This window comes from Salvelinus alpinus, chromosome 30 (assembly GCF_045679555.1).
Source record: "Salvelinus alpinus chromosome 30, SLU_Salpinus.1, whole genome shotgun sequence".
Taxonomy (NCBI): domain Eukaryota; kingdom Metazoa; phylum Chordata; class Actinopteri; order Salmoniformes; family Salmonidae; genus Salvelinus; species Salvelinus alpinus.
Genome location: NC_092115.1, coordinates 31892647 through 32036825, shown reverse-complemented (window position 1 = coordinate 32036825; position 144179 = coordinate 31892647). Strand labels below are relative to the sequence as shown.

The following is a 144179-nucleotide window of genomic DNA, read 5'->3' as shown; positions in this document are numbered from 1 at the left end:
CATGACCAAGTAATTCTGTTTGTGTCTAGAATCCACTCCAGGAAGAAGCCAGGCACCATGGTATTGTCTAAGACAAACAAATTAAATAAATTACTCCTATTGTAGTTTGAACAACAGTTGAACTGTGCCAACATAACATCAACAGTCATAGAGATTACATTTACAACAATATTTCGCTTAATATAAATAAATATGGCATAACCCTCAACTTTTGCACAGTGACCAGAACATGTCTGCCTAGGTACATAGGTAGGCAGACAGTATTCTACCTACAGACATGTCTATCAGGCATGCTTAGGCAAATATTTTAATAGTAAAACCAACGTCAGTTTTAGAGATTTAAAATGGTACATTTTTGTATTAATGTTAATCCTCACTGTTTGCTAGTAACATAGCTACCTAGCTTGCTAGATATACAATATGTGTTATTTAATCTGTTTGGCAGTGGTGGAAAAAGTACCCAATTGTCATACTTGAGTAAAAGTAAAGATACCTTGATAGAAAATGACTCAAGTAAAAGTGAAAGTCAACCAGGTAACTACTACTTGAGTCTGAAAGTATTTGATTTTAAATATACTTAAGTATCAAAAGTAAAAGTATAAATCATTTAAAATTGCTTATATTAAGCAAACCAGATGGCACAGTTTTCTTATTTTGTATTTATTTATAGATAGCCAGGGGCACACTCCAACATGCAGACATAACATACAAATGAAGCATTTGTGTTTAGTGTGTCCATCAGATCAGTGGTAATAGGGTAGACCAGGGATGTTTTCTTGATAAGTGCGTGAATTGGACCATGTTCATGTCCTGCTAAGCATTCAAAATGTAACGAGTACTTTTGGGTGTCAAGGAAAGTGTATGGAGTAAGAAGTACATCTTTCTTTTAGGAATGTAGTGAAGTAAAAGTAAAAAATAAATAATAAAACAAATGTATGTACAGTATATATATATATATACACAGTCGAATTCGGAAGTTTACATACACCTTAGCCAAATACATTTAAACTCAGCTTTTCACATTTCCTGACATTTAATCCTAGTAAAAATTCCATGTCTTAGGTCAGTTAGGATCACCACTTTATTTTAAGAATGTGAAATGTCAGAATAATAGCAGAGAGAACGATTTATTTCATATTTTATTTCTTTCATCACATTCCCAGTGGGTCAGAAGTTTACATACACTCAATTAGTATTTGGTGGCATTGCCTTTAAATTGTTTAACTTGGTCAAAAGTTTCAGGTAGCCTTCCACAAGCTTCCCACAATAAGTTGGGTGAATTCTGGCCAATTCCTCCTGACAGAGCTGGTGTAACTGAGTCAGGTTTGTAGGCCACCTTGCTCGCACAAGCTTTATCAGTTCTGCCCACAAATTTTCTATAGGATTGAGGTCAGGGCTTTGTGATGGCCACTCCAATAGTTGTCCTTAAGCCATTTTGCCACAACTTTGGAAGTATGCTTGGGGTCATTGTCCACTTGGAAGACCCATTTGCGACCAAGCTTTAACTTCCTGACTGATGTCTTGAGATGTTGCTTCATTATATCCACATCATTTTCCTGCCTCATGATGCCATCTATTTTGTGAAGTGCACCATTCCCTCCTGCAGCAAAGCACCCCCACAACATGATGCTGCCACCCCCTGCTTCATGGTTGGGATGGTGTTCTTCGGCTTGCAAGCCTCTCCCTTTTTCCTCCAAACATAACGATGGTCATTATTGCCAAACAGTTCTATTTTTGTTTCATCAGACCAGAGGACATTTCTCCAAAAAGTACAATCTTTGACCCCAATGTGCAGTTGCAAACCGTAGTCTGTTTTTTTATGGAGGTTTTTGAGCAGTGGCTTCCTTCCTTGCTGAGCGGCCTTTCATGTTATGTCGATATAGGACTAATTTTAGTGTGGATATAGATATTTTTGTACCTGTTTCCTCCAGCATCTTCACAAGGTCCTTTGCTGTTGTTCTGGGATTGATTTGCACTTTTCACAACAAAGTACGTTCATCTCTAGGAGACAGAACACGTCGCCTTCCTGAGTGGTATGACAGCTGCGTGGTCCCATGGTGTTTATACTTGAGTACTATTGTTTGTACAGATGAACGTGGTACCTTCAGGCATTTGGAAATTGCTCCTAAGGATGAACCAGACTTGTGGAGGTCTACAATTTTTTTTCTGAGGTCTTGGCTGATTTCTTTTGATTTTCCCATGATGTCAAGCAAAGAGGCACTGAGTTTGAAGGTAGCCCTTGAAATACATCCACAGGTACACTTCCAATTGACTAAAATAATGTCAATTATCCTTCGAAAGCCATGACATCATTTTCTGGAATGTTCCAAGCTGTTTAAAGGCACAGTAAACTTAGCTTATGTACACTTCTGACCCACTGGAATTGTGATACAGGGAATTATGAGTGAAATAATCTGTCTGTAAACAATTATTGGAAAAATGACTTGTGTCATGCACAAAGTAGATGTCCTAACAGACTTTCCAAAACTATAGTTTGTTATCAAGACATTTGAGCAGTGGTTGAAAAACTAGTTTTAATGACTCTAACCTAAGTGTATGTAAACTTCCGACTTCAACTGTATTTATTTTATTTAACCTTTATTTAACTAGGCAACTCAGTTAATAAAAAAAATCATATTTACAATGATGACCTATGAAAAGGCAAAAGGCCTCCTGCGGGGACGGGGTCTGGGAATAAAAATGAAAACTTAATAAAAATATAGGACAAAACACACATCACGACAAGAGAGACAAAACAACACTACATAAAGAGAGACCTAAGACAACATAGCATGGCAGCAACACATGACAACACAGCATGGTAGCAACACAACATGGCCGCAGCATAACATGATTGCATCACAAAACAGGGTACAAACATTATTGGGCACAGACAACAGCACAAAGGGCAAGAAGGTAGAGACAACAATACATGACGCAAAGCAGCCACAACTGTCAGTAAGAGTGTCTATGATTGAGTCTTTGAATGAAGAGATTTAGATAAAACTGTCCAGTTTGAGTGTTTGTTGCAGCTCGTTCCAATCGCTAGCTGCAGCGAACTGAAAAGACAAGAGAACCAGGGGTGTGTGTGCTTTGAGGACCTTTAACAGAATGTGACTGGCAGAATGGGTGTTGTATGTGGAGGATGAGGGGTGAAGTAGTTATCTCAAATAGGGGGGAGTGAGGCCTAAGAGGGTTTTATAAATAATATACAACTAGTGGGTCTTGCGACGGGTATACAGAGATGACCAGTTTACAGAGGAGTATAGAGTGCAGTGATGTGTCCTATTGTAACGGAAATCTTCGTCCTCCTCGTCTGAGGAGTAAGAAATGTCGGACCAAGATGCAGCGTGGTGAGTATCCATTTTAATAGGAATACGTGAAACAAACAAAATAACAAATAAACGAACGAAGACGAAACAGTCCCGTAAAGTGACAACACAAAACACAGGAACACAGTAACAGGAACAATCACCCACAACCCACAATACAAAACAGGCTACCTAAATATGGTTCCCAATCAGAGACAACGACAAACACCAGCCTCTGATTGAGAACCATATCAGGCCAACACATAGAAATAGACAAACTAGACATACAACATAGAATGCCCACTCAGATCACACCCTGACCAAACAAAACATAGAAACATACAAAGCAAACTATGGTCAGGGCGTGACACCTATAAGGAGCATTGGTGGCAAATCTGATGGCCGAATGGTAAAGAACATCTAGCCATTCGAGAGCACCCTTACCTACCTATCTATAAATGATGTCTCCGTAATCTAGCATGGGTAGGATGGTCATCTGAATCAGGGTTAGTTTGGCAGCTGGGGTGAAAGACGAGCGATGATGATAGAGGAAACGAAGTCTAGATTTATCTTTAGCCTGCAGCTTTGATATGTGCTGAGAGAAGGACAGTGTACCATCTAGCCATACTCGCAAGTACATGTATGGGGTTAAGCTCTAAACCCTCAGAGATAGTAATCACACCTGTGGGGAGAGGGGAATTCTTCTTACCAAACCACATGACCTTTGTGTTGGAGGTGTTCAGAACAAGTTTAAGGGCAGAGAAGGCTTTTTGGACACTAAGAAAGCTTTGTTGTAGATCGTTTAACACAAAATCCGGCGAGTGGCCAGTTGAGTATAAGACTGTATCATCTGCATGTAAATGGATGAGAGAGCTTCCTACTGCCTGAGCTATGTTGTTGATGTAAATTGAGAAGAGCGTGGGGCCTAGGATCGAGCCTTGGGGTTCACCCTTGGTGACAGGCAGTGGCTGAGACAGCAGATGTTCTGACTTCATACACTGCACTCGTTGAGAGAGGTGTATATATATACAGTTGAAGTCGGAAGTTTACATACACTTAGGTTGGAGTCATTAAAACTTGTTTTTCAACCACTCCACCAATTTCTTGTTAACAAACTATAGTTTTAGCAAGTCGGTTAGGACATCTACTTTGTGCATGACACAAGTAGTTTTTCCAACAATTGTTTACAGACAGATTATTTCACTTATAATTCACTGTATCACAATTCCAGTGGGTCAGAAGTTTACATACACTAAGTTTTATCAGAGTTTTTAAACCCATAGGTGCAATATTGTTAGACTACTGGGAACGCTTGCGAAACAGACCAAGCAGACCAGGCCAGGGTTTGGGGTTTGAGAAGTCAATGAGAGAAGTAAAAAATTCCTTTTAGTTGTGTCACGACTCCCACTGAAGGTGGCTCCCCTGCATGTTCGGGCACCTCCTCTCCCATCTATGGAGGAGCGAGTCCTCCACCACACAGCCATTCTCCACCGTATCGGGTCGGCAATGGACCAGATGATGGAGAGGATGAACCGATGGGTGAGGAGTGGCCTCCCTACCTCACCCCCAGCTCCTCTTCCTCCAGCACCACCTACCCCTCATCCGGCGTCCGGATCCGGTGCTCTGCGTCTGGCGCTCCCCAGGGAGTACGATGGAACGGCGGCTGGGTCCCAGGGGTTCTTACTCCAGCTGGAGCTGTACCTGGCTACCGTTCGTCCGACTCCCTCGGGGGAGGAGAGCGTGAGCGTCCTCGTCTCCTGTCTGACGGGTTGAGCCCTGGAGTGGGCCAACGCAGTGTGGAGTGGCCCAGACTCGGCGAGGGATCACTACCCCGAGTTCACCCGCCGGTTCCGGGCCGTGTTCGACCACCCACCGCTTACTGAAAGAGTAAGCGATGAATGGCTGCAAAGCTCTTTCGGGACCCTCTCCATTATGGTAAGCCTCGTAAATGCGGCTTTAATGCTGCAATCCTGACTCGGCCCTGCTGATCACTTGCCTCCCAGGGGCTGGTGGCAAGCTTCTTAAAGAGGCTACAGAGGTCTCAAGGCTGCTCACTATGCTCCAGACGGACATGGCACGTGTCAACGGATAGGCTTTGGCTTCAGTGGGGACTTCATGCCACCATCCCTGGCTGACACAGTTAAAACTGCCACCGCCAGCTCAGAAAATATTCTTGGCGCTCCCCTTCACACCAGATTCCACCTTTTGGCCAGGAGTTGACAACATCATACAGCAGACTACAAAACTGCGCAAAGACAGAGAGACTTTTCAGGAGTTCTCGGCAACTATGCGCCTTACCGCCACCTCTCAGAGGAACTGGAAAACAGGGCAGCATGTCTCGAGGGCGCTCCAGCAACGTATTGGCGCCCCTCCTCCCCCGCCAAGACAGCAGGGGAAGGGAAATGGGAACCAGCATTTTACACCCTGACAACACAAGTACAGGCATCGTGACCACCCTTACCAGCAGCAGCACGCGGCTTAGAAGGATGTCCTCCTGAGGTGCTGGCGGTCATCTTCCGTTTCTCCCTGGGTACTGGACACAGTCCTGGGGGGATACAAATTCCAGTTCCGATGCTGACCACCGCCCTAATTGGGCATCTGGGTCACCTTGTGGCAGATGAGGTGAGGAAGGAGGTGCTCCGGCTGAATAAGGACATAATCAGAAAGGTAGAATGCTAGAATGGCTAAGTAGGTTCTACTCTACGTATTTCATAGTTCCGAAAATGGACTGCAGCTTCTGGCCGATCCTGGACCTGTGAGGCCTCAACAAATGTTTAAAGGAGGTCAAGTTGAAGATGCTCTCGCCAGCACGGGTGTTGCAAGCAATCTCAAGCGGCCAGTGGTTCACCATGCTCAACCTGAAGGATGCGTACTTCCACATTCCTGTTCATTGAGCTCACCACGCCCTCCATTTCGTAAATCTGACCACAATTCTATCCTCCTGATTCCTGCTTACAAGCAAAAATTAAAGCAAGATGCACCAGTGACTCGCTCTATAAAAAAGTGGTCAGATGAAGCAGATGCTAAACTATAGGACTGTTTTGCTATCACAGACTGGAACATGTTCCGGGAATCTTCCGATGGCATTGAGGAGTACACCACATCAGTCACTGGCTTTATCAATGAGTGCATCGAGGACGTCGTCCCCACAGTGACTGTACGTACATACCCCAACCAGAAGCCATGGATTACAGGCAACATTCGCACTAAGGTAAAGGGTAGAGCTGCCGCTTTCAAGGTGCGGGACTCTAACCTGGAAGCTTATAAGAAATCCTGCTATGCCCTCCAACGAACCATCAAACAGGCAAACCATCAATACAGGGCTAAAATTGAATTGTACTACACCGGCTCCGACGCTCATCTTATGTGGCAGGGCTTGCAAACTATTACAGACTACAAAGGGAAGCACAGCCGCGAGCTGCCCAGTGACCCAAGCCAACCAGACAAGCTAAATCACTTCTATGCTCGCTTCGAGGCAAGCAACACTGAGGCATGCATGAGAGCATCAGCTGTTCCGGAGGACTGTGTGATCACGCTCTCCGTAGCTGACGTGAGTAAGACCTTTAAACAGGTCAACATTCACAAGGCCACGGGGCCAGACGGATTACCAGGACGTGTGCTCCGGGTATGTGCTGACCAACTAGCAGGTGTCTTCACTGACATTTTCAACATGTCCCTGATTGAGTCTGTAATACCAACATGTTTCAAGCAGACCATCATAGTCCCTGTGCCCAAAAACACGAAGGCAACCTGCCTAAATGACTACAGACCCGTAGCACTCGCGTCCGTAGCCATGAAGCGCTTTGAAAGGCTGGTAATGACTCACATCAACACCATTATCCCAGAAACGCTAGACCCACTCCAATTTGCATACCGCCCAAACAGATCCACAGATGATGCAATCTCTATTGCCATCTGGCGCCCTTTGGGGTATGACTTCACTACAGGTCCAGCAAAGAAAGAAACAAAAATACATAAACCTGGACTTTTCCACCAGACTGTGCCCTCAAAATTCCTGCAGTAACTGACCTTATGTTTTACTTATTTATAGACCTGAAATGGTCATGTGTTGATCTCCATTCACTACTGCAATATTGCTTTCTTGCTTAATTCCCATGGATTTTAAAAGCCTTTTTTTGTACTATTTATTTGTGTCTGGAAAGAAGATGGTGGGAATAAAGATTGATGATGTTTGTGATGACAGGTAGCAGAAAAAATGAACAATGGTGAAATGAGAGTGAGTGAGAATGAAAGGGGCGGCAGGTAACTATTTTAAATTTACAAGACCTTTGGAAAAGCAATGGGAAACCCATTAGCTCCGCACTATGCAAATCTTGTCATGGGGAAATTAGAAGTTTATTTTATTTATGAAAATAATCCTTACAAAGATCAAGTTAAATATTGGACCCACTATACAGACACTTGCTTTTGCAATTGCAATTGTTCCGAAATTAAATTAAACACATTTCTTAACTACATTAACTCTAGAGAACAATCAATTTCCTTCACTACGGAAAAGAACATTAACTCTATACATTTCTTAGATGTGCTTGTTACAAAGAAGGGACAATCTCTAAGTACTACAGTTGATAGAAAACCTACAGATAACTATCAGCTGTCAGTTTAGTATTTTTATCAACCTCTCCCCCTAAAAATTGGTTTACCAGTCAGCCAACTTCATAGATTGGGTCGCATCTGTGACATAGAGGAAGAATATGATAGGCAATGAAAATCTCTCCTTGAGCGTTTCTGCTTGAGAGGATACCCCAATACCTGGCTTAAGTCAAAACCTTGAACAGAAGCCAGTTACTTAACTCCCAACAAAAACAGAAGAAAACTTTTTTTTTGTCAACTATATACTTACTTTCAATGATAGCTGTAACCAAATCAAATAGCTAGCAGATGTTAATGTGAGTGTAGCGAAATGCTTGTGCTTCTAGTTCTGACTATGCAGTAATATCTAACAAGTAATCTAACAAATTCACAACAACAACCTTATACACACAAATTTAAAGGGATGAATAAGAATATGTACATATAAATATATGTAGATGAGCGATGGCATAGGTGTAACGGCTGTCGAAGTCGTTCTCCTCCTCAGATGAGGAGGAGCATGGATCGGACCAACACGCAGAGTGGGTAGTGCTCATGATAATTTAATAAATCGAAACTGAACACTTACAAAAACAACAAACGTGACAAAACCGACAACAGTCCCGTGTGGCACGAACACTGACACGAGATACAAACACCCCCAAAACACACGTGAAACCCCGGCTGCCTTAGTATGATTCTCAATCAGGGACAACGATTGACAGCTGCCTCTGATTGAGAATCATACCAGGCCGAACACAAAACCCCAACATAGAAAATCACACATAGACAGCCCACCCCAACTCACGCCCTGACCAACTAAATAAATACAAGAAAAAGGAAAAACAGGTCAGGAACGTGACATAACCCCCCCTTAAGGTGCGAACTCCGGGCGCACCAGCATAAAGTCTAGGGGAGGGTCTGGGTGGGCGTCTGTCCACGGTGGCGGCTCTGGCGCTGGTCGTGGTCCCCACCCCACCATAGTCAAACCCCGCTTCCTTGGCCTCCTCCCAATGACCACCCTCCATATAAACCCCATTGGATTAAGGAGCAGCTCCGGACTGAGGGGCAGCTCCGGACTGAGGGGCAGCACCGGACTGAGGGGCAGCACCGGACTGAGGGGCGGATCCTGGCTGGCTGGCTCTGGCGGATCCTGGCTGGCTGGCTCTGGCGGATCCTGGCTGGCCGGCTCTGGCGGATCCTGGCTGGACGGCTCTGGCGGATCCTGGCTGGATGGCTCTGGCTGGTCCTGGCTGGACGGCTCTGGCTGGTCCTGGCTGGACGGCTCTGGCTGGTCCTGGCTGGACGGCTCTGGCTGGTCCTGGCTGGACGGCTCTGGCTGGTCCTGGCTGGACGGCTCTGGCTGGTCCTGGCTGGACGGCTCTGGCTGGTCCTGGCTGGACGGCTCTGGCTGGTCCTGGCTGGAGGGCTCGGGACAGACAGACAGCGCTGGGCAGGCAGGCAGCTCAGACAGCGCTGGGCAGGCAGACAGTTCAGACACTGGCTGTGCTGGAGAGGAGGAAGGCTCTGACAGCGCTGGACAGGTGGAAGCAGCTGGAGAGAGAACCCGGAGAGACAGCCTGGTGCGGGGGGCTGCCACCGGAGGACTGGTACGTGGAGGTGGCACCGGGTATACCGGACCGTGAAGGAGGACAAGCGCTCTTGAGCACCGAGCCTCCCCAACCTTACCAGGTTGAATGGTCCCCGTAGCCCTGCCAGTGCGGCGAGGTGGAATAGCCCGCACTGGGCTATGCTGGCGAACCGGGGACACCATCTGTAAGGCTGGTGCTATGTACGCCGGCCCGAGGAGACGTACTGGAGGCCAGATATGTTGGGCCGGCTTCATGGCACCCGGCTCGATGCTCAACCTAGCCCTACCAGTGCGGCGAGGTGGAATAGCCCGCACTGGGCTAAGCACGCGTACTGGGGACACCGTGCGCTTTACCGCATAACACGGTGTCTGACCAGTACGACGCCCTCTCACTCCACGGTAAGCACGGGGAGTTGGCTCAGGTATCCTCCCCGGCTTTGCCACACTCCGCGTGTACCCCCCCCCAAGAAATTTTTGGGTCTGACTCTCGGGCTCCCAACCGCGTCGCCGCGCTGCCTCCTCATACCAGCGCCTCTCTGCCTTCGCTGCCTCCAACTCCGCCTTGGGACGGCGATATTCCCCTGGCTGAGCCCAGGGTCCTTTGCCGTCCAGGATCTCCTCCCAAGTCCACGAGTCCTGTGTCCTCGGTCTCTGCTGCTGTCTGTTCCCACTCTGCTTGATCCTTTTTTGGTGGGTGTTTCTGTAACGGCTGTCGAAGTCGTTCTCCTCCTCAGACGAGGAGGAGCATGGATCGGACCAACACGCAGAGTGGGTAGTGCTCATGATAATTTAATAAATCGAAACTGAACACTTACAAATACAAAAACAACAAACGTGACAAAACCGACAACAGTCCCGTGTGGCACGAACACTGACACGAGATACAAACACCCCCAAAACACACGTGAAACCCCGGCTGCCTTAGTATGATTCTCAATCAGGGACAACGATTGACAGCTGCCTCTGATTGAGAATCATACCAGGCCGAACACAAAACCCCAACATAGAAAATCACACATAGACAGCCCACCCCAACTCACGCCCTGACCAACTAAATAAATACAAGAAAAAGGAAAAACAGGTCAGGAACGTGACATAACCCCCCCTTAAGGTGCGAACTCCGGGCGCACCAGCATAAAGTCTAGGGGAGGGTCTGGGTGGGCGTCTGTCCACGGTGGCGGCTCTGGCGCTGGTCGTGGTCCCCACCCCACCATAGTCAAACCCCGCTTCCTTGGCCTCCTCCCAATGACCACCCTCCATATAAACCCCATTGGATTAAGGAGCAGCTCCGGACTGAGGGGCAGCTCCGGACTGAGGGGCAGCACCGGACTGAGGGGCAGCACCGGACTGAGGGGCAGCACCGGACTGAGGGGCGGATCCTGGCTGGCTGGCTCTGGCGGATCCTGGCTGGCTGGCTCTGGCGGATCCTGGCTGGCCGGCTCTGGCGGATCCTGGCTGGACGGCTCTGGCGGATCCTGGCTGGATGGCTCTGGCTGGTCCTGGCTGGACGGCTCTGGCTGGTCCTGGCTGGACGGCTCTGGCTGGTCCTGGCTGGACGGCTCTGGCTGGTCCTGGCTGGACGGCTCTGGCTGGTCCTGGCTGGACGGCTCTGGCTGGTCCTGGCTGGAGGGCTCGGGACAGACAGACAGCGCTGGGCAGGCAGGCAGCTCAGACAGCGCTGGGCAGGCAGACAGTTCAGACACTGGCTGTGCTGGAGAGGAGGAAGGCTCTGACAGCGCTGGACAGGTGGAAGCAGCTGGAGAGAGAACCCGGAGAGACAGCCTGGTGCGGGGGGCTGCCACCGGAGGACTGGTACGTGGAGGTGGCACCGGGTATACCGGACCGTGAAGGAGGACAAGCGCTCTTGAGCACCGAGCCTCCCCAACCTTACCAGGTTGAATGGTCCCCGTAGCCCTGCCAGTGCGGCGAGGTGGAATAGCCCGCACTGGGCTATGCTGGCGAACCGGGGACACCATCTGTAAGGCTGGTGCTATGTACGCCGGCCCGAGGAGACGTACTGGAGGCCAGATATGTTGGGCCGGCTTCATGGCACCCGGCTCGATGCTCAACCTAGCCCTACCAGTGCGGCGAGGTGGAATAGCCCGCACTGGGCTAAGCACGCGTACTGGGGACACCGTGCGCTTTACCGCATAACACGGTGTCTGACCAGTACGACGCCCTCTCACTCCACGGTAAGCACGGGGAGTTGGCTCAGGTATCCTCCCCGGCTTTGCCACACTCCGCGTGTACCCCCCCCCAAGAAATTTTTGGGTCTGACTCTCGGGCTCCCAACCGCGTCGCCGCGCTGCCTCCTCATACCAGCGCCTCTCTGCCTTCGCTGCCTCCAACTCCGCCTTGGGACGGCGATATTCCCCTGGCTGAGCCCAGGGTCCTTTGCCGTCCAGGATCTCCTCCCAAGTCCACGAGTCCTGTGTCCTCGGTCTCTGCTGCTGTCTGTTCCCACTCTGCTTGATCCTTTTTTGGTGGGTGTTTCTGTAACGGCTGTCGAAGTCGTTCTCCTCCTCAGACGAGGAGGAGCATGGATCGGACCAACACGCAGAGTGGGTAGTGCTCATGATAATTTAATAAATCGAAACTGAACACTTACAAATACAAAAACAACAAACGTGACAAAACCGACAACAGTCCCGTGTGGCACGAACACTGACACGAGATACAAACACCCCCAAAACACACGTGAAACCCCGGCTGCCTTAGTATGATTCTCAATCAGGGACAACGATTGACAGCTGCCTCTGATTGAGAATCATACCAGGCCGAACACAAAACCCCAACATAGAAAATCACACATAGACAGCCCACCCCAACTCACGCCCTGACCAACTAAATAAATACAAGAAAAAGGAAAAACAGGTCAGGAACGTGACATAACCCCCCCTTAAGGTGCGAACTCCGGGCGCACCAGCATAAAGTCTAGGGGAGGGTCTGGGTGGGCGTCTGTCCACGGTGGCGGCTCTGGCGCTGGTCGTGGTCCCCACCCCACCATAGTCAAACCCCGCTTCCTTGGCCTCCTCCCAATGACCACCCTCCATATAAACCCCATTGGATTAAGGAGCAGCTCCGGACTGAGGGGCAGCTCCGGACTGAGGGGCAGCACCGGACTGAGGGGCAGCACCGGACTGAGGGGCAGCACCGGACTGAGGGGCGGATCCTGGCTGGCTGGCTCTGGCGGATCCTGGCTGGCTGGCTCTGGCGGATCCTGGCTGGCCGGCTCTGGCGGATCCTGGCTGGACGGCTCTGGCGGATCCTGGCTGGATGGCTCTGGCTGGTCCTGGCTGGACGGCTCTGGCTGGTCCTGGCTGGACGGCTCTGGCTGGTCCTGGCTGGACGGCTCTGGCTGGTCCTGGCTGGACGGCTCTGGCTGGTCCTGGCTGGACGGCTCTGGCTGGTCCTGGCTGGAGGGCTCGGGACAGACAGACAGCGCTGGGCAGGCAGGCAGCTCAGACAGCGCTGGGCAGGCAGACAGTTCAGACACTGGCTGTGCTGGAGAGGAGGAAGGCTCTGACAGCGCTGGACAGGTGGAAGCAGCTGGAGAGAGAACCCGGAGAGACAGCCTGGTGCGGGGGGCTGCCACCGGAGGACTGGTACGTGGAGGTGGCACCGGGTATACCGGACCGTGAAGGAGGACACGCGCTCTTGAGCACCGAGCCTCCCCAACCTTACCAGGTTGAATGGTCCCCGTAGCCCTGCCAGTGCGGCGAGGTGGAATAGCCCGCACTGGGCTATGCTGGCGAACCGGGGACACCATCTGTAAGGCTGGTGCCATGTACGCCGGCCCGAGGAGACGTACTGGAGGCCAGATATGTTGGGCCGGCTTCATGGCACCCGGCTCGATGCTCAACCTAGCCCTACCAGTGCGGCGAGGTGGAATAGCCCGCACTGGGCTAAGCACGCGTACTGGGGACACCGTGCGCTTTACCGCATAACACGGTGTCTGACCAGTACGACGCCCTCTCACTCCACGGTAAGCACGGGGAGTTGGCTCAGGTATCCTCCCCGGCTTTGCCACACTCCGCGTGTACCCCCCCCCAAGAAATTTTTGGGTCTGACTCTCGGGCTCCTAACCGCGTCGCCGCGCTGCCTCCTCATACCAGCGCCTCTCTGCCTTCGCTGCCTCCAACTCCGCCTTGGGACGGCGATATTCCCCTGGCTGAGCCCAGGGTCCTTTGCCGTCCAGGATCTCCTCCCAAGTCCACGAGTCCTGTGTCCTCGGTCTCTGCTGCTGTCTGTTCCCACTCTGCTTGATCCTTTTTTGGTGGGTGTTTCTGTAACGGCTGTCGAAGTCGTTCTCCTCCTCAGACGAGGAGGATCATGGATCGGACCAACACGCAGAGTGGGTAGTGCTCATGATAATTTAATAAATCGAAACTGAACACTTACAAATACAAAAACAACAAACGTGACAAAACCGACAACAGTCCCGTGTGGCACGAACACTGACACGAGATACAAACACCCCCAAAACACACGTGAAACCCCGGCTGCCTTAGTATGATTCTCAATCAGGGACAACGATTGACAGCTGCCTCTGATTGAGAATCATACCAGGCCGAACACAAAACCCCAACATAGAAAATCACACATAGACAGCCCACCCCAACTCACGCCCTGACCAACTAAATAAATACAAGAAAAAGGAAAAACAGGTCAGGAACGTGACAATAGGCAAGTTGCAGATAGGCAAGTTGCAGTAGATTGTGTAGAATACAGCATATATATATGAGTAATGTAGGATATGTTAACATTCTTTTAAAGTGCCGTTATTTAAAGTAACTAGTGATACCTCTATGTAAACATTATTGTAGTGGTGATATTTAAAGTGACTAGTGATACCTTTATTAAGTCCATTTATTTAAGTGGACAGAGATTTGAGTCTGTATGTTGGCAGCAGCCTCTCTATGTTAGTGATGGCTGTTTAACAGTCTGATGGCCTTGAGATAGAAGCTGATTTTCAGTCTCTCAATCCCAGCTTTGATGCACCTGTACTGACTTCGCTTTCTGGATGTTTCCTGAAGTCCACGATCATCTCATTTGTTTTGTTGACGTTGAGTGAGAGGTTATTCTCCTGACACCACACTCCGAGGGCCCTCACCTCCTCCCTGTAGGCTGTCTCGTCGTTGTTGGTAATCAGGACTACCACTGTAGTGTCGTCTGCAAACTTGATGATTGAGTTTGAAGCGTGCATGGCCACGCAGTCATGGGTGAACAGGGAGTACAGGAGATGGCTGAGAACGCACCCTTGTGGGGCCCCAGTGTTGAGGATCAGCAGGGTGGAGATGTTGTTTTCTACCTTCAACACCTGGGGGCGGCCCATCAGAAAGTCCAGGACCCAGTTGCACAGGGCGGGTTTGAGACCCAGGGTCTCGAGCTTAATGACGAGTTTGGAGGGTACTATGGTGTTAAATGCTGATCTGTAGTCAATGTACAGCATTCTTACATAGGTATTCCTCTTGTCCAGATGGGATAGGGCAGTGTGCAGTGTGGTTGCGATTGCATCGTCAGTGGGCCTATTGGGGCCGTAAACAAATTGGAGTGGGTCTAGGGTATCAGGTAGGGTGGAGGTGATATGGTCCTTGAATTGGCTCTCAAAGCACTTCATGATGACAGAAGTGAGTGCAACGGGGATATAGTCATTTAGTTCAGTTACCTTAGCTTTCTTGGGAACAGGAACTTACCTGTTTATGTAGTTTAAAGTGGCTAGTGATACATGTATTACATAAAGATGGCAAGATGCAGTGGATGATATACAGTACAGTATATACATATACATATGAGATGAGTAATGTAGGGTATGTAAACATTATATTAAGTGGCATTGTTTAAAGTGGCTAGTGATACATTTTTACATCATTTCCATCAATTCCCATTATTAAAGTGGCTGGAGTTGAGTCAGTATGTTGGCAGCATGATGGCCTTGAGATAGAAGCTGTTTTTCAGTCTCTCGGTCCCTGCTTTGATGCACCTGTACTGACCTCGCCTTCTGGATGATAGCGGGGTGAACAGGCAGTGGCTCGGGTGGTTGTTGTCCTTGATGATCTTTATGGCCTTCCTGTGACATCGGGTGGTGTAGGTGTCCTGGAGGGCAGGTAGTTTGCCCCCGGTGATGCGTTGTGCAGACCTCACTACCCTCTGGAGAGCCTTACGGTTGTGGGCGGAGCAGTTGCCGTACCAGGCGGTGATACAGCCCGACAGGATGCTCTCGATTGTGCATCTGTAGAAGTTTGTGAGTGCTTTTGGTGACAAGCCGAATTTCTTCAGCCTCCTGAGGTTGAAGAGGCACTGCTGCGCCTTCTTCACAACGCTGTCTGTGTTTGTGGACCAATTCAGTTTGTCCGTGATGTGTACACCGAGGAACTTAAAACTTTCCACCTTCTCCACTACTGTCCCGTCGATGTGGATAGGGGAGTGCTCCTTCTGCTGTTTCCTGAAGTCCACAATCATCTCCTTTGTTTTGTTGACGTTGAGTGTGAGGTTATTTTCCTGACACCACACTCAGAGGGCCCTCACCTCCTCCCTGTAGGCCGTCTCGTCGTTGTTGGTAATCAAGCCTACCACTGTAGTGTCGTCCGCAAACTTGATGATTGAGTTGGAGGCGTGCATGGCCACGCAGTCGTGGGTGAACAGGGAGTACAGGAGAGAACGCACCCTTGTGGGGCCCCAGTGTTGAGGATCAGCGGGGTGGAGATGTTGTTACCTACCCTCACCACCTGGGGGTGGCCCGTCAGGAAGTCCAGGACCCAGTTGCACAGGGCGGGGTCGAGACCCAGGGTCTCGAGCTTGATGACGAGTTTGGAGGGTACTATGGTGTTAAATGCTGAGCTGTAGTCGATGAACAGCATTCTCACATAGGTATTCCTCTTGTCCAGATGGGTTAGGGCAGTGTGCAGTGTAGTTGCGATTGCGTCGTCTGTGGACCTATTGGGTCGGTAAGCAAATTGGAGTGGGTCTAGGGTGTCAGGTAGGGTGGAGGTGATATGGTCTATGGACTAGTCTCTCAAAGCACTTCATGATGACGGAAGTGAGTGCTACGGGGCGGTAGTCGTTTAGCTCAGGTACCTTTCTTGGGAACAGGAACAATGGTGGCCCTCTTGAAGCATGTGGGAACAGCAGACTGCGATAAGGATTGATTGAATATGTCCTTAAACACACCAGCCAGCTGGTCTGCGCATGCTCTGAGGACGCGGCTGGGAATGCCGTCTGGGCCTGCAGCCTTGCGAGGGTTAACACGTTTAAATGTTTTACTCACCTCGGCTGCAGTGAAGGAGAGCCCGCAGGTTTTGGTAGCGGGCCGTGTCAGTGGCACCGTATTGTCCTCAAAGCGAGCAAAAAAGTTATTTAGTCTGTCTGGGAGCAAGACATCCTGGTCCGCGACGGGGCTGGTTTTCTTTTTGTAATCCGTGATTGACTGTAGACCCTGCCACATACCTCTTGTGTCTGAGCTGTTGAATTGCGACTCTACTTTGTCTCTATACTGGGACTTAGCTTGTTTGATTGCCTTGCGGAGGGAATAGCTACACTGTTTGTATTCGGTCATGTTTCCGGTCACCTTGCCCTGGTTAAAAGCAGTGGTTCGCGCTTTCAGTTTCACGCGAATGCTGCCATCAATCCACGGTTTCTGGTTTGGGAATGTTTTAATCGTTGCTGTGGGTACGACATCGTCAATGCACTTTCTAATGAACTCGCTCACCGAATCAGCATATTCGTCAATGTTGTTGTTGGACGCAATGCGGAACATATCCCAATCCACGTGATCGAAGCAGTCTTGAAGCGTGGAATCAGATTAGTCGGACCAGCGTTGAACAGACCTGAGCGCGGGAGCTTGCTGTTTTAGTTTCTGTTTGTAGGCTGGAAGCAACAAAATGGAGTCGTGGTCAGCTTTTCCGAAAGGAGGGCGGGGGAGGGCCTTATATGCGTCGCGGAAGTTAGTATAACAATGATCCAAGGTTTTACCAGCCCTGGTAGCACAATCGATATGCTGATAGAATTTAGGGAGTTTTGTTTTCAGATTAGCCTTGTTAAAATCCCCGGCTACGATGAATGCAGCCTCAGGGTGTGTGGTTTCCAGTTTACAAAGAGTCAGATAAAGTTCGTTCAGGGCCATCGATGTGTCTGCTTGGGGGGGGAATATATACGGCTGTGATTATAATCGAAGAGAATTTCCTTGGTAGATAATGCGGTAGACATTTGATTGTGAGGAATTCTAAATCTGGTGAACAGAATGACTTGAGTTCCTGTATGTTGTTATGATCACACCACGTCTCGTTGATCATAAGGCATACACCCCCGCCCCTCTTCTTACCAGAAAGATGTTTGTTTCTGTCGGCGCGATGCGTGAAGAAACCAGCTGGCTGCACCGACTGGCTCGAGTTAGCCATGTTTCCGTGAAGCAAAGAACGTTACAATCCCTGATGTCTCTCTGGAATGTTACCCGTGCTCGGATTTCATCAACCTTATTGTCAAGAGAGTGGACATTGGTGAGTAGTATGCTAGGGAGTGGAGCGCGATGTGCCCGTCTCCGAAGCCTGACCAGGAGACCGCCTCGTTTGCCCCTTTTACGGCGTCGTTGTTTAGGGTCACCGGCTGGGATCAGATCCATTGTATTGGGTGGAAGGCAAAACACAGGATCCGCTTCGGGAGAGTCATATTCCTGGTTGTAACGATGGTGAGTTGACGTTGCTCTTATATTCAGTAGTTCCTCCCGACTGTATGTAATGAAACCTAAGATTACCTGGGGTACCAATGTAAGGAATAACACATAAAACAACAAAATACTGCATATTTTCCTAGGAACGCGAAGCGAGGCGGCCATCTCGGTCGGCGACGGAAGTTTAGGTCCTGCTTTCCAGAATCCACCTTTTCACCTACAAACAAAAGAAATCTGTCAAACATATTGGTTAAATCACATGTGGTCAGACAGAGAACGAGTAATTCGTAAAAGGATGCTTCCCCTGTAGATCATGTACCTCATGTAGCACCATAAGGAAATGTTCTAATTTAGTATGCCATCAGACTTCTAGGACCTATGAGATAAAGTAATGTATAACTTGCACTAGTAAAGGAGTTATTTATGTGTTACAGTGTTCTTGCAATAAGATTTATATTTGAAAAACATTGCGCACCTTGAAAGTTCGCCTTGGAGAACATAAATCCACTATCAGACGTCTAGATATCACCTTGCCAGCTGCGAGACACTTTATAGAACAAAATCATTCTATTAATGAATTGCGTTTCGTTGGGATCGAAAAAGTTCATCCACCACACAGAGGTGATTATGACAACAAATTACTCCAAAGAGAAGCCATGTTGATATATAAATTACATTCTGTATCCCCACTCAGTTTAAACGAGTAACTAGATTTCACCTCCTACCTATAGTGTCATGCCTGCTCCCGCTCTCCCTCTTTGGCATCCGAGGACGCCAGGCTACCCTTCATTACACACACCTGTCACCATTATTACGCCCAGCAGTGCTCATTGGACTCACCTGGACTCCTTCCCTTTGTTGATAACCGTCTGCTCCCCCGTTTGTTCACTGTGTCTGCATTGATGTCGTTATTTTTCCCCCTGTCCAGACGCTGTTCCTGTCCTGTTTCATGTCCGTTGCTAATTAAATATTCTCCCTGTACCTGCTTCCTGTCTCCAGCGTCGATCCTCACAGAATGCTGACACCAAAATTGGAGGCATTAGGGTGTCAGCAACAATTTTAACATATTATGTTGTCAAATTTACTTTAGAGAGATGGCAATGTTGCCATTACTGTTACTAGCGAAGTTTGAAATATAGCTAGCAATGTTAATATGTGGTGGTTCCCTCAATCTTAGCTGGCTAAAGTTATAACATTACTGCATCTACATCTGGTGACATCACAATCAAGACAAAAGGTTTTCCTACTAATTAGTTGACTTCTTTTGAAATGTGTTGTAACGGAGTTGTATTGAGTTAGGCTAATGTTAGACAGCTAATTAGGTAGTTAGCGAACTAGTTAGGTAGCTAGCTAACGTCAGCTATGATAGCGATGATAGTGATAATGATTATCAAAATATACATAACCGGATACATGACCAGCAGTCTATGGTCTAGCTACCAGTAAACTCACCACCATTGGAGACCAACGAACTACGACCACCTGGTCCTTTGGCAGGGTATGCAAACCATAGTTGGCTGTGGTCCAGGGCTTTCCAATCTCAACCGGCAGTGATCCTTTAAACACATTGGGATTAGATGTTTTTTTAGGGGCAGTCGCTCTTTATAGACCATATCACCTCCACCTTACCTGACACCCTAGACCCACTACAATGTGCATACCGCACCAACAGATCCACAGACAACACAATCGTCATTGCACTACACACTGCCCTATCCCACATGGACAAAAGGAATACCTATGTGAGAATGCTGTTCATCGACTACAGCTCAGTCTTCAACACCATAGTGCCCTCTAAGCTGAACACAAAGCTCAGGGCCATGGGCACTGGGTCTGAACCCCTCCCTGTACAACATAACACCTAGACTTCCTGACGGGCCAACCTCAGGTGGTGACGGTAGGCGACAACAACTCCGCCATGCTGATCCTCAACACGGGGTCCTACAGGGGTGCTCTTTCAGCCCTCTCCTGAACTCTATGTTCACCCGTCTCCAACTCAATCATCAAGTTTGCTGACAACACAACAGTGATTACCAACAACGACAAGACAGCCTACAGGGAGGAGGTGAGAGCCCTGGCGTAGTCATGCCAGGAAAATAACCTCTCCCTCAACGTAAACAAAATGAAGGAGCTGATTATGGGCTACAGGAGACAGCAGAGAGAGCATGCCCCCATCCACATTGATGGGGTCGCAGTGGAGAGGGTCAAAAGCTTCAAGTTCCTTGGCATGCACATCACTGATGACCTGAAATGGTCACTTCACACAGACTGTGTGGTGAAGAAGGCACAACTTACTTACTGACTTTATTGTCCCCAATGGGATTTTTTTTGCAGTGTCATGTACACGTTTAAAGTGGCGTTTAAATACAAAACGGAATTGACAATACAACTTTCATAACAGTTACATACCAATAAAACTTTTTTTTTTAAAGCCTGCTGGCCTTACTGAGTCGATAAGAACATTAGCACGAGCTATGTAGGAGGGATATCACTCCTGGCACAAATTTTTGTCTAGTTCTGTTTTTCCTGCTGAGGGTTGCCCTATACCTGCGCCCAGAGGGGAGTCTGTTACAGAGTCCTGTTACAGGGGGTGGCTTGGGTCTAAAATGTTTTGGCCTTGCGGAGGGCCCTGACCTTAAAGATCTCATCCAGGCCTGTCTGTTTGACTCCAAGTACCTGGCTTGCTGTGGTGATAATCCTTCTCAGCATATTTTTCTGGCTGACAGTGGTATTGCCAAACCAACAAACAATACAAAAAGTTAAAATACTCTCAATTAAAGATTTGTAAAACAGAGTCAGTATAGTACAGTCAACATAAAAAGATCCCAGCTTTTTGAGAAAGTACAGTCTCTGTTGACTCTTTTTGTTGAACAGGTCTGTACATTTACTCCACTGAAACTTGTCCTGGGACACCCAGGTATTTGTATTCCTCTACAATCTCTATAATCTGACCTCTGATAGATGTTGCAGAGGTAGGTGTTGTACACTTCCTGAAGTCTATGCACATCTCTTTGGTCTTGTTGGTATTGAGGACCAAGTGTGATTCCTCACACAACTCTACAAAGTCATCTAGGACCGGGCCATGATGTTCTTTGTCATCATGCAACAGGCTGATCAAGGCAGTGTCATCAGCAAACTTAACGAGGTGTCTGTCAGGATGGGAACTAGTACAACTATTAGTGTACAATATGTACAGGAGTGGAGACAAAGCACATCCCTGAGGAGAGCCTGTGTTGGTATTGCGTATGTCTGACACGTGGGGACCTATTTAGACCCCCCATCTAAGGAGAAGTCCCGAATGAGTCTCTGTGCCAGAATGTAGTACTGGATTGTGTTGAAGGCAGAATAAAAGTCAACAAACAGAACCCTAACATGGGATTTGGCACCTTCTAGATGTCTATAGACCATGTTAATTAGGGTAAGAATGGCATCATCAACTCCTCTGCTAGGCTGATAGGCAAACTGAAATGGGTCGAGAAGCTTCTGGGTGACTGAGAATATGACTTTTCACAAGTTTCTCAAGGCATTTCATTACTAAGGATGTCAAGGCGACAGGGCGGTAGTCATTCAGCACAGAGGGATTAGATGCTTTAGGAATTGGTAAATTATTGAGTTTTTCCACAATACTGGCACGTGTTGCTGGTCGAGTGAGGATTGGAAAATGTCTGTAAAAACACCAGCCAATTGTTCAGCAGAGAGCTTTAACACATGCCCACTTATTTTGTCTGGGCCTGGGTTTTTGTATGTGTTACATCTCCTGAACAACTTTTAAACATCAGACTGTTTAACTCTCTCAAACATTTGTAATGATGCTTCCAGTTGTATTACCTCCGACACAAAGTTGTCTGATTCAAATCTTGAGAAGAAAACATTCAGTTCATTAGCCATGTTCTGGCCCTCATGTCTCCCAAGGTCAGCACTGGTTTTCCCCTGCCTATGTGGGAGGCACTAGCCATGGATTGAATCCCTTGCCAGGCCACCCTTGCGTTTCCTGAGGAGAGGGTCCTCTCCACTCTTTGCTTGTATGCCTCCTTGTCCACCAGTATCTATCTGTCACGCCCTGACCTTAAAGATCCTTTTTATGTCTCTATTTGGTTTGGTCAGGGTGTGATTTGTGGTGGGTATTCTATGTTCTTTCGTTCTATTATTTGTATTTCTATGTTTTGGCCGGGTAGGGTTCTCAATCAGGGACAGCTGTCTAACGTTGTCTCTGATTGAGAACCATACTTAGGTAGCCCTTTTTCCCACCTGTCTTTGTGGGAAGTTATCTTTGTTTGTTGGCACTATAGCCTTTAGCTTCACGGTTGTTTGGTATTGTTTATTGTTTTTGTCGGCGTCATAATTAATAAAGGATTATGTACGCTCACCACGCTGCACCTTGGTCCTCTTCATTCAACGGCCGTTACACTATCTTTAGATCTCACGTTGCACATCTCTTAAAGCCTGTCTATCACCCTCAGCATAAACTGCCTTCTTCCTATCAAGTAGTGATTTTAGATGTTTTGATACCAAAGGCTTATTGTTAGGGAACATTTTACAGGTTTTAGTAGGCACAACTGACTCAACACAGAAGTTTACATAGTCTGAAACAACATCTGTCATCAAGATCAGAGCTGCTGTCCTCAAATACCTCCCACATAGTACAGTCAAAACACCCCTAGAGACAAGTGATACTGTTTTCATTCCAGATCTGGACAGTTTTAACTGTTGGTTTCTCCATCTCCAGCAGCCGACAGTAGGTTGGCCTGAGGTAGACCACATTGTGGTCTGATGTCCCCAGGGGAGGTCTGGTGGTGGCAGAAAACACATTTGGTATTGTCCCATAGCACAAGTCAAGAGTCCTATCTTTCCTAGTGTGACATTTCACATACTGGTGGTATGTGCGCAGGACTTTGTGCAAGGTACATTTGTTAAAATCCCCTAAAATACATTTGGGTGCGTCAGTGGAGATGGATTCCAGTTTCTGTGACAGATTATAAATAATATCTGATGCCTTTGTTATATTAGTTTTAGGTTGAATGTACACAACAGTAACAAACAATTGGGGGAACTCACTGGGCAGATAGTAGGGTCGCAGTGACACAGAAAGCAGTTCAATGTCGGGGATACAGAGTCTCTCTCTTACCAGGATCGATTTACACCACTGGTCCCTGACAAGCAGGCAGACGCCCCGCCGTGAAGTTTCCCTGTGACTGTCAGATCACGGTCCGCTCTGACCAGAGTGAAGCCGGCCGGCTCCACTTCTCTGTCCGGGACTCTGTCATCCAGCCAAGTCTCAGTAAATGCCAGCAAACAGGCCTCCCGGTATTCGTGTTGGAAGCGCAGATTTGCTGACAGCTCATCCTCGTTCCCCCTCAGTGACCTGGCATTAATCATCAAGGTGGTGGGTAAGGGAAGTTTGTTCTTTCATTTTTTAAGTCTTTGTCTGATTCCCCCGCGTTTCCAACATTTGCATTTGGGTTTGTAATCCACTCGCAGACAATCAGGGATTAGATGGGCCATTGGGATATCCATCGCGTTTGTGTTTGAGTTGCATTGTAGTAAGAACTCCCTGCTGTATTTGGAATCCGCTGCCAGCAGCGTTTTCAAAATTTAGTCCGTTTGTAGCGGGTATGTACACGATCAACAAGATCAGTCCAACACCCCACCACTGTGAATCCATGGTTGGCAGATTGTTTGTAAACTAAGTGTACAAATTAAAAACATAAAAGAATGCCACACCAAACGTCACACACACTGCAGGATGCAATAGAGCCGCGCCCCCAAATAACAGAGATACCAGTTAACAGCACGTATTCAACCTCTGGAGGCTGAAGAAAATTGGTTTGGCCCCTAAGACCCTCACAAACTTCTACAGATGCACCATCGAGATCATTCTGTCGGGCTGTATCACCTCCTGGTACAGCAACTGCACTGCCCGCAACCACAGGGCTCTCCAGAGGGTGGTGCGGTCAGCCCAACTCATCTCTGGGGGCACACTGCCTGCCCTACAGGACATCTACAGCACCCTATGTCACAGGAAGGCCAAGGAGATCATCAAGGACCTCAGCCACCCGAGCCACAGCCTTTTCACCCTGCTACCATCTATAGTCAGTGAAGGTGCATCAACGCTGAGAACGAGAGGATGAAAAACAGCTTCTTTCTCCATGTCATCTGACTGTTAAACAGCCATCACTAGCCGGCCTCCGCCTGGTACCCTGCCCTGCACCTTAAACACTAGCCGGCTACCACCCGTTACTCTATCTTAGAGGCAGCACCTTAGAGACTTCTGCCCTATGTACATTGAACACTGGCTATTCGACTGGCTTCTTGCACCCTTTTTACCAATGTGGAATTTAACTGTATTATTCCACTCTCAATTGACATTGGTATTGATAAAGCTACTGAGGCCCTCAATGACATATCTTTAGTGTCACTGCAAGTGTATGTGCAGTAGTTGGTGAATGGGGATTTCTCTACAGTACCAATAGTTTCTAATGCCACTCAGGAACCATAAAGTTGTACTGATGTTGTGGTAATTGAATTGTACCTCTTTGTGATGTCACAGTCTATTAGCAGCAATGGGACGAGGGGGTAGGCTGCTGAGGAGTCCCTGATGAACATGTTACCGTTGGACGTGATTGCACCGAAGAAGGTACGTTACGGACTGGGGAACTGCTCCTCTCCCCTGGAACAAGACCGGAATGGGTACATACACGCATACACACACACACACACACACACACACACACACACACACACACACACACACACACACCACACACACACACACACACACACACACACACACACACACACACACACACACACACACACACACACACACACACACACACACACACACACACACACAGGGATGGTTAACCGTTAATCGGTTCCCTGCTGAAAATGCATTTGACCAGCCATGCTTATCATTCAATAGGTTAATTAGCTTTTCATTGCTTCAGACCTGGAGAGAGAGTTCTTGCTCGGAACTGCCGGCAAAGGTCCAAAGTGGAAACCAGCAACAGTGGTCACACAAACAGGCCATGTGTCCTACACATTTCACAGACCAGAGAACATCATCTGGACGAGACACTTGGATCAACTGTTGCCAGGAACCAACCTCAGAAATGACTCTTGTCAAGTGACAAACCAAGATCAGCTACTGGAGACCTACCATGTCTACGAGCCATCACCTGAACATCCACTGCAGGACCTACACATTTGGAAAGTGCTCCAGACTCACCTGAACCAGGCAGAGTGCCTACTCAGGGTACTGTTGCACCCCATTGTGGGCATACACCATCACCACTCAGACTCAGAGACAATGTGACTGTAGACTCACCTGTACAACGTCATTACCCTTCAAGAGAAAGACGACCCCCTGAAAGGTTGACTATTTAGTTCAGACTAACCTCCGACATTGGGGCAGAATACACCCCAGGGTTAAGTCTGGGAACTCAGGCAGTCTACCGTCTTTCCCTAGTTCAGAAAAGGTTATTCTGAAAACGTCCTTTATTTACATTAAGAGAACAGTTATTTAAAAAGGAAAATAATATGCAAAACAGTGAATATTAACTTTTTCCTTATGAGGTATCAAAAGTAAAGGGGGAGGAATATGTTGTGTATTGATATTCTAGTTTGTCCCTTTAGGGCACCTGTAGTACCCCCCTGCTTACGTATATTGGATGTTTTTCAGTGGCAGGGACTGGGAGACTAGTCAGGATCGAAGGAAAGATGAACGGAGCAAAGTACAGAAAGATCCTTGATGAAAACCTGATCCAGATTGATGTCCTGACCGGACTGGGGCGAAGGTTCACCTTCCAACAGGACGACCCTAAGCACACAGCCAAGACAAAGCAGGAGTGGCTTCGGGACAAGTCTGAACATCTCTGGAGAGACCTGAAAATAGCTGTGCAGCGACGTTCCCCATCCAACCTGACAGAGTTTGAGAGGATCTGCAAAACTGGGAGAAAACTCCCCAAATACAGGTGTGCCAAGCTGGTAGCGTCATACCCAAGAAGACTTGAGGCTGTAATCGCTGCCAAAGGTGCTTCAACAAAGTACAGGGTCTGAATACTTATGTAAATGTGATATTTCAGTACAAAAAAAATGTAAGCTGTTTTTGCTTTGTCTTTATGGGGTATTGTGTGTACATTGATGAGGAATTTTTTTAAATTCCATTTTAGAACAAGGCTGTAACTTAACAAAATGTGGAAAAAGTCAAGGCGTCATTGTCGGATATTGACTCAAATGTGCTGACAGTGACTCCTCTGTTTCACCACGCTCCCCACCGGGTCTGCGATGCAGCAGACACACCAAATGGCAGGTGTCACATCACCAGAAATCTTCAACTTCAATTGCTCCACCGCCACACTTAACGCTAACCCAGAAATCACTCCTTTCAATAGTGCCATGTCTCGCACTTCCGTAGTGACAACACAAAATAATGAATGACACGTGTATACACTGACACCTTCCGCCGTGGAGTGATAAGGTGCCACTCCACAATTATTGCTGCTGTAAAGTGATTTTTTTTTATAGCAGGTTGACATTTATTGTCATGAGTCTTGACTCCCGCTTAAGTCAGCTGCAAAATTGGCTATGTAGTAAAAAAGTATGAAAACAAAATGGTTTAAGGTTAGGCGTGGGCATTAGGATTAGCAGTGTGGTTAAGTTTAGGGTTAGATTTCAAATCAGATTTTATGACTTTGTGGCTGTGCCAGCTAGTGACCATTCTGCATAGAATGGTCACTAGAATGTTTTTTTTGTCTCCATGACAAAAAAACCCGCTAACCTGCAATTTTTTAGATGACAAAAAAACATACTTTCAAAGTACAGTTTGTATCTATTAATTGAATGGATTTATTTGACCAGACAATTTCCTCTAGAAGACCCCTCTAGAACTACTACTTCTGTATAATAGTTCATGATTAATAAATAATAAATCACTATTGTCTTTAAATCCATAAATGCCTATATGCAATTATTATAACAGATAGAAAATTACAGTATGATGTCAATCGTTTTTCAATGCCACCTGTAAAAAACTGATCAGTAGGTGGAGAGTGGGTAGTCTGATCCCAGGCAGGCCTAGTGATAAGAGGTTGTCCTGGGTATATAATGGTCTATGAGCTCATACAATATGACTTTGGCTTGGGGTGAAAGGAGAATTGAGAAATTATTGGAACTGGCATTTGTTTTGGTGCTAGCAGTCACTGCAGGTGAGTGTGCATTAGAATGATATTTTTCAATTGTTTATTCTCAAAGCTATGACAGAAAAGTGAGAAAAAAAAGGGTCACTGAAATGATAGAATCCTATGTGGTTTGCAAAACATGGATTGTAGCTCATAAGATAGGGCATATGTGGATTTTCTCATTACCTGTAATGAACCTGAGCGGACGCTATTTTGTGATGCTGTTTTTGAGCGATCACTTACACTGCCAGTCATTATCTCTGTATGTATTCATTAGTCTCAGGTTGTGGCATACCCACTTACCTCCCCAGCACCAGCAGTGTTGTGGATGGGGAAGAAGCTCGGCCCTACAGCTGGCCATGGCAGGTAAGACTGGGAATTACAGTATGAATAAGCGTACAGCGTAATGATAAACTTACATTGATTGCGTTGTTAATGAGTTATTACACACAAAAAAAAGTATCATACTGTAAATAGACAAATTTTTGTAACATACGTTTTTGGAGACATACGTAGACACATATACAGTATTTTAGCATAATCTCACAAATGTCCCCAGTCCTGAACTAATTACACCACATATCTTGACCTACAAGTCCCTTTATATGACCTGAATTGCTGATTAGGGACCTGCCTGTTTTTCGATTTGTAACTTATCCGATGAGAGCACATAATGCATACTTTTCATTCCTGGTTTATTAATATAGACTCACACACACATGCACACACACACAATTATGTTACTGTTTAGACCCATGTATGGGTTTGCCATTTATTCTTAGGTTTCTCTGGAGTCGTTCTTCCCCACCTGCGGAGGTATGCTCATCGCTGATAACTGGGTTATGACGGCTGCACACTGCATTACACGAGTCCAGCATGCAATATGCCATGCAAATGGCTGTATGAGTCTATCAAATATAGCTAGTATCATAATAGGCATCCAATAAATAAATAGGGCTGGGGTATGACAGAAACATTGAACACCTTTATATATAGGCTCTCCTGCTGCTCTATGAAACCCTGACAAAAACTGTTCCCATAATGTTCCCTGAGAAGCTTTCTCTTACACACTCCTTAGCAATCACCAAACTAGGGCATAACAAACACTGATACTCTTTCTGCCCTACCAGCACGTGGCACTGTAAGACCAAATGCGGCACTCGTCAGCGGAGTAAAATAAACATTCGCTTCACCTGTAGCCTAGTCGCCCCAGGCCTGTTTGTGCTGTATAGAGAACTAAGGCTGTTGGGAATTGGCTATACAGCACAAACAGATCTGGGCCAACCAGGTTACTTCACCAGTGTTTCTGCATATTTTTCACCTGTGTTCTTCCCTTTGATCTGATCCAGGTTTCCACACATACAGAGTGGTCGTGGCAGAGCATGACATGAATACAGAGGAGGGTTATGAGGAGTCCATCATGGTGGGCAAGATGATCCTCCATCCTGACTGGAACGATAACTGTGTCTCATGTGGGTAAGGCCTTCATGCTCCTTCATGATCTGCCCAGAAATATAGTACACAACAGGTTCTAATAATGAGTCACTTTCAGAGTCAAACAGCTGAATAAATAATGGCAGACGGTGTTGAAACGCACTGGGCCAGCGACAGAACAGAACATGATACTGTTATCATCGACCTTTGCTGTTTAAACATGGGCTGTAACAAAACAGACAGAACTCATATTGTCAAAGTCAGTCATAAGATCCTCTTGCCCTGACAGTGTTGCCCTTTTCCTTTGGTGTTTGCTTTCTCCTATTACTTTCAGGAACGACATTGCCCTCCTGAAGCTGGTGAGGAGTGCTGTGATCAATGACAAGGTCCAGCTGGCCTGCCTTCCAGAGAACGGTGCCATCCTTACCCACAACCAGCCCTGCTATGTCACCGGCTGGGGGCGCATCTACTGTAAGACACTCAATGCAGCCCATGTCAAATACTGTTTGTTTACTTTTACTGCTGTCTCACTTTATTAGGCATTATGTAGGCATCTAATGCCAAAATGTAGCCATAACACATTATGATGGCAAACATATAGGGCTACATGATTATACAGTGTTGTTTGTTTTACTTGTTCGTTCTCTCTCTCTCACTCTCCCTCTCTCAGCTGGTGGTGCAGCAACCAACCACCTGCAGCAGGCCCTGCTTCCTGTGGTGGAGCACAGTGTCTGTAGCCATAGTGACTGGTGGGGCAGCTCTGCAAAGACCACCATGATCTGCGCTGGCGGAGAGAGCAAGTCCGCCAGTCATGTGTGTAGAGGTCACCAAATTGGATGAATGCATTCTAGTTGAAAGTTTTATTAGTCGTATGCACAGGATACCCATGGTATACATCATCCAACGAAATGCTTACTTGCATGTCCCTTCTCGACAATGCAACAACAAGAAGACATAATAAAATATAAGAATATGAACATAAAGTAAATGGCTCAGCAGAATAAGCATTTATTAAGCAGGAAGGTCCAATTTATAATCCAATATTTACATGTGTTTTGGAGAATGGGGGGCAAGTGTTCAAATTGTACACTTTTTAGCAATAATAATACTATTCTGGTAGCAGCAGTTGTGATGTGTGCTGTAGTATGAATGTACAGTATGTGTGTGTGTGGATGAGTGCATGTCTGTGTGGGTGTGTGCGTGAGTGAGTGAACGCAGGTGTGTACAGTGCATGTTTGTCGTGTTTTGTGTATGTACTACCGTCAGACATTTTTTTATTATTTCCAATGTGTCTAGTTGCTTTTTTCCCCATCTCCTCCACCCTTGTGTCTCCCCAGGGTGATTCAGGTGGGCCACTGAACTGTCAGGGCAGATGGTAGGTGGTATGTCTAGGGTGTCACCAGCTTTGCGAATGGTAAAGGCTGCAACATCCCCCAGAAACCCACTGTCTTCACCCGTGTTGCCTCCTTCATCCTCTGGATCAGTCAGGTGAGTTATGACGTAATTTATGAGGCACCAGGCCGAGGCTGTCTAGCTGCTGAGTAATATCACATAGTTAAAATAATGGCACCCGAGACCTAGTAGGGATTAACCGACTGAACTGTGGTGCAGCAGAACTGTTGCAACAGCACATGGATTGCAAGAGAGTTGGTGTAAAAAAAAAAGCCAAGTGGCAGTGCATAGGAGGCTAGGGGGCAGTATCCTGAATTTCCGGATGACTAACATGCCCAAAGTAAACTGCCTGTTACTCAGGCCCAGAAGCTAGGATATGCATATAATTGATATAATTGGATAGAAAACACTCTGAAGTTTCTAAAAAAAACTTTTAAAATAATGTCTGTGAGTACAACAGAACTGATATGGCAGGCAAAAACCTGAGGAAAATCCATTCAGATTTTTTTTTCTTTAGGTCTCAGACCTTTTCAATGCTAGCCTATGGGATATACAAACAAATAGGACCCAGATTGCAGTTCCTATGGCTTCCACTAGATGTCAACAGTCTTTAGAAAGGGTTTCAGGCTTGTTTCTTGAAAAACAAACAAGTAGTTGTAGTTTATCCAAGGTGTTCTCATCATGACAGGGAGACTTTTGGTGTGCTCTTTGTTATTTTCCTTTTCTATTGAACACCGTTCTTTTCGTCTAAAATATTATCGTTTATTTACATATTAGGGTACCTGAGGATTGATTAGAAATATTGATTGACTTGGTTGGACGAAGTTTACCGGTAGCTTTTTGGATTCCTTTGTATGCATGTTGAAGGAGTGGATTACTGAAATCAATGGCACAAACTAAACTGACTTTTTGGATATAAAGAAGGACTTTATCGAACAAAACAAACATTTGTTGGGTAGCTGGGACCCTTGGGATTGCAAACAGAGGAAGATCTTCAAAGGTAAGTTATTTATTTTATAGTTATTTGTGATTTTTGTTAAGCCGGTGCTGGTTGGAAAAGTATTTTGATGTGGGTGCGCTGTCCTCAGATAATTACATTGTATGCTTTTGCCGTAAAGCCTTTTTGAAATCTGACAACGCGGTTGGATTAACAAGAAGTTATGCTTTTAAATGATGTAAGACACTTGTATGTTCATAAATGTTTAATATTACAATTTTGTAATCTTCACCAGATGTTGTCGATTTTGATCCCGCTAACGGGATCCGATCCCTAAGAGGTTTTAACTTTAAGGTCATTTGTCTTTTGCTTGCAGACAATGGCTCAAAACTGAAGAAAAACCCTATACCTTACATATAATGACCTAGAGTACTAGATGATTAAATGCATTATAATAAAATGTGGTAATTACTGTTCCTCTGTTTCTATATATTGGACAAAATATATCCTCATACTGTTATGTGAGAGAATATATATTTTTTAATGGTAACAATATACAATACAATATTATATTTATTTATTTAACAAAGTGATAACATCATTGAACCACTTACATATCTGTTCAATCTAACCCTGGAATGTAATGAAATTCCAAAGATCTGGAAATCAGCATTTGTCCTACCACTTTTAAAAGGGGGAGATCCAACATTTTAAAATAATTATAGGCCAATCTCAAAGCTGTCACCCCTGGTGAAAATACTTGAAACCCTTGTAAGTGAACAGCTAAACGAGTTTTTATTTACTAACTCTATTTTATCAATGTACCAATCGGGCTTCAGGCAGAAGCATACAGTTACAGCAGCCATGAAGGTTTTAAATGATATCACTGAAGCCCTTGACAAAAAACAGCACTGTGTCTCACTTTTTATTGATCTCTCTAAGGCTTTTGATACAGATGATCATGCTATACGAAGGCAGAGATTGTTGAGTGTAGGTCTTTCGGAGCATGCAGTTGCATGGTTTGCTAACTATCTGTCTGATATAACTCAGATAATTTGATGGGCTTATGTCTGTTAAATTGTCTGTCCTTAATGGTGTGCCCCAAGGCTCTGTACTTGGTCCTCTCTTATTCACTATTTATATAAATTATTTAGACAAAAATGTCCAAAATGCACAAATTCATTTTTATGCTGATGATACTGTTATTTACTGTTGTGCCTCGTCTCTTACAAAAGCTTTCCAGAACTTGCAAACTGCTTTTTATACTGTTCAACATACCTTGTGTCAATTGAAGCTTATCCTCAATACTGACAAAACTAAACTAATGGTGTTTTCTAATGCAAGAAATAGACCTCTGAACCTTTCACCTATTACTACATGTCAGGGCAAGGAGATTGAGGTTGTAACCTCATATAAATATCTTGGAATTCTAATTGATGACGGCCTCTCTTTTAAATTGCATATTCCACAACTTACAAAAAAATTGAGGCTGAAATTGGGATTTTATTTTTGTAATAAGGCCTGTTTTTCTTTTGAAGCCAGAAGGAGGCTAGTATCAGCTACATTTATGCCTTTACTAGACTATGGGGATATTTTATATATGAATGCTTCCACTCAGTGTTTGAGATCAATTGACACTCTTTACCATGGCACTTTGAGATTTATTTAAAACTGCAAAACCCTTACGCACCACTGCACTTTGTATACCAGGGTTGGCTGGCCTTCTCTAGTCACTCGTAGGCTCAGTCACTGGTATACTTTTATTTACAAAGCCATTTTGGGTTTACTACCTTTTTATTTGGGCATTTTTATTGTTCAGAAATGTGGTGGGTACTCTATTCGTTCGCTGGACTTTATCCTGCTAACTGTTCCAAATGTCCGAACTGAATTTGGTAAAAGGGCTTTTATGTACTCTGCGCCATCGTCTTGGAACACCTTACAAAATAATTTTAAACTGGAAGAACTTGTCCCGATTGGTATTTTTAAATCACTGATGAAGGATTTTGAGGCTGATTCCCTGACCTGTCAATGTTTTTAATTTGCTGTTTTTGATTTTGTTATACTCTTGTGAATTCAATGGTTTTTACTAGATTACTTGTAGTTTTTCATGTTGTGTGTCTGTAATTTTTGTAATGACTTAGTGCTGCCTATCTTGGCCAGGACGCTCTTGAAAAATATATTTTAAATCTCAGTGAGCCCTTCCTGGTTAAATAAAGGTTAAATAAATAAAATTAAAATAAAACTGAACTCAAAATTGGTCTTTGTCATTAGTGTTTGATTCGTGTTAGGGTTAGGGTAGTCAGGGTTAGGGTTAGTCAGAATTTTTTAAAGCTTCAGCCTAATAACCCTCACAGTAACCTTGACAGATGCCAGAGGTTATGGATAGGGCTGTTGCGGTGACTGTGTTACACCCACACCGGCTTTCATGAGTCATGAAGGCAGTCAAATTTCACGTGACTGTTTAGTCACGGTAATTAGGCTTCTCCAAGCTCTGATGCAGCTGAAAGGCATTAGTAGCCTACCAAACTTGCTAACTGCCTTGTACTCAGAACTCGATTGTCCCTCTAATCACTCTGACATCAATGTAAACGTAATCAAAAATCTAATCACTTCATGAGAGCCCATGAGCTCATGTTGCACAACATTTCTATAGGCTATTAAATTGCGCGAGAAAACAGAGTGATGGCCTTTACTAAAAAGAGGAGGATCCCATCAGCTTTCTATAGACTAGGCCTACTATATTTATTTCTCAACTTTCCTAATATTAAGCACATTGTTTATCTTAACAATAGGAGTATAGGAGTATATCCTACCTGGCTGGCATGAAAATCAACCACAGGAAAAGCGTCCTCAATTCGCTATTTAAGTGCATAGATGACATACATTTTTTCACGCTGTCCCTGTTTCGAGACAGGTGCGTGATAATGGTCCATTCTAAATAAAAACAAATTTCACACATACAGTGGGGAGAACAAGTATTTGATACACTGCCGATTTTGCAGGTTTTCCTACTTACAAAGCATGTAGAGGTCTGTAATTTTTATCATAGGTACACTTCAACTGTGAGAGACGGAATCTAAAACAAAAATCCAGAAAATCACATTGTATGATTTTTAAATAATTAATTTGCATTTTATTGCATGACATAAGTATTTGATCACCTACCACCAGTAAGAATTCCGGCTCTCACAGACCTGTTAGTTTTTCTTTAAGAAGCCCTCCTGTTCTCCACTCATTACCTGTATTAACTGCACCTGTTTGAACTCGTTACCTGTATAAAAGACACCTGTCCACACACAATCAAACAGATTCCAACCTCTCCACAATGGCCAACACCAGAGAGCTGTGTAAGGACATCAGGGATAAAATTGTAGACCTGCACAAGGCTGGGATGGGCTACAGGACAATAGGCAAGCAGCTTGGTGAGAAGGAAACAACTGTTGGCGCAATTATTAGAAAATGGAAGAAGTTCAAGATGACGGTCAATCACCCTCGGTCTGGGGCTCCATGCAAGATCTCACCTCGTGGGGCATCAATGATCATGAGGAAGGTGAGTTATCAGCCCAGAACTACACGGCAGGACCTGGTCAATGACCTGAAGAGAGCTGGGACCACAGTCTCAAAGAAAACCATTAGTAACACACTACACCGTCATGGATTAAAATCCTGCAGCGCACGCAAGGTCCACCTGCTCAAGCCAGCGCATGTCCAGGCCCGTCTGAAGTTTGCCAATGACCATCTGGATGATCCAGAGGAGGAATGGGAGAAGGTCATGTGGTCTGATGAGACAAAAATAGAGCTTTTTGGTCTAAACTCCACTCGCCGTGTTTGGAGGAAGAAGAAGGATGAGTACAACCCCAAGAACACCATCCCAACCGTGAAGCATGGAGGTGGAAACATCATTCTTTGGGGATGCTTTTCTGCAAAGGGGACAGGACGACTGCACCGTATTGAGGGGAGGATGGATGGGGCCATGTATCGCGAGATCTTGGCCAACAACCTCCTTCCCTCAGTAAGAGCATTGAAGATGGGTCGTGGCTGGGTCTTCCAGCATGACAACGACACGAAGCACACAGCCATGGCAACTAAGGAGTGGCTCCGTAAGAAGCATCTCAAGGTCCTGGAGTGGCCTAGCCAGTCTCCAGACCTGAACCCAATAGAAAATCTTTGGAGGGAGCTGAAAGTCCGTATTGCCCAGCGACAGCCCCGAAACCTGAAGGATCTGGAGAAGATCTGTAGGGAGGAGTGGGCCAAAATCCCTGCTGCAGTGTGTGCAAACCTAGTCAAGAACTACAGGAAACGTATGATCTCTGTAATTGCAAACAAAGGTTTCTGTACCAAATATTAAGTTCTGCTTTTCTGATGTATCAAATACTTATGTCATGCAATAAAATGCAAATTAATTACTTAAAAATCATACAATGTGATTTTCTGGATTTTTGTTTTAGATTCCGTCTCTCATAGTTGAAGTGTACCTATGATAAAAATTACAGACCTCTACATGCTTTGTAAGTAGGAAAACCTGCAAAATCGGCAGTGTATCAAATACTTGTTCTCCCCACTGTACATTATTTAGTATATGTAAAGACAAGATTTAATCAAGAATAGCCTATCACTTGTGAACTATATATTATCACTTGTAAATTATGCCCAGCATAGGAAACTCCCTTTTTTTGCGTAAAAATAAATAAATTGTCACACACCTCATGTAGCCTCTCCCATAGGCCTATATGTGTATATAATGTTTGTAATCACAACCAAAGTGGCCAAATAACTTCTTAAAATGAAGCACATTAATCCGCTTTACAAAGGGTTTAGAGTGTTAATATCATACATAAGCAACGCATGAGTTTCAAGTTTGGGGAAAATCATTTTCACCATAAAAATGCACCTTTATAATAAAAACATTACATTCATAATTGCATTTGCGGTCACTTTTGATAATGGTGTTTTCCGCTAATGGAACATTCTCTTATAGCCTACTACCATGTGCACACTGCTGCTCTTGTAATGGGAAGAAATAGCCTAATAGTTTATCAACATTTTAAGCTAAACGTTTTAATCTGTTGCGTCAGCCACATTGCTGCTAGTGGTTCTATTAATATGGGATCTATTGCACCCCACAAATCAAATCAAATCAAATTGTATTTGTCACATACACATTGTTAGCAGATGTTAATGTGAGTGTAGCGAAATGCTTGTGCTTCTGGTTCCGACAGTGCAGCAATATCTAACAATAATATCTAACAGTAATATCTAAACAAGTAATCTAACAATTCCCCAACAACTACCTAACACACACAAATCTAAAGGGGTGAATGAGAATATGTACATGTAAGTATGGATGAGCGATGGCGAAGGTGCAATAGATTATATAAAATACAGTATATACTTGTGATATGAGTAATGTAAGATATGTAAACATTACTAAAGTGGCATTATCCAAATGGCATGACCTGGTACTCATAATGTCCACTGGCTGTGTTGAAGGCTGTCTTCCACTCATCCCCCTCGCGTATCCGAACCAGGTGGTAGGCATTCCGACGGTCAAACTTGGAAAACATGGTAGCCCCCTGGAGAGGTTCAAATGCTGAGGAGAGGAGAGGTAGGGGGTAACGATTTTTGACAGTGATATCGTTAAGTCCCCGGTAGTCAATGCACGGGCACAGGGTCTTGTCCTTCTTCTCCACAAAGAAAAACCCTGCGCCGGCAGGAGATGCAGAAGGACGGCCGGCCCCAGTGGCCGGAGACTCCTGTATGTACTCCTCCATAGCTTTGGTCTCTGGTCCAGGCAGAGAATACAATCAACCTCGAGGTGATGTGGTGCCTGGGAGAAGATCAATGGCACAATCATAAGGACGGTGCGGGGGAAGGGAAGTAGCACGTGCCTTACTGAACAATTCCAGGAGGTCATGGTATTCTGTGGTGAAAGCAGAGACATCCACAGTCTAGCTAACATCCTGAGGAGCACGACTTGGGGAAGGCTGTGCTGCTTGAAGGCAATGGAATGGCAAAAAGGACTCCAACCCAGGATGGAGCTTGTGGTCCAGTCAATCACAGGATTGTGTTTTGTAGCCAGGAAAATCCCAAAACGACTGGAACATGGGGAGATGCAATGAGGAGGAACAGTATGGTCTCACTGTGGTTACCAGAAACCCGTAATTGAACGGGCACAGTACTATGGGTGACTTCCCCTATAGAGCGGCCGTCCAGTGCCCTAGCATCCATGGGCACAGAGAGAGGCTGAGTGGGAATACCAAGCTCCGAAGCTATAGAGGCATCCACTAGAGACAAGGGTTTCAAGGGCAGGTAGCTATAAAATGCCCTGCCCCTTCACAGTACAGTCAACAGTTATTATTCATCCTCCGTGAGCGCTCCCAAACTGATAGTCTAGTTCTTCCCAACTGCATAGGCGCAGGAGTATCCAACTCACCCGTCGTAGATTCACGAGAGAGCTCGGGGGACTTCGACTCCTCTCGTAAAAGCTGCCTTCAGAAACTTCCGGATTCCATAGGAGGTGAACGTGGCATATCGGGTGCACGAGTGTGCCCAAGACCAAACCGCCTCTCACTCTTGTGTTCCTTTAGGGTCCATCAATTTTAATGGTTAAGGCGATAAGAGTCGAGGTCCACTGGCAGTTCCCGAGCAGCTAGCTCATCCTTTACCTCCTCAGATAATCCGTGCAGAAAGTATCGAAAAGAGACTCCGGATTCCAGGCACTCTCGGCGGCCAACGTGCGAAAGTCCACCGCGCGAAAGTCCACCGCGTAGTCTGCCACACTACGGAGTTTTGACGTAAGTCAAGCAGTTTGCTGGCCGCCTTTCTCCCAGATGCCGGAGACTCAAAAACTTTTCTCACCTCTGCCATGAATTCCTCCAAATGACCGCAAATGGTAGATTGTTGTTCCCAAACTGCCGTAGCCCAGGAGAGCGCCGTTCCCGACATTAGCGTAATTATATACGCTATCTTCGATCGGTCTGTAGAAAATGAAGAGGGCTGTAGCTCAAAAATAAGCGAGCACTGAGAAAGAAAACCCCGGCAGGTACCAAGATTCCCCGAATATCTCTCTGGAGGAGGTAAGCGGGGTTCACGTGGAGCCGGGATAGGCTGTACAAACTCACCACAGATAGGGAAAAAAATACTGGTTGATTGAGGTTTTTCAGAGGTGGCAGACAGTCTCTGAGCTAACTCCCTGATTTGCTCCATAATAGCCTTCAACCCATGGTTGTGGCGTTCCGTCAAGGAACTGAGCCCTTCCAAAAGGCCATGTAGCAACTCCTGATGTCTCCCAATGGTGGCTCCCTGCAGGGAGACAGCTTGGTAGAGCTGGTCCAAGTCTGCTGGGTCTGTCATGGCCAGTCCGTACTATCTAGGCACAATGCGAGACCCAAATGCAGACACAGGAGGCAGATGGTTGGAGTCTTACAATGTTTATAATCCAAAGGGGTAGGCAAGAGAATGGTCGTGGACAGGCAAAAAGGTCAAAACCAGATCAGAGTCCAGGAGGTACAGAGTGGCAGACAGGCTCGTAGTCAAGGCAGGCAGAATGGTCAGGCAGGCGGGTACAAAGTCCAGAAACAGGCAAGGGTCAAAACCGGGAAGACTAGAAAAAGGAGAATGAAAAAAGCAGGAGAACGGGAAAAACGCTGGTTGACTTGGAAACATACAAGATGAACTGGCACAGACAGACAGGAAACACAGGGATAAATACACTGGGGTAAATAAGAGACACCTGGGGGGGTGGAGACAATCAGAAGGACAGATGAAACAGATCAGAGCGTGACAGTATCCCCCTCCCCAGGGACGCCACCTGGCGTTCTACCTGGGCACATCCCAGGTTGACCGGGGTGTCGGCAATGGAAATCGGCGATGAGGGCCGGATCCAAGATGTCTTTAGCAGGAACCCAGCACCTCTCCTCCGGGCCATAACCCTCCTAGTCAACCAGGTACTGAAAACCCCTGCCCCGTCATCAAACCTTCAGGAGGGGTCTCACCGTATACACTGGCTGGCCACTGACAACCTGGGGGGAGGGATGGGCCTGGAGACAGAAGACAAAAGACAGTGAGACACAGGCTTTATCCTAGACACATGGAAGATAGGGTGAATATGGAGGGTACGGGGTAACACAAGACGGACAGCAGTGGAACTCAGGACTCTGGAGATGGGAAAAGGACCAATGAACCGGGGAGACAGCTTGCGGGACTGTGGAAAGCCGTACCCTCTGCCCAGTGCGGTAGCGGGGAGCTGGGGTCCGGCGACGGTCCGCTTGTCGAAGATACCTGTCCAGATGGGATAGGACAGTCTGCATGGTGTGATGGTGATTGCGTCGTCTGTGGACCTGTTGGGGAGGTATGCAAACTGAAGTGGGTCTAGGGTGGCCGGTAAGGTGAAGGTGATATGATCCTTGACTAGTCTCTGAAAGCACTTCATGATAACAGAAGTGAGTGCTACGGGGCTGTAGTCATTTAGTTCAGTTATCTTTGCCTTCTTGGGTACAGGAACAATGGTAGCCATCTTGAAGCATGTGGGGACAACAGACTGGGTTAGGGAGTGTCCGTAAACACACCAGCCACCTGGTCTGCGCATGCTTTAAGGACGTGGCAGGGATGCCGTCTGGGCCAGCAGCCCTGCGAGGGTTAACTGTCCCAGACTATGTTTGGAATATTTATTTCTTGCACAGAATACAATCGGTCGACTTTTGTACTATGGGGGATAGTAGATTGACATAGGCTAGTGCTTTTGCTGTTCGTTAGGCCCACTCATCTTGTTGGCTGATGAAAAGTAAATGTGGACAGTTCTTCCAATATCTTCAATATGCACCTCAGCATTGGATAAGGATGATTGCAATTGCGTCCCTGATGTGTCTGTCTTCACTTGTAGCCTGTGTGAAAGACCCAATCACCTGATGTAGAGCCATGTGAGTGAGATGCGGTTAAAATTGCACAGCACTCAGAGAGAAGGGCACAACGACCCCTGGCCGCAAAAGGCATGGATTTTTTTAGGGTGCATTACGGCCACAAAGGGGATGCCGCCGTGAAATTCAAGGCATTACATTTTGAATGAGAGACTAATGAAGTGTGTACAGCCTGCGCAAAAAAACAAAGCAGAGTTCATGCCTTCAAGCGACTTTTTTCAAATCATCATTAGTTGCATCATGCAGCCTTAGAATGTACTACAAATAAAACATATAACCCAATGTTTGTAGAACAACTAAAGTAACTCTATATTAAGTGCATAGGAGTACATGTTTCTTTGTTAACTGCTCAACACAGAATAGCTGCATGTGTACACTCCCTCAAATCGTTTGGAGAACATATTTATATTTTATTCAGCTTTGTTCAATTGTATTCTTCATACTATAAAATCATTCCACAGAATTCTAAGCAAATCTTGTCTGCTAAATGAACTAGTGTAGCCCACCGCCATTTGGCATAGCCACATCAGGACCTAACATAAGGACAACTCAGAGTATGCTGTTCTTTTCTTCTGAAATAGACTACATTTTCTTCATATCATGCTTCTTTAGACCTGTCTAATATAAATAATGGATGTATTGTGATGGTGTAGGCTATATTACATGGATAGCCTACAAGCCACTGTGTGGATGCCAGGAGATGCTAAATGTGTTTATGTTAATTACCGGTCAATTACTGTGAGACCGACTGTTATTTTCCTGACAATCACCGGCTGACAAAATTTTGTGACCACCACAGCCCTAGTCATGGGTCAACCTCAAAGGTCTGGCATCCTGATGAAGTGGCAGGCCTGGGAGAGATACAGCTTGAGGAAGGGCAGAGCAATCTGCCATACCGTCCAGTCAGAACATCCCATAACCTGGTCTATACCTGTTTGAGTAGTAAGAGTTGACTCCTGACAGGCACAGAACAACTGTCTGTATGAGCTGGAGACACACACATAAAAACTTAGACGAGGTGCAGACCAAAGGAAAATAAGAAAGTAGGTTACTCTGACACAGAGCACAGCATACAGCTGCCACAGGCCAAAGTAAGTGTTCCCTGGGATGATCCCTGGGATGATGGTAAAGGATAACTGCAATAGTTCTTGACCAACTTGGCTTGTGACGGCAAAAGTGAGACGTTCTCCATTTCCCCTTGCCTTTTTAAAAGCATCCTCATCTTATACTTTTACATTAATGTGGTTGCTACCATGATTACGGATAATCCTTAATGAATCGTGAATAATGATGAGTGAGAAAGTTACAGACGCACAAATATCCTACCCCCAAGACATGCTAACTTCTCACCATTACATTAACAGGGGAGGTTAGCATTTTTTCAAAGTATTATATTTATGCCTCTGTAACTTTCTCACTCATCATTATTCACGATTCATTCAGTACTATCCGTAATCATGGTAGCATCCACATTAATGTAGGAGTGTTTAGAAACATATTCTATTCTTAATAAAAGTGTCTCCAAATGACACAATACATTATTTACCATTTATTTCTATTGGGCACCAAATAATCTGAAACAACCAAAACAAACAGCAAATGCATCCAACAAATTTGTAGTCACAAGCTTGATGTAGTCATTGCGTGCTACAAATGAATATGGGACCAAAATACCTCACTTTTGACTACTTTAATACACATGTGAAAGAGCACTTCCGGGTTGGAGCGAGTAGTCGCATTTCGCTTCGCTCCACAGGTAGTATTACATTTCATTTCCTTTCATTTTTTATTTTTTTATTTCATTTCACCTTTATTTAACCAGGTAGGCTAGTTGAGAACAAGTTCTCATTTGCAACTGCGACCTGGCCAAGATAAAGCATAGCAGTGTGAACAGACAACACAGAGTTACACATGGAGTAAACAATAAACAAGTCAATAACATGGTAGAAAAAAAGAGAATCTATATACAATGTGTGCAAAAGGCATGAGGTAGGCAATAAATCGAATAATTACAATTTAGCAGATTAACACTGGAGTGATAAATCATCAGATGATCATGTGCAAGAAGAGATATTGGTACTGGTGTGCAAAAGAGCAGAAAAGTAAATAAATAAAAGCAGTATGGGGGGTGAGGTAGGTAAATTGGGTGGGTAGTTTACAGATGGACTATGTACAGCTGCAGCGATCGGTTAACTGCTCGGATAGCAGATTTTTAAAGTTGTTGAGGGAGATAAAAGTCTCCAACTTCAGAGATTTTTGCAATTCGTTCCAGTCGCAGGCAGCAGAGAACTGGAAGGAAAGGCGTCCAAATGAGGTTTTAGCTTTAGGGATGATCAGTGAGATACACCTGCTGGAGCGCGTGCTGCGGGTGGGTGTAGCCATCGTGACCAGTGAACTGAGATAAGGCGGCACTTTACCTAGCATAGCCTTGTAGATGACCTGGAGCCAGTGGGTCTGACGACGAACATGTAGCGAGGGCCAGCCGACTAGGGCATACAGGTTGCAGTGGTGGGTCGTATAAGGTGCTTTAGTAACAAAACGAATGGCACTGTGATAAACTGCATCCAGTTTGCTGAGTAGAGTGTTGGAAGCTATTTTGTAGATGACATCGCCGAAGTCGAGGATCGGCAGGATAGTCAGTTTTACTAGGGTAAGTTTGGCGGCGTGAGTGAAGGAGGCTTTGTTGCGGAATAGAAAGCCGATTCTTGATTTGATTTTGGATTGGAGATGTTTGATATGAGTCTGGAAGGAGAGTTTGCAGTCTAGCCAGACACCTAGGTACTTATAGATGTCCACATATTCTAGGTCGGAACCGTCCAGGGTGGTGATGCTAGTCGGGCGTGCGGGTGCAGGCAGCGAACGGTTGAAAAGCATGCATTTGGTTTTACTAGCGTTTAAGAGCAGTTGGAGGCCACGGAAGGAGTGTTGTATGGCATTGAAGCTCGTTTGGAGGTTAGATAGCACAGTGTCCAAGGAAGGGCCGGAAGTATATAGAATGGTGTCGTCTGCGTAGAGGTGGATCAGGGAATCGCCCGCAGCAAGAGCAACATCATTGATGTATACAGAGAAAAGAGTCGGCCCGAGAATTGAACCCTGTGGTACCCCCATAGAGACTGCCAGAGGACCGGACAACATGCCCTCCGATTTGACACACTGAACTCTGTCTGCAAAGTAGTTGGTGAACCAGGCAAGGCAGTCATTAGAAAAACCGAGGCTACTGAGTCTGCCGATAAGAATATGGTGATTGACAGAGTCGAAAGCCTTGGCCAGGTCGATGAAGACGGCTGCACAGTAATGTCTTTTATCGATGGCGGTTATGATGTCGTTTAGTACCTTGAGCGTGGCTGAGGTGCATCCGTGACCGGCTCGGAAACCGGATTGCACAGCGGAGAAGGTACGGTGGGATTCGAGATGGTCAGTGATCTGTTTGTTGACTTGGCTTTCGAAGACCTTAGATAGGCAGGGCAGGATGGATATAGGTCTGTAACAGTTTGGGTCCAGGGTGTCTCCCCCTTTGAAGAGGGGGATGACCGCGGCAGCTTTCCAATCCTTGGGGATCTCAGATGATACGAAGGAGAGGTTGAACAGGCTGGTAATAGGGGGTGCGACAATGGCGGCGGACAGTTTCAGAAATAGGGGGTCCAGATTGTCAAGCCCAGCTGATTTGTATGGGTCCAGGTTTTCCAGCTCTTTCAGAACATCTGCTATCTGGATTTGGGTAAAGGAGAAGCTGGGGAGGCTTGGGCGAGTAGCAGCGGGGGGGGCGGGGCTGTTGGCCAAGGTTGGAGTCGCCAGGAAGAAGGCATGGCCAGCCATTGAGAAATGCTTGTTGAAGTCTTCGATTATCACGGATTTATCGGTGGTGACCGTGTTACCTAGCCTCAGTGCAGTGGGCAGCTGGGAGGAGGTGCTCTTGTTCTCCATGGACTTTACAGTATCCCAGAACTTTTTGGAGTTAGAGCTACAGGATGCGAATTTCTGCTTGAAAAAGCTGGCCTTTGCTTTCCTGACTGACTGCGTGTATTGGTTCCTGACTTCCCTGAACAGTTGCATATCGCGGGGGCTCTTCGATGCTATTGCAGTTCGCCACAGGATGTTTTTGTGCTGGTCGAGGGCAGTCAGGTCTGGAGTGAACCAAGGGCTATATCTGTTCTTGGTTCTGCATTTTTTGAACGGAGCATGCTTGTCTAATATGGTGAGGAAGTAACATTTAAAGAATGACCAGGCATCCTCAACTGACGGGATGAGGTCAATATCCTTCCAGGGTACCCGGGCCAGGTCGATTAGAAAGGCCTGCTCGCAGAAGTGTTTTAGGGAGCGTTTGACAGTGATGAGGGGTGGTCGTTTGACCGCAGACCCGTGGCGGATACAGGCAATGAGGCAGTGATCGCTGAGATCTTGATTGAAGACAGCAGAGGTGTATTTGGAGGGCAGGTTGGTCAGGATAATGTCTATTAGGGTGCCCATGTTTACGGATTTAGGGTTGTACCTGGTGGGTTCCTTGATGATTTGTGTGAGATTGAGGGCATCAAGCTTGGATTGTAGGACTGCCGGGGTGTTAAGCATATCCCAGTTTAGGTCACCTAACAGAACAAACTCTGAAGCTAGATGGGGAGCGATCAATTCACAGATGGTGTCCAGGGCACAGCTGGGAGCTGAGGGGGGTCGGTAGCAGGCGGCAACAGTGAGAGACTTATTTCTGGAGAGATTAATTTTTAAAATTAGAAGTTCGAACTGTTTGGGCATAGACCTGGAAAGTATGACAGAACTTTGCAGGCTATCTCTGCAGTAGATTGCAACTCCTCCCCCTTTGGCAGTTCTATCTTGACGGAAAGTGTTATAGTTGGGTATGGAAATCTCAGAATTTTTGGTGGCCTTCCTAAACCAGGATTCGGACACGGCAAGGACATCAGGATTGGCAGAGTGTGCTAAAGCGGTGAGTAAGGCAAACTTAGGGAGGAGGCTTCTGATGTTGACATGCATGAGGCCAAGGCTTTTTCGATCGCAGAAGTCAACAAATGAGGGTGACTGGGGACATGCAGGGCCTGGGTTTACCTCCACATCACCCGAGGAACAGAGGAGTAGTAGGATGAGGGTGCGGCTAAAGGCTATCAAAACTGGTCGCCTAGAGCGTTGGGGACAAAGAATAAAAGGAGCAGATTTATGGGCGTGGTAGAATAGATTCTGGGCATAATGTGCAGACAGGGGTATGGAGGGGCGCGGGTACAGCGGAGGCAAGCCCAGGCACTGGGTGATGATAAGAGAGGTTGTATCTCTGGACATGCTGGTCTCAATGGGTGAGGTCACCGCATGTGTGGGGGGTGGGACAAAGGGGGTATCAGAGGTACGGAGAGTGGAACTACAGGGTCCATTGCAAACCAAAACAATGACAATGAAAACTAGCCTGAACAACAGTATGCAAGGCATATTGATATTTGAGAGAGACATACAATAAGGCATAAAGTGATTGCAGGTCTTGATTGGGAGAGCTAGCTAAAACAACAGGTAAGATAACAACAGGTAAGATAACAGCAGCAATAACAGGGTGCTAGTCTGACACAGCAACAACAGGTAAAAAATGGCGATGACTAGGCAGAGAGGGTCGGATTAACTACACACAGATCCTGAGTTAAAGCACAGAGCCGACAGATAAGACACAAATAAACAGAATGGAGTACCGTGAATTAATGGACAGTCAAGCATGCATCAGCTATGTAGCCACGTGATCATAGTGTCCAGGGGGCAGCCGTAGATGGAGCAGAGGAGGCCTCCACTAAGCTAGCACGCGGCGTGTAAAGTTAGTAGCCCGGGGGGTGGTCTGCTCAGACGGAGGGGGTCTGCTCAGACGTGGTTGTGTCGACAGAGAATCCAAGCCAGATGGCGATGGCGAAAGAGAGGTTGTGAATTGTAGAATAGTGTTTGCTAACTGGTGCTAGCTTCGTGGCAGTGGCACTAGCTCTTCAGCTAGCCGGCAGATGGGCCTAGCTCGAGGCTAGCTCAAGGCTAACTGGTGCTTGCTTCGGGACAGAGGTGTTAGCCAGTAGTAGCCACTCGGTTGCAGCTAGCTAGCTGTGATGATACGGTGTAATTGTCCAGAGCTTGCGTCAGGAATCCGGTGATGTGGTAGAGAAAAAGCAGTCCTATATGCTCTGGGTTGATATCGCGCTTGCAGCTAGCCGGCAGATGGGCCTAGCTCGAGGCTAGCTCAAGGCTAACTGGTGCTTGCTTCGGGACAGAGGTGTTAGCCAGTAGTAGCCACTCGGTTGCAGCTAGCTAGCTGTGATGATACGGTGTAATTGTCCAGAGCTTGCGTCAGGAATCCGGTGATGTGGTAGAGAAAAAGCAGTCCTATATGCTCTGGGTTGATATCGCGCTGCAGCTAGCCGGCAGATGGGCCTAGCTCGAGGCTAGCTCAAGGCTAACTGGTGCTTGCTTCGGGACAGAGGTGTTAGCCAGTAGTAGCCACTCGGTTGCAGCTAGCTAGCTGTGATAATACGGTGTAATTGTCCAGAGCTTGCGTCAGGAATCCGGTGATGTGGTAGAGAAAAAGCAGTCCTATATGCTCTGGGTTGATATCGCGCTTGCAGGTATCGGCCCGGTATTGAAGCTGGCTGTGTCCGAGTTAAGGGCGAAGACCGCAGCAGTGGCTAACTGACTACTAGCTAGTAGCTAGTTATCTGGCTAGCTTCTGATTGGGGTTAGTTTACGGTTCTAAAGTATATAAAAAATAGCAGGTCCGTACCACATTGGGTGAGGCGGAATGTAGGAATGTATATTCAGTTCCTCGATGGAAAGTGAAATTAAAATAAATACGAAATGTATACGAAAAATACGAATACTATTTACACGGGACAAGACAGGACAAAGACACATCCGACTGCTACGCCATTCTTGGATTTACATTACAGTACAACGGTTTGATTTGTTTGATCTTAGCAATTTTTTCTTAGCTAGCTACATAGCCGTCTTTGTATCAAAGATAATTGTGTAGTTTAGAGTAATTATCGAGGTTAGCTAGCCAGCTATTTTCGTCCTTCTAACGTAGTCAACACTGCTAGCTAGCCAGCTAGTCAACTTCTACCGAATAGTAGCACTGTAGAAACTATTACATTACAACGGAACGACTTGATTAGTGTAGTGTTAGCTAGCTACATAGTTGTCTTTGCTGTCTTTGTATCTAAGATAATTGTGTCGTTTAGAGTAATTATCGAGGTTAGCTAGCCAGCTATTTTCGTCCGCCGCGCCGCCGTTCTCCTACCTAGTCAACACTGCTAGCTAGCCAGCTAGCTAGCCAGCTAGCCAACTTCTACCGAATAGCAGCACTGTAGAAACTATTAGATTACAACGGAACGACTTGATTAGTGCAGTGTTAGCTAGCTACATAGTTGTCTTTGCTGTCTTTGTATCCAAGATAATTGTGTAGTTTAGAGTAATTATCGAGGTTATCGAGGTTACCTAGCCAGTTATCGAGGTTACCTAGCCAGCTACACTTTCAAACAAAGTCAACAACGCAGCCACTGCTAGCTAGCCTACATCACCGCCAGCAGTACTGTATCATTTTAGTCAATAAGATTTTTTGCAACGTAAGCTTAACTTTCTGAACATTCGAGACGTGTAGTCCACTTGTCATTCCAATCTCCTTTGCATTAGCGTAGCCTCTTCTGTAGCCGGTCAACTATGTGTCTGTCTATCCCTCTTCTCTCCTCTCTGCACAGACCATACAAACGCTTCACACCGCGTGGCCGCTGCCACTCTAACCTGGTGGTCCCAGCGCGCACGACCCACGTGGAGTTCCAGGTCTCCGGCAGCCTCTGGAACTGCCGATCTGCGGCCAACAAGGCAGAGTTCTTGGCACTGACGGAAACATGGATTACCACAGATAACACTGCTACTCCTACTGCTCTCTCCTCGTCTGCCCACGTGTTCTCGCACACCCCGAGAGCTTCTGGTCAGCGGGGTGGTGGCACTGGGATCCTCATCTCTCCCAAGTGGACATTCTCTCTTTCTCCCCTGACCCATCTGTCTATCGCCTCCTTTGAATTCCATGCTGTCACAGTTACCAGCCCTTTCAAGCTTAACATCCTTATCATTTATCGCCCTCCAGGTTCCCTTGGAGAGTTCATCAATGAGCTTGACGCCTTGATAAGTTCCTTTCCTGAGGATGGCTCACCTCTCACAGTTCTGGGTGACTTTAACCTCTCCACGTCTACCTTTGACTCATTCCTCTCTGCCTCCTTCTTTCCACTCCTCTCCTCTTTTGACCTCACCCTCTCACCTTCCCCCCCTACTCACAAGGCAGGCAATACGCTTGACCTCATCTTTACTAGATGCTGTTCTTCCACTAATCTCATTGCAACTCCCCTCCAAGTCTCTGACCACTACCTTGTATCCTTTTCCCTCTCGCTCTCATCCAACACTTCCCACACTGCCCCTACTCGGATGGTATCGCGCCGTCCCAACCTTCGCTCTCTCTCCCCCGCTACTCTCTCCTCTTCCATCCTATCATCTCTTCCCTCTGCTCAAACCTTCTCCAACCTATCTCCTGATTCTGCCTCCTCAACCCTCCTCTCCTCCCTTTCTGCATCCTTTGACTCTCTATGTCCCCTATCCTCCAGGCCGGCTCGGTCCTCCCCTCCTGCTCCGTGGCTCGACGACTCATTGCGAGCTCACAGAACAGGGCTCCGGGCAGCCGAGCGGAAATGGAGGAAAACTCGCCTCCCTACGGACCTGGCATCCTTTCACTCCCTCCTCTCTACATTCTCCTCTTCTGTCTCTGCTGCTAAAGCCACTTTCTACCACTCTAAATTCCAAGCATCTGCCTCTAACCCTAGGAAGCTCTTTGCCACCTTCTCCTCCCTCCTGAATCCTCCTCCCCCCCCCCCCCCCTCCTCCCTCTCTGCGGATGACTTCGTCAACCATTTTGAAAAGAAGGTCGACGACATCCGATCCTCGTTTGCTAAGTCAAACGACACCGCTGGTTCTGCTCACACTGCCCTACCCTGTGCTCTGACCTCTTTCTCCCCTCTCTCTCCAGATGAAATCTCGCGTCTTGTGACGGCCGGCCGCCCAACAACCTGCCCGCTTGACCCTATCCCCTCCTCTCTTCTCCAGACCATTTCCGGAGACCTTCTCCCTTACCTCACCTCGCTCAACAACTCATCCTTGACCGCTGGCTACGTCCCTTCCGTCTTCAAGAGAGCGAGAGTTGCACCCCTTCTGAAAAAACCTACACTCGATCCCTCCGATGTCAACAACTACAGACCAGTATCCCTTCTTTCTTTTCTCTCCAAAACTCTTGAAAGTGCCGTCCTTGGCCAGCTCTCCTGCTATCTCTCTCAGAATGACCTTCTTGATCCAAATCAGTCAGGTTTCAAGACTAGTCATTCAACTGAGACTGCTCTTCTCTGTGTCACGGAGGCACTCCGCACTGATAAAGCTAACTCTCTCTCCTCTGCTCTCATCCTTCTAGACCTATCGGCTGCCTTTGATACTGTGAACCATCAGATCCTCCTCTCCACCCTCTCCGAGTTGGGCATCTCCGGCGCGGCCCACGCTTGGATTGCGTCCTACCTGACAGGTCGCTCCTACCAGGTGGCGTGGCGAGAATCTGTCTCCGCACCACGTGCTCTCACCACTGGTGTCCCCCAGGGCTCTGTTCTAGGCCCTCTCCTATTCTCGCTATACACCAAGTCACTTGGCTCTGTCATATCCTCACATGGTCTCTCCTATCATTGCTATGCAGACGACACACAATTAATCTTCTCCTTTCCCCCTTCTGATAACCAGGTGGCGAATCGCATCTCTGCATGTCTGGCAGACATATCAGTGTGGATGACGAATCACCACCTCAAGCTGAACCTCGGCAAGACGGAGCTGCTCTTCCTCCCGTGGAAGGACTGCCCGTTCCATGATCTCGCCATCACGGTTGACAACTCCATTGTGTCCTCCTCCCAGAGTGCTAAGAACCTTGGCGTGATCCTGGACAACACCCTGTCGTTCTCAACTAACATCAAGGCGGTGACCCGTTCCTGTAGGTTCATGCTCTACAACATTCGCAGAGTACGACCCTGCCTCACACAGGAAGCGGCACAGGTCCTAATCCAGGTCCTAATAACTTGTCATCTCCCGTCTGGATTACTGAAACTCGCTGTTGGCTGGGCTCCCTGCCTGTGCCATTAAACCCCTACAACTCATCCAGAACGCCGCAGCCCGTCTGGTGTTCAACCTTCCCAAGTTCTCTCACGTCACCCCGCTCCTCCGCTCTCTCCACTGGCTTCCAGTTGAAGCTCGCATCCGCTACAAGACCATGGTGCTTGCCTACGGAGCTGTGAGGGGAACGGCACCTCCGTACCTTCAGGCTCTGATCAGGCCCTACACCCAAACAAGGGCACTGCGTTCATCCACCTCTGGCCTGCTCGCCTCCCTACCTCTGAGGAAGTACAGTTCCCGCTCAGCCCAGTCAAAACTGTTCGCTGCTCTGGCACCCCAATGGTGGAACAAACTCCCTCACGACGCCAGGTCAGCGGAGTCAATCACCACCTTCCGGAGACACCTGAAACCCCACCTCTTTAAGGAATACCTAGGATAGGATAAAGTAATCCTTCTAACCCCCCCCCCCTTAAAAGAGTTAGATGCACTATTGTAAAGTGGTTGTTCCACTGGATATCATAAGGTGAATGCACCAATTTGTAAGTCGCTCTGGATAAGAGCGTCTGCTAAATGACTTAAATGTAAATGTAAATGTATGTAAGTTAATTTGTCCAAATACTTTTGGTCTCGTAAAATGGCGGGAATATGTACAAAAAGTGCAGTAATTTCTACATGGTTCACCCAATATGGATAAAAATACCCTCAAATTAAAGCTGACAGTCTGCACTTTAACAACATAGTCATTGTATCATTTCAAATCCAAAGTGCTGGAGTACAGAGCCAAAACAACAACAAATAATGTCCCTGTCCCAATACTTTTGGAGCTCATTGTATATACACTTACGTCAAGGGGTCTTACAATTCAAAATCAAATAGCAAAATTATTCTATGGACAGATCATTCTATATCTTTGGACAGATCATTGTCAAGGTGGCATGTCATCACCATTTTTTTGTGACACTAAACCCCCTAGGCCAATTCCCGACGTCGTCACACATATCCGTTTCACACATATCCGTTTCATTAGTCAAGCAGTGAGGAAATTTCATCACCCCTGGTAAAGCCCTATAGAGAAGCAGGGTACAGTAAATCTCTGCCCTGCCCCTGACTGACCAACAGCTGAATCTCATGAAAGGGCCAGTGGAAGGGATGTTAATGTCTTTTAGTCTTATGTTTCTCCCTGGCCTAGTGGACCTTGGTTCAAATAGTATTCATTTTCTTTGAAAGCAGCGCATTATTTGAGTTTCTGGCGCAATGGAGCCGATGGAATAGTTCTACAAATACAAACTCTCCAGACAGTCAAAGTATCTGAAAGAAAACAATTACTGTTTGAACCCAGGTTTGTTCCCTTGTGATCCATGTGAGGGGTGTGTGTGTTGCCAAGCTGTCCCTACTGTTTTCCATCCATCCCCCTTCAATCCCCACCCATACTTCATCTATCTGAAATACAGAGTTAGCCTGTACTCATTGTGACATGAGGCCTAAATTGTCCAGAGCTTCACTGGCGGCTTTCCAAGGCAAAGAGCGATAAACAGAGGTTACTGGCTAACTGTAGATGGCTTAGAAACAAATGCAGGTTGGTGTTTATTGGGATGAATCTTGTCCTGGAGGAAGAGCGATTTCTACTCGATCTGCCAGAGGCAAAGTCAAAATTTGAGTAATATCGGGAAAAATGTATGAAAACTAAAATTTTCTTTTTCGTCTTAATTTAAGGTTAAGGTTAGGCATAAGGTTAGCATTGCGGTCAAGGTTAGGTTTAAAATCAGATTGTATGACTTTGTTGCTATGTCAGCTAATGACTGCCCTGCAGAGCTGCCTTCAGTGCATGAGTCATCCCAATAAATGCCAAACTGCGAAACAAATCCAGACAAAAGCTTGGTTGACCAAAGTCGCTTGTTTTAAGTTTCATAGTTAAAATTGCTTAATTTAAATATCCTTCACGCTAACAACACTTAATAAAGCAGTATCCGATTGTGTTCACATAAGAGAATAGTGATCTACGTAGGTCTACATACAATGACATGAATGAATTTCAGCCATGTTTTTGTCATGACAAAATATTAAATACACTACATTTACCATTAGGGCTATAGCTGGTAAAAACATCCATCCTGCATTGTCTTGCAAGTTTTGAGATAAAAGTCATGCTGCTGCAGAGCTGGGTCTAGGTTATATTTGTGTTCCTGTTGTAAAGCTAAGATATTTAAATACTTTCTGGGGCGACTTCCGAGGAAAGTCTAGCTCTTTTAACTCCATAGGCTAACTTAAGAACTTAAGATCAGTCAGTACCCCAGCACCCCCAGCCTAATGAACCCACCATTGTGGTGACGTTCTAACCTAGTCCCTGATCTGTTTTTCCTGCCTTATCAACATTTTATGCTGTGACAATGACCATATAAGTTGGCAAGACAACACAAAACAGGTCTGGGACCAGGCTAGCAGGTTTGGGGTCTATTTCAATTCCAGTCAGTTCAGAAAGTAAGCCAAATTACAATTCCAATTTCAAAGCATTAAAGATAATTGGAATTTCAATGTACAGGGATGCGAAACCATTCTTCCACGAGAAATTCCATAATTTGGTGTTTTGCTGATTCTGGTGGAAAACGTTTTCTCAGTTGCCGCTCCAGAATCTCCCATAAGTGTTCAATTGGGTTGAGATCTGGTGACTGAGACACACGCACACATAGACACACACACACGCACACACACCCTTTAAACCCCCTATGTGTCTTTGAGACCTCTCTTTCAAAGTCACTGAGATCTCTTATAGCCATGGTAGACAAAATTATGTGCTATTGGGCATTGTTATACTGTATATGAGCCTAAGCATGATGGGATGTTAATTGCTTAATTAACTCATGAACCACACCTGTGTGGAAGCACCTGCTTTCAATATACTTTGTATCCTTCATTTACTCAAGTGTTTCCTTTATTTTGTCAGTTACCTGTACTTCCTGAATTCACTGGAATTTCAATGGAATTGACCCCAGCCCTGCAAGCAAGTGAGGGTCTATCCCCTGCTTCCAGTCGGCCCCATGCCGTGACAAAATCCAATTATGAGACGGCCGTCCTCTAATCTGGAACAACGCTGTCTCATTTGTCACTCAGGGTGTCCCTCTCTCCCCTCTGTCCAAGATGGATGACTCCCCTGCCTCCCCAACCCTCCATATCCAAGCCAAATCATGAGGCATTAGTGTGTTGACACAGCTATTTTGGATAGGGCTTTGTCCTCCTGGAAGCATTTTGTAATATCCACCAGGCCATGGAGGATGATGGATGTCAGGGGCTCTGATAATAAACTCCCATGCCAGCTGGAAAACACTTGTCATGGTGCATGGCAGACAGGGGCATCCCTCTGTCTCTGGTGGTGGGTTGGCAGCAGCAGCAGTCATCAGGATTCCCTCCAAAACTCAATGATCGTTTCTTGTTGTATGGCTTGTTTGTAGTGTTGGATTGACTTACTAGTGAAATCATGACAGGGTGTTATGCACTGAGAAATAAAATACTAGGAATATTGAGAACAGACAGTGGGAATGGTCATCCGACCCCATATCCATCCTCAACTGAGGTTGACAGAAAAAGTAAAGCTGAGAACCAGAGCTTTAAAGGATCAAGTCCCCTCACGTTCCCTTTGCAGACACTAATGCATATAATATAAGAGTAATGGCGGGTACCATATACTTTAGTCTAAGACCACTAGCGATGGGGGGAAAAATTGATACAGTTACATATCACAATATTGTTTTGGCTGATATTGTATCAATACTTTGTCTCCAAGTATCAATTTCTAAAAAAATATTTTATATACAGTACCAGTCAAAAGTTTGGACACACCTATTCATTCAAGAGTTTTTCTTTATTTTCACTATTTTCTACATTGTAGAATAATAGTGAAGACATCAAAATTATGAAATAACACATATGGAATCATGTAGTAACCCAAAAAGTGTTAAACAAATCAAAATATATGTTATATTTGAGATTCTTCAAAGTCGCCACCCTTTGCCTTGATGACAGCTTTGCACATTGCAAAATGTTTTCAGCACTTTTATTCCATGACTGATCAAAACAGATTTTCTCTTGCGCTCTCGTCTCTCTGCAGCAGAGTGAGCAATATATTTGGAACATCAAATCGCAATAAAATCGCAGTATCAAATCGCAATACATATCACATCGGCACCTAAGTATCATAATAATTTTGTCTTGTGAGATCCCTGGCAATTCCCAGCCCTAATGACCACGCCAAAGAATCTACTAATTTCCTAAGTGTCTGACTAAGATATTCTGGTTATTCATTGATTCCAGGAAGATGACAGTGACATCAATCAGACCCTGCTTCTAAAGCACCAATAAAGGGCAGTTGGCACCATAGCGCCTAACAGGCTGACACCACATTGACATCACTGATACAGTCACTGTGTGAGGACTTTAACCTAATTAGCGCCAGCCGCTTGGCCTGGCCTGATTCAGCTAATGCAGGGCATATTGAAAGAGTATACTGTACGTGTTAGAACGCACTGTGTTCCTTGGCTGGATCTGACGGCATCTCTTAGAATCAGAGTGAAGGGAACGTTACTTCTATGGACACAACAGCACATTCACCATACCACCAGAGACCTCTGAAACACAACTAAACTATTCACAGGTTTATTCTGCTATCCATTCCCATGGGCTGAGAGACAGACTGCTTGGGTCATTCTTTCTGGGCAGCTGCTGTGAAGCCAACCAGACAGGATGTCGCCACATCATTTGACAACATCATGCCAGCATCATTTGTCATCTAAATGTCTGTGTCATTCCAGTGAGGAGCAGTGCAGTACAGTACAAACTATAAAGTCCATGTCCACTGACTGCAGATGAATCAATAGAATATAATGTATTCTAATGTTACGCTTGAACCATTGCGGAGCATCAAGCTCATCAGTGTTCTGGAATTTCAAGTAAGTGTACAGTTGTTTTCCATGCACCTGGATAATACAATAGCTATGCGACTAGTTATACTTTTTTTCCCGATTGAACCATTGGACTCACCTGCTTTGCGTAGACATAGAGGATGTGGGACTTCTGAAGGCCCTCCTTCACATGCTACTCCTAAGGCATGATGTCTCGAGGAGGGGCGCTGCCGGGTGCTGATTGGCCAGGACGGGCCGCACCCACCCGGGCCTGGACGGCCAACTGGAGCCTGTTGAGCCCCGCCCGGGCGTCGCCGTCACACAGGAGGGCTATGGTGTCCAGAGCCTTCTTCTCAATATAGACCTTTGGTTTACAAAACATGGAAACAGTAACACATTAAATTATAGTCCCCAAATCCAGAACAAATTCAAGAAAGCGTACAGTATTATATAGAGCCATTATTGCATGGATCTCCCTTCCATCTCATATTGCTCAAATGAACAGCAGACCTGGTTTAAAAAAACAGATAAAGCAACATCACAGCACAACGCCTCTCCCCTATTTGACCTAGATACAGTACCTTTAAAGGGGCACTTAAGGATTTTGGCAATGATGCCCTTTATCTACATCCCCATAGTCAGATGAACTCGTGGAACGGCTAGCATGCTAGGAGATATTTACTGTATAGACTTCCAGTCATTACTCTAATGGTAGTTACTATTGGCTCGTGAAACTACCTCTAATTTCCTTCATACTGGACACAGAGACATAGAAATGTCATCCACAAGTTCATCTGACTCTGGGGAAGTAGATAAAGGGAAAATGAGTTGGCAAAATCCCAAAGTATTCCTTTAAAGGCAAATTAGTCAACTATGCAAATTTCAAAGCCATTTAAGGTATTCTCTGTTATCTCAAATATACCTGTCTCTAACACAAGTACACAACAGAGATGTGTTTCACTTGGCCACTAAGGTGACAAATACAATTTCAACCCCCTTACCAAAAACAACTTTATGGAGTCAGCAGGAGTCAGATTTGCACTGGACACCGGTACAGGGGAGCATCTTTAATAGGCATGGGTGATAATGTCATTGTAAAAGCTGGAGAGAAGTTAGCCTTGAACTGATTGTTCTTCTTGCCTGTGTGTCAGGTGAGACGACAGACATACAGGACAGTGTTGAGCTGACAGTGTTGAGTTGACGGTGACACCATGAGAATGAGCGGGGAGTGTTGAAAACGACTCCTGGTCCCGGGAATGATGCACACACACTCCATCAGTTCCAAGTGAGTCCGGACATGTCGACTTCTCGTCACCAATACCGACCCCTTTAATATTGACCCTCATGAACTCACACTTAACCCACCAGGCCAGGGACTTGCCATTTGAAAAACGCATCATTTTTGAAGAGAATGTCAGAGTATTTATTCACTTACCTCCAGGAATAAGGGCTCAGATAGCAACATCTATCCATCTCTTTTGGCATCTATCAGAGTCTACTTGTGCAATCATCTTTCAAGTTGATGTATGCAGTTCTTCTATTTAATTAAAAATAATTTGAGGTATGAGTTTTCTGATTCTGATTTATGTGCCTAAATTAAACAATCCATCTACACTGAGTGTACAAACATTAGGAACACCTGCTCTTTCCATGACCAGGTATACTGACCAGGTAAATCCAAGCTATGATCCCTTATTGATGTCACTTGTTAAATCCACTTCAATCCATGTAGATTAACGGGAGGAGACAGGTTATAGAAGGATTATTAAGCCTTCAGACAATTGAGACATGGATGTTGTATGTGTGCCACTCAGAGGGTGAATGGGCAAGACAAAAGATTCAAGTGCCTTTGAATGGGGTATGGTAGTAGGTGCCAGGTACACTGATTTGAGTGTGTGTGGGTTTTTAACACTTAACAGTTTCCCGTGTCTATCAAGAATGGTCCACCACCCAAAGAACATCCAGCCAACTTGACACAACTGTGGGAAGTATTGGAGTCAACATGGGCAAGCATCCCTGTGGAACGCTTTCAACACCTTGTAGAGTCCATGCCCTGATGAATTGAGGATGTTCTGAGGGCAAAAGGGGGTGCAACTCAATATTAGGAAGGCATTCGTAATGTTTTGTACACTCATTGTATATGAGGTTAGATAAATAACCTATACTGTTTACATTCAATCCACTTGACATCTGAACTGCATTCCATTGCTTTGTGACCCTAACAGCTCATTACATTTCCTACCATCCTTTTAATTATATTAATGACTTTTAGAAAAGGGGGGCCGATCAAATGAGAAGGGGTCAGGAGGGTAATAAGGGAGGGCACGTACTGTACAAAGGAACATGTACTAAGGGAACTCGTCTGGCTTCTAAACAGGGTAAGATGTAACGATGAGATGCAATAGAGAAGGTTGGTCCACCTGAGCATAGAGATCTGTACACAACCAAAGAGCATTTCACTCCATGGCTTCTCACCCTTACTGCATCAGCACCACCATCTTTAAACACTAATATAACAACTAGCTCAATCACCTCCACCACTCACTAACACCCATGTTGACCATGAATACTCCCTGCCATATATCTAGCAGACTGTTAAAACTGAGCCCTCATCTGCTGACAGCAGTTGATAGATGTCTCACTTAAACAGGCTAGGCCACACACACACACACACACACACACACACACACACACACACACACACACACACACACACACACACACACACACACACACACACACACACACACACACACACACACACACACAAACACACACACACACACACACACACACACACACACACACACACACACACACACACACACACACACACACACACACACACACACACACACACACACACACACACACACTCCTCCATCACTGTCGAGAGAGAGAGAGAGAGAGAGAGAGAGAGAGAGAGAGAGAGAGAGAGAGAGAGAGAGAGAGAGAGAGAGAGAGAACAACTGCCAGGGCTGTCTGCCTATAGGGCACAGAGGAGCGAGAGGACCTCACACTCGACCAATCAGGTTTCAGGAATCTGAGACTTCTAGATGACATGTCCCCGAGAAATCCGGCAAGCTCAGTGATAACAAGGGACTCATTCCCGGAGGAGACGGCATTATCTACTTACTCTGATCCGAGCTCGGCTGAGTCTAACTCATCTTGATCCATGAGTTCGCCGAGATCTTCTCCAGTACGCTGATCCCCAGCGCCTCCACAGACAGCTTGTCCAGAACCAGGACCCTGCACCTGCTCAGCAGAGCTGCGTTCACCTGGAACAAAGGGTTCTCCGTGGTCGCCCCCATCAGAGTCCCTGTCCCACACTCCATATGATGGAGGAATGTATCCTAAATACAGACAGACAACAAGAGACGGAGACAGAGAGATAAAAAAAAAAAGAGAGACATGGGAGGAAAAGAAGTGCTGAGCACCCAAAAAGTGACTCAATATGAAGGGTAAGTCATAGTGCTTTAAATTACCTGCAAATGAAATACCATTGGCACTATCCCACATTGTACATTGGTTTGTAATGTCGCTGTGTAAAAGCATTATAGGGTACATGGTTAAAGGACAAAGCTATCTCATGCATGCTATGATGTCTATGTTTCGCATCTTAGCACCTCTTTAGCCTAGCAGGGTGTAGAGGGTCGACCCTGCTCTAACTACCCGTTACTTGTTATCAGGATTTACACAGACAGGAATAAATCGTAGTTCTGTGCCACAATGAAGAGCTATCATATTATACTACACAAAATGTAGATATGAACAATAAATATCCTAATTATCAGTTGTTATCAGAGTGATACTATATTACTACTACTGTAGTTTGTTCAACTTTGTATGAATATTAAAACAATCATGGCATGCTGTAAGAAAAAATTATTTTGGATCAAATATGTTTTAGTCGATATGTACTGGTCAGTGGTAAAGATGTTGTTCTTTGTCCCAGATAACGTAACACTTAGTACAACACAAACCGTGATCCAAAAGAGCGAGTATTATTATTACAATGGTGTGTGGGCACTGTCACACAATGGTGTTGAGCTGTGAAAGGAGATAATGGCCATTAACGTTCAACATCAATCTAAGGAGTTGTCTTGGTTAGTTGGGTGGTATAATACCAGATACCCCATTCTAATAGTAGAATTATGAGAAAAATCTCTCTCTCAAATGGCATCATTGGATCAGATTGAGATTCTACACTCAAAATGAATGTATCTTTTCTGAGGTAGATGCAAAGTGTGTATGGGTGGGTATTGGGTATTGTTTCTGAGGTAGATGCAAAGTGTGTATGGGTGGGTATTGGGTATTGTTTCTGAGGTAGATGCAAAGTGTGTATGGGTGGGTATTGGGTATTGTTTCTGAGGTAGATGCAAAGTGTGTATGGGTGGGTATTGGGGATTGTTTCTGAGGGAACTCACCACGTGTTCTCTTTTACATTTATTATTGCAGGTGTCATTTTTTACAATCTCACTTCATATTTCTTGAGTTCACTTGCAACGTGAGCCGCTTGTGTCTTCAGTTTAGGTGTGTCACATTTTTTTTAGCATGATTACGGGATTTGTTGTTTATAGCTCTGCAGATAGTGGGATTCTGGGCTAGATGCAATGTGGAACAGGTGAAGTAAATCAACTCTTATTTTTCCCTTTATCCAAATGTATATCAACATTTCTTGTCAGGAGCAACATATTCTGTTGCAACTACATGCATTTCTGACTGTCTATATTTGATCTCTCTTCAGCTCAGACAAGAGGCCCAGCAGCCATGAGAGACAGGCACCAGAGGTCCCCCTGCAGAGGACAGAGAATAACCACCATGGTTGGGTGTCTCCCCCAGCCAAGGTGGCCAAGCTGAAGGTGGGCCGCCAGCACACTGACAGCCAGAACAACATAGCCAAGCTGGCGTTCTTCTACTACCTGGAGAGAGTGGAGACCATGCGCTGCTTCTGGGAGCTGAAGCACATCCAGCTGGAGGGAGGTTTTGAGGAGGTAGGCATAATATATATGGCAGATTTCATGTGTCCTTTTACTTTGACACTCCCATGAAGTTACTGGTTGACTGGCACCATCTAGTGTTAAAGTCCCTTCCCTGCAGCAATGATGCAATCTCCAGCAATCTCCGGACCCTTGGCCGTTTCACAATTCTGTTGTTGCCTGAACTAGCTAACTTTTTTCACTTAATCAACAGCTTGATAACTGGTTGACAAATTGAATCAGGTGTGCCAGCTCTTGAATAGTTTAAATACATGGATGGGCTGGGGGTCCTCAAGGAGTCTACTGAGCTCTAGTCTACTGAGTTCCCCAAGAGTGGGCTGTAACTCGAACCCCCAGAACCATAAATCTATGGAATTAAAGAACAGAACCAAGATGTAGTCAGTGCTTCAGCCACAGGGTGGCATCTCTCTCGACTTTGAGAAAAATGTGGGGCTGTAGGAGGGAAAGTTGCTTAGGCAAACAAACTATGAAAGAAAATAAGTGGCGATTAAGCCTGGCTCGGCGTTCCAATTCATTCCAAATGTTTTGGGGAAGGCCCTTCCACACCGATCTCAACAAACCAGTTATGGACCTCGCTTTGTGCACGGGGCCAATGTCATGCTAATATAGGAAAGGGCCTTCTCCAAACTGTTGCCACAAAGTTGTAAGCACAGAATCGTCTAGAATGTCATTGTATGCTGTAGCATTAAGATTTCCCATCACTGGAACTAAGGGGCCTAGGCCGAACCATGAAAAACAGCCCCAGACCATCATTCCTCCTCCACACAGTTGGCACTATGAAGCTCCCGACGAGCAGTTGTTGTGCTGATGTTGCTTCCAGAGGTAGTTTGGGACACGGTAGTGTTGCAACCAAGGGACAGATGATTTTTACATACGCGCTTCAGCACTCGGCAGTCCCGTTCTGTGAGCTTGTGAGGCCTACCACTTTGCAGCTGAGCCATTGTTGCTCCTTGACGTTTCCACTTACAGTTGACCGGGGAAGCTCTAGCAGGGCAGAACTTTGACAAACTGACTTGTTGAAAAGGTGGCATCCTATGACGGTTCCACGTTGAAAGTCACTGAGCTCTTCAGGAAGGCCATTCTACTGCCAATGTTTGTCGATGGAGATTGCATGGCTGTGTGCTCGGTTTTATACACCTGTCAGCAACAGGTGTGGCTGAAATAGCAGAATCCACTAATTTGAAGGCGTGTCCACATACTTTTGTATATATGTTGTATATATTTTATATATAAAACGTTTATAGATATAACTTAATTAGATTATATATATATATATATATATATATATATATATATATATATATATATATATATATATATATATATAACTGTTTCAAAATATTAGAACAGTTTACCATAGAAACGTTTTGTTAATGTGGTTTCTGTAATAATTACGGGGGGGCTTGTTACCCCACGTCACCCTGTTCTGCATTCTATAAGTAGTCAAAGACCAGTGGTATGGTTCACAAGTCTACAGTACCAAAGTATTTTAGAGCAATACCTCTGTTTCATCAGAGACAGCCAACACTTAAGTTTGTACAGTTGTGCAGGGTAGGCTGCTATTCACCAGACCAGTGAACTCATCACTCTGCTTGGCAGAGCCTGTGGCATTGCCAAGGGAATCCAGGGTGCTTTTCAGACATGCCACACATTTGCCACTGTTGTTTTGGTATCTCTGCTACGATGCTGCCTCTCAGAGTGTCAAGCTGGTATCGTTAGCCAGATTTGATTTGATTTATTTAGCCAGATGATGTGTTGCCAGCCACCAGGGACAGTATGTCCTTTCACAGCCAAAATGTTTCATTGTTGAGCAGTTCTGCTCTGCTGAAGCATAACATTATAGAGAGACCTTAAGGAACATTTTAAGTACTGCTGACATACCGGTAGACACCACAGGAGAGAAATAATGCCTAATGCATTAATTCTGCATTTAAATACAGTGAATTTTGTAACTATATGCAATTTAGTGTACATTACAAATGCTCAGCCATTGATGCGTATTGAAAGATAATCTAATCTAATGATGTGGAAATACATGAATACAGTTCAGCTAAAGAGATTCCCTTGGTAATCGTCAATTGAAGTATAAAGGCCAATCAAAACAGTAGGGAGTAAGACACCACATGAATGCCAGTGGGACATTTGCAGCACGAATCCAATAGTACTGGCTATTTACACTCCGTTCCAAGTCTCCAACCTTCAGGCAGTCTATAGAACCCCTATTATCACAAATACCCTTTCTTGTATGTCATGTTTCCCCTCAGCTCTTGGTAGTTTTAAGAGTTACAATGAAGTTTGTTGACATGTTGTTTTTATCCATGAATCTTTAGGGCTGGTAATTGTCAGGGACCTCACGATACTTAGGTGCCGGTACGATATGTATTGCGATTCAATACTGTGATTTTATTGCAATTTAATGTTGTAAACATATTGCTCACCAAATGTCTGCTGCAGAGGGACAAGAGAGAGCCATGAGCCTATCTAAAAAGAAGATGGAGAACAAGCGGCGAAGGAAAAATACTAGAGGTTTGGTGCAGGTACAGGCAATTAGCGCAAAAATAATATTGCAATATTGTCAAAATGATACGATATATTTTCAAAAATAATATCCCATCACGATTAATCATTCCCTTGTGCTATTATCATCATCTCTAGTATGACAACCAGTGATTTTACCCTCGCAAACCAAGGTGCTAAGTACGTATTCTGACGTATTCTGACCTCTCAGTAGGTCTGTCTCTTAGACACCCTTTGCTGGCACCTGTCACTCTTTTGTCTACAGGACAAACCCACTTGTCCTTTGAACCCCATGGAGCTGATGGGCTGAGGAGTGGGGGTTGACGGAGTTGACAAAGTTTGAGTGGTGGAGCAGAGGTAATTGTGCAGTAATGTTTGGGCGTTCCTAACCCTGGAAACTGGGCACACTCTCTCTGCTAATCAGCATTCTGCTATCTGTCTTAACCTTCCTCTCTGATGCCTCTGAATCCTCTCTCTGAGGTTCGAGAGGACCCTGTTGGATACTGAGATTAAAGACAGAGCGGAGAGTGGATAAAGCCATAGGTAACTTTTTCAAGGGCAGGGACAATTGGCTAGTGAGCAGTATGTGTCTGATGGCTTCGTACCTCTGGCACAGGCTCTGGGATTTACTCTGCTACAGGAGGAAGCCCACAGAATCCATTCCCCTCCATCGTGCAGGTAGAAAATAAGTATTTTTGATGTCTTGTAAATAAGAGAAGTGTGGAGTCTGCTTTATGTCAATGAGTGTTGTGAAAATTCTACTTATTGCTATCTCCCAAAGCACGGGACAGCATGCAGCACCTGGTTCATGTGACCTAGGACTTTAGCTAGAAAGGCATGGCTTTGAAACATAGCTTTTTTTTGTTTAGTGTTTCAGTTTGTTCATTCAGGACGGCATGCTGTTACTGTTGCTTTAAAACAGTATTAAACTCTACAGTTCTGGCACAGGTGTGATGTTCCATTGGATACAAGTTTGAAGTAGAACATAACCCACCGATACTTGTCAGCACCATAGTAAGATATGAGAAGGCCTTAGGCATTGGACCCTTTACACTTAAAATGACCACGTGCTGTTTCACCAGTTTGTTTTCACTGAAGAACTTGCCAGCAATATGTGATAGTTGTAGATTTTCACTTTCAACACGAACTTAAATGTATAAAACATATTTAGGGGACAAGACAAGCATGTTTTTTTAATGTCATAGATGTCTCAAGTTTTGAGGGAACGTACAATTGCCATGCTGACTACAGGAATGTCCACCAGAGAATTGAATGTTCGCTTCTCTACCATAAGCCACCTCCAATGCCGTTTTAGAGTATTTGGCAGTGCATCCAACCAGCCTCACAACCGTAACCCCGCCAGCCCAGGACCTCCACATCTGGCTTCTTCACCTGTGAGATTGTCTGAAGGGGTGCTGAGGTGTATTTCTGTCTGCAATAAAGCCCTTTTGTAGGGAAAAAGTCATTCTGATTGGCTGGGCCTGGCTCCCCAGTGGGTCATGTATACAGATCATGTACAGGGCATTCGGGAAAGTATTCAGGCCCCTTCACTTTTTCCACATTTTGTTACGTTACAGCCTTATTCTAAAATTGCAAAAAAAATTAAAATGTGCATCAATCTACACACAATGCCCCATAATGACAGATCCATTTTTTTTTGCTAATTTATAATAAAAAAACACTGAAATATTAAATTTACATAAGTTTTCAGACCTTTACTCAGTACTTTGTTGAAGCACCTTTGGCAGCAATTACAGCCTCGAGTATTCTTAGGTATGACGCTACAAGCTTGGCACACCTGTATTTGGAGAGTTTCTTCCATTCTTCTCTGCAGAGCCTCTCAAACTCTGTCAGGTTGGATGGGGAGTGTCGCTTGAACAGCTATTTTCAGGTCTTTCCAGAGATGTTCTATCGGGTTCAAGTCCGGGCTCTGGCTGGGCCACTCAAAGATATTCAGAGATTTGTTCCGAAGCCACTCCTGCGTTGTCTTGGCTGTGTGCTTAGGGTCATTGTCCTGTTGGAAGGTGAACCTTCACCCCAATCTGAGGTCCTGAGCACTCTGGAACAGGTTTTCATCAAGAATCTCTCTGAACTCTATTCATCTTTCCCTCAATCCAGGCCACTCTCCCAGTCCCTGCCGCTGAAAAACATGCCCACAACATAATGCTGCCACCGCAATGCTTCACCGTAGGGATGGTATTGGCCAGTTGATAAGTGGTGCCTGGTTTCCTCCAGACATGACGCTTGGCATTCAGGCCAAAGAGTTCAAGCTTGGTTTCATCAGACCATAGAATCTTGTTTTTCATGGTCTGAGAGTCCTTTAGGTTCCTTTTGGAAAACTCCAACCGGGCTGTCATGTGCCTTTTACTGAGGACTGGCTTCCATCTGGCCACGCTACCATAATGGTCTGATTGGTGGAGTACTGCAGAAATGGTTGTCCTTCTGGAAGGTTCTCCCTTCTCCACAGAGAAACTCTGGAGCTCTGTCAGAGTGACCATCGGGTTCTAGGTCACCTCCCCGACCAAGGCCCTTCTCCCCCAATTGCTCAGTTTGGCCGGGAGGCTAGCTCTAAGAAGAGTCTTGCTGGTTCCAAACTTCTTCCATTTAAGAATGATGAAGGCCACTGTGTTCTTGGGGACCTTCAATGCTGCAGACATTTTTTGGTACCCTTCCCCAGATCTGTGTCTCGACACAATCATGTCTTGGAGCTCTACAGACAATTCCTGCGACCTCATGGCTTGGTTTTTGCTCTGACATGCACTGTGGGACCTTATATAGACAGGTGTGCCTTTCCAAATCATGTCCAATCAATTTAATTCATCACAGGTGGAATCCCCCAAAAAGTAACACAATGTGGAAAAAGTGAAGGGGTCTGACAACTTTCTGAATACACTGAACAAAAATATAAACTCAACATGCAACAATTTCAACGATTTTACTGAGTTACAGTTCATATAAGGAAATCAGTCAATTTAAATCAATTCAATAGGCCCTAATCTATGTATTTCACATGACTGGGTAAGGGTGCAGCCATGGGTGGGCCTGAGAGGGCACTTGGGAGCCAGGCCCATCCATGGCTATGCCCTTGCCCAATCATGTGAAATCCATAGATTAGGGCCTATTGAATTTATTTAAATTGACTGATTTCCTTAGATGAACTGTAACTCAGTAAAATCGTTGAAGTCTACATTTTTGTTCAGTATACAGGATCTGTGGTGTCCCCGCTATGTAACAGTGCAACTGAACTAAATATGCCCCTCAACTGGCCTCATTTGTACACTGTAGGTGGGGAATATATGGTGTGATGTCTTTAACGTTATGGACGTAACCATTGGAAGAGCAAAAGACCGTGCGAAAGAGAGAAGCCTACGGTTATTTCTCTGTCTCTCCCTGAGAGGCATCTAGAGCATTACAAATCAGTGAGTAACAGTACAGTTTAATAGCGTCTGTTAGAACCTGGCATCACGTTTTGATATGACAGATATTTACTATGGGGTGGCTAGACAAGGCAACTGAGGCTGGCATGTTTTTGAACTAGTAGCGTCATTATTGACGTCAAATGAAATTGCAGGACACTGTGTGATAGTACAGAGATGCCTGCTGAAATTGTTCTCTTATACCCACCAAGTACCCATATTTGTACAGCCACCCCTTCTGTTGATTGATGTAATGAGACATCTCCATTTTGTCACAATAGTAAACACAAGGTCACAAATCAGCAGTGGGTTTGGACCACTCGGGTGATGGGTCAGGTAGGGGACTTGGAGACATAAGCAGTTCATTACTCATTAGCTCTTTACAAGTTTCCTCAATGTGTTTCCTCAAAAAATAAGTGGTTTCAGTTCTTCTCCCTTTAGAGTATGTTAGTTTGAGGAGGAAAAGGCATGTTGGTCACCACGTGGACATGTAGTCAGAGTGGCGCCTGTCAAATGGGGGTTGCATGCAGTGGCGTGTCCAGAACACTTTTATTGGGGTGGCCAAGGTGGGGCACAGACCCAGTTTAAGGGGGCCATAACATTTTGAACCTCAATATAATTATGATAGTTTAATGCATTAAATGCTTCAGCTTAGGTTTGGTACAGTTCCCTGTTCAAATACTGTACATCATAAATCAATGTTGTTACAGTGTTTGCGTTCAAAGTCAGGATTTGACTGTATATAAGCGTATTAGCATACCGAAGTAAATTCAATTAAGAATGCCATCCAGAGTGCAAATTACACCATAACATTCGGTAGGTTCTTAATTTTTTTATGGGACCTCCTATGTATGCACGCGCTTGTCATGCTCTTTTTGGCCAGACAGCATTAGATACATGGGCTTCACCTACTAAGACAGGGAGGTGCTGTTTCGCTCGCTCGGATGCTTTCTCTGGTGAGATTGATGAGTCTTGTTGTTGGTGCGCGTCTTGTTCAAAATTCTCAATATATTGAGAGACGACCTATCAGATCTCAGAATTTCTGGGGTAGGGGCACTGGGGTGGCCAATAAGATTTCAGAGGGTGTTGTGGCCATCCCCTGGACATGGCACTGGTAGCGTGGGTAGCCTGTGAAGCCTTGGAGATCACCCAATTTGATTCAGTTGGGGAGAAAGGACGCTGTGCTCCGAGGGGAACTACGGATAGAGCATGTGGCTTATTATAGCATCAGGTGTTGTGATACAGTGCAGACAAAGGGTACTGCACTGTCCATCAGTAGATAAGGAATTTTATGGCAGCAGGGAACTGGTTTCCTTTTGAATCACCCTATCATAATCACAGTACTTTACTGCCAGACAGTTGCCATCCAGCCACCAAGAATAACTCCCCAGGGAATGTAATTGTATTTAGTTCCACAGTCTCCTCTTCACGTACAGTACCGTTTTCATTGTTCTGAAATGGCCAGGGTAGACAATATCTTTTATTGTAATCAATCCAAGTCAAGATCAATTTTCCCTGATGTTGTCCTGATCACATCTCTGATACCACAGGTAACCATCACAGCTCTACTGGCTGTATTATCTCCTGGAACATGGTGTGCTTTAGCTAAATGTCACATTCAATTCAATTACTGAGCTCAACACATGGAATGGGGATTACAGTATGTGTGGTAGTGTTGAAGAGTAATGTGAGTCGAGGATCCCAGCAGTGAATGATTTTGAAGCTGCCTCACTGTATAATATTGAGGATGTCGGCTAATACAGAATTCATGGCTTCCATAGTCTGAGGCAAGCATTAACGTGTGGAAAAGAACACCCTTTTCACAAGTTGGATCGTTTTCATTGCAAAGATGGGGATATCTTGATAAAACAGAGGTATGGGATCTGTACAGCACTATACACTGTAGACACTGTAGACAGGCCTTTGGCACACTGTGAGCAGCGCACTGAACAAATAGCTCAGTGGGTTATTAGGTTCAAAGAACTGCTGACTACGGATGAGTCATTGTTAATCTTGGCTTTGGTTTAGTAGTTGAGCAATGATGTGTTCCAGCAGTAAAGTGTGTTCCATCAGTAAAGCTCCAAAGACAAGATGATCTATCACCTTCTCCTGTTCCCCTCTCTGTCGTGGTATCTGGTCAGATCTGCAGCACTATTAATACATGTGGCTTAGCTTTCCATTTGTAACTCAGGACATCCAGTCGACTTGCTGGTTACACGAGATTGCAACACAGTACATGTACAGTATGCAACAGTATGGCGTCCTCCATGGAAGATGCCCTTACATTTCAGACTAATTGGCCATTGGGTAAGTGGTATAATACACAGTTAGGATCTTGCATGTGTTATACTGAAAAAATATATAAACGCAATATGCAACAATTTCAACGATTTTACCGAGTTACAGTTCATTTAAGAAAATCAGTCAATTGAAATAAATACATTAGGCCCTAATCTATGCATTTCACATGACTGGGCAGGGGCGCAGCCATGGGTGGGCCTGGGAGGGCATAGGCCCACCCACTGGGGAACCAGGCCAAATCAATCAGAATTAGTTTTTCCCCACAAAAGGGCTTTATTACAAACAGAAATACTCTACAGTTTCATCGGGCTGTCTGGGTGGCTGGCTGGTCTCACAACGATCCCGCAGGTGAAGAAGCCGAATGTGGAGGTCCTGGGCTGGTGTGGTTACACGTGGTCTGTGGTTGTGAGGCCAGTTGGATTTACTGCAAAAATTCCCCCCAAAAAACATTGGAGGCAGCTCGGGCTCCCAAGTGGTGCAGCGGTCTAAGGCAATGCATCTCAGTGCTATTGGCATCGCTACAGACACCCTGGTTCGAATCCAGGCTGTAACACAACCGACCGTGATTAGGAGTCCCATAGGGCACACAATTGGCCCAGCGCTGTCTGGGTTTGGCTGGTGTAGTCCGTCATTGTAAATATAAAATATAAAATCACAAATAAAAAGCAAGACAGCAAGATAAATCAATAAATTAAAGTTAATCTTCATTTTAGCCTGCTACTTCTCTGGAATATACTTGAGGAAATGGTACCTACATAATAATTATCTAATGAATAACACAAACTCTTATTACCCAATCAAAAAACCTTTTCATTAACTGATATGCAAAAACATACCAGCGCGCACACATGTTTCTTTAATTCCATTTATTTGAACAGTAAATTCAGTTAACCTTAGTACTCATCTTGTCTCACAAACACTGGCCTAGTGTTCCATCCCACAAAGTTCCGTAAAGAAAACTAGTGAATATGGGGGTGATGGGGGGGGCTTCTAAGCTGTTAACAGGTGTTAAGTTTCTTAGCTGACACATTTTAGTTTTGCCCCTTACTTTCCAAGAGACCGCCAGGACCGGTAAAGAGTTGGCGGGCTAGGCGGTGTGATGGGGGGACAGGGCTAGGGGACAGTAGGGGGATAGACGTCCAACCTCAGGCCCCCCCAGCAGGCAGCACACAACCCTGGAGCATCCCAGAACAGCGTGTTCTGGGTGAGAGAGGCAGAGGTCCATTTATAACAGCGTAGTTTGTCTCCTTGACTCCTCTAATACCACACTGTATACTCCCCCGGCAGAGACTGTTTATCCTGTTCAGAATAAGACACACACACGTGCATGCACACACACACTTACGCACACGTGCACACATACAGTCTTGTACAGCTAACCTTGTGGGGACACAATTCAGTCCCATTAAAATTCTATTTTCCCTAGCAAAACCCTAGCTCCTATCCCTAACACTAACCCTTGCTCCTAACCTTTAACGTAATTCTAACCCTAACACTAATTCTAACCTTAACTCTAAATCCCCTAGAAATTTGACCTCGTGGGGACAAACAAAATTTCCCCAGTTGGCAAAATTGTTGTTTGTTTACTATTCTTGTGGGGACTTCTCTCGGCCACAAGAATAGTAAAAAAAAAACACACACACACACACAAATAAAATAACATTTTGATCATGCTATTCCTTTGCTGCCTGCAACCCTCGTGTGTGTGTGTGTGTGTGTGTGTGTGTGTGTGTGTGTGTGTGTGTGTGTGTGTGTGTGTGTGTGTGTGTGTGTGTGTGTGTGTGTGTGTGTGTGTGTGTGTGTGTGTGTGTGTGTGTGTGGCTGAAGTTGTAAATGCTCCACACATACTATATTGAGAGGGTGGGTAGGGAGGGACTTGAGTTTGGGCTCTCTGACAGCCACTGCTCCAGTTTCACTTTAAAGTGTTGGTGATATAAACTCGACCTCTGGTTTATGTAATCAACCCCACTACTGAAGCATGTTTATTCCTCCCGGTCTCATCCACAGTTTAATCGTCTTACAGTTCCCCCCAGCCGGCCCACACCAATGTAGCGTAATATGAACCACTATTATATGCATTGACTTTCGAGGTAGATGTGAACATTTTACCCCATATCTGGGGAAGCTTTCACAGTTGTGCTCAGAGTTTTGTGGTCTGCTACTTAGAGCTGCAGTTTATAGCATGCTCCAAGGCCTGTATTGGAGGACAGAAATATTCAGGTAAATAGATATCTGCTGTAGTATTCTTTAGAGCACTATATTTTCGGATCTGTACCATTGAGTGCAACCGTTGATCAGCCAATGTTCAATTGAATTAGTAGTAATCGAATGAGTAGTAGTGTGAGTATTGAAGCTCCAAGTTGATTTATGAGCGTTGTTTGTGTGCAATAATCCTCTGAGGCAGCCCGCCTTGACTTCCCTTTCCCCTCGATGGAACGTTTTTATTCCATGAAAATAATTGCCTGCGTAAGGTAACCCTCTGCACCTCTGAAAGTGACACAAGCTAAGCCTACGTTGTCGAAATTGCCATTCTGTCACCTGTTGGTACCCAAGGACAGGTCCCCCCCCCCCCTTCCCTCTCCCAGTTTGTAGTCTGTGGGCCCCTGTCTTTGTCAACTACATGTTTCACAGAGGCCTGGGAGGGCAGGCTAACCTGGATGCCTCCTTAGCCGTATCATCCCTGAATATATGACGGGATTGGACGGGGGAGTTGGCACACACATCAATGACACCATGATCATTTGAAGTGTTCTCTTAGTTCAGTTCAAGTTGCATGGGTGAAACTATATTATCATCTATCGATCTGTGAATTACAATATTATAAGTATAGCAATAGATTCTAATTTTTTTTTTTTTTATATATATACCTATGCATGATGATAATTTATGACAGTTGTGTATGCCAACATGCATATTCTGTATGCAGTGGAGTACAACATTTATCCAATATGTTTTTGTCTCCAAAGTGGCTGTGGGAAAACCCTATATCTCAATGTGAATTACCCCATTCCCTTGTTCAGGGACAATGAGCAGTGTTTGTATTGATGACGCATATGTCTCTTATTACACTTTCCATTGATGCAAAGCACATAGAGTACCAGTCAAAAATTTGGACACACTTACTCATTCAAGAGTTTTTCTTTATTTTTACTATTGTCGACATTGTAGAATAATAGTGAAGACATCAAAACTATGAAATAACACATATGGAATCATGTAGTAACCAAAAAAGTGTTAACTTCTCTGCACTACGGATCCCTTTTACAGGATCATTTTCCTAAACAACCGCTAGAATTGCAGGGCGACAAATGCAATAATACTACTAAAAATATTTATAATCATGCAATCACAAGTGAAATATACCAAAACACATCTTAGCTTGTTGTTAATCCACCTATCGTGTCAGATTTGGAAAATATACTTTACAGCGAAAGAAATCCAAGCTTTTGTGAGTGTAGCAATCAATGCTACAACAGCTAGCTCCAAATTATCATGGTCACGAAAGTCAGAAAAGCAATAAAATTAATCGCTTACCTTAGATAATCTTCGGATGTTTGCACTCACGAGACTCCCAGTTACACAACAAATGTTATTTTTGTTCGATAAATATTACTTTTATCACAAAAAAACGGCATTTGGGTTGCGCGTTATGTTCAGAAAACCAAAGCCTTGTTCCGTTCGACAAATTCCAAAAAGTATCCGTAATGGTCGTAGAAACATGTCAAATGTTTTTTATAATCAATCCTCAGGTTGTTTTTAACAAACATAATCGATAATATTTCAACCGGACCATAACCTATTCAATAAGAGAGAAAAGCAAAATGGAGAGCTCCCCTCTGGCGCGCAGGCACTATTCAGAGGACACCAGACTACTTTTGAAAAATCTCGTTAATTTTTCAAAATAAAAGCCTGAAACTATGTCTAAAGCCTGGTCACAGCCTGAGGAAGCCATTGGAAAAGGAATCTGGTTGATACCCCTTTAAATGGAAGAAAGACTGGCCAGGAAACACAGAATAAAATAAATAAATATCACTTCCGGGTTATATTTTCTCAGGTTTTCGCCTGCAGAATCAGTTTTGTTATACTCACAGACAATATTTTGACCGTTTTGGAAACTTTGGAGTGTTTTCTATTCTAATCTGTAAATTATATGCATATTCTACGATCTGGACCTGAGAAATAGTCAGTTTACCTTGGGAACGTTCTTTAAAATGTATATATATACAGTGGGGAGAACAAGTATTTGATACACTGACAATTTTGCAGGTTTTCCTACTTACAAAGCATGTAGAGGTCTGTAATTTTTATCATAGGTACACTTCAACTGTGAGAGAAGGAATCTAAAACAAAAATCCAGAAAATCACATTGTATGATTTTTAATTAATTAATTTGCATTTAATTGCATGACATAAGTATTTGATACATCAGAAAAGCAGAACTGAATATTTGGTACAGAAACCTTAGTTTGCAATTACAGAGATCATACGTTTCCTGTAGTTCTTGACCAGGTTTGCACACACTGCAGCAGGGATTTTGGCCCACTCCTCCATACAGACCTTCTCTAGATCCTTCAGGTTTCGGGGCTGTCGCTGGGCAATACGGACTTTCGGCTCCCTCCAAAGATTTTCTATTGGGTTCAGGTCTGGAGACTGGCTAGGCCACTCCAGGACCTTGAGATGCTTCTTACGGAGCCACTCCTTAGTTGCCCTGGCTGTGTGTTTCGGGTCGTTGTCATGCTGGAAGACCCAGCCACGACCCATCTTCAATGCTCTTACTGAGGGAAGGAGGTTGTTGGTCAAGATCTCGCGATACATGGCCCCATCCATCCTCCCTTCAATACGGTGCAGTCGTCCTGTCCCCTTTGCAGAAAAGCATCCCCAAAGAATGATGTTTCCACCTCCATGCTTCACGGTTGGGATGGTGTTCTGGGGGTTGTACTCATCCTTCTATTCCTCCAAACACGGCGAGTGGAGTTTAGAGCAAAAAGCTCTATTTTTGTCTCATCAGACCACATGACCTTCTCCCATTCCTCCTCTGGATCATCCAGATGGTCATTGGCAAACTTCAGACGGGCCTGGACATGCGCTGGCTTGAGCAGGGGGACCTTGCGTGCGCTGCAGGATTTTAATCCATGACGGCGTAGTGTGTTACTAATGGTTTTCTTTGAGACTGTGGTCCCAGCTCTCTTCAGGTCATTGACCAGGTCCTGCCGTGTAGTTCTGGGCTGATCCCTCACATTCCTCATGATCATTGATGCCCCACGAGGTGAGATCTTGCATGGAGCCCCAGACCGAGGGTGATTGACCGTCATCTTGAACTTCTTCCATTTTCTAATAATTGTGCCAACAGTTGTTGCCTTCTCACCAAGCTGCTTGGCTATTGTCCTGTAGCCCATCCCAGCCTTGTACAGGTCTACAATTTATCCCTGATGTCCTTACACAGCTCTCTGGTCTTGGCCATTGTGGAGAGGTTGGAGTCTGTTTGATTGAGTGTGTGGACAGGTGTCTTTTATACAGGTAACGAGTTCAAACAGGTGCAGTTAATACAGGTAATGAGTGGAGAACAGGAGGGCTTCTTAAAGAAAAACTAACAGGTCTGTGAGAGCCGGAATTCTTACTGGTTGGTAGGTGATCAAATACTTATGTCATGCAATAAAATGCAAATGAATTACTTAAAAATCATACAATGTGATTTTCTGGATTTTTGTTTTAGATTCCGTCTCTCACAGTTGAAGTGTACCTATGATAAAAATGACAGACCTCTACATGCTTTGTAAGTAGGAAAACCTGCAAAATCGGCAGTGTATCAAATACTTGTTCTCCCCACTGTATATGACCCCTAGCGTCAAGAGGTTAAACAAATCCAAACATATTTTATATTTGAGATTCTTCAAAGCCATCCTTTGCCTTGATGACAGCTTTGCACACTCTTGGCATTCTCTCAACCAGCTTCATTAGGATTTTTTTTACAACAGTCTTGAAGGAGTTCCCACATATGCTAAGAACCTGTTGGCTGCTTTTCCTTCACTTTGCGGTCCAACTCATCCCAAACCATCTCAATTGGGTTGAGGTTGGGTGATTGTGGAGGCCAGGTTATCTGATGCAGCACTCCATCACTCTCCTTCTTCATCAAATAGCCCTTACACAGTTTTGGGTCATTGTCCTGTTGATAAATAAATGACAGTCCCACTAAGCGCAAACCAGATAGTTAAGTGTGCCTTGAATTCTAAATTAATCATTGACAGTGTCACCAGCAAAGCACCCCCACACCATCACACCTCCTCCTCCATGCTTCACGGTGGGAACCACATATGCTGAGATCATCCGTTCACCTACTCTGTGTCTCACAAAGACACGGCAGTTGGAACCAAAGATCTCAAATTTGGACTCATCAGACCAAAGGACAGATTTCCACCGGTCTAATGTCCATTGCTTGTATTTCTTGGCCCAACCAAGTCTCTTCTTCTTATTGGTGTCCTTTAGTAGTGGTTTCTTTGCAGCATTTCGACCATAAAGGCCTGATTCACGCAGTCTCCTCTGAACAGTTGATGTTGAGATGTGTCTGTTACTTGAACTCTGTGAAGCATTTATTTGGTCTGTAATTTCTGAGGCTGGTAACTCTAATGAATTTGTCCTCTGCAGCAGAGGTAACTCTGGGTCTTCCTTTCCTGTGTCAGTCCTCATGAGAGCCAGTCATCATAGCGCTTAATGGTTATTGCAACTGCACTTGAAGAAACTTTCAAAGTTCTTTAAATATTCCAGATTGACTGACCTTCATGTCTTAAAGTAATGATGGACTGTCGTTTCTCTTAGCTTATTTGAGCTGTTGTTGCTATAATATGGACTAGGTATTTTACCAAATAGGGCTATCTTCTGTATACCACCCCTATCTTGTCACAACACACCTGATTGGCTGAAACGCATTAAGAAGGAAAGAAATTTCACAAATTAACTTTTAACAAGGCACACCTGTTAATTGAAATTCATTCCAGGTGACTACCTCATGAAGCTGGTTGAGAAAATGCCAAGAGTGTGCAAAGCTGTCATCGAGGCAAAGGGTGGCTATTTTGAAGAATCTCAAATATAACATATATTTTGATTTGTTTAACACTTTTTTGGTTACTACATGATTCCATTTGTATTATTTCATAGTTTTGATGTCTGTTCTAGAAAATAGTAAAAATAAAGAAAAACCTTTGAATGAGTCGGTGTACAAGGTTTTGACCGGTACTGTATGTCCCAGATGGACCACTGCATCAAGCATATGTTCATAGGCTTATAGGGTACACTGTTGAGGGGTCCAATTACCAGGCACTAAGTAAAACAAATTGTAACTGTCTTAACTGTCTATGAGTAGGCTAAGCGTGTGTGATGGTGTGGGAAAGATCTGACTGGATGTTCTTGTGAGAGAGAGACAGTATTAATCATGGCTGTCACCCCCTCTCCAATTTCAGCACAGAGGCTAAAGACCTTAAGTGCATTCTCAGCCAAGGGACTACAGGCTACAACCTGAACCTGCCTTGATTCTCTCTTGCTCCCTCACTGGGTGGGTGCTCGTTACAGCTGTTTCGCAGCCAGCGAAGAGATTTCCGTAGCAACGTACATTACTCTCTTAAATACTGAAAATCAGGCTCACATGCAAGTATTTTCCCGATGTTATCGCAACCATTATTCTTTAGGCTCTCATAAACACTTCTAAGATGTGAATTGCTCCACCTGTCATTAATAAGGATCTTTTTTTGCAAACACAGCTGTTCTTTGTGAGTGGATCTTTTGACAATTGTTTGATATTTTGAGTTGACCTAAAAATGTCCCCTACCGGTTATAAATAAAACTTGTCAGTGTCCCCCCTCCTTTCCCCTCCCCATCTGTGACACCTGTTCAGCCTAATCATTGTGAAACCACCAAGTCAGACTGAAAAGTCTACTAATTTACATGCAAATAAAGTAAAAGAAACCCAAAGCGTTTAGCATCATCCCAGACAACTTTCCACTTTGCCTCAGAGAGAGGGACTGTGTACACTGGCCATTTTGAAACTTGGTAGGCGGGCCAGCGACTGGTGACGGTCGTGGGCATTTGTCTGACAGCCCCTCCAGAGCCGAACCCCTGCCCGTCACAGCCACCCACTGCCCTCCGCCCCCATTGCTGGTCCTCTGCTGACGTTGGCTGTTCTGTTTACATTTAGGGAGATCAGCTTATTCCATTCTTAATACCACCTCCAGTAGGGAGAAGTGCAGAGGTGTCAAACTGTGGGTGAGCGACATAGGGGCATAGGGACAATCTCACAGATTACAGTGACCGTTACTAGCTGTATCTTTCTGTTTTACTCTTCATGGATTTGAATTTTGTTCACTTATTTATTTTTCATCGAGAAATTGGCATTTCGTTCCCATTTCCGTCATTAGATCAGCTTGTCTGTACACTTGAAGATGAGCACAGAGGGATAAGGCTGGCTACATTTTCCCAAACAGTTTCCCCGTCTGTCTCACGTGACCCTTTTTCTGTTTCGATTGGGCATCCTAACATGATTCTATCATGAGTTCCAAGATAGTGAACTATAACTCAACCTCAAGAAAGCCAAGCACGATGGATAACGTAATCGATTGCAATGGTGCCGGCTTGGACATCATTCAGAATCGCATTGAGTCTCTGAACAGTAAGATGGACAAACTCATCAACATCCAGGAGAAGGTCCTCAACCGGCTGGACGGAATGTCCCAGGACATTGACAGTATAGAGAGGGACATGGAAACACTGAAGGTGGATAAGGAAGAGATCCATATCCCTGCCAGAGCCCGAACTCTACCACCGGCCCTGGCTCAAACCCAGGGCACGGGCATGGGGGGCGAGGTGAGAGAGATGTGTCAGGAGATGAGCTCCATCATGACAGTGCTGGACCAGCGCTCGGAGAAGCAGGCTGAGAAGCTGGACGGGATGGAAAAGCTGGTACTCAGCATCCATCAGGTCATCAGATTCATTGGGGAGACGATGAAGAGCCCCCGGGTTATGGAGATGATGTTTATGGGTCCGGCAGCACGCAAGGCCTCCAAGTCAAAAGACCTCAAGATGGCTATTAAGAGGCAATCGTCCGCAGAAAAGAGCAAGAGCTCAGTTACTAAGACGACCGACAAGGTGAGACTGGGAGTTCTAACTGCGCTAACCAAGGAGGTGTGTTTTTGCAGGTCTACGTAGACTATATAAAGGTTGCTTTATTAAGGCACTTTATGCACTCAACGGAGCCCTGGATACGTTAATGTGAACTGCGTTCATATTTTTATAATGGATTGATGATATGGATGTGACGGCAACTTAGGTTAGATGAATTGCTGGGTTCACTGTTCCCTCATGGACCTGCAAGTTACATGTCCTTAAAAAAATTGCACAGTTGTATATAGGTTTGGAGATAGACACGGCGTTCCATGTTGACATGTTTGATTTATGATTTGATTTAGTTTTATGACTTTGCCACTGCAGAGGAAAATGATCAGAGCAGCAAAGCTGACTAGTCAAGTGGAGTTCTGTTTCCTAAGGAACGATTGTGGCTTTGCTCATGCTACTTTTCCTCATGCAGTGCTGGAAGATGTGTCAAACCAATATGACTTATATAACAATCTCCACTGGTTTATAGCGATCTTCACTGGTTTTATAGTGCCATGCATAGTAGGCCATACTGTATGGAAGGTGCCAAAGCCTATACACAGTGGTAAAATTGGTGGGGATTACAACCACACCGGCGGTCACGAGTTGTGATGGCAGTTTAATTCCACGTGACCTTTTAGTCATGGTAATTAGGCTTCTCCAAGCTCTGATTCAGGGCAACCCCCCATGTACATTATTTACCTCCCGCCATAGTAACAGTGTCAAACAGCCATTGATCTCAATGTCTGTACTTTACACTGTATGATACATTTCACAGAGGTTGGCACTTCTTCAGATTTGAAGGGCTCAAAATAGGAAGAAGAGGATGGACCTGTATAAGGAGAGTGTTTTTAATAGTGGAGTGGTTCTATATTGTTCTATTCTGTATTTTTTGAAACTGCACTGTCGGTTAGGGGCTCGTAAGTAAGCATGTCACTGTAAGGTCTACACCTGTTGTATTCTGCGCGTGTGACTAATACAATTTGCTATATGCTGTAGGTGCTGTTTTCAGATTCATAGTATTGCTTGGGGATGGAGTGCTGGACCTGTAGAATGTATTTGCCTTTGTACTAGAAGCAGGCATGTGGCTTAAATAGGGATCTAACTGGTTAAGGACTCATTGGCAACAGGTAGTGACAGGGGTGAGAGATAGCCAAGTGGTTATTGCATTGGGCCAGTAGCTGAGAGGTCACTGGTTCAAATACCTGAGATGACAAGGTGAAAATCTGTTGATTTACCCTTGAACTTAACCCTAATTTGTTTCATTGATGCTGTACTACCATGGCTGAACCTAGCTGGTGTATGTGACAATAAATATATTTGTGTATCTTAGGGAAGTTAGTATAAGCATTTGGTTGACTAGATTTGGTACTGGACTGAATAGATAACAGAAAGAGAGGAATTTGATGCATACTGTCTACTGCACTGGGTTACACAATGTGTGGCACTGTTTGTGTTGTGGAAGATGAACTTTACACCCAATTCCTGTGGGCTTAAAGGGCAGTCACTTCCAACTTCAACAAGCACTTGAAATTGTTGATACAATGTGAATAGCAGTAACATGCGGAGGGTGGTCTTAGGCACAGACACTGAAAGTCAATGGGTAGTAGTGTTTAGCATTAAAGCCTTAAGCGGGAGTTATAGGTACCCCATCACTCTCCATCACTGGCACAAGGGTTGATGCCAGGCAGGTTTCTGTTTTCATGCCCAGGGTATATTACCTGCAGGATCTATTTTATTTTAAAAATCAAATCAAGCATAGACCAACTTATTTAGGTGGTCAATGAGATACAGTGTAGCGTAAGAGTTTCCACATTTCATGGTGTAGAGTAGTGTAAAGTAGATGAACTAGGAAATAAGGAAAGGGGTACTGTAAATAGGTACTGGTATCGGAACATTTTAATGTAGTCAGACCCTTATTTGGTTAGATAAGGGTCCTTCCATTTCAACACAGTTCCAGCACAAAACAGACACATTTGATACAGACATAACATTTTCAGCTTGATTTGAGGTTAGAACTCAAACAGCAACTCTAAGGTCATATAAGTCCTAACCTAACGTAGCAGGTGTAAAAGAAACATCTGAGCGGGGTCCCTACATCCGGTTTTCAGGGGAAAAGGAAGCTAGGTTGAATATACTGTATCACTGAAAACCAGATGTTTACTGTTTATAAGTCCACACGTTATGGCAGCATCCATACTTCTGTGATTGGCTATTGGCTACTGTATGACTCAGATCGCCAGGAATTCTCATTGTCGTCAGAGCTTTCGTCAGGTTCTACCTCCAGCCTCTGGCCGGCTCCCATCAACTCCAAGGTATGAGATGTCTGTCCACCACAGACATCTGTCACTTTAGCCCCCCCCCTCCCCTCCCCGCACACACACCACACACACTGTACCCAACCCCCCTATCCTTAGATTTGTCCTTCAGGAAGAAACACTGCTGTCACTGTGGAAACCCTATCCTCGTAATATTTTCTCTGCCTTACTACTGAGCAGTGCTTACCTCACAACCAACAACTAAGAGGGCCTGAAGGGTCATGCCTTGAGACATTTTTTAAGATGTTGACCTGCTCATAAAAGGACTGGAGCGTTTTCTGTGGTACTAGTGAGCCCCGCCTTACTGAAGTCTGTTTGAGAAGATGTGTTTGGTTGGTTGCGAGAAATGTTTCTGCTCAGGGTTGGCATTGCATGCTATTACTCACTATGACAGGTGATATGCTATAAATTCACAGCCTCGTACATATGTAACACCCTATCCATTCATCTGCTGTGGGCAATCAACAGCATGCTTTGACTGAAACAAAGTTTGTCTGTATCAGGGTGCTACCCTGAATAAAACAACTGATAAGGCTAGGTTATATGTTTGACGGTCACTTAAATGTAATCCTTCTTTACTCTTTCATGTATTGTTTCCATTTTTTCTTGTTCAGTTGTAACTTACCCCCCTCACCACCGCTCACCCTTCCTCCTTACCCTTCCTAACTGTGTCTTTATCCATCTCATGTTGCATGCCATTCACCATGTCCAACTAACATTGCCATGCTGTCTGTCTTCTTAACAGAAAACTACCTCTACTAAAGCCACTAAAGGTACTCAAGGGATGATAAACCCTGCATGTGAACGCAAACCCAGCACTCCGGAGACCACTCACAGTTGCAAGACAACAAAGCTCCACGGACCAAAGAATTTCCTTGCAAACAGCAAACCCACCGGAAACTTTGTATGTGTTAAATTGCTCAAAGAAAACATGTTTTCATGACGTTTCTGAGCAGTAAATATTGTCATTGTATTCTGGTAGTGGTTTAAGGGAAATATACATACCTGACCTCATTTTAAAGAATGTTGGCATGCAGACCAAATGCAGAGCGTGATGATCTTATATCGCCTTCTTCCCTTCCTTTAGCCAGAAGATCACAAGAAGAAGGATGAGAAGGAGAAGTCGGGTCTGAAAGCACAGAAAAAGAAGAAGCCCCCAGACACAGCAGGTGCTCACATCACAGCACATTCAAATGTGTCAACAATACATCACAGCCATACACCACTCACACACACAGTGCCCTTTATTAGTCAAAACAACCTAAATCACACACAGCAGCACTCACAACATGTAACATGTGAGATGTAAACAACACCTGTTCTGAAAGCTTCGAGAGCGGGAGAGGAAAAATCGATACTTTATTTTTATCCAAAGGAAAGGGAACTGGTAAGTCACAACACTCTTCCTGTCAGACGTAAACAACATCAAAGAGCTCAAAAGTTCAGACAGAAACATCAGACAACCACTTGCCGTCCTCTTAGGAGGGTACTAGGAGTGTGTTGACATTCTGAGGTATTGTGCAATTGTCTGATTAAAGTTACCAAAGTGACGTTCATGCAGGTGGTTGAATTAATTTGAACTGTATACCCTCTGACGTTCTGTTTGTTCCTCTGCAGATACCATCTCCCTTAGGAAGCAGGTGTTGCTACTAGAGGAGGTTCAGAAGCTCAACAGGGAGAATGCAGAGAGATCATCATCATCAGGTCACAAGCAGCAGCAGCACCTTACCCCTGATGGCTTCCTGGACCTGGAGGCTGGATCTGGAGGGGCCTCAGAGGGTTCCCTCAGCTCTAACCTGCTGGACTTTATCCTCGAGGGCCCCAAGGAAGAGGAGTCATTGTCTGAGGAGGAGGCTGCAGGAGATGGACTAAAAGTGGAAGAGAGGAAGGAGGAGGAGGTTGTAAAAAAGGAGGAGAAGGAAGACCACCTTAAGGAATCTAAGGAAGAGGAGAAAAAGGAGGAGCTGTCGAAAACCACAGAGAAGCCTGAGGAGGATAGAAGACTAGAGGAAAAAGAGGGGGAGAAGGAGAAAGAGGGGGACACTACACTCTCTAAAGGCCCATCAGAAGCTGTTGATATGTCAGTAAAGGATATCCCTTCTCTCCCAACCTCCCCTGAAGCTCCAGGAGACACCAACTCCATTCCCGAGAGGTACAGTATCTCCTCAACCCTCACTCTCTTCCTATTTCTTTCATTCTATGTATTTCTATCTTTCTCTCTCTTTGTCCCCCTTTCACACTATCTTACTCTACCTTTCTCTCACCCTACTTTAATAGTGCTTTATGTGCTGACCCCTCTCTTCCACGTATACACACATGCGAAACAACATTCCACATTTTCTAAAACATTTCTAAAACATGTCCGTCTGTTCCAGCTGTGAAGACCACAACAAAAGTGCTTCCTCTCTGTCTCTGGAGGCAGCAAAACAGGACCAGATGGAGGAGGGCGGCACCAGCAGTAAGCGTCGGGTGATGGAGGAAGACCTGGGAGTAGAGGACCACAAGAAGAGTCGGGTAGAGGAAGGAGAGGAGGAGGAGAGGGAGGGGGAGAGGAAGGAGGAGGAAGAAGCAGAGAGACCAGAGGATGAGGGAAGGGGCGTCTTCAAGGCAGACGGGGTGGATATCCGTTTGGAGCTGAAGAAGAGGCTGGGGAAAGATCAGGCCACAGAAGGCAAGCAGTCTACTGGGGAACCGTTCTTCATTGGTGAGGACCAGCATCATTATGGGGTACCGTGGCTTTAAGTCTGGCGGAAAGGTGGTAAGTGGGTGGAATCTTATTCATTTGAAATGTGCACACGATTCCATAAATCACACATTGATCTCAGTGGAAGACTGGAATTACGCAAACATATCTTAGGATTCGGGCCTAATATGAAATCCAATAGATTGCTGATATGGTGGCAATTATCTCTTTCTGTAGAAAATATTCATAACCTTATTGGATTTGGACAGAAAAGCATGCTCTCTAGGAGTAGCAAAGTACGAGAGAACTGAAGTTTGCATAACCAACCTTGTATCTTCTGTCATGTTTACCACAGGGTGTGAGTAAGCACAGGGTGATAACTTGATTATGACAATCCTGAGGTACCATTACAAGAGCACATGTTAACTGATTAACAATACAGCTTATATTTCCCCTCCATGCTACTGTTTGCCAGGGCTCACTTGATATCAATCTCAATGTGACTTCCCTGGTTAAATGAAGGATAAATAAATAAGAATATATTGTTATGTATTTCATACCTCCCTTTAGACAAAAGTCCTCCTCCACCAGCTCCATTCAACCATCGGATAGTGTCGGCCAAACCCAACCAGATCAACAACTTCTACACCATCAACAGAGTTGAGATTCTAGGAGGGTAAGTGTTCCAATCCTGTTCCTAGCGATACATGAGGACTTGAGGGCGGCAGGTTGCCTAAGGTTTAGAGAGGCGAGCCAGCAGCCGGAGCGTTACTAGTATCAAGTCCTAGATGCCATTGTGTCCGTGAGCATGGTACTTAACCCCGCACAACAACAGCTCCCCGGGCGCCCAGTGTGGTAGCTGCTCAAACCTCTCCAAAAACCTATATGTATGTACTGTATTTCTTTCGGACGGGTTGGGTTAAAAGCAGAAGTACATTTAATTAGTTCCTTGTGTGCGATTGACAAAAACAGTGATCTTATCTCTTATTTATTCCTGCAATGTTTCAACTAGTAATGTAAAATAATGTCTGCTTAGGCTTATCGTTCCTCAGGGAGCACAGGCTATCAACGACTACTCTCCGTCGCACTCTGTTCTGCATCATACTGAGTTATTATAAATTAGTCAATTCTCCAATGGGTCTTTTGGAACTGTACCCACGGGAAAAAAACGTATCTAACCTAGATCAAAGACCAAACTAGACTATATCAAAGAGAAGAAGAGAGAGGTCCTCGACAGGTTGAGTTGTGCAACTCTCCTCTCTTCTCCTCTCCCCTGGTTCATAGCTTCAAAGTTATTTTTACTCGAAGCCTTCAGGGTATGTGAAACCATACCTCCTCTGCCAGCTGGCAGCTAATCGCTAATCCAAATCTTCAAAGAGAGGCCTCTTACTCTCATCTATTGAAATAAAGGAGAAATCAATACAAAATACAATACCTTCACAAAATGATATTACTTTCCTGTATTGGAAGCGATCTGATTCTGTATTTAAGGACATACTGATAAAATAGTTCTGATAGTTCAAGTTCTGACCGTGAGATCCCAATCAATTCAGGGGATGTATTATCTTGATGTGTAACATTCTAGGATTTGTGACTTACAGGTGATAGTTTTGGCAAGTCTTTCTGACCCCTGTCGAGGGAGTGTGGTTGTGTTGAAACGTTCCCATTATAAATTATAAAATGACACAGACAGGTGTAACTCAGAAACTTTGAACTGAAGACACCTTACTTATCTTTGCTCTCTCGTAGGGGTCGTTTTGGCCAGGTGCACAAATGCATGGAAAACTCCTCAGGTCTCACCCTAGCTTCCAAAATCATCAAAGCCCGGAGTCCGAAAGAAAAGGTACAATGTCACGTTCCTGACCTATTTATGTTAGTTTGTTGTATGTGTTAGTTGGTCAGGACGTGAGTTTGGGTGGGCATTCTATGTTGTCTGTTTCTATGTTGGTTTAAGGGTTGCCTGGTATGGCTCTCAATTAGAGGCAGGTGTTTGGCGTTCCTCTAATTGAGAGTCATATTTAGGTAGGTTGTTTCACAGTGTTCGTTGTGGGTGGTTGTCTCCTGTGTCTGTGTCGATGTTACACCATACGGGACTGTTTGCGGTTTGTTCGTTTCATGTAGTCTGTTCCTGTTATTTGCGTTCTTCACGTTATATGTAAGTTCGTCGTTTCAGGTCTGTCTACATCGTTTGTTGTTTTATTAGTTATCAAGTATAGTTTGTTTTCGTCTGTTTTGTTTATTTAATAAATCATGTCATTTCACTACGCTGCGCCTTGGTTCGATCACTACTCCTCCTCTTCGGATGAAGAGGAGGAGGAAAACCGTTACATACAAAGTCAAAACATTTTTTTACATGATTTGCATGCATGTAAAAACCTCTACACATCCTTGTAGCTTCCTTGAAAACGACTTTTTGAATGCTGACCTACTTTGCTTTCTATTCAAAATGTGGAAGTAGACATCAGAACATAATGCTCTAAGGCCATTTCAGTCTACGTGGATGGGGAATATATTTCTTCAGATGTTTTTAATTTGACCCAGAAAAGAGACGTACATTGCCTGCTAGCTGTGAGTGAACATCTGACACTTCTCATTGTGTGGTTGGTGTGTGTTTGGCATGCAGGAGATGGTCAAGAATGAGATCACGGTCATGAACCAGTTGGACCATGCCAACCTGATCCAGCTCTACGCCGCCTACGAGTCCAGGAATGACATCATCCTGGTGCTGGAATAGTACGTTCCCTCCACAGAATGAAATGGAACATTATCAGCATTATATTGAATCTCTATGGTTTTCTACCTTGCTGTATGTTCCTTCTCATAATTCTCAATCTTTAAAGGACCAGTGCAGTCAAAAATTTGATTTTTCTGTGTTTTATATACATTTATACACTATGAGGTTTGAATAATACTGTGAAATTGTGAAAATGACAATGCCCTTTTAGTGTAAGAGCTGTTTGAAAAGGCCACCTGAAATTTCAGCCTGTTTTTGTGGGATGGAGTTTTGGACTGCCTGGTGACATCAACAGGTGGTAAATTTGATTGATTGATAGATATTATTTGCCAGTTAAGTAAACACACACAATAGATACATTTTTTAAAAGTGACAGGGATTTCACAAAAACGTCCGACTTATTTCCATTGTAATCCCTAAATTCCATGGTGCAAAAGCATTACAACATTAGGCTACATAGATACAGATACATTACATAAATACAGACATATTACATACAGACATGAGAAAAATATATATTGCTCAATCATTAGCCAGCTTTTGACATTCTTTTTAAATGAGATTGTGGTCGGCATGGATTTGAGTTGCTGTGGTAGTTCGTTCCACTCAACAGCAACGGTATATAAAAAGGTGTTCTTACCAAATAGACTCTTGAATTTAAAACAGGCAATATCAGGCTCTGGTGTTGTATTGGTGGACATCTCTAATATAAGTGAATGATTTGATAGGTACCTAGAGGCTGAGTCAGTAATGATTCTATGGACCAGACCAAGTTGAATTAATATGACCCTTTTCTCTAGCTGATTAAAATGCTTGACCTCCAGATGAGTAGGTTTTAAGTAAAAACCTCACCAGTTTGTTTTGGCTGGTCTGTCTTTATTCTTTAGATGTTTAGGGATTGCTGGTGAACCATGATGTGTACGCAGAATCAAAGTGACACTGAACTAGCGCACCTGCCAGAGTCTTTAGGGTGTCACATCAATATATTTTGGCCTATTGCACAAATCTCATTCCGACAGAACTGTTTTTATTAGGTTAATGTTAAAAAAAATGTAAGTCATGTTTAAAAAAAAATCTGAGCGGTAGATCTCGACTTGTATTTTTGGCTGTGAAAGTGATCTTGACAAAACGTTGGTGACCACTGCACTAGAAAGTTTTCCGTTAACATCCACCATTTTGTCTCTACCTGATAAATAGGATCTAACCTAGTCAATGGCCCTGCTGTTAAAACCAAAAGCATGATACTATGATCAACCTTGTGAAATGCCATCTGCAGATCCAGCATTACCGTTCCACAGAAATGTCCTGATAAAGTCAGTTGAAAACAATAGACTTGTCAGTGGAGTGGGACTTTCATAAACCAGACTGTAATTTGTATAAAATATTATTATTGATAGTATATTCATCTGTTAATAAATTACTTTTTCCAGCACTTTTGACACCACACTCAAAATAGATACAGGTCTATAGTATGTGTGTTTTGCTGCCCTTCTTGTGGATAGGATCACTCTATTACGTCTCCTATGCGTGGAAACTCTTCCCTGCTCAATAGAGATGTTGATTAAATGGGTGACAAAGGGGGCAATAAATTCAGCACCATATCTTAAAAACCTGTCAGGGATATTGTCGAGGCCTGTAGCTTTAGAGCAGTTTAGTTCAAACAGTCTCTTGACAACTCAAGCCTGAGACACTGCTGTAAAGGAAAATGCATCAGCTTGTACAATCATCTTGGAGTAATGGCCTGGGTCCTGACCCTCCCCATACACTCCAGTACAACCAGGTATCCTCTAAATTAAATCTGAGGCAACTGTTGTGAAAAATGTATTGAGATTTTTAGCTGCCACTTCCTTGTCAAACGTAATTTGTCCTTTGAACCTCAAGACCCAAGCTTTTGCAATTTGTTTCTGTTTATCACTATATGCCAACTGTTTTAGGGAATGCCACAACTTCCTAGGATTATTCCTTTTCTCACAAATGTTGCATTTAAAATATGATTTTTTGGCATCTTCAATCATCTGACTATCTTTGTTCCTTAGGGTTCTGTGTCTAGGGAAAGCATCATCTTCTTTGCTTCTGTCATATTCTCAAAATGTGGTATTCCTTGATTTAATGGCCTCAAGGATTTCTTGATTCATCCAGGGTTCAGTTCTTTGTTTAATTCTTACAGTTTTCCATGGAGCCACTTTATCCACAATGCTTAAGAAACAGTTGAAACAGTCCCATGCTTTATCCATATCTAGACATATAAGTACCGGGTCCCAATTGACTTTACTCAAGTGATCAATAAATGCATCTTTGTTAAAATGTTTCAGAGATCTAACAGTTATTGTGTTGTGAAAGTTAAACAGTTAGTTTTCATTTTTTCCCTCACCACTCCGAGAAAGTCGTAGCAAAAATCTTGCTTGAGAAATTGCTCTTTGCCAAGAAGCATTTTTTTATTACAACAATCACAGTAAGTTTACCCAGTTTGATAGTGACCCTGTAATGTACATTCATTGTACCCTTAGTTATAGGTACATAATTGTACCCTTCAGTGTTGGCTCGCTCGCCAATAAACAGCTCTTTTGATTGCATCTTTTTGGTGAATGTCGGGAACCGAATTGCATCGGTGAAAGAGACCTTTATTTGGTTCCCTGATTTGCGTACTGCGACTACTGCTTTTTGAGCTCAAACAACGAATATCTGCAGATAATTTACAAGATAATTATCTGTAGATGGTGAATCTTCACTGCAGAAACCAAAAATAGTGGGGAGAGTCCGTCATTCTGGTCCACACCAGAAGTGAGTAAAAAATGAATAAAATCGCATTTAACAATCTAACGGAATGGTAGACTACTTTTTGTGCTTTACATAAGAGATAAAAAAAGTGCATGGTTGTAGGTAGATTTTTAATCAGCTTCTCTTTTATGTGAACGGAGCATAATGAACCAGCTCATGGAAAGACTCAGAATGCCCATCACATTAACCCTTTCAGTTCAGACCTTAAAAGAGACATAAGATACACATTTTTATTTTTAGAGTACCACCACAGCGACAAAGCTGTTTGTTTCTTTTAAGTGGATTTTTTTTTACCTCTTCTCTATACCAAGTCCCTCATGTGTACACGCCTCTCCGCCATCCCACTTCTGACACCAGTGTATCAAATTCAAAGGGCAGCGCCGACCGGGACTGGGTCAAGCCAACACATTAACCATTTTTCCAAGAGGTCCAAGAGGATTACCTCTTGACAAGGTCACACAGTGTTGTGTTCAGGTTGCTATAATATTGATTACAGCTCTTTATGGTGACATGATCTTATGTAAGCCTTAATAAAGACTTTAGAACATGCAGCAGACATGCTCAAACTTTAACTAATATAACCATAGACACAACACTTCCACTCACGGGTGGGCAAAAATAACTAACTGAAAGCCATGCCAAGCCAGTAAGCTATGCCTCCAGTGATTGTACCTTTTTATATAAAAAATATTGGATACAATAATGTACCATTAAACTAGATTATCTGCACATGTACCCTGAAAGGTACTGAACAGCACCATGTGAGATCATATGTGTACCTCTGGAGGTACATTATGCGTATTTTTATATTTTTGTACCCCAGAGAATAATACTGTACCCTAACCATACCCTTTTTTCTGAGAGTGTACAATGGGTTTTTGTGTGTGTGATCGCAGTGTGGATGGTGGGGAGCTCTTTGACCGGATCATCGACGAGAACTACACTCTGATGGAGCTGGACACGGTCATGTTCATCAGGCAGATCTGTGAGGGCCTGCAGCACATGCACAAGATGTACATCCTCCATCTGGACCTCAAGGTAAACAACCACACTGTATTTGACAGGGGCAGTGATGTTATTGAGAGCATGGCAATACACAGATTGTGCACAACAGATAACCACTTGTCTACCTGTGTCTGATATTTTTTCACCTTGAAGCGTTTCCCTTTTTGTTGTCTTTCAGCCGGAGAATATTCTATGTGTGAGCAGAGTCACAAATAAAATCAAGATCATTGACTTTGGACTTGCCAGAAAGTAGGTTTCAAATTCACATTGATCTTTGTTTCATTCATATAATTTTAGATGATATGATGTAACACTGCATGCAGTATTATAATATTGTATTTCTATTGATAGATTCCTATTCAAAATGAACATGTATTCCTCCCAGATACAAGCCCAGAGAGAAGTTGCGAGTGAATTTCGGCACCCCAGAGTTCCTGGCCCCAGAAGTTGTCAACTATGACTTTGTGTCATTCAACACCGACATGTGGAGTCTGGGAGTCATTACATATATGCTGTAAGCACAGACACAGACACAGACGCAGACGCAGACGCACACACACACACACACACACACACACACACACACACACACACACACACACACACACACACACACACACACACACACACACACACACACACACACACACACACACGCACACACACACACCCACACACACACACACACTGAAGGCTCTTCCTCTCCTTCTACAGTCTCAGCGGTCTGTGTCCTTTCCTGGGTGACAATAACCCTGAGACTCTGAACAACATCCTTGCCTGCCAGTGGAACTTTGACGAGAAAGAATTTACAGACATCTCAGAGGAAGCCAAAGACTTCATCTCTAAACTACTCATCGTCAATAAAAGGTATCATACATCCAGGGGTGAAAGTATATTGAATTTCTTCCCGGTACGGTACCTCCTATATGTGCACGCGCATACACCCAAAACATTTATGGGCCTAGAGTGGCTCTGGACATTCTGCTGCACCGAGACAAAAAATTGCCACAACCCCTCCTATCCCCACATTAACTAGAATACTGTACAGCAGGGGTTGGCAATAGGTTTGGCCTTGGGCTAATTTTCTTCTCAGCTAATAGTCGGTAGAACAGAACATAATAGCAGGCCAATTCATAGGCCTATGCAAACAAATTAAACAAAATATTTAACACATCTGGTTAGTAGCTATATAATCAGTTCAATGTCAATAACGTATCCTAATATTTTCACTCTGATTAGACTTATAAAATCACCAATGTCTCTATTAAATTCGTTTTATATTTATTTGTGCGTTGATTGGGGAAAATCAGCTTGCAATCAAGAGAAAAAGTCTCAAGAAAGGTGGATAATAAATAGAAGTCTCAGGTAAGAATGGACAGTGAAATAGGCATTCTTACCATATTTCTCCATTGTTAAACCAGAGTGTCTTGTTGGCAACAAAACGGTTGATTTTTGCAAATAGTTAAATATTAGACATCCATATGCATCTAAGAATGCACTGCAAAAGTTACCTTTCCACCCAGACAGAGACTCAACCGAGGCAGTAAATCTAAAGCTTCAACTGCTGGCTACTCATCCGTTGCAAACTTCTTCGGGATCAGTGTCACTTCCACGGGAAGGTTGAGCTAACGTAGGCTAATGCAATTAGCATGAGGTTGTAAGTAACAAGAACATTTCCCAGGACATAGACATATCTGATATTGGCAGAAAGCTTAAATTATTGTTAATTGAACTGCACTGTCCAATTTACAGTAACTATTACAGTGAAAGAATACCATGCTATTGTTTGAGGAGAGTGTACAATTTTGAACATGAAAATATATTAATAAACAAATTAGGCACATTTGGGCAGTCTTGAGACAATGTTTTTAATCGAAATGCAATGGTTCATTGGATCAGTCTAAAACGTTGCACATACACTGCTGCCATCTAGTGGACAAAATCTAAATTGCACCTGGGCTGGAATAATACATTTTGGCCTTTCTCTTGCATTTCAAAGATGATGGTACAAAAAAATACAAACGAACGGTTGGTTTTTCCTTTGTATTATCTTTTACCAGATCTATTGTGTTATATTCTCCTACATTCCTTTCACATTTCCACAAACTTCAAAGTGTTTCCTTTCAAATGGTACCAAGAATATGCATATCCTTGCTTCAGGGCCTGAGCTACAGGCAGTTAGATTTGGGTATGTTTTTTTGGCGAAAATTTAAAACAAGGGGAGGATCCTTTTAACCCAACAACAGAAGCGCTTCCCTAAAGCTGCCTGGGTTTAAACATCTCTTTTCCGACAGTGAAAGGCTCAAATAATAGGGACAGAATATCAGAGTAAATGTTTTGTCTCCTCGAATATTGAATGCCACAGCTCAGCTTCAGAATGTCATCACAGTCACGTCTTTTGTGGGCATTTTAAAGCTTGTTTCTAGAATAAGGCATCATGGAGTTGTTATGGAATGCTTTATATTATCTAGATCCTTTTATTTATTTATTTCAAGATTTAAAGCTAACAATAGGTGTCCTTTTTAACCTTTTCTTTAACAAAGGGTATGGCATACAGTGCCTTGCAAAAGTATTCACCCCCCTTGGAGTTTTTCCTATTTTGTTGCATTAAAACCTGTAATTTAAATGGATTTTTATTTGGATTTCATGTAATGGACATACACAAAATAGTCAAAATTGGTGAAGTGAAATGAAAAAAAATTCAAACGGAAAAGTGGTGCGTCTATCTGTATTCACCAACTTTGCTATGAAGCCCCTAAATAAGATCTGGTGCAACCAATTACCTTCAGAAGTCACATAATTAGTTAGATTGCACACAGGGGGACTTTATTTTAGGGGGACTTTATTTTTCACATGATCTGTTATGTGATCTCAGTAAATATACACATGTTCTGAAAGGCCCCAGAGTCCGCAACACCACTAAGCAAGGGGCACCACCAAGCAAGCGGCACCATGAAGACCAAGGAGCTCTCCAAACAGGTCAGGGACAAAGTTGTGGAGAAGTACAGATCAGGGTTGGGTTATAAAAAGGTATCCAAAACATTGAACATCCCACAGAGCAACATAAAATCCATTTAAAAATATATATTTTTTATAGGAAAATAGACTCTAGCAAAGCCCTATTGTTGTTAGTGAAGTCGAATTAAATGAAGACAATTGTTGAAATGATTTACTTTCATCTCCGTTTGCTGTCCACCTCTGTTTGATTATGTCGCAGCCAATCCAACACTGATGTCTGCCGACTTGCCTTTTTCTTTGACTTCCTCATTAATGAGTTTATGATTTAAAAAGTGTTTGTCTCATGACATTGTTATACATTTGGTCTCCAGTCTATGAGCTACAGAAAAACCACATAGGCTACTACTCTTTCCACCGTATGCTACATCATTTATGTTAAATGAATCTGATGGAGCGTTGGTAGAGCACCGCAGCGCTGCGTCTCTCTAACAGCACCCTGGAGAGGCGCGCTGGGCATGGACAAAGTGGACACTGATTATCAAGGGGCGGCATCAGCGCTCACCTAAATAGCCCTCATGCCACTGGGTGAGAGAAGTTATCATTGTTTTTAGACAGAATAATGTGAGGTGTTATGTGTTGTTGGAGGTGCGTCTTGGTCAGTTTAGCTCGGAAAAGGTCTCCCTCGTCAAACTGCCACTCTAGGAGGCTGCCTAATCCTACCTAATGGGCGGGCCGGCCGTGTGGACCTAATCATAGAATAAAATGTAGAATCCCTATAAATTCTATAGCATCTCTATGGTCCCAATTATAAAGATTTTTCATTTAACTTTGAAAAACGTATTAGCTTGTATTGTGGCATAAACCCAACCAGTCATGATGTTTTCATCTGCTTGTCAAACAATCACTTCAAAGGGCTTACAGTATTTATTTTGCCAGGACGCCGTACCGGGCCACCTTACTTTCTCCCCTGCATACATCCGCCTTATTCCAGAATATATTGCTTAACATATAAAGTATATTTTGCAATATATTAAAATCTATCTATAAGGGGAATGTCTGCCAAGAGACAGAGCTTTACATCTGTATATACATTTATCTCACTGTTTGTGTTTGTGTGTTATTGTGCAGTTGGAGGATAGGTGCCTCTGAAGCATTGAGGCATCCATGGCTCTCTGACCCAGTCCTCCATCACCGACTTCATGAAAAGGTACAGGACACCTACTCACTCCTTATAGAGAACAATAGTATTGACCTTTTATTTCTGCACTGTCTCTATGCACCCGTACAGGGCCCTACACACTCACTCCATCATCTGATCACTTGTACATAATATGCACATACATTTATACTGACTCTACACACACGCACACCCACTCACTTACAGTGCATTTGGAAAGTGTTCAGAACCCTTGACACATTTTGTTAGGTTACAGCCTTATTCTACATTCATACATTCATTATTCAACATTATTTTCCCACCTCATCAATCTATAAAACAATACCCTATAATGACAAAGCAAAAGCAGGTTTTTAGATATTTTTGCTAATTTAAGTATTCAGACCCTTTACCTTGTTGAAGCACCTTTGGCAGAGATTACAGCCTCAAGTATTCTTGAGTATGACGCTACAAGCTTGGCACACCTGAATTTATGGGGCGGCAGGCAGCCTAGTGGTTAGAGCGTTGGACTAGTAACCAAAAGGTTGCAAGTTTGAATCCCAGTGCTGACAAGGTAAAAATCTGTCATTCTGCCCCTGAACAAAGCAGTTAAACCACTGTTCCTAGGCTGTCATTGAAAATAAGACTTTGTTCTTAACTGACTTGCCTAGTTAAATAAAGGTAAAAAAATAAACATTTGGGGATTTTCTCCCATTCTTCTCTGTAGATCCTCTCAAGCTCTGTCAGGTTGGATGGGGAGTGTTGCTGCACAGCTATTTTCAGGTCTCTCCAGAGATGTTCGATCGGGTTCAAGTACGGGCTCTGGCTGGGCCACTCAAGGACATTCAAAGCCACTCCTGCGTTGTCCTGGCTGTGTGCTTAGGGTTGTTGTCCTGTTGGAAGGTGAACCTTCGCCCCAGTCTGAGATCCTGAGCGCTCTGGAGCAGATTTTCATCAAGGATCTCTCCATTCATCTTTCCCTCGATCCTGATCAATCTCCCAGTCCCTGCTTCTGAAAAACACCCCCACAGATTGATGCTGCCACCACGATGCTTCACCGTAGGGATGGTTCCTGGTTTCCTCCAGACGTGACGTTTGGCATTCAGTCCAAAGAGTTGAATCTTGATTTCATCTGACCAGAGAATTCTGTTTCTCATGGTCTGAGAGTCTTCAGGTGCCTTTTGGCAAACTCCAAGGGGACTGTCATGTGCCTTTTACTGAGGACTGGCTTCTGCCTTGCCACTCTACCGTAAAGGCCTGATTGGTGGAGTGCTGCAGAGATGGTTGTCCATCTGGAAGGTTCTCCCATCTCCACAGAGGAACTCTAGAGCTCTGTCAGTGACCATCGGGTTCTAGGTCACCTCACTGACCAAGGCCCTTCTCCCCCGATTGTTCAGTTTGGCCTGGCAAGCCAGCTCTAGGAAGAGTCTTGGTGGTTCCAAACTTCTTTCATTTAAGAATGATGGATTCCACTGTGGTCTTAGGGAACCTTCAATGCTGCAGACATTCTTTGGTACCCTTCCCCAGATCTGTACCTCGACACAATCCTGTCTCGGAGCGCTCGGACCAAGTCAAGGGGTCTGAATACTTTCCGAAGGCACTGTACAAGCTGCTTCTACTCTGTTTATCTTTTATCCTGTTGCCTAGTCCTTACCCCTATAGATATCTACATCCATCACTCCAGTATCCCTGCACATTGTAAATATGGTATTGGAGCTGTCCCTGTATATCAGGGGTCGGCAACCTTTTTTGTTTGGAGTGCCAATTTACTATTTATCTTACCATTTCTAGCGATCTGCATGCCAGTAAGGATTTTCATATGTGCATTACAACTAATTGTGTCTATTGAATATCTATCAAAGTAAGAATTCCATAGCTCGCTAAACAGAGGAGCTTTCCATTAGCACCGCAGGCTTGATCTTGGAACACAGATTCTCTTAGTGAATTATATAGTGACATTTAACCACGGGGTGGCCATCTTATCTTCAGTCAGCTTTCCCAATCCTTTGTTTCCCCACTATAGTGGGGTGTAATAGTGAATATGTTTTTGATATCGACACCTCTCTCCTCAAAATGATCTGTGAAGGCTTTTGCTACGTCTTCCACCTTTAGTAGTACCATGCATGGGTTATAGACAAAGCAGCTCCTCACGTACCTGCTCTGAGTCACAGTATCTTGCAACAACTGCCAGACGTGGAGTGTCATTCACATCCAAACTCTCATCAAGAGCCACACAGGTGCATCTTTTGACGCTACAGTTTGCTGCTCCTATACATTTTCAACCATCTCGGTAACGTGCCTTTCAACAGTTCTGGCAGACACAGGTGTAACGGATGTGAAATGGCTAGCTAGTTAGCGGTGGTCTGCGCTAATAGCGTTTCAGTTGGTGACGTCACTCGCTTTGAGACCCTGAAGTAGTGGTTCCCCTTGCTCTGCAAGGGCTGCGGCTTTTGAGGAGCGATGGGTAACGATGCTTCGTGGGTGACTGTTGTTGATGTGTGCAGAAGGTCCCTGGTTCGCACCCGTGTGGGGCGAGGGGACGGTCTAAAGTTATACTGTTACACAGGCATGTATTTTATCTTTGAGATGACTGTGTCTTTTGATTCCTTCAGCCTTGTCCTCCTCATCCTTAAAGTTTTTCTCATGTCTCGTTCCAAAAATGATGCCGCACACTTGATGTCCGACAAACAACAGTTTTACAACAAAGAGAGCAAATAGACCGGTGCATCAGTAAAACGAATCATTATTAATTTGTCCAAGAGGCAATAAATGAGTGGACATCTGCCTTATTTTTCTTTTGCTGATAACATGTGAAAACGAATCTCTCATCTTCAATGCTGCCTTGGTTTTGAATTTTGCGGGAGAGGTGAGGTGGGTTGTTTTGCACTGAACTAATAATATGAAACTCCTGCAAAATCATGAAAGCCCATTGGCTAATCAGGATTGACATACCTTGGAAACTACGACATTGCAGTGAATACCAACGCAATTTTGAAATCAATGTATCGAAGGCTGGCACACTTGCCTTAGGTTGCCGACCCCTGCTGTATATAGTATGCGTATTTTTTTTTATAGTATTGCATTGTTATTGATTATTGCTTTCTTGGGTTTTTTAGTTTGCAAGAAAGGCATTTCACCGTAACTTGTGCATGTGACATTAACACTTGAAACAGCTTACTACCTTAGAGAATACCGCTATATTATGAAGTGGTGCAGTTCTTATTTTTAAAACAGGCACTGATTGGTTTGCTGAGTTGAGGAAGTGTTTTTGTTTCTTATTGTTATCGATGATTGACTTAACTTAGTGTTTTGCCTCTGTGTTTTATAGAAGAACATGTGTAACCGCTCACGGCGATCTTCATGCATACCCATTACAGATAGTTGAGGTAAGTCTCTAAACCTTCCTCATCACAAATTGTATCTACTTCCTACTACATATTTTTCTACATTTGTGTAAACACCCTACACAGTTTAATGGAATATTTTCCCCAAAATGCACATGTTACGTCTCAAGTCAGGATTCAGCTCTCAATCTCAACAATAAAGTCATGTCCTCCTAAAAACCACCAGGGGGAAGCATTTTCTCAATATTTGGGCATAAAGGCAGTAAGAAGTTCAGATTAGAGTGTTATAGCCCCAAAAGGTTGACATTGCTGAAACTTAACTGTTTCCCATCCCATTATGTTTTGAGCAGCATGATGACTAGACGGCGCCAGCTGTGGCCACCTGGACCAAGCCTGCTGTACACCTGCATATTTACCAGCGCTTACCTGTCTAAACACCTGTAGAACTACAGCTGTAGAATGACTGGAGCTTACCTGTCTGTACACCTATAGAACTACAACCTGTAAAACTACAACCTGTAGAATTACTGGAGCTTACCTGTCTGTACACCTATAGAACTACCGTAGCTGTGTTATGAATGGACGATACATGTTACCTGAACTGTTAGCTCACTAGATATGCTGTTTTGTTGTTTTTAGCACGTATGTCCAAGGATAGGTAAAAAATTTGACAAAAAGAAGGAATTGGTTTTAGTGGAAACATTAACTGACAGTCGTACTGTACTTTTTTGAATGGGTTGTCATGTACTGTAAAAGTGCTATTTCAGTGTGATGCCAAAGCTTAGAAGACTGGAGGCTGTAGTGAAAGATAGTATACTAGGTACAGCATGTGAATGTCATCTGCAATGCAAGGTTAGTATGACATAACACCAAACTCTAACCTAGTATCTTGTAAATACTTCGGGGGTTTGATTTTGTCAGACAAACTAGATTCCAGATAAAACTATGTTTACTTTTAGCCAAAGTTTGTTTGTTTCCTTGTCGTACAGTTTTACTGTTCTCTTCCCTCATGTGTGAATCCATCTTGATTTGCTGTACTTCCATATCAGTTATCCACATTGCATCTCAATGTTTCTGCTGGGATGCTGCTCTCCATTTCATTTCATCTTCTGCTAATGTGAAAGAGTTCCATGTTGAGTACTGTACCCCACTTTTCCTCTGACTGTGTGTATTTATCAAACCAAAGGATTCTTCCGTTGAACTTGACTGATAGATAGACAAATGTCACGTGTTTGTTATTTGTTTTGTGCTCTCTTGATATTGGGTGTAAATAGATCAAATATGTAGATGTTTGCTTAAACCTTTAATGCAGACCTGGAGTACTTAGTATTGAGTCTGGGAAAGCATTGATATACTGTTTTCATTTTGTTGAAATCATTCGATCCATTATAGAATTATAGAATATCAAATCCTGTTGATATTCTATATTGTATTTTGGAAAAATATGTACTTTGCGCAGGAATATTTATTACAAGATGATTGGCCTCCCAGATTTAGGGTCAGCTTCTAAGGGTTGAGTTTCAGAGATGACTCATTTTGATTTCACACAAACAGAACAAAAAAGGCCGAAATTCAAGCAAGGATATTAATACATTTAAATCTAAAATAATCGGACAATGTTTGGGACGTTTTATCCATGTTCTAGTATATTTGTAAATCTACAGTATGAAAAGGGTTGAATGGATATTGTCTGGTCAGTTTTCATAAGCTCTAGCACTTTATATTGTTATTTGTTTAAATCAGATGAATTTATCAAAACTAATCCTAGCACTTAAGAGAAAATACCATGTTAGAAGTTATGTTTTTTTGCTTGTAGTCATACCCTGCATTATTTCATTATATTTTGTTAATGTGTGTGTGTGTGTATATATATATATATATATATAACAGTTTTACTTTATATTCAAATAATTCAAGTCTTTTTCAGTGGAAAAAAAATATTTTGCCTTTGTTACTTTTTATTTAATGAAAGCATGCTTTTTGCTTTCATGTGCTCAGTAAAACCAATTATAGTACATACATGACACATTATACATAATTATTTCAATGTGTAGGGTTGTGCATAAATGTTTCCATTGCTACTATTAATATTTGTTCAAACTGTTTCTCAATGCTTGTCCACATGTTATCATTTTGTAATTAAAAATTAAACTACTTTATTACCTTCCATGAATGTTGGCTATTGGAAAGTATACTAGCTATTAGAATTAAATATGGCTAGTATTTCATATATTCAATTTTTTTAATAATTTCCTCTATGGTGTATCTTAGGTTTACAGTTGTATAAACAGTAAAACTGCTGTCTTTTTAAGTCCGTTGAACATTGATTGTCATTGTTTTGAAGGATAGAGTACAATAAAAAATACAATAATGATCTGATCTCAGCAATGGAGTGAAACACATTTTGAATTCAATGTTTCTTTTGAAGTTGTGGAGCATTAAAACTGAAATAAATATTACAGCGAAAGAAAAAACACCTTTATTATCATTTAAGTGTTGTAATTTTGTATTTAACCTTTATTTAACTAGGCAAGTTAGTTAAGGACAAATTCTTATTTACAATGACGGCCTACATTATCACAAGTGTCTTTTCAATTCTATTTAAAACGTCTTTTCAATTCTCTTTAAAACGTATTCAAATTGTGTTGTATTTCCAACATTAAGTAAGAACAAAACTTTAGTTCTGAGTTTCTGTCAATCACAGTGTTGGTGTTTTGTTGGGTTCCTGACTGTCGCTCCTGTAGCTTCGAGGCTCAACCAATCCCAATGGGTTTCAAATTCCATTGACCACATGTGTCCAGTAGAGGGCAGTAAAACCAGGAAAGAAATCCGTAGCCTACTCAGGATTTCAATGTAGATATACATTGAACGCACAAAACATCAGGAACACCTGCTGTTTCCTTGACAAACTGCCCAGGTGAATCCAGGTGAAAGCTATGATCCCTTGTTGATGTCACCTTTTAAATACACTTCAATCAGTGTAGATAAAGTGGATGAGACAGGGTAAAGGAGGATGTTTAAGCCTTGAGACAAGGGAGACTTGGAATGTGAATATGTGCCGTTTCAGCGGGTAAAGACAAAAGATTTAGGTGCCTTTTATACGGGGTATGGTAGTAGGTGCCAGACACACCGGTTTGAATGTGTCAAGAACTGCAACGCTGCACAGCTTCCCGTGGGTATCAAGAATGGGCCACCAACCAAAGGACATCTAGCCAACTTGACAGAACTGTGGGAAGCATTGGAGTCAACACGGGCCAGCATCCCTGTGGAACGCTTTCGGCACCTTGTAGGGTCCATGCCCCCCGACAAATTGAGGCTGTTCTGGGGGCAAAAGTTGGTGCAACGAAATATTAAGATGGTGTTCCTAATGTTTTGTACGCTCAGTGTAGGTCTACTGAGTCATGCTCATCAGGCTCTCCTTTAAACAAAAGCAATGTTCAAAAGTTGCAGCAGGTGGGTCGGGTCGTTCAACCAATTTGGTGTCTTTTGAGCAGTGTAATTTAGTCCACCTAATTTTAACATTCAGTCCTAAAAAAAATCATAAAAAACATGTTATCCCATCTCATTTGGTGAAATAAAAAAATGACTATAGTAAGTACCTAATAAGTGATAAAAAAAGTAACAGGGTTGATGATTTGTTCTTAAATCATCCATAAAATCCCTTGTTACAGGGAGAATGGAAGATTGTTGTAAGCAACAGCGAGTGGCAATTGAATGCAAATTAAATTCAAACATTGCTAGCCTGTCTATCTATGGGTAACAGGGTTGATGTTTTATGCTCGACCCACTCAGTTTTCCACCACAAAACATCAGAAAATGGCCAAAAAGAGTAGAACCAGCTTACCTGGTTTTACTCTATGATTTGACTATTAAATGTTCAATGTTTCTTTCGAATAATTTTAAAAAGGAATCGTTCCACCATATTAAAATTAGAGTTCAGTTCACATATAGGGTTAAACTTAAAATGATGTACAGGCGTAAATGATTCATGAATCACATTACATAACGAATCATCTTCAGAAATGTTTCACTAATCACATTAAATAACTAATCATCTTCAGAAATGGCTACAACATAACTAGGGCTTTGATTGTGAAACTTGGATACATTTTGGGATTAAGTGGGTTAAAATCTTCCTAGAAGTGACACAGGGTTGACCGAGGGATTTATTGAATTCTCCATGTGGTCTATATTAAAGGATACTTCATTTAATATAACAGGCTTTTAAAAATGCAATATCGGTGCACAATTTCTACTTAAAATATCAAAGGCACTCTTTTCATGGAACGACCCAGGTACTTTTAAGACCAGGTCTGATGGTACAGTTTATCTCCTTGGTTTAATGGGTTGTCAATAGCCATTTGCTGCAAGTGTTCATGGCATGGCTGTAGTTGCTGTAACATTTGTCAATCTACCTCTTCATTACCAAGTTTTCAAATGTAGTTTGTCATTTTTTCAGAAGGTGGTTACAGGTACAGGTAGAACATTCAAAATCATTTTAATTCAGATATATTCATACATTCAGTTATAATATTTGTATATTTCATATGACCTACTTCCCTGTACCTGTGGGCTGCCACCTGAAATAATCATTTTAAAAAACAATCAAAGAAATGCATAGAAAGACAAAGAACAGCATCAACAGAAATATTCTGTATGCAAGGAAAATTTAAAAAGGCTCCTCCTTCCCAACCCATTCCCCCCAACCCCCTCAGTCCCCATGCACCCGCCCGCATCCTCCCTCCCCACCCGAAAACCATGTTTCCCACCCCTTCCCACCACGCCTAGCTCCCCTCCTCCTTCATCTTCATCTGCCCTACCCCCCACATCCCGACCCGAGGAAAGCATGGCTCCCACCCCCTCCCTTCCCACCAGGCAGCCGAGGTTGCTTATCAGTCCCCCCCCCACCCATCCATACCCTGAGTTTCCCCTTATATTCCCCCTAATCAACCCCCCCCCCCCACAATGACCTGAGTCTCATTAAATATACAGTATATAATTGGTTTGTATGTTGAGGCTTTAGTTGACATAGTTTTTTTTACAGAGTTAAGTATATTTGTCAGTGCCTCAATTGTTCCTTGACTAGCACCATTAATTCTCGTTGTGGATAATTCTAATGTTATTACTTCTAATAGTAACTGTATCCACTGGTTAAATGGGAGAGAGTGAGGTGGCTGCCGTCTTAGAGCCCCAAAATGTTTTGCAGCAGTGCTGCCTGCCAGCAGTAATCTTCTCTGATTAAATGAGAGATTCAAAGGGCTATTATCATTAAGTAACGTAACGGCTGAGGAGCATTGAATATTTACATTCATTCTCTTTGAAATGAATTTTGTAACTTTGTCCCAAAAGCATTTAACTGCAGGGCACTCCCACATCATATGAAGGAATGTGCCTACCTGATTTAGGGGACACAATGAGCATTTGGAAGTTGGGGCCAATTTCATTATAAAACGTTTCTTGGGTGTTAGATAAAATCTCTGAACAAATTTGAAATGAATAAATTGATGGTTTGGATCATGGGATCATTCCTGAGTTCTGATTATATGACTAGGATTGCTATTGGGTAATGCTTAATAATAACTTTCATGAATAAGCATTCACAAATTATTTTTTAAATATGAATAGGTATTTAATTATTTGAAAACATGTTTAAGAATGTATAATGAATGGCCCAATGAAAGTTATTGTAAAGTATAACTCATTGTTGTTTTGATGCCATTTTGTTGACTTCTCTTAGGTTTGGAAGTGATAGCTACACACAGAGAATGCAACCACAGCCTGGTCTTATAGACTAGACTTAACATAATACATGTAAATACGGGACACTCTAATTAGTATGATATGTTACATTTGTTACGGTTACATTAGGCAGATGGTTACTTAAAGCAAAAACGTAAGTAGGATGGGTGGGTGTATGGGTGGGTGTATAACGAGAACATCTAGCAACCCTAAGGATGCGAGTTCAACTCTCATCACGGACAACTTTAGAATTTAGTTAATTAGCAATTTTTCTACTTAAAATTTCAAAGGCACTCTTTTACTTGCTACTACTTAGCATGTTAGCTAACCCTTCCCCTGACCCTAATCTTAACCCTTTAACCTAACTTCTAATCTTAATCTTAACCCTAACCTTAACCCCTAACTCCTAGCCTAGCTAACGTTAGCCAGCTAGCTAATTTGTAACATATGATATGAATTGTAATTCGTAACATATCATATGAAATGGGTGATGGACATCCACAAATGAATACCTACTGTACAATACGAAACGCAATATATCATACTAGATGGAGTGACTCTGATTTACGTACAGAATAATACGAATTGCTCTGAGACCAGGTTGGCCACCATGGTCAAACCATGTCCTCCTGAACTCTCAACCTAACCTTAGGCCTAGTAATGCTTTGGCCAAGAAAATCAAGGGTCATGGCCCTTTATAGATGAATGATATTGGATGGTGTGGATTAGCCTAACACCTTTGCCCCATAATACCCTAGGGCAGACCCCAGTAAGTGAAGTCCATCTATGGTCTCTCACATTAGAAGCTTAGGCGAAAGCAATCCTTGAGTGAGATCTGTTTCGATTTAGGGTTGGAATGAAAACAGCCTTGTTGTTTGTGATGAGTTGAGTTTTCAGGCTTTACAAGGTTGTATTTGAGGGGGTGAAAAAGTGTCAGAAGGACTAACGCACCCACAGACAGACAACATACACATCTCTATTACGTAAATGGATTTGATCAATTAAATATAACTATTGTTAGAATCCACTGATGTGAGCAAAATGTTCCTTGGCTTGGCAGTTCAACCTCTTGTTAACCCTGCTGCCTCTGACGCAATCTTGCCTCAAGCTATTTCTGTTCTAACTTTTATTTACCTCGGCCAGGAGTCACCACACATGCACGCACACGCACGCACGCACGCACGCACGCACGCACGCACGCACGCACGCACGCACGCACGCACGCACGCACGCACTCACGCACTCACGCACTCACGCACACGCACACGCACACGCACACGCACACACACACACACACACACACACACACACACACACACACACACACACACACACACACACACACACACACACACACACACACACACACACACACACCCGTGGAATCAGATGAAAGCACAGAAGATTCCAGAAGCCTAATTAAAAGCAACTGAGGGAGCCAGTGTGTGGGATACAGTTTGTTCACCTGAAAAAATAAACAGAGGACTACAGTGTGTGGGGTGGGGTGCTGGTGCTGCTGGTGGATGGGGTTTAGCTGAGCTATGTTGGGAAAAAGTGGGAATCAGGGATTTTTAACAGGGGCCAGAGGAAGGGCTGAGAAACACAGAATGAACAGAAAGAGAGGGAAAGAGTGTATGTGTATGTGTATGTGTACAGTATGTGTACAGTATGTGTACAGTGCCCTGAAAAGTGTTTGCCCCCTTTCTAATTTTCTCTACTTTTGCATATTTACTGACTGTTATCAGACCTTCAACCAAAACCTAAGGGAAACTTAGTGAACAAATAACACAACAATTACATACTTATTTAATTTATTTCATAAACAAATGTATGCAACACCCAATGGTCCTGTGTGAAAAAGTAAGTGCGCCCTTTGACTCAATAACTGGTTGAGCCACCTTTAATGATTCCAACCCAAACGCTTCCTACAGTTGTTGATCGGTCTCTCATGTCGCTGTAGAGGAATTTTCGGCAACTCTTCCTTGCAAAACTGCTGCAACTCAGCGTCATTTGTGGGTTTTCAAGCAAGAACTTCTCGTTTCAAGTCCTGCCACAACATCTTAATTGGGATTAGGTCTGGACTTTGACTAGGCCTTTCCAAAATGTCAAATTTGTTGTTTTTTATCCGTTTTCATGCATCATTGTCTTGACCCAGCTGCGCTTCAGCTCCCAATTGAGATGTTGTGGAAGGACTTAAAATGAGCAGTTCATGCATGAAAACCCCCAAATGTCGCTGTGATAAAGCAGTTCTGCATGCAAGAGTGGGCCAAAATTCCTCCACAGTGACGTGAGAGACTGATCAACCGGAAGCATTTGGTTGCAGTCATTGCAGCTGAAGGTGGCACAACCAGGTACTGAGTGTAAGGAGGCAATTGCTTTTTCACACAGTGGAATTGGGTGTTGCATAACTTTGTTAATTAAATAAATAAAATACGTATCAATTTTATATTTTTGTTAACTTTGTCATTTGTGAACTCAGGTTCCCTTTATCTAATATTAGGTTTTGGTTGAAGATCTGATAACATTCAGTATCAAAATATGCAAAAATAGAGAAAATCAGAAAGGGGGCAAATACTTTTTCACGGCACTGTAAGCGCGTTTGTGTCTGTGTGAGTGTATGTGTGTGAAAGCACCTGGTAAGCAATTTGTGTTGTTAATTTCCACTTATTATGATGTTTTATTTCCAGTGAGCTCTAGCCTTTCAAATATGTATGGTCATGTTTTTACTGTCATTTACTGTCACACACACACACAATTTGTCAGAAAGAGAAGAAATAGTGTGTGTGTGTGTGTGTGTGTGTGTGTGTGTGTGTGTGTGTGTGTGTGTGTGTGTGTGTGTGTGTGTGTGTGTGTGTGTGTGTGTGTGTGTGTGTGTGTGTGTGTGTGTGTGCATGTGCGCATGTGAGGTCAAAGGGTCAAAGGGGTTCTTTAGGGTATCTCAGATCTCCCGTCCTGATCGCTGCTATCTAATCTAATCCACACAACCACCTCCTTATCCCCCTTCTGCTATCTCTCTCTCCATTTTCCCACCATCAGGATTTCAATTGAGCTTATAACAACCATGCCTGTGTTGGGCTGGACTTGGCACTTAATGTAGCCCAATGTTATGCGTTATGCTCTTCGTCTCGGCCGGACCATACCACACAAGGAGAGCTAATCAAAGGACAACAATCAACCCTGTCAGCTCCAACACTTAGCCTGCTAGCCCGGCAGCCTCTGATTGGCCCGTCGGTCCTGATGATGTCATGAGAAAGATGATTGAATTAGGAGGATGGCCCAGGAGAGAGAAACATTAGTGACTGGTTAACTGGGGCTGTGTCCAATGGTTGTTATGAATTGATTAGTCTGGTCTGGTCTGTGTTTATTACTTCCTGTATGAGGCTTCCTTTGGTTGGCTGCTGTCTGGACAGTGGGAAAGATGCTGATAATGGCAACTAGTCATACTCCGGTAGATGTCGGCATTCAGATAACGCCATTGTTAAGTGTAACACTATCCACTGAGGAGGTAAACGAAGGTTCGATGCGCCAATAAATCATTTGTATTTTATTGGCGGGCGCCTTGAGCTAAAATTGGTAGGATGTATAGGCCTACTGTTCTGATACACAATGTCAAACTTAACAAATGAGGCATTTGTAGTGACTGTGCATGGGAGTGGCATTTTTATGAGCCTCAGGTTGCAATTATTGAAACAAGCGAAAAATAAGAGTGCCCCACCAAGACCTCATGGCGCTCACTACTAATTAAGCTAATGGTTTTATTCTTAACATCTTCAACAGGTAGCCTAACATTTCAGACAGTAACAGTTAGTGTTAGTAAATGCTGAATAAAGAATACATTTAAAAAAAAAAAACGTCAAAAAAAAATTAGACGCCACTCTCAAACCGGTAGTAACTCCCGCCATTCTAAACAGTTCACGATGAAAAAAAACGAAACCGCAGTGCATAAACCCGCAATTCCAACACGTTACTGCATTTTATAACAATATTCTATGGTAGAACAAGCTACTTAACATATGATAAACATGTACCAACGGTGAAACATTAGCAGGGACAGATGACCTTCTGGGTAACTTCTCGCAAGATCACTTCCTGGCTAACTGGACTTGCCAGCTACCTTCTGCTACAGCTACCTGCTAGCCAGCTAAACCCCAGTAGAGGCCATCTTCACCATTTTCCCAATCTGAATCTTCTGCTACAGCTACCTGCTAGCCAGCTAAACCCCAGTAGAGGCCATCTTCACCATTTTCCCAATGTGAATCTTTCTACCAACACAGTGTGAGGCCCTCAGGTAAAGTTGGTCTTCCCAGTATATGACTGCTCTCTCTCCAGAACACGAGAACATTTACATAGTTTTCTCTTTCAAAGTATGACCAAACTGTGATAATGGCTTGGAAACACGTAGGCCTACCTCCCGATTGAAATAAAAGACGCGATCAAAAGTGTAATTCAACAAAATATCAGTACATCTCTCCTTTGCATCCTGGCTAGCTGAGAGCTGAACATTATTGTTTCACCACCGGACACTGTGTTTCACCAACAACAGACAGAAATGGTTCGAAAAGAGTTGAGCCATTCTTACCTCACAGACCTATGTGATCTGGCTAACAGGTCTTATTCCTTTGAACATGCAATCATTTGGCTAAACAGGTGAAACTGATTTCTTTCCAGGTTTTTTTTCTCTTCACGTTGTATTTGAGAGCCGGAGGGCTGGGAGCTAGCTAAACAGAGAGTTTCGTGTGACAGGCTTGAGAAGCCCTAGATCCCTGGTCCAAGGCCCAGCTTGGGATGGTGAGAAATTCAATTTAAGACCGAGGAGAAGAAAGACCAACGCTCCCACACAGAAATCCCTCTCTCCTCCCCGCCACCCTCCCCCACCCCTGCGTCCCCTCCATCCACATCTCCAGGGGCGATGTGGAGGAACCAAACCAGAACCAGATGTACTTATTGGGCCTAAAGATAACAAATAGTGCCTGAGTTCCTGTCAGTTACAGACCACCGGAGCAAAGACACAAAAGGTGAAAAAAGCAGCTTTACTGACATGATGTCTGCCTCTTTCTCGTTGTTTGTTAAACAAGAAATGTATTCCTGTGAATAAGTTAGTCTAAAATAATTCACTGGAGCAGAGTGAGGGATGGAGAATAATATGAGTGGCTCATTTTGTTCAGGCCTCTGGCCCCCTGGTGGCTGTTCAACTGAACTGCTGCTGTGTAGCGGGTGTGTGTGTAGACTGGTTGCTGGTTGCAGAGACTGGAGGGGGTTTGTTAAGTCAGGGCAGGGGATAGTTGTGGTGAGGGTGCAGGGCAGGCAATGGGAGCTGGTTGGAGGTGGAGGCGCTGGGAGACCCAGGTGCCATCTTGGCTCTGAGAAAGCACCCGAGGCCCTTGCGTGGTACACTCCACAGTCTGTCAGCCGATATGCCTACCACCCACCCACATACATAGAGAGCAGAGAGAGGGAGTAGAGGGAGGGAAAAAGTGAAGAGAGAGAAAAAACGCGTGAGAGAGAAAAAAGATGGAGTATAAGACCGAAAAAGAGAGAGGACAAGTCTCAACCCCACATGGGATCCCCACGGATCGGCTAACAAAGTGTCCTTTGTAACAGGAGTTTCCTGTACGTAATAAAATATATTGGCTATCTTGCACTCTTCATAAGGGAGTAGAGACTGGGAGGCCAAGAGGGGGTTGGATGTCAAGGGGAAGATTCTCTGTTCTGTTCAAAGAATATCCCTGGAGGTAGGCCCCCTGGAGGTAGTCTCTCTCTCTCTCCCGATCTCTTATTTTCTCTCTCTCTCTGCTCTGTGGAGATCCGGTGAAAAGGAGAGCCTTGTGGTTCTCAGGGCCCTAGGGCAGGTGGTTCTGATTTGCGTGGCGTGAGGGGAGGGGGGGACAGGAACAGACCGAACAGCGTTTATGCTCAGTTAATGGCAGTACATGTGTCGTCAGGTCCAGCGCTGGGAACGTCCAGCGCTTGGTGACTGATCTGTTTTTAACACCGCTGAGGTTCGCCACCAATGAGACGGAACTGTCTCATTAACCCTTTCAATCACAACCTAATTTATCACCTTTTACCTGGATATCTCCCAGTGACAATGTCTGCTGTCTTAGCACCGTGTTCTCATGAAGATAGAACTTTTTGAGTCATGACATTCTACTACACCAGTCAGTCAATTGCGATTTTGCATGAGAGCAGAAGTAAAAAATTAGGCCAACCTTCGAACTTGCAATGATTGCTTTTGGTTATATTTGTTTAACCATCATTAGCAATTTGGATTTTTTCTAAATCATGTGGTGAGTACATGTGCGTTACCTTTATGAGTGCGCAAGCCGCCTTTCAAGAACGGTTGAAACATGACTTATGAAATGAAAACACCCGCCTCCTCCCTCCCACCCACACACAGATTGATTTGCAGTCGTAGGGGAAACACAGCGGCTTGCTGTGTCCAGTGTTTTCAGAGCGCTGATCAAATGACCAGGCCGAGGTTCCCTTTAATGATCTGGGAGGGTCCCTGCTGCTGGGTCACCCAGCGGTGTGGCTCCATATCATCTCCAGGCTAGGACCTACCGCTGGTCCGGGGCTCCCCACAATAGGGCCCTCTCCATCAGCCTTGTGTTTATCCATCAACCTGGCTCACCCCTGGGCCTGCACAGGGTCTCTGTTAAGCCAGCCAGCCCTGCTGAGAGGTCTCTGGGCAGCACCACTGCAGGGAGAGCTGGTTCAATCCATCAGGGCCTGTTATGTGGGCTGAGATTCAGGTATGGGTCTGGTCTGTTCTGCTCTCTTATGGTTGCTTAATAAAATTGCCCAGGCTGCAGGATGCTACTGGAGGCCAGTCCTCACACTCAAGGCAGTGCAGAGGAGTATGTGTGTGTGTTTGGTCAGCTCAGAACTTCTGAACCAGACATATAAAGTGGTCATCTCTCATCTCTCTGACCTCCTACCCATGCACATGTCCAATTATCCTGCCCACGAACATACCCCTCTGTTATGTTTAATAGCACACACAAACACACAAACGCACGCACGCACGCACGCACGCACGCGCGCGCGCACGCACACACACACACACACACACACACACACACACACACACACACACACACACACACACACACACACACACACACACACACACACACACACACACACACACACACACACACACACTGGTACATAGGCTGCATACATACAGTACATGCACATCCATCTCTCTGCTATGTCCTCCCATCCCACCCACAGAGACTGTCCTCCCTCCCAGTGCTGAGTGATTGATGAGCTGAAGCCTGGACGGTCCCTCTGCTGCCGGGACCGTAAGTACGCAGGGGAAAAAACTCCAGCTCCAGCCTGTTTTCTGTCTGTATGACTCCCAAAAAACAGCTCCCCCTGCCAACACAAACACCATGTCCTGTAAGGCAACCAATGGCAGGCCCAAGCTGACCGACCGGCCCGGCCGCTGCTATTGTGGTGTAAAAGGTTTCCCACAAAGAAAGTCAGACAGGAGAGGAGAGAAGGATTCTCCAAATAGCTAGGACGGACAGTCAGACGTACAGACGACACAAGTCGAGACATGGTCAGAGAGAGAAGCGGCTGAGGTAAAGTGGAGAGATGTGACATCAGGGATCACTGGTTTTAATTGGTTTTCACTCAGTCCAATTTGTCCCTTGTTGGTGCTGCGGCATTAAAATGCCCAGCGTGAAATCTGACTGGAATGCAACCTTTTGCACCGCAGTCTGCAGCTGTTGTTACTAAAGCACTGTACCCTGCAATTCTATTGGGCAGCCAAATAACTATTTTTTGGGACACACACACACACACACACACACACACACACACACACACACACACACACACACACACACACACACACACACACACACACACACACACACACACCCACACACACACACACACACACACACACACACACACACACACACACACACACACACACACACACACACACACACACACACACACACACACACACACACACACACACAAACAAACAGAAATAGTGGGTAGATAGGTTAGTGTGGGTCCTGGCCTCATGGTCTTGGGTGGGATCACTGATCTTTGGCTGTGCTCTCCTGTCAGAGGCAGAGCGGGTTCACGATTCATAGCTGGTCTTTTCTTGGATTGGCATTTCTGGTCAGACCAGGGTCCAACCTCCTTTTAGACAAGGAAAACAGGAAAAGAGCAACACAGTTCTGTGGTTCATTCTTTTGACCATATATACTTGACCACACAAAGGCAGCCTGTGTGAGAGAGACATTTATGTGTTGTGTGTGGCAGAACAGACATAAAGATGTACTGTTCTGTGTGTCGGTTCTGTGGCGTTGTAGATGATATTACTGTTATTGGTACTTACGGGTTGAGAGGTTTGGTATTGTTGGGAAATGCTGTTTTTATTACTACATGTTCTTACACATGAGCAGCTGTTGTAATCAAACTATCTACCTGCATTACCTTTTTTCCTTAACATAAATATCTGTTCTTTATTTTCTTTATTAGATGATAATAAAACGAGGCCTATTTAGTGGTATCTGAATTGAGGGTCCTCTTAAACGGCTTTTTATAATGATGAAATACAGCTTGTTCAACATTAGTAAACTGTAAAGATTGAGACATTATTACTTATTTCCATTATGTATTACTTATTTCCATTATCTATTACTTATATTTACATTTACATTACATTTAAGTCATTTAGCAGACGCTCTTATCCAGAGCGACTTACAAGTTGGATATCCATTATGTATTACTTATTTCCATTATGTATTACTAATTTCCATTATGTATTACTTATTTCCATTATGTATTACTTATTTCCATTATCTATTACCTATTTCCATTATGTATTACTTATTTCCATTATGTATTACTTATTGCCATTATGTATTACTTATTTCCATTATGTATTACTTATTTCCATTATGTATTACTTATTTCCATTATGTATTACTTATATCCATTATGTATTACTTATTTCCATTATGTATTACTTATTTCCATTATGTATTACTTATTTCCATTATGTATTACTTATTTCCATTATGTATTACTTATTGCCATTCCGCCATGTCAAAATGACAAGTTCTTCATTATTGGTATGTCAAAGAAGTCGCATCACACATATGACAATAGTTAATTGCATTTATCAAATAATTCTCAATAGGTTTGGGATTGGGATGAAACAATGCATTACATTTTTACATTTTACATTTGATTAAGTGATTGAATAATCTGTTCTTACACTATGTATGATCACTTTTTTTTCAGTTTATAAAAGTATGCTGTGAGGGTGTTGAATATTCAGTATGTCCTCTCAAATCACACACAAGATTGAGTTACATAAGAGACATCACTTTACCAGTTCTAGAAGTTGTTTTTGCATAACACAAAAACAATTATAATTTTTTTTGCGATTGAAAATCTATTTTGTACACTACATCGCCTCCCCTCACATCTACAGATGCAACAGAAATAGAGCGAACTAACCTATTTATGTTTGCACATCAAATTTGAGTGTGTGTGTGGGCCAGGACGTCTACCACGCGGCCCGTGGGAGAGGAGGAAGTAAGTGAAGCCTTAGCGCTGAGGTAGAAGTGAGGAACAATAGCCCACACACATCCTGATCCTGTGGCTGTCACACTCACAGTCAGCCTGGAATACCCTGCACAAACACTTCTGAGTCAGGACACACAATTCCCCCCTTTTCCCACTGTTCCAGGTTTTGTTACTGGCTGGGCTTGTCTCTTTGGCTCAAATGCTTTTCTTTCCCTGAAAGTGTCTGATTTATTTTTTAGCAGATTTTTAAAATGTCATGCCCCCGCCCCAGTTTGTCAGAGTCGGGGTGAGAGCATCCAGGCTGTGTAGAGGACAACCACAATAACAAGTAGAAGTATACTCGAAGCTTCCTGTCTAGAATCTCAGGATATCGGGGGAGCCATGCATGGAATGTTGAATGTTCTGAGAGTATCAACAATGGGAATACAGTCCACTTGTACAGACAGATGGACCCCATTGGGACTCTTTCTCAGTCGGTTAATGCTTGCACTGTACTCACAGAAAGTATGTAAAACACAAGCAGGGTTTCTATGTTGGAAAACAGGCTCCATCCGCTTCTGACCTCCCCCCTCTATGTTCTCTCCACCTTGTGGCACATGCCTCCCCCATCCCCCCAGCACTGTCTCAGCAGACCCCTCTCTCTCCTCTCCCCAATCTGGCAGACCAACAGGAGGCCATCAGGACCTGCAGGCCCAAGTACTGGAGCACACATCAGCGCAGAAGGGGAAACTCTCCGCTGAATCTCTCTCTCTCTCTCTCTCTCTCTCTCTCTCTCTCTCTCTCTCTCTCTCTCTCTCTCTCTCTCTCTCTCTCTCTCTCTCTCTCTCTCTCTCTCTCTCTCTCTCTCTCTCTCTCTCAAACCCACTTTCCAGAAACTCAGCAAAAATTAGTGCGGAGTGGTTGCTTTCCGACCAGGGGCTAATGCACCCACACCTGTATCCCTCCCCAGAAACCCCCTCTCCCCCTTTCAGCCTTCCATCCAGCATCCCTGTCTGCCTGGAAATCTGGCCCCTTTTCCTCAAACTAGCCACAAACACCTCATATCCAGGACAACTCATTCCAAAACAGAAAGCTAAACACCCCTCCTACTCTAGCAGCACCATTCATTCGTCAGTTCCACAATGGCAGCAGAACTTCTGGTTGAGAATAGAATGTTCTGGCAATGAAACGTTGTCCTCTACGTTTGCTTTGCCCAGGCCAGGGCTGTTTGCTTTGATGAGTCATTGACAGACTGACCCTGGCAGAACTATTTTCACTGCAGAAGACTGAAGCCTGAAATGCAGACTCAGAAGACTGAACTGGAGCTTTCATAGAGGTTTGCTGATGTCAGGAGTTCAACAATGTAAAGAAGCAGCAGGACCACCCATGGCTGTGTCCATATAGGCAAAAATAGATGCGATGGAGCTAGCTGTGGTCCCATTTGTGGTAGCTCTCTGAGAAAACACTGAAACGCTGACAGGCTGAGAAGAGGGCAGAGAACACGGAATGCCGCTACTCCTACCACGAGAGGGTGACAAAAGCTCTGGAAAAATAACTGCCATGATATCAGAGGCCAACATGAGCTCTTGTTTTCCCTAGTGTCAAAAATAACATCTCCAATTACATTCATACCTAAAGAGGAAATTTAAGCAGCGAGGTATGAACACTTTTCGCCAGCCAAGTAAAGAGCTGTAATAAAATGTTATGGCAGAGGCCGGGAATAAAAACGTCTCATATTGAAGGATTGTGTGAGAGAGAGAACCACTAAATGTGTTTAAAGAAATGGCCATGTTAGATTGACAGGACAGTGGCAATCATTTCAATGTTAACTTATGTCTTGGCTTTCAACAACTAATTCTAGAACTTGTATTGTCTCTGCCACGTTCTGAAGACAAAGACCGACAGTGTCACTGTACAGTTCACCCCACCGCCACACGCTCTACTCACATACCAACCCCAATTACTTTTTGACGTCAGGGACTGGTCTTAGTTTAATCATACATTTCCTCTCGCCCTGGTCCAAAGCGTAAAACATCCTCACCGCTAAGCGACCATCAGTGCCACTCCTCTGCCCACTCCAGCACCTCTCCCTACCGTTCCCATGGCGACGGCCGCTAAACCGGCCAATCCCACGCAGCCGTTAGGACCTTGGTGGTCTGGAGTGACTCTGAGGTGGCACGGCTACACAGAGTAAACAGGATGCTGGGGGATGGAGGGATGAGAGTGTGGAGTCAGCAGCCTGCCTGGTTGTAGAGTGGAAAGCCGGCAAAGCCCACAGATTCAGTGCTCGCGCACAAAAAGGGCCACACTGAGGCTGAGATTAGTGGGAAGGAGAGGAGGAGGCTTTGGCCTGAGATGGGTGAGGGGGGAGGTCGTGTCAGTGCTGGCAAATGAACTCCTGAACAGTTAGAGCACATTGCACTTTATCATGGTGTATAATTAGATTGAAGACTGTTCAAGGAATTTATCTCTAGCTAATTGTGGTATGTAGCTCATAATAGTGATATATAACTGTCAAACCCAAGACTGAAATTAAAAACTTTTTTCTCATACTGTCCTTAATGATATAGATACTGTAAGTATTTTAAAGTATACTTTACTGTAAAGTGTTACCATTTTAGTAACTCTCTAATTTAGTTTAAAAGCAAACGTATTACACAGTGGTCTCCAGAGACAACTCAGACATACATAATAAAACAATAAAACAGTTAGAAAATGAATAATATATTTTCATGACATTTTAATGTCCTTTGAGAAACCATTTCCCCCTCAGTGACTTGATCCCCCAGAAAATCCAGACTCCACATCCAAAGCAGCGTACTCACTCTGTGTTTTGATAGATTTTTTACCAGTCATCTGAGTTTTCCAATGAACCTTGTCCCTACTGTGAGTACAGTACAGTCAACAACAACAAAAAAGCTTGGTTAAAAACAACCCAATTTGTTTTTTGTTAGCCCAGCATTAGGTAAATAATGGACAGAACACATGCTGGGTTATTTTGACCCAGCCCGTTGAGTTGCGTGATTAACCCAATTTGTTAGGTTGTTGGGATTACCCAAAGATGGGTTAATTTAAGTTTGGTTTACTTTCAGGTGTGGCTTATTAGGGGCGTGGCTTTCAGATCATAATTTTTTTTCACATGTTAAGATTGTATACTGCAATTTGACATTTTCCTTAAATATTCTTGCAAATGACATATTCTTATATAATATTAACATTATTCATCACATTGTGATGAAGTGGTAACTTTCCTAACATTGGGAATTGCACAGGCTCTTAAGAAGCACATACACTTTTATGAGGCTTACTTCTGTTAACCTCATAAAAGCTTAAAAGACTGTCAGTGGTTAATCTTAACATGCTACTAACAATACAACAGAACAGATGATCAGGAATGACATTCACTCTCACAGGTGGCCCCTGCTCAGCCACACCTCTAGTCTTCTGATCTGACCGGCTGAGTCATATCTTTTTAACCCAACCTAGCATGTTTGTGTGTAATATCAAGCCTGGTAAACGAATGACTCACTTGTCTTTCAAGTTTAGCTAGAGGGAGAAATACACCACGTCTGCCTCACTTCCAATAGAGCTATAAAGACAAACATAATGTAAGCTTTATCAGAGGACACGTAGAAAGAAAACATATCAAGTACGTCTAAAATGTGTAAAGTGGAGTTATGCTATTAAACATTTAGGAGAGAGCTCTTCGATTCACTGAAAGTCAATTCATTGATTAATGAATTACTTCGATATTACCTCAGTCCGTGTAAGTGAATCAGGAGGGAGTTACTGTAGTTATGTGAGTGATTCATAGAACGTCTTAGAGGGGATGGACTGAGAAACGATCTGTTGGAGGTCATCTGAAATCGATCGTATTTCACCCGGACATGTGCTTCCCCTTTCCTGGATTACTAATGCGTGTAATAAAAGGCACACTGTTAGACTGGCTTCCTCTGAACCCTAAAGCCCCCCGAAACAGCCTGTAATATGATGGGAATGCTTATGAATGTCATATTTCAGTCAAGGGCAGAGAACCGTTGCAGGAAGTGTAGACAGGTACAGGGGCCAGGAGATCTGGGGATTACAGCGTGGCTACAGTATCTTTGGCTGATATGCTCTCAGACATGGCGGAGACAGGGATTCATATTCTTCGAAATACTTCTATTATCACTAGTAATGTAATGTAGTATGTGTTCTATGGCATTATTGTCCATTATAAAAAAGTTGTTCTAAAAGGGTATTTATTGAGATATAACAACTAAATGGATTAAAAAGCATGTATTAATTAAATTGTTGGTAACACTTTACAATAAGGGTACATCAATTATTTTATTAATGCGAACTACATTGAGTGTACAAAACATTAGGGACACCTGCTTTTTCCATGACATTGACTGGCCAGGTGAACATTTCAATCCACTTCAATCAGTGTCGATGAAGGGGAGAAGACACGTTAAAGAAAAACTTTAAAGATTTCAGACAATTGAGACATGGATTGCTGTGTGCCATTCAGAGGGTGAATGGGCAAGGCAAAAGATTGAAATGCCTTTGAACCGGGTATGGCTGTAGGTGCAACGCTGCTGGGGGTTTCATGCTCAACAGTTTCTCGTGTGTATCAATAATGGTCCACCACGCACTCCAGAGTGGCGCAGCGGTCTAAGGCACTGTATCTCAGTGCTAGAGGCAACACTACAGACCCTGGTTCAATCTCGGGCTGTATCACAACCGGCCGTGATTGTGAGTCCCATAGGGCGGCACACAATTGGCCCAGTGTCGTCCGGGTTAGGGGAGGGTTTGGCTGGGGTAGGCCGTTATTGTAAATAAGAATTTGTTCTTGACTGACTTGCCTAGTTATATATTAAAAAAAAAGGACATCCAGCCAGTGATCGAAAATGTATCGTTGATGAAAGAGGACAAATGAAGCTGACATGAATTGTGCAGAATAACAGATGGGCTACAGTTAGTCAACTGACAGGTTACAGTTAGTCAACTGACAATCCAGTACAACGTTGGTGCCCAAAGACCCATAAAAGAATGCACAACTTGTCATACCTTGACATGAATGGGGTTTGGCAGCTGACCTGATAGAGTTCCACTTCTTTCAGCAAACAACAAGAAACTGTGGTTGCAGTGGGCTGAGGAATGAAAACATGGGACATTGTTGACACACGGCATAGTCTGATGAATCCTAGTTCCTGCTGTTTCATGCTGATGGGAGGAATAGGATATGGAGAAAACCACAAGAGTACATGCATCCATCATGCCGTGTGTCAACATTACAGGCTGCTGGTGGGGCTGTTGGGTGTGTTTTCATGGCACACATTGGGCCTCTTGATAAAAGTGAAGCAACATTTGAATGCCATGGGATATGTGAACATCATTGCTGCCAATCAGGTCCATCCCTTCATAGCAGCAGTGTATCCCTCTGAAAATAGATTTTTCAGCAGGATAATCCCCTATGCCACAAGGCTAGGATTGTCCAGGAATGGTTCCATGGACATGACAGTAAATTCAGCTTAATGCAGTGGCCTGCCCAGTCACCAGATCTCAATTCCATCGAGCATCTGTGGGATCAGATGGAAGGAACTATTTGGATTAGAGATCCACAACATGCCAACTTGACACTACTGTGGGAAGCATTGGAGTCAACATGGGCCAGCATCCCTGAGGAAAGTTTTCGACACCTCGTAGAGTCCATGACCCGACGAATTGAGGCTGTTCTGAGGGCACAAGGGAATGCTACACAATATTAGGAAGGTGTTCCTAATGTTTTGTACACTCAGTGTGTATTCACTTCACTAAGTTTAGACAAGCAGTAGGCTTATGCAACGTGAGTGGGTCTAGTTCACTTCATATCAACTGCTTCAGATGACGTTATGGTCCACAAGTCCGCAGGTCTGTAATTGGGGGGAGCTGAAGGTTTTCATAATCACTAACAGTCCAGTTTGGGAGCTTAAATAACAGAATGGATGCAAGCTTCATTAAGATTGTGATTTGGGAATTCCGTTTAATGAAACAGTGCTCTGGCATGTGTCCAGTGGGGTTCTGACCCCGGAGAGGTGATGGTGGGGTGATTCAGAAGACACTGACTTGGATAGCATGGAAACGGTAGGCCTTTCTACGTTCACCAATATGATTGATACACCCTAGGCAAAAAAATAAACAAATACAAAAAAGTATATACTGAGCTATTTTTCCACCGTACTGACCACTGGATCTGTGCATTTTGATTCCCTCGTAAATGCTGATATTAATGTGTCAACTCCATTGCTGTAATGCACAGGGTGCAACAATCACTGATACCGGTATGCTTTCTGATAATAAGCACTCACATCCGAACACTATTCGGGATAAACATGCAGTTGCCGTCAAGGTGTGTTAGCATGTTCAGTCCTGCATGTCGAGATCGTTTTTGGTTATTAATTGCCTTTGCAGCATCCATTTGATTCAGGAAAGAGGAAGGAGAGGAGGGAGATGGGGGGGGGGGGGGGGGGGGAATTAACAGCTGTGTTTCATGAGAGAAAGAACAGAATTTAAAGCATGCCTGATTAGAGAGCACATAAATTACTTCTCTTTCTGGTGTGTGTGGCCTCCGTGCTGGGCCCCTGGTGTGCATGCCGGAGCAGCGAGCATGAAATGACTCTAAGTTGGCTATGTTTGCCCTCAGAGGAGTGCACTTTTAGATCCTATCCCGGGTCCCACAGAGAGGCGGTCCACAGGGTCGCTGCTTATTCAATTAGTCCTGAACCCACGGCTCCACGGCTCCCCGAACTGGCTCCAAACAGAACGGAGAAGGGGAGAGGAGGAGGGGAGGCGAGGAGAGAGTGCGAGAGAGAGAATTTGAGAATTATGTTCAGTGTGATTTTATATTTATCCTAAAGAGCGATGAGTGAACAGAGTAGCCGAGAGCCGGGAGAATGCTGGAGATGTATAACTAGGCTATATTATCTACAAAGTACTGAGAATATGTACTTTGTTTAACAATGATTTGTGTCAACAACGTGATAATATCTACTGTGGTCTTCTGTACATCATTTCATACACTGCAGAACTGTATTTCAGCGATGTGTTACTGTATGCCTACTGTAGCTCTTATATAAGTGTTATAATCCAGAGCAGATTGGGCCTGTGGCCAGAGGGTGGCGCTTTGATGACACATGCTAACTGACTGTTTATGACTTCAAAGCCCAGTCGATGAGATGTACACTGATTCCAAGAACTGAAAACATAATTTTCCCTTTCGAGAAGTCCACCAGATTATAAAGAACTGACAAGGAACTTTGTTCTTTGTTCACTGATCATTTGGACAAATCACGATTTCGCAGGTGCTTGCTTACATCTTTCGAATTTCGGAAGGGGATGGGACATTTGGCCCATAGACTTGCCCGAAATTTGCAGAGAGAGTGGGGTGGAGTATATTTTCTAACACATCTGCCCCCAGAATTTAATCGAGCATCTGATGAAACTACGCAAGATTCTGTTTATTTTCCTAACTCTGGGCTCATTCTATGGTAAATTGCTCACCGCAAGGCTCATTCTCAAAAGTACAAGACAGTGAGTCAAATTCCTGTGTGCATCTGCTCTGTTTTGCAAGTGTCTTGGGAAAACAAGAGCTACATAAATATTACATCCACTTTTGGTTCCATTAACCTACCTGCACTGTTGGAGCTCTATACTTTCTTTGGTAAATCAAGGGAGAATGTTGAGCTGTTTCTTTGTTGCAAGCAGCTAAACCATCTGAATAAAAATAGCAGAGACACCCCATCAGAATGAGGTACAGATGACTATGGTCCGAGAGAGCCAAGTTAGAGATTTCATTCAGTGAAGGAGGCCAGAGCCCAGGCACATTGTGTCAAAGGCAGACTGGGCAGCCCAGAGTGCAGTACTTACCGGAAACCAGGGCAGTTGTGATTGAGTTCCTGTTATTGACAGCTTTTTCTTTCTAGTAGAGGAGAGATTCTGCCAGGTTTCTTTCTTTTTCTCTGACAACAGTTAGAACACAGAGCACAGAGCGACCACTGTGGAGGCTGTTAACTAGAATGCTGTATACACTCTCAACCTCAATGTTGTATTGTATTATGGTTCATAATACATTTTATCGTTCACGTCTACCAGTTTTGATTTACATTTGATTGAGTTGTCAGCTAATAGGTTAGAAGTTGTTTGAAAAAAGACAAACATTTCAGAAATTCCTTTACGTTGATGACTTTTTGTATATCCAATCAGTTTTCCACATTGATTCAATGTCATCACATACATTTTTTGTGGTTGAAATTATGTTGAAACAAAGTTTATTCAACCAGTTAGTGCCCAGCAGACTAGCTCCGGGGAGCCCCTGATCTCCCTAGGCCTTGGGAGCCTCTGCTGTGGCTTCTGTTCACAGTGGAGCTGGCCGGCAGAGGAGAGTAAATCATCCAATAGGGATGGAGACATTAAAGTTGGAAGGAGGCTAACTATGTCGGATGGGAGTGGGAGTGAGAGGTTAGAGGGTGAGAGGTACTGTACTGTAGTAGGCTTATGCTGTTGGCTCATCTCCCAACCCCATGCACACACAGTGCTGGGGCCTGAAATATGTGTGAGTGTGTGTGTGTTTGCATGCTCCCGTGCGTGTGCACCAGGGCCTGAAAGTTGTGTTTGTTGTACAATCTGTTGTAGCTAGCGCTAGCTGTTGCCATTTGGGTATAGTCCTCTGGTCACCTCTGTGTGTGTGGATCTCCCTGCCAGAAATAATGAAGCCCTTCAATATACCATACCCCCTCCCTCCTCTCTCAAGATGAATTCTGTGGAGTAATGATATTTAACATTATGAAAGGTTGAAATAAGTATGAGTTTTCTTCCGAATGTCACTTTCCAGAGCATCCAACATCTTTAGTCCTTTTGTTGGGATCCCTGGGGGTTTGAGCTGAAATGCACTACATATTATTTTTGGGGATGTTCAAGCTGGGTGAAAGGAGGCTACATACGTGATTTGAAAAAAATCTTAACTGATTATTCTGTAGAGACAAGAAGAGTTTCAGTACAGGGCTTCACTCCCCTGACTCCCGCTGCTCTAAGGCTGCTGACTGCTGCCTGGCCGGAAGCAAAACTAAACCGCTAGACCATATTTACATCTCCATCTCCATGAATCAAATATTGTCCCAGTAATGTTATCCCTCCTTACCCCGTTCCCATTTCCTGCTTCCCCTCCGCCCGTTCCCCTTTTCCCTTCCCTCAACACCAGACCAGCCTGATAATGGAACACGATATACATCGTATCTGCTTTGTGAGGTTGACCCAGCGGTACGATTTTAGAGAGAGGAGGCAACAATGCAGAACAGATTTTTCTTGCCAAGAGTGAGGCTTTTTATTTGCAAGCGAAGACAATAATAGCTGCCGAAATGTACAAGTATTTACAAAAAAAATCAAATAGAGCTCGTCAAACAAAACCTAGGCTACAATAACAACAGAAACCACAGCCGCATGCCAACCTGTTCCCTGTCCTGTGCCACAAACAATGAGAGGACAGGCTTCTTACAGCAATACCCATGGGAAACCCTTATACATATCTGGTCAATTAACATTCAAAGCACATGAAATAACATACATACATGTTCAGATAATAAACATATGTATTTATACCAGCACACATATCAGTAACGGTGCTAAACCCATGCTTTAGAGCATAAATACCATGTGGGATATAAACGGACGTCCCCCGGGATAAGCTACTACCACACTACCCGTACCTTTCATTAAATGAGGAACTCAATTTAACCTTGCGTAATACCCTAGATGCAGTCGCACCCCTAAAAACAAAAAACATTTGTCATAAGAAACTAGCTCCCTGGTATACAGAAAATACCCGAGTCCTGAAGCAAGCTTCCAGAAAATTGGAACGGAAATGTGGCTACACCAAACTGGAAGTCTCCCGACTAGCTTGGAAAGACAGTACCGTGCAGTATCGAAGAGCCCTCACTGCTGCTCGATAATCCTATTTTTCCAACTTAATTGAGGAAAATAAGAACATTCACAAAATGTTGACAAAAAGATCATGATCATTAGAAAGCAAATTACTGACTCCTCTTTAAATCTGCGTATTTCTCCAAAGCTCAGTTGTCCTGAGTCTGCAAAACACTGCCAAGACCTAGGATCAAGGGAGACACAAGATTTTTTTTTTTACATTTAAAGTTTTATTAAGTTTTCAAACAACCAACCAAACACATTCCACATTCACAGATGTGACAGACTTAAAAAAAAAACTAATAATAATAATAATAATAATAAAAATAAAAATAAATGTTATATATATATATATACATATATACATACCTACATATACATACATACACACAAATAATAATTATAACAAAATTTAAAATGTAGAACTTGCAGCAGCACTATCAAGGTTCTTATTTGCTATTTCCAGCCTTAGCTGAGATGACGAGCCAATGATTAGTTTTTAGATTTTACAGCACCTTACACAACACGCATCTGCTCACCTCCCCGATCCCCCCATTCACTCTGTCCAATTTGAGATATAGTGGAGTAGTGGAGACCAGAGTCTATCAAACTTGGGCTGTCTCTTGTGGAGGTCATAAGTGAGCTTTTCAAGAGGGAGAAAGTCAACAATCTGGTCAATCCACATTTTAAATGTAGGAGAGGTACTAGAGGCCCACAATAGAAGGATACATTTCTTAGCAAAGTATGTAATGGTCATGAGCAAATTTTCTCTGTCAGGATCAAGAACAAAGTCCTGCTGGGCATTAAGAAGATAGAGACACGGGGTCATATCAAACTGTACATCTAGTATTGCCAAAATCTGGCAATCTCTCTACAGCTCCAAAATACATGCATATAGGTTCCACTTTCAGAGGTACATCTTTTACAGTTAGGAGAAATGTCTGTTTTCATTTTATGGAGTCTCAAGGGAGTGTAATAAAATTTGTACAAACATTTGTAATTCGATTCTTTCATTTTTACATTAGTAGAGGAGCAGTATACCCTGTCGCAAACCTCCGCCCATAACTCATCACTGATAGTCAGACCAAGGTCCTTTTCCCAGATTATTTTCAAAGGAGTAAAGGAGGAGCCTCCTTTCTCAGAAAGGAGTCTATAGATATAGGATATTTTGCCTTTAATGGATTGTGCTGTGACAAGAAGGGTTTCAACTTCGTTCAACTGAGTTCTAAACCTCCTCTTGGAAGTAAATGAGGAGATGACATGTCTAATTTGAAGATATTTAAAAAAAATGGGATCTTGGCACATTGAATTCACTGCAGAGCTCTTGAAAGGATTTCAGTGTAGTGGTCTTCTGATGAAATAGGTCTGAAAAGGTCCTGATTCCTAGAGTATGCCAAAGATTAAAGTTGGCATCCCTCAGGGCTTTTGGCAAGTCTGGGTTGCCTACTATAGGCGAGTGAGAGCATATTTGGGAGGAGATGCCCAGGTATTTCTTACAGTCCCTCCACGCTAGTAGGGTGCTGTAAATCACAAATGTTTTGGCTATGTTGCCCACTTCACTAAAGTTATTAATGAATATAGTTGAGCTTAGTGGCAATGAACCACAGGATTGGGCTTCTATCTGGATCCACGTTGACTCTTGTCTGTTTGTGATCCATGTTAGCATGTTGCGGATTTGGGCGGACCAGTAGTACAATTGAAGGGAGGGAAGGGCAAGACCGCCCTTAGATTCAGGTTTCGATAGAGTGGAGAGCTTGATCCTAGGTTTTTTATTGCCCCATATAAATTTGGTGATGCTTTGGTTAATTGTTTTGAAAAAGGAAGCTGGGAGATAGCATGGGAGCATCTGAAATAAATAGTTCAGTCTAGGGAGGATGTTCATACGGATTACATTAATTCTTCCTACTAAGCTAATTGGGAGGGAGATCCAGGTTTGGAGGTTGTTTTTGATTCGATCCAGGAGTGGAAGATAATTCTCCTTGAAAAGCCTATTCAGATCTGGTGTTATGAATATCCCAAGGTATTGAAACCCCTGTGTCTTCCATTGGAATGGGCATAGTGTCTTCATAGAACTGGTGAGTGTAATATTGAGAGGGCAGACAGTGGATTTGTTAAAATTTATCTTATAACCTGAAAGCGTGCCATACTGAGCAATTGTGTCTAAAATGGGAGGAAGGGATTTCTCAGGGTTGGATATGTAGAGCAAGACATCATCCGCGTAAAGCGAAATCTTGTGCTGCAGGCCGCCTGCAGGAACACCTGTAATACTTGAATTGCTCCTTATCAACTCTGCCAGAGGCTCCGCCCCCAACAAGTAGAGCAGGGGGGATAGCGAGCACCCTTGTCTTGTGCCCCGTCCCAAAGAGAATCTGTCAGAGTTCAGTCCGTTAGTAGTCACCATGGCATTTGGATGAGAGTATAGTGATTTGATCCATTTAATAAAGTTTGGGCCCATATTGAACTTTTCTAAGACTGAGAACAAAAAGCTCCACTCCATCCTGTCGAACGCCTTCTCAGCATCCAGTGAAGCCAGCAGGACAGGGGTCTTCTGTGCGTTTACTTGATCAATAATATCAAAAAGACGGCGAATGTTATCAGAAGAGTATCTGTCTCTAATAAATCCAGTTTGGTCCGCTTTTATTATTTTGGGAAGAAGAGTGTTTAGTCTTTTGGCCAGCAATTTGGTAATTATTTTGTAGTCGAAATCCAACAAGCTTATGGGCCGGAAGGAGGAGCAGGATAGGGGGTCCTTGTCTTTTTTGAGCAACACTGTAATGCGAGCTGTGCGCATTGAGTCTGGGAGAACTCCGTTTTTGCAAAAATCCTCCAGCATTGGCATGAAAATAGGGCTAAGCTGGGGCCAAAAAGCTTTGTAGAACTCTCTGGGGAATCCATCTGGGCCTGGGGACTTGTTAGGTGGCATGGAGGTAATTGCCTCCAGGATCTCCTCAGGAGTGAAGGGGGAGTTGAGATCTTCTTGGTCAGTCTCTGATAGTTTAGGTAGCGAGATTCCCTCTAGGAAGGAGTGGAGTTCTGCTTCCGTGTGTTTTCTCTCAGAGGTATATAGTTTGCAGTAAAAATCATGAAAAGTTAAATTGATCTTTTTTGGGTCATATGTGACCTCGTCCTCTGCTGTTCGGATAGCCATAATTGTACGCTCTGACTGCTCTTTTTGTAATTGATAAGCAAGCAATCTACTCGGCCTATTGCTATACTCATGGTATTTCTGTTTAGTAAAGAAAAGTTTTTTTTTAATCTCCCGAGTATAGTCCAAATTCAGTTTGGCTTTGGCTGCTTTAAGTTGACTCCAGGAGGTGCTGTCTGTGGATTGTTTATGTACTTTTTCACAGCGTTCCAGCTCCCTCTCCAGATCTAGCCTGTGTGCTTCCATTGCTTTTTTCTTAGAGGAAGCATATGCAATTAGATGACCTCTTAGTGTGGCTTTAGCAGCGTCCCACATTGTGGCCGGAGAAACAGGAGAATCTTTGTTGTCTTGTGTGTAGTTGTCTATCCATGTAGTTACCAATGTATGGAATGCTTCGTTTGATAGCATGGAGGTGTTGAATTTCCAGCTCTTTGACCTCGGGATGTTTTTGCAGAGGTCAAAGCGGAGGTGGACAAAGGCGTGATCCGAAAGCGCTATGGGTCCGATTCTACACGTGGCTGAATTTATGAAACTCTTTGGGATAAAAATGTAATCTATACGGGAGTAGGTGTTATGGACATTAGAGTAGTATGTATAGTCCATAGATGAGCTATTAGTCTCTCTCCAGATATCTATCAGTCCCATCTCTTTAGTAAGAGAGTTCAACATCTTTGCAGATCTAGGATTTGTGGTGGGGACTTGAGATGATTTGTCTAGGGTTGGGTTCAGGGTACAATTAAAATCTCCGGCCAACACTCCAAAGGAAACACAATGCTCATTGAACAGGGTTATCATTTTCGACATAAAAGCAGGAGTATCTGTGTTAGGGGCGTATATGTTTAAGAGAGTAATTGGTTGCCCATACAGTGACCCAGTTATCAAAATAAATCTCCCCTCCGGATCAGATATGTTTTTGTCAATTATGAATGGAACATTCTTATGGATAAGTATGGCTGTGCCTCTACTGTTGGATTTGAAAGATGAGAAATACACCTGTCCCACCCAAGCTCTGCGGAGTTTGGCATGTTCAGCATCACAGAGGTGTGTCTCTTGCAATAGCGCGATGTCTGCTTTTTCCTTTTTTAGAGCACATAGTATCTTTTTCCGTTTTATTGCATGACCTAGACCATGGCAGTTCCATGTCAATAGATTTAAGGTACTAGTCATCGTCATCGAACAGTAATCGAACTTTAGTGCAAGTCATCTCTGGGTAAAGGTGGATAGTAGTTACAGCTGCGTTCACATAAAAGGAAAATAAATGGTTTACATAAAATAACAGTCTCTGAACACTCCAGCCGAGTTCCCAAACAACTCGACATATCCCGTTGGATCTATTACCTCCCCGCTCAGTCACAATTCTGTGTTCCCACAACAACAACAAAAAAAACGGGAACAGTTAGCAACGCACAACGTCTCCCCCTCCCCACCAAAGAAATGCCTCATCCTCTCCGCCCCGCATTGGGTAAATGACAACGTAGCCCCCGTCCAGACCACATTAAAAATGGGTGAAAATAAACTACTTGGCTAGGGTCAGTCTGTTATATCTTATCCGGTGTCCTGTGTGAATTTTAAGTCTCTCTCTCTCTCTCTCTCTCTCTCTCTCTCTCTCTCTCTCTCTCTCTCTCTCTCTCTCTCTCTCTCTCTCTCTCTCTCTCTCTCTCTCTCTCTCTCTCTCTCTCTCTCTCTCTCTCTCTCTCTCTCTCTCTCTCAGAGAACCTGAGCCCTAGGACCATGCCTCAGGACTACCTGGCCTGATGACTCCTTGCTGTACCCAGTCCACCTGGTCGTGCTGCTGCCCCAGTTTCAACTGTTCTGCCTACGGCTAAGGAACCCTGACCTGTTCACCGGGCGTGCTACCTTGTCCCAGACCTGCTCTTTTCAACTGCCCAGAGACAGCACGTGCGGTAGAGATACTCTGAATGATCGGCTATGACAAGGCAACTGACATTTACTCCTGAGGTTGCTGACCTGTTGCACCCTCGACAACCACTGTGCTTATTATTATCTGACCCTGCTGGTCATCTATGAACATTTGAACATCTTGGCCATGTTCTGTTATAATCTCCACCCGGCACAGCCAAAAGAGGACTGTCCATCCCTCATAGCCTGGTTCCTAGTTTTCTTCCTAGGTTCCGGCCTTTCTAGGGAGCTTTTCCAAGCCACCGTGCTTCTACACCTGCATTGCTTGCTGTTTGGGGTTTTAGGCTGGGTTTCTGTACAGCACTTTGTGACATCAGCTGATGTAAGAAGGGCTTTATAAATACATTTGATTCATTCATTCATTAACTATGTGCTCGAACACGCCCCATTTGCCCATCAATTCTCTGAACAGGAAATGAACAGAACCCTCTTCAATAAATGAGGAAATACAAGGATATCATACAAATTTCAGAAAATCTACATTAACGTTTTAAAAAACAATATAACATTGCCCTTGTAACTTTTGATCACTAAATGTATGACCAGAAAGAGCCTATATATTCAGGAGACGCACAACAAAAGGTTTCGGTGCCAAAACAAGCGCTTCCATCTCAAACTCTTAACACACGTTTCTCATCTTTTACAGGTGACCCGTAACAGTTAGGAGGTGTGTGTGTGTATCTCTAACACACATTATGCTTCTCATAAACAGTTTCAACAACATTGTATGGTTATTCACAATAAGGTGTAACATTAGTTTAGGTGATGGAGGACATAAGGACAATTGTGACATGCTACGTCACATAGTTACATGCTCTCGCTGTCATCCACAGGCAAGATTATTGTATTTTTTTATTTTATTTAAACTTTATTTAACTATGCAAGGCAGTTAAGAAAAAAATCTTATTTACAATGACAGCCTACCAAAAGGCGAAAGGCCTCCTGCTGGGACGGGGGCTGGGATTAAAAATAAATTAAATTAAAATATAGAACAAAACACACATCACGACAAGAGAGACAACACTACATAAAGAGAGACCTAAGATGACAACATGGCATGGCAGCAACACATGACAACATAGCATGGTAGCAACACAACATGACAACAACATGGTAGCAACACAACATGGCAGCAGCACAACATGGCAGCAGCACAAAACAGGGTACAAACGTCTTTGGGCACAGACAACAGCACAAAGGACAAGAAGGTAGAGACAACAATACATCACGCAAAGCAGCCACAACTGTCAGTAAGAGTGTCCATGATTGAGTCTTTGAATGACGTGATTGAGATAAAACTGTCCAGTTTGAGTGTTTGTTGCAGCTCGTTCCAGTTGCTAGCGACCCAGATGTGTGTGCTTTGGGGACCTTTAACAGAATGTGACTGGCAGAACGGGTGTCACGAGCGTCGTCTTGAAAATGACCGGACCAAGGTGCAGCGTGGTGAGCGTACATTTTTCTTAATTTTTTAAAATGTCACCAAAAAACAATAAACAACAAAAACGAACGTGAAGCTCCGTAAGGCTATACATGTATAAACGAAGACAACATCCCACAACTAAGGTGGCAAAACAGGCTGCCTAAGTATGATTCCCAATCAGAGACAACGATAGACAGCTGCCTCTGATTGGGAACCACACTCGGCCAAAAACAAAGAAATATAGAACATAGAATGCCCACCCAAATCACACCCTGACCTAACCAAATCGAGACATAAAAAGGCTCTCTGCGGTCAGGGCGTGATAACGGGTGTTGTATCTGGAGATGAGGGCTGAAGTAGATAGCTCAGATAGGGGGGAGTGAGGCCTAAGATGGTTTTATAAATAAGCATCAACCAGTGGGTCTTGCAATGGGTATACAGAGATAACCAGTTTACAGAGGAGTATAGAGTGCAGTGATGTGTCCTATATGGACCATTGGAGGCAAATCTGATGACAGAATGGTAAAGAACATCTAGCTGCTCTAGAGCACCCTTACCTGCCGATCTATAAATTATGTCTCCGTAATCTAGCATGGGTAGGATGGTCATCTGAATCAGGGTTAGTTTGGCAGCTGGGGTGAAAGAGAAGCGATTACGATAGAGGAAACCAGGTCTAGATTTAACTTTAGCCTGCAGCTTTGATATGTGCTGAGAGAAGGACAGTGTACTGTCTAGCCATACTCCCAAGTACATGTATGGGATGACTACCGTAAGCTCTAAACCCTCAGAGGTAGTAATCACACCTGTGGGGAGAGCGGTATTCTTCTTACCAAACCACATGACCTTTGTTTTGGTGGTGTTCAGAACAAGTTTATGGGCCAAGAAAGCTTGTTGGACACTAAGAAAGCTTTGTTGTAGAGCGTTTAACACAAAATCCGGGGAGTGGCCAGTTGAGTATAAGACTGTATCATCTGCATATAAATGGATGAGAGAGCTTCCTACTGCCTGAGCTATGTTGTTGATGTAAATTGAGAAGCGAGTGGAGCCTAGGATTGAGCCTTGGGGTGCACCCTTGGTGACAGTCAGTGGCTGAGACAGTAGATGTTCTGACTTTATACACTGCACTCTTTGAGAGAGGTAGTTAGCAAACCAGGCCAAAGACCCTCAGAGACACCAATACTCATTAGCCAGCCCACAGAAATGGAATGGTCTACCATATCAAAAGCTTTGGCCAAGTCAATAAAAATAGCAGCACAACATTGCTTAGAATCAAGGGCAATGGTGACATCATTGAGGACCTTTAAGGTTGCAGTTAATAACCTGAGCAGACATCAGATTGCATACCAGAGAGAATACTATAGACATCAAGAAAGCCAGTCAGTTGATTATTGACAAGTTTTTCCAAAACCTTTGATAAACAGGGCAAAATAGAAATAGGCCTTTAACAGTTAGGATCAGCTTGATCTCCCCCTTTAAATAAAGGACTAACTGACTAACTTCCAAGCATTGGGAACCTCCCCAGCAAGGAGAGACAGGTTAAAAAGGTCGGAGATAGGCTTGGCGATTATAGGGGCAGCAACCTTAAAGAAGAAAGGGTCTCTAAACCATCTGACCCAGATAAATTTTTGGGGTCAAGTTTAAGGAGCTCCTTTAGCACCTCGGACTCGGTGACCGCCTGCAGGGAGAAACTTTGTAGCGGGGCAGAGGAAAAAGAGGGAGGAGCATCGGGGCTCGTGGCATTAGAAGGGGTGGGAGATGAGGAAATGTTGGACAGGCAATGAGACATGGCTGAGTCAAATAGGAATCCCGACTTAATGAAGTGGTGATTAAAGATCTCAGACATGTGCTTCTTGTCAGTAACAACCACATCATCAACTTTAAGGGACATGGGCAGCTGTGAGGAGGAGGGTTTATTCTCCAGGTCTTTCACCATTTTCCAGAACTTCTTGGGGTTAGACCCACAGAGAGAGAACTGCTCCTTTAAGTAACTAACTTTGGCCTTCCGGATAGCCTGAGTGCACTTATTTCTCATTTGCCTTAATTAACGAGAGCCAGTCAGCCTGAGTATGTGTGTGCCAAGCCTTTCGCCAAATGCAATTCTTGAGGTGGAGTAACTCTGCAAGATCATGGTCATTTTCTTTATGGGGGCATGTTTGTTAACAATATCACTGAAGATATCAAAAAAGAAGGTCCAAGCTTCTTCGACAGAGGGGATCAAGCTGATTCTACACACAACTCAGGTTTCTGCTATTCAGATTAAGTCTAGACAAACTACACCCCCCCATCCTCCCCACCCATATCCTCATCCCCTATCCCCTTCCGGCCACCTTCCCTGTCCATTCCAGCGCTGCCTGGCTTCGTGCAGAGGAAGTGGGCCTGATATGGGGAGTACATTACTGGACTCTCAGGTGGGGCCAGCTACACAGATTGTGTGGTGATTGCAGAGCGTCAGTTGGTGGCGTTTCGACAACATGAAGATGTCATTGTAATGTGGGAGCCACTGTATTATTTTCACAAGTATTCTGTTTAGTGTAGTTTATTTGAAAACAAACACATTGACACATTGAACAAACATAATGCGAGCTGTGCGCATTGAGTCTGGGAGAACTCCGTTTTTGCAAAAATCCTCCAGCATTGGCATGAAAATAGGGCTAAGCTGGGGCCAAAAAGCTTTGTAGAACTCTCTGGGGAATCCATCTGGGCCTGGGGACTTGTTAGGTGGCATGGAGGTAATTGCCTCCAGGATCTCCTCAGGAGTGAAGGGGGAGTTGAGATCTTCTTGGTCAGTCTCTGATAGTTTAGGTAGCGAGATTCCCTCTAGGAAGGAGTGGAGTTCTGCTTCCGTGTGTTTTCTCTCAGAGGTATATAGTTTGCAGTAAAAATCATGAAAAGTTAAATTGATCTTTTTTGGGTCATATGTGACCTCGTCCTCTGCTGTTCGGATAGCCATAATTGTACGCTCTGACTGCTCTTTTTGTAATTGATAAGCAAGCAATCTACTCGGCCTATTGCTATACTCATGGTATTTCTGTTTAGTAAAGAAAAGTTTTTTTTTAATCTCCCGAGTATAGTCCAAATTCAGTTTGGCTTTGGCTGCTTTAAGTTGACTCCAGGAGGTGCTGTCTGTGGATTGTTTATGTACTTTTTCACAGCGTTCCAGCTCCCTCTCCAGATCTAGCCTGTGTGCTTCCATTGCTTTTTTCTTAGAGGAAGCATATGCAATTAGATGACCTCTTAGTGTGGCTTTAGCAGCGTCCCACATTGTGGCCGGAGAAACAGGAGAATCTTTGTTGTCTTGTGTGTAGTTGTCTATCCATGTAGTTACCAATGTATGGAATGCTTCGTTTGATAGCATGGAGGTGTTGAATTTCCAGCTCTTTGACCTCGGGATGTTTTTGCAGAGGTCAAAGCGGAGGTGGACAAAGGCGTGATCCGAAAGCGCTATGGGTCCGATTCTACACGTGGCTGAATTTATGAAACTCTTTGGGATAAAAATGTAATCTATACGGGAGTAGGTGTTATGGACATTAGAGTAGTATGTATAGTCCATAGATGAGCTATTAGTCTCTCTCCAGATATCTATCAGTCCCATCTCTTTAGTAAGAGAGTTCAACATCTTTGCAGATCTAGGATTTGTGGTGGGGACTTGAGATGATTTGTCTAGGGTTGGGTTCAGGGTACAATTAAAATCTCCGGCCAACACTCCAAAGGAAACACAATGCTCATTGAACAGGGTTATCATTTTCGACATAAAAGCAGGAGTATCTGTGTTAGGGGCGTATATGTTTAAGAGAGTAATTGGTTGCCCATACAGTGACCCAGTTATCAAAATAAATCTCCCCTCCGGATCAGATATGTTTTTGTCAATTATGAATGGAACATTCTTATGGATAAGTATGGCTGTGCCTCTACTGTTGGATTTGAAAGATGAGAAATACACCTGTCCCACCCAAGCTCTGCGGAGTTTGGCATGTTCAGCATCACAGAGGTGTGTCTCTTGCAATAGCGCGATGTCTGCTTTTTCCTTTTTTAGAGCACATAGTATCTTTTTCCGTTTTATTGCATGACCTAGACCATGGCAGTTCCATGTCAATAGATTTAAGGTACTAGTCATCGTCATCGAACAGTAATCGAACTTTAGTGCAAGTCATCTCTGGGTAAAGGTGGATAGTAGTTACAGCTGCGTTCACATAAAAGGAAAATAAATGGTTTACATAAAATAACAGTCTCTGAACACTCCAGCCGAGTTCCCAAACAACTCGACATATCCCGTTGGATCTATTACCTCCCCGCTCAGTCACAATTCTGTGTTCCCACAACAACAACAAAAAAAACGGGAACAGTTAGCAACGCACAACGTCTCCCCCTCCCCACCAAAGAAATGCCTCATCCTCTCCGCCCCGCATTGGGTAAATGACAACGTAGCCCCCGTCCAGACCACATTAAAAATGGGTGAAAATAAACTACTTGGCTAGGGTCAGTCTGTTATATCTTATCCGGTGTCCTGTGTGAATTTTAAGTCTCTCTCTCTCTCTCTCTCTCTCTCTCTCTCTCTCTCTCTCTCTCTCTCTCTCTCTCTCTCTCTCTCTCTCTCTCTCTCTCTCTCTCTCTCTCTCTCTCTCTCTCTCTCTCTCTCTCTCTCTCTCTCTCTCTCAGAGAACCTGAGCCCTAGGACCATGCCTCAGGACTACCTGGCCTGATGACTCCTTGCTGTACCCAGTCCACCTGGTCGTGCTGCTGCCCCAGTTTCAACTGTTCTGCCTACGGCTAAGGAACCCTGACCTGTTCACCGGGCGTGCTACCTTGTCCCAGACCTGCTCTTTTCAACTGCCCAGAGACAGCACGTGCGGTAGAGATACTCTGAATGATCGGCTATGACAAGGCAACTGACATTTACTCCTGAGGTTGCTGACCTGTTGCACCCTCGACAACCACTGTGCTTATTATTATCTGACCCTGCTGGTCATCTATGAACATTTGAACATCTTGGCCATGTTCTGTTATAATCTCCACCCGGCACAGCCAAAAGAGGACTGTCCATCCCTCATAGCCTGGTTCCTAGTTTTCTTCCTAGGTTCCGGCCTTTCTAGGGAGCTTTTCCAAGCCACCGTGCTTCTACACCTGCATTGCTTGCTGTTTGGGGTTTTAGGCTGGGTTTCTGTACAGCACTTTGTGACATCAGCTGATGTAAGAAGGGCTTTATAAATACATTTGATTCATTCATTCATTAACTATGTGCTCGAACACGCCCCATTTGCCCATCAATTCTCTGAACAGGAAATGAACAGAACCCTCTTCAATAAATGAGGAAATACAAGGATATCATACAAATTTCAGAAAATCTACATTAACGTTTTAAAAAACAATATAACATTGCCCTTGTAACTTTTGATCACTAAATGTATGACCAGAAAGAGCCTATATATTCAGGAGACGCACAACAAAAGGTTTCGGTGCCAAAACAAGCGCTTCCATCTCAAACTCTTAACACACGTTTCTCATCTTTTACAGGTGACCCGTAACAGTTAGGAGGTGTGTGTGTGTATCTCTAACACACATTATGCTTCTCATAAACAGTTTCAACAACATTGTATGGTTATTCACAATAAGGTGTAACATTAGTTTAGGTGATGGAGGACATAAGGACAATTGTGACATGCTACGTCACATAGTTACATGCTCTCGCTGTCATCCACAGGCAAGATTATTGTATTTTTTTATTTTATTTAAACTTTATTTAACTATGCAAGGCAGTTAAGAAAAAAATCTTATTTACAATGACAGCCTACCAAAAGGCGAAAGGCCTCCTGCTGGGACGGGGGCTGGGATTAAAAATAAATTAAATTAAAATATAGAACAAAACACACATCACGACAAGAGAGACAACACTACATAAAGAGAGACCTAAGATGACAACATGGCATGGCAGCAACACATGACAACATAGCATGGTAGCAACACAACATGACAACAACATGGTAGCAACACAACATGGCAGCAGCACAACATGGCAGCAGCACAAAACAGGGTACAAACGTCTTTGGGCACAGACAACAGCACAAAGGACAAGAAGGTAGAGACAACAATACATCACGCAAAGCAGCCACAACTGTCAGTAAGAGTGTCCATGATTGAGTCTTTGAATGACGTGATTGAGATAAAACTGTCCAGTTTGAGTGTTTGTTGCAGCTCGTTCCAGTTGCTAGCGACCCAGATGTGTGTGCTTTGGGGACCTTTAACAGAATGTGACTGGCAGAACGGGTGTCACGAGCGTCGTCTTGAAAATGACCGGACCAAGGTGCAGCGTGGTGAGCGTACATTTTTCTTAATTTTTTAAAATGTCACCAAAAAACAATAAACAACAAAAACGAACGTGAAGCTCCGTAAGGCTATACATGTATAAACGAAGACAACATCCCACAACTAAGGTGGCAAAACAGGCTGCCTAAGTATGATTCCCAATCAGAGACAACGATAGACAGCTGCCTCTGATTGGGAACCACACTCGGCCAAAAACAAAGAAATATAGAACATAGAATGCCCACCCAAATCACACCCTGACCTAACCAAATCGAGACATAAAAAGGCTCTCTGCGGTCAGGGCGTGATAACGGGTGTTGTATCTGGAGATGAGGGCTGAAGTAGATAGCTCAGATAGGGGGGAGTGAGGCCTAAGATGGTTTTATAAATAAGCATCAACCAGTGGGTCTTGCAATGGGTATACAGAGATAACCAGTTTACAGAGGAGTATAGAGTGCAGTGATGTGTCCTATATGGACCATTGGAGGCAAATCTGATGACAGAATGGTAAAGAACATCTAGCTGCTCTAGAGCACCCTTACCTGCCGATCTATAAATTATGTCTCCGTAATCTAGCATGGGTAGGATGGTCATCTGAATCAGGGTTAGTTTGGCAGCTGGGGTGAAAGAGAAGCGATTACGATAGAGGAAACCAGGTCTAGATTTAACTTTAGCCTGCAGCTTTGATATGTGCTGAGAGAAGGACAGTGTACTGTCTAGCCATACTCCCAAGTACATGTATGGGATGACTACCGTAAGCTCTAAACCCTCAGAGGTAGTAATCACACCTGTGGGGAGAGCGGTATTCTTCTTACCAAACCACATGACCTTTGTTTTGGTGGTGTTCAGAACAAGTTTATGGGCCAAGAAAGCTTGTTGGACACTAAGAAAGCTTTGTTGTAGAGCGTTTAACACAAAATCCGGGGAGTGGCCAGTTGAGTATAAGACTGTATCATCTGCATATAAATGGATGAGAGAGCTTCCTACTGCCTGAGCTATGTTGTTGATGTAAATTGAGAAGCGAGTGGAGCCTAGGATTGAGCCTTGGGGTGCACCCTTGGTGACAGTCAGTGGCTGAGACAGTAGATGTTCTGACTTTATACACTGCACTCTTTGAGAGAGGTAGTTAGCAAACCAGGCCAAAGACCCTCAGAGACACCAATACTCATTAGCCAGCCCACAGAAATGGAATGGTCTACCATATCAAAAGCTTTGGCCAAGTCAATAAAAATAGCAGCACAACATTGCTTAGAATCAAGGGCAATGGTGACATCATTGAGGACCTTTAAGGTTGCAGTTAATAACCTGAGCAGACATCAGATTGCATACCAGAGAGAATACTATAGACATCAAGAAAGCCAGTCAGTTGATTATTGACAAGTTTTTCCAAAACCTTTGATAAACAGGGCAAAATAGAAATAGGCCTTTAACAGTTAGGATCAGCTTGATCTCCCCCTTTAAATAAAGGACTAACTGACTAACTTCCAAGCATTGGGAACCTCCCCAGCAAGGAGAGACAGGTTAAAAAGGTCGGAGATAGGCTTGGCGATTATAGGGGCAGCAACCTTAAAGAAGAAAGGGTCTCTAAACCATCTGACCCAGATAAATTTTTGGGGTCAAGTTTAAGGAGCTCCTTTAGCACCTCGGACTCGGTGACCGCCTGCAGGGAGAAACTTTGTAGCGGGGCAGAGGAAAAAGAGGGAGGAGCATCGGGGCTCGTGGCATTAGAAGGGGTGGGAGATGAGGAAATGTTGGACAGGCAATGAGACATGGCTGAGTCAAATAGGAATCCCGACTTAATGAAGTGGTGATTAAAGATCTCAGACATGTGCTTCTTGTCAGTAACAACCACATCATCAACTTTAAGGGACATGGGCAGCTGTGAGGAGGAGGGTTTATTCTCCAGGTCTTTCACCATTTTCCAGAACTTCTTGGGGTTAGACCCACAGAGAGAGAACTGCTCCTTTAAGTAACTAACTTTGGCCTTCCGGATAGCCTGAGTGCACTTATTTCTCATTTGCCTTAATTAACGAGAGCCAGTCAGCCTGAGTATGTGTGTGCCAAGCCTTTCGCCAAATGCAATTCTTGAGGTGGAGTAACTCTGCAAGATCATGGTCATTTTCTTTATGGGGGCATGTTTGTTAACAATATCACTGAAGATATCAAAAAAGAAGGTCCAAGCTTCTTCGACAGAGGGGATCAAGCTGATTCTACACACAACTCAGGTTTCTGCTATTCAGATTAAGTCTAGACAAACTACACCCCCCCATCCTCCCCACCCATATCCTCATCCCCTATCCCCTTCCGGCCACCTTCCCTGTCCATTCCAGCGCTGCCTGGCTTCGTGCAGAGGAAGTGGGCCTGATATGGGGAGTACATTACTGGACTCTCAGGTGGGGCCAGCTACACAGATTGTGTGGTGATTGCAGAGCGTCAGTTGGTGGCGTTTCGACAACATGAAGATGTCATTGTAATGTGGGAGCCACTGTATTATTTTCACAAGTATTCTGTTTAGTGTAGTTTATTTGAAAACAAACACATTGACACATTGAACAAACATACGATACATTGCGCTCTAGTGTTTCTAGCTCACGCAAATGTTCAACACCTGTCCCTGTCTATCTGTTTATCCAGCCAACTCTTCTTATGATAGCTACATTTGTCCTCAGTGTAAAGCATAAACATGGTCGTTTTCTGACACCTGTTGAAGGTGACCGAAATTTCGAAGCTAAATTGCAATGCATTAAATTGATACAATACAATACACTTTCACACTTAACTATACCTATCACCATTGACACCAATCATGCGCTGATTTCCACACCATCCTGATGCACCATGAAGCCACCTGTTTCAGCAAACACAGCCATCCATTAAGCCTTAGCCACTGGTGTTGATTGCTTTGCCCCTGACCCCAGGTGTTGTTGTTTCAGGGCATGTGCGTGTGTGTGCGTGTGTGAGTGTGTCTGTGTGTGCGCGAGCACCCCGGGTGCTTGTTGTTTCAGGGCATGGTTGCCAGTGGGGGATGTGGGGTGGAGGGGAATAATTACAATTCGATTGAGTGGGGTTGTGGTGAGAGGCACACACACACACACACTAACAAACAAACATTTAGTCTGTGTGATGGGATGAGGCCAGGCCAGTCTCTTGACTCAGTGCCTGGGTAGAACCTGGAAGTGTTGTTACAGCTGGTCTAGGCAGATGTGGCGAGAAGTCAATTGACTTAACTGGGGTCAAATCACCTCTTTCTCTCAACCACGCGCACTCACGCACACACACACACACACACACACACACACACACACACACACACACACACACACACACACACACACACACACACACACACACACACACACACACACACACACACACACACACACACACACACACACACACACACACACACACACACACACACACACAACCTGCATTATCGCACTGTTTAATCACGGGAACTGCTTCAGATTTTTCTCAAGACAGACTAACTTATTGTCTGCCTTGTTGCTTTAACCCACAGTTCTTGTTGGCAATCTGAATATGAAACACCCTGAGATAGCCTAGCTGGCTTCCTTCCATAACACGTTAAACCATCATTTCAACGAAGCCATGAAGAAAGGCTGCCTCTAGTCCTCTCTATAGTCTCACCTTTCTTGTTCTTTAGTTAAGTTAATTTTTGTGGGAGCCAGGAGCAGCTCAGGAAGGCAAACAGAATCCAGAGGAAGCCACTCCGTCAGAAACACTTTGGTTGGAGTAAGGAATGGTTGTGGCCCCCACCAGCATTGTCACAACAGTGTCACTTTCCGTGTGTGTGTGTGTGCGCGCGCTTGTACAGTGCATATTATGCGTGTATCAGTCATGTGATTGACAACTTTCACACTACGATAACTCCTACTCTGCCTATGATGTTGTTTACAAATTTTCATCTCATTGATGTACTATTTCCCTCTTAGTACCCCAATCCCCATCTTGCTATACATCTCTGTCTTTATCTGTCTGGGTCCAGCTGAGATTGGGTTTCAGATTCTGACAGCTCACAGACTAGACAGGCTCGTACTGAACAGACTCTGGTTCTCCATCTCTGTCTGTCTGTCTGAAGCTGTGTGCGTGTGTGTGTGTGTGTGCGTGCGTGCGTGCGTGCGTGCGTGCTGCGTGCGTGCGTGTGTGTGTGTGTGTGTGTGTGTGTGTGTGTTACTGTGGTGTCTGCCAGTGTGTCATGGAGTAGGAAAGAGTCTTCACCTCCATGAGCCATGCTCAACAGGGCCCACCTGTTTTTAATCCCAGGTCTGAATAGTCCCAGAAGAAGATTGATGAGCCTAGTTATATGTGTCCAGACGAATAGGAACAGGGACTGCAGTCAGCTATACCAGAGGCAGAGGCAGTGTGTGTGTGTGTGTGTGTGTGTGTGTGTGTGTGTGTGTGTGTGTGTGTGTGTGTGTGTGTGTGTGTGTGTGTGTGTGTGTGTGTGTGTGTGTGTGTGTGTGTGTGTGTGTGTGTGTGTGTGTGTGTGTGTGTGTGTGTGTGTGTGTGTGTGTGTGTGTGTGTGTGTGTGTGTGTCCGTCCATGTGTGTGGGGGGGTGCAAGTATATGTGTGTGCCAATCAAAGCCCGACTTTACAGGTGAACATTGAAATCAAATCAAATTGTATTTGTCACATACTTTGTAAACAACAGGTGAAATATTTACTTACGGGTCCTTCCCAACAATGCAGAGAGAAACATTAGAACAAATATAGAAAAACGTAATAACACAAGGAATAAATACTTAACTTGGCTATATACATGGGGTACCAGTACCGAATCGATGTGCAGGGGTATGAGACAATTGAGGTGGATATGTACATATAGGTAGGGGAAAAGTGACTAGGCAACAGGATAGATAATTAACAGTAGCAGCAGCGTATGTGATGGGTCAAAGGGTTAGTGCAAAAAGGGTGAATGCAAATAGTCCGGGTAGCTATTTGGTAAACTTTTTTGCAGTCTTATGGCTTGGGGGTAGAAGCTGTTCAGGGACCTGTTGGTCCCAGACTTGGTGCATCGGTACCGCTTGCCGTGCGGTAGCAGAGAAAACAGTCTATGACTTGGGTGGATGTAGACTTTGACTATTGTTAGGGCCTTCCTCTGACAACGCCTGGTCTAGAGGTCCTGGATGGCACTGCCCATGGGTATGCACTGCCCTCTGTAGCGCCTTGCGGTCGGATGCCAAGTGGTTGCCATACCAAGCGGTGATGCAGCCAGTCAAAACGCTCTCAATGGTGCAGCTGTAGAACTTTTTGAGGATCTGAGGGCCCATGCCAAATCTTTTCAGCCTCCTGAAGGAGAAGAGGCCTCCGTTTTCTGTAGTCTTCACAACTGTGTTTGTGTGTGAACCATGTTAATTCCTTAGTGAAGTGGACAGATAAGAACTTGAAGCTCTCGACCCGCTCCACTACAGCCCTGTTCGATGTGGATGGGGGCGTACCCTCCGTTTTCTGTAGTCCACGATCAGCAGCTTTATCTTGCTGACGTTGAGGGAAAGGTTGTTGTAGTGGCACCACACTGCCAGGTCACTGACCTCCTTCCTGTATGCTGTCTCATCGTCGGTGATAAGGCCTACCACCGTAGTGTTGTCAGCAAACTTAATGATGGTGTTGGAGTTGTGCACGGCCACGCAGTCGTGGGTGAACAGGGAGTACAGGAGGGGACTAAGGACACACCTCTGAGGGACCCCCATGTTGAAGGTCCCCTCAGGAAGTCCAGGATCCAGTTGCAGAGGGAGGTGTTCAGTCCCAGGGTCTTGAGCTTAGTGATGAACTTGGAGGGCACTATGGTGTTGAATTCTGAGCTGTAGTCGATGAACAGCATTCTCACAGGTGATCCTCTTGTCCAGGTGGGAGAGGACAGTGTGGAGTGTAATAGAGATTCCGTTATCTGTGGATCTGTTGGGGAGATATGGGAATTGGAGTGGGTCCAGTGTGTCTGGGATGATGGTGTTGATGTGAGCCATGACGAGCCTTTCAAAGCATTTAATGTCTATGTGAGTGCTACGGGGCAATAGTAATTTAGACAGGTTACCTTAGAGTTCTTGGGCACAGGGACTATGGTGGTCTGCTTGAAAAATGTAGGTATTACAGACTGAGTCAGGGAGAGGTTGAAAATGTCAGTGAAATCCCTTGCCAGCTGGTCAGCGCATGCTATGAGTACGCTTTGCCTATTTGATGTCTTGTCGGAGGTCGTAGCGGGATTTATTATAGGCGTCCAGATTAGTGTCCCGCTCCTTGAAAGCGGCAGCTCTGGCCTTTTTCTCAGTGCGGATGTTGCCTGTAATCCATGGCTTCTGGTTAGGATGTGTATATTCAGTCACTGTTGGGACGACAAAGTCGGTGCACGTATTAATGAATCTCTGAATATTTTCCAGTCTGTGCTAGCGAAACAGTCATGTAGCTTAGCATCTGCTTCATCAGACCTCTTCTGTATTGAGCACGTCGCTGGTACTTCCTGTTTGAGTTTTTACATTTTTACAAGCAGGAATCAGGAAGATCGAATTATGGGCAGATTTGCCAAAGGAGGGCGAGCCGTGTATGCGTTTCTGTGTTTGGAGTAAAGGTGATCTGGAATTGTGTTGCCTCTAGTTGCACAGGTAACATGCTGGTAAAACTGAGGTAAAAAGGATTTCAGTTGCCTTGTATTAAAATCCCCGGCAAAGAGAAGCGTCACCTCTGGGTGTGCATTATCTTGTTTGCTTATGGCCCTATTCAGCTCATTGAGTGCGGTCTTAGTGCCAGCATCAGTTTGTGGTGGTACTGTAAATAGACAGCTACAAAAAATATGCTGTACTGTTGATGAAAACTCTCTTGGTAAATAGTATGGTCTGCAGCTTATCATGAGATATTCTAACTTAGGCGAGCAAAAACTTGAGACTTGCTTAGCATTAGAGATTGCGCACCAGCTGTTGTTAACAAAGAAACACACCCCTCCCCCCTTCATCTTACCCGAGGCTGCCGACCCGTCTTGCATGGAAAAGGCAGAGAGATGTATATTATCCATGTCCTTGTTCAGCGATTCTGTAAAACATAGGATATTACAGTTCTTCATGTCCCATTGATAGGATAGTCTTAAATGGAGCTCGTCCAGTTTGTTCTCTGGTAACTGTACGTTCACTAGCAGAAGGGAGAGAAGAGGTGGTTTATTTCCACGCCAACGTAGTCTAGGTAGGATGCTGGCTCGTCTGCCTCTTTCGCGTCGTCACTTCCCATTTTGAGTCCCTAGGATTATGGCCTGGTTCGGAGTAAGCAGAATGTCCAGAGAGAAATTGTCATCCAAATTGAGGTTAGTGATCACTGTTCTGATCTCCAGAAGCAGTTTACGGTCATAGGAAATTATGGAGGAGACATTATTGTCACGGCCGTCAAAGGGAGGAGACCAAGGCGCAGCGCGGTGAGCGTTTATACTTCTTTATTTTTAGATGTCGCCAACAAAATAATAAACATCCAAACGAAAACATGACGCCAACGTAGTGCTCACAGGCAATTATACATGGACAACTACCCACAAATACAGGTGGGAAAAAGAGCTACCTAAGTATGGTTCTCAATCAGAGACAACGATAGACAGCTGCCTCTGATTGAGAACCACACCAGGCCAAACACACAGAAATACAAATCATAGAAAAAGGAACATAGAATGCCCACCCAAATCACACCCTGACCAAACCAAAATAGAGACATAAACAGCTCTCTACGGTCAGGGCGTGACAATTATGTACAAATAAAGTTAAGTTCAACATAAAAAAAACACACAAAATAGCAGAGCCCCGTAAAACGGTTGCTATCCACTGCAGCGCCATCTTAGTCCTCTCTCCAGTCCACAGTGAAACTATTTCACAAACATTAATCTCTATATTACATCCCCTTGACAAATACAGCTGTACTTATTTTTTTATTAATCTCCTCCTAGTATGGCACACACACACACACTCTTAGAAAAAAAGGTGCTATCTAGAACCTAAAAGGGTTCTTCGGCTGTCCCCATAGGAGAACCCTTTGAAAAACCCTTTTTGGTTCCTATGGGGACTGCCAAAGAAGCCTTTTTGGTTCCTATGGGGACAGCCGAATAACCATTTTTGGTTCCTATGGGGACAGCCGAAGAACCCTTTTTGGTTCCTATGGGGACGGCCGAAGAACCCTTTTTGGTTCCTATGGGGACAGCTGAAGAACCGTTTTGGAACCCTTTTTTTCTAAGAGTGCAGGGTCAAAGAGATCTTACCGCACATGTATGGTGGCCCATTGTCTGGTTTCAGTGACTGTCCCTGTTTTTGATCACCTACCCCATCAGTGACACGGTATGTCTGGTCTGACTGTGTGCGAGAGGGAAATGCTGGCACTGGTCACTGGGTAGTACTGGGCACTGAGGGGCCTCCGATCTTACGCGTAGCCAGGTCACAGGGGCTGGCGGTGCATGGGCAGGGGCATGGTGGGGCGTGCGTGCGTGCATGTGTGTTTGTGTATGACCGTGGGACTGTCCTGTTCCCGCCGCCTGGTGGTTTGTTCTCTGGAGCCTCCCGCTGCGCTGAGCAGGCATGCTGAGGCCAGATAACCACCACACCGCTGGATGAATGGATGTGAAAAATAGAGGGAAAAAAAGAGAATGAGAATAGAACAACATGTAGCGGTAAGAGCAGGGTGGAGCCAGGGGTGTTTTTGAGGGTGACGCCTTGGTCAAAACATGTCGAATTAAGACAAATTTGACAGGGACCAATTATTTGAAGAGGGAATAAGAAACTCAGTCAACGGCATTGATAACTACATTGATACATTGATATTCACCATTTACAGATGGCAGGAAGGGTGTCATGTGTAAGTGTATCTACATACGTGTGTGTGTGTGTGTGTGTGTGTGTGTGTGTGTGTGTGTGTGTGTGTGTGTGTGTGTGTGTGTGTGTGTGTGTGTGTGTGTGTGTGTGTGTGTGTGTGTGTGTGTGTGTGTGTGTGTGTGTGTCAGCCTTTGTGTGTATGTCTCCTTCATATTTTACTGGCATAACCTGTTTTTCCTCCAGTCTCACTCTCAGTTTTCCAGCATTTTTCTCAGCGTATCTGCAGTTCCTCAGGTTGCTTTGGCAGTGGTGAAAAGTGCCCAGGGGAAGCCCTGTAACGCTAAACCATCCCCTTGACCACGCCTGTGTGTGTGTGCGTGCGTGTGTGTGTTACCATCGCTGCAGGTCTGGAGCCCAGCACAGCCCTGCTCAGCTCAACCTGAAAACACAAGCAGTCTCATAGCTCCACTAGCCCCTCCAGACTAAATACAGTACACTGCTAAATTATACAGCCACCTTATTCAATTATGCCTTAATGTAAAGCCACTTTAGCCTGATTAGCTTGATTGTTAGAGTGGTGGTGATTTATGAAGGTTCATTTACAATATGACATTATTTCTGCTAGGTGTTCTTCTGGCCGCATACATGGACTCTGATTTGTATTTAGTATAATGACGGACAGGTGTGGATACGAAAGCAGTAAAGAATGGAAAAGGAAAAAGGGATGGCTGATGATGTGGATGGTGGGAAGGGATAGACAATGAAAAGATGCTGTGAAATTAGATGGCGAGAGTGCAAGAGATCGAGAAAGAGAGAGAACCAGATAGATAGAGAGATGTAGAGAGAGAGAGAGGGAGAGAAAGAGACAGGGGAAAGTATTAGTGAGAGTTGCTCCTGGCTCAGTCACTCAGATGACCCAGGAGGAGGTGGAGGAGTCAGTCTATCAGAGGGATTGTGGCAACGCACTAGTGGGGCCA

The 144179-nt window shown here is 44.2% G+C and overlaps 1 protein-coding gene and 1 pseudogene across 2 annotated transcripts; both read left to right on the top strand.

The window, feature by feature from the left end:
- Positions 1-27273: 27273 nt before the first annotated feature.
- On the top strand, positions 27274-33350 carry LOC139559981 (proproteinase E-like; annotated as a pseudogene).
- A 24830-nt stretch (positions 33351-58180) lies between these two features.
- LOC139559723 (myosin light chain kinase 2, skeletal/cardiac muscle-like) lies at positions 58181-98785 on the top strand. Of its 2 annotated transcripts, XM_071375979.1 has the most exons (16): positions 58181-58519; positions 59806-60052; positions 80494-80652; positions 80836-80917; positions 81366-81900; positions 82124-82452; positions 83002-83107; positions 84181-84274; positions 85055-85164; positions 88840-88981; positions 89127-89197; positions 89334-89462; positions 89663-89815; positions 93035-93113; positions 96391-96448; positions 96757-98785. In XM_071375979.1, the coding sequence occupies exons 1-15, from the start codon at positions 58470-58472 to the stop codon at positions 96445-96447; spliced, it is 2343 nt and encodes a 780-aa protein (XP_071232080.1). In that variant the 5' UTR covers positions 58181-58469; the 3' UTR covers position 96448; positions 96757-98785. The 2 variants fall into 2 exon arrangements, with proteins under 2 accessions (XP_071232080.1, XP_071232079.1); XM_071375978.1 differs by lacking the exons at positions 58181-58519; positions 59806-60052 and adding an exon at positions 76433-77424.
- The last annotated feature ends 45394 nt before the right edge of the window (positions 98786-144179 follow it).

Bases quoted from the DNA above. Each gene is read 5' to 3' on its own strand.
- LOC139559723 (XM_071375978.1), top strand. From the start codon at position 76,828: ATGAGTTCCAAGATAGTGAACTATAACTCAACCTCAAGAAAGCCAAGC. The intron at 89,198-89,333 runs GTAGGTTTCAAA...TATTCCTCCCAG, and splicing joins GACTTTGGACTTGCCAGAAA to ATACAAGCCCAGAGAGAAGT. The intron at 89,463-89,662 runs GTAAGCACAGAC...CTCCTTCTACAG, and splicing joins GGAGTCATTACATATATGCT to TCTCAGCGGTCTGTGTCCTT.